A 105,117-nucleotide genomic window follows, 5' to 3' on the forward strand; every position below is an offset into this window, starting at 1 on the left:
TTTGAATTGTATTACTTATATTTCTTTACATATATTGTGTTTATATTATGTTCATAATTTACACGTTACCTTTATTTCTATTTTTCTTACATTTCTTTATGTCTATATAAGAGCAACTGTACCGCCCCCCCGGGGATCAATAAAGTATTTCTGATTCTGATTAATTAATTGTTGCAGCTCTACTTTATACACTGCTGCGGATCTTAATCTATAATAATAATACATCAAAATTGATTTATAATTGGTTTTAATAATCGGAATTTGCAAGGCAACTAAAGCTGTCAGATAAATGTAGTGGAGTAAAAAGTACAATATTAGCCTCTCAAGAAGTAGAAGAAGTATAAAGTAGCACAAAATGGAAATACCACAAGTACAAGTACCTCGAAACTGTACGTCTACAACAAAATATTGTTTCATCAGTCTGTTTATCTCTTCGCCACCCGATGTCCTGTACATGTTGAACAGTAGATGTATACATTAAATTGATCTGACCTGCAAATCAAATCTCTTTGATGAACCACTTCCTGTCTGTATCACAATAATCAACATGTAAACAAACAGGACAGCAGAGTGAGAGATGAACACAACAGACGATCTCTTCCCCCTCTCCTCCCCGACGGAGCGATCCACACCTCGATGAGGAAACCCCCCCGTAATGGCAGATGACCTCACTGCAAAGACATCTCAGACCTCGACCCCGCCGCTCTCACAGAGCACCCCTGCTGGCCACACGGAGCCACTAAAGTCCTTTTACATTATGCATATGCATTAAATCTTTGCTTTTCCCATTAAAATACATCACAACAATGATAAACTATGACTAACTGAGGGCGCTGTAGATGTAAAAACGTACATATGTGCATATTTATCACTATATTCTCATTAAAACTAGTCTCTTTTAAGCTGCTCATCAAATCACCATATCAATTTATAGCTGTAGTTTTGCACGATAGGTAAAAATAAACTGGTACTCTGCCACTATTATAACACATGCATTATTATTTATGGACTATAGCGATGGCCTCTCCGCTGACTCTTCCCAAAAAGACCATTAAACCGCAGCACATCCAGGCTGCTGCCAGATTTCTAACAAGAACCAGGAGAACTGAGCGCGTTGTTCCTACTCTTAAATCTTTACGACGGCTTCAGGATCACTTTTAGACGATATTTAAAGTGCTGCTGCGAGTTTATAAATCACTCAGCAGCCACAGAGAGAAGAGCCTCGAGTCAGAGACACAATGGTAAAAAAATAAAAATGAATTTAGCAACTTCCTGATGATCTTTAATATGCAACAACTTCAGCTGCTTTTAACTAAAACACATTTTCTTTGGTGCAATTCTTTCCTTTAGCACATTTGGAGCAACTTATTACTGGACTGTGACGGCACTGAAATTATTTACACTCATTGCCAGTTTATTAGGTACACCTTGCTAAAACTAATGCAACAGTCCTGCTATAAACACTTCCTTCATGAAGGTTAAAATATTCAGTTTTGTACAGGTGTTATTAATATTTTGTCCACACAATTTTAAATTAAATAACAGAAATAAATATGAAATATCTTAATCAGTAAGGACAGCTACTTGTTGAGCTTGCTACCTCGGCAATTTATACCTGCTTATTTAACCTTGATTCAGTCCTCACCATAAATTCTACAAGTATTACGATAAGATATTAAGATTTATGTGATTTTTGTTAACTTTGTTAACACTAGACCATGGGAAAAAGTTGAATCATACACTTCTAGGGACTTTTACGTTGGAAAATATCTAAATTAATCCGGTAAAAATGTTTGATTTTCAGCATGTATGTAGTCAGAGATGTCCTGAAGTCAAATATATCAGTCATTGTCAGGAATTATTTATTATCCAGCAACCAAAAAATCAAAGAATAAAGACATTTCCCTCACAGATTAGTGGTATTTTCTTTTTAATTTATAAGGGACATGTAATGTTTCATACTTCTGGTGAATATAATCCAATCAATCTTATTCTCATAGATGTATTTTGTATACACAGTTCCCTTTGTTAACACCTTATTTTGAAAAACAGACGTAGTTACTACTTCCTCTAACTTCTCCAAGGTGGTCTCTAGCTCTCCCGTCAGCTCCGTTCTCTTTATCCATCCATGGTCAGCTCCATCGGGGCCGTTTCAATGCATTTAACATAAATGTCAGTATCTGGGTGCTCTACAGTCGTAGCGTCGGCCCGTTTGACCACGGAGATGAGAGTGACGGCCGGCTCCACCGCCACGTTACCGCGATACGATAACATTTCCTGTCCGTGACGGAGTTAGCATGCAGCTTTAGCCGTGATGTGTAGCTCGGCTTTTCCTGCAAAACCCAAAGTGTTTCCATCCTTTACTGGATGTGTAGTGTTTACCACGCTGGATTTAACATGGGAGGGTGCAGGTCGTATCCACGCTGACCCTCCAACGTTTTAGACTCTCTGAGGTTTGTTTTGGTTGACGGATACGGAACGGATATGACGTCACGTTACTCAGACTACCACAATAAAAGCAATAACTTCCTTTCACCTCCGCATAGACTCAGATGAAGCAAATATATCGATCCTGGCATTAAAAAATCGATTTCAATATCTTAAAGGAAATTGCGATACATATGGGAATCGATTTTTCCCCCAACTTGTGTTTTTATGTAAATGTGTTTTAATGTACTCTTTTTAATAGCAGACTTTGCAAACCAAAGACAAATGTCTGCCTTTTACATGCAAAAAGTAGACAATAATAAAGTCTTTTCTATTCTATTTTAGTGGCAGAAATGCCAGAAGAGCTGAGAGGAGAAGAAGCCATTTTGTTTCTCTTCTGGCTGCGGTTTCTCCGACACACTGGCCAGCTTTATTTGTTGGGAGGAAACTAAATCAGAACGTAAACGGTTTAAAAGTAGGAGCACGCAGGCAGCAACCGTGGGCAGTCAGCTCTCAAAGCCAGGAAATGCCAAGGCCGCGCACTTTCTATGCCTTCTCTCACGTGTGTGTGTGTGTGTGTGTGTGTGTGCATCACAGTGCGTCCATATAGGTGTAAATGCTTCAGCGTGCACACGCCTGCTTTCAACCCCTCCCATTGCATCCGTGTTCATACACACACACACACACACATATATATAACCATGTCCCTGAAACTGACCATCCACACACACACACACACACACACACACACACCACTGTTTATACTCAGTTTCCTGTGTGAACGTGTGTGTGTGTGTGTGTGTGTGTGTGTGTGGGTGTGTGTGTGTTGCATTCCTGTGTAGCCAGTAGAGAGAGAGCTGGCTGCCAGAGCCGCCCAGTAATGTCACAGCATGTCCTTCTCTCGCTCAGTCTCAGTCTTTCTACCTCGTCTTTACTCAGCTGATTCTCACGCTTTTTAAATAAATTCTAATTTGCTTTAATGTCACGACGATAATTAAATACAGTATTACCCAAGTAATACTATAGTAAGCACTTTTCGGCATTTCTGCCTTTACTAGATAGAACAGCATCGAGCTAAAAGGAAATGATGATTCAAACGTTCTAAGTCAGAGTCTAATGAGGCACGTTACGATTACATACTTACACCCCTATTCACACCAAAATACACACGTATATGCAGGTTTTTTAAACACGGGAATACCCGCTAAAAATAGGCGATAGAGTCCTTTCCCACTGCCAGTAGCAGAAGCAGCATTAGTAATTAGTAGTGAAAATGTTATGGTGGTTACTTCTCTTTTTATATATCTGTTACTGTATTCAGTCTCTCTTTCTAACTGTCAAACCAGAGTTGGTGATTGTTGGAACTGTGAAAAGACGGGCCACCGCATCCTAGTACCACGGCTCCGGCACTGGTCCCTCCAGCCCAGACAGCTGAGTTAGCAAAGCTGGAGTTCTTCATCTGTTCTGTTCTGCTCCTACTAGTCCTCTAGTTAATCAATCGCAGAAGCTGACGTTCTCTCAGACGGATAAAAAAAATAAAAATGCTAAAATGGGTTGCCAAATACACTGAAGCTTTGTTTATACTCGTGCGAGACACCGTGACCTCCGAAGAGGGCGCGGGCACTACAAGCATGCACAGATGCGTTGATGCTCAGCGCATTGTTCGTTGCAATATGCTCCGAAACAACGGGAGGCGTACAAACCAAATATTCTGTGGGTAAGCAAGATGTCAAAGAGTGTTACCGGAAAGGAAAGTAGGTTGCCTGGCAACAGTAGTAAACACCAAAATAACACCAATGTACGTACCGCCAAATATATTATATAACATAATAATATTTTATCGATTGACAGCCCTAATTTTGATTGTTAATTGTGAGTCCCTGCTCTGCTGACATGATCTCTTTTCCCCCCTCATTTTATTTTTTGTATTACAGAATAGGAAAACAGTATTTGTGATAAAGTATAAAATATTTGGTTTAAACATTAAACAGTTTTAGTTCTATTAAACCGAGAGAAATTGTTGTTTATTGTTCGTCGCTTCCTTTCTTGGATTGTGTGTGTGTGTGTGTGCGTGCGTGCGTGCGTGTGTGCGTGTGTGCGTGCGTGCTGTGCGTGCGTGCGTGCGTGCGTGCGTGCGTGCGTGCGTGCGTGCGTGCGTGTGTGCGTGTGTGTTGGGCGGAGGCGGGCCTGGTGACCCCGGCTGTCATGGCGACAGATGTTCCTCGCTCACATTCCTCGGCCCAGGAAGCAGGAATTCAAGCTATTTGCATTCTGGATTCTCCCATCTCTCTCTCTCTCTCTCTCTCTCTCTCTCTCTCCCTCTCTCTCTCTCAGTCTCTCTCTCCCTTTCTCTCTCTCTCTCTCTCTCTCCCTCTCTCTCTCTCTCTCTCTCTCCCATTCCCTCTCTCCCTCTCTCCCTCCCTTTCTCTATCTCTCTCTGTTGAAAATATCCAGGCCACATTTGTACCCTTGTCATAATGGTTGTGGGCCGCAAGCCGCCGAGTTATCCCAAACGCATAATCACCAGCCTACAAACTCTACACACAAACACACTCCGCTTTCTGATATTTCGTTGTCTCTCTGACCCAATTCTGAAACTCCAGCACGAGAAAATCAAATCCATATGGAGGACGTTCGGGAGCAGATGGATGGACATGCCGAGAGGGGACGGCGTCCATGCATCATTTCCACACAGAGCGCCATAAAACCTGTCTTCCTCCCCTCCTCTTCCTCATCCATGGCAGCAAAAGAAATCTCCAAGTGTGCAGCCATGCTTAAACGAGGTTACGCCTAAAAACTTATTACAGTGTGAGCCGAGGAAAGCCACGTACCCCGACATACAAACTAATGCATACACTGCTTCCAAGTCACGTCCTGTTGGCCTGCTCGTTACATAAACGCAGCAGTGTTTGCTTGCTCACACGGCGAAGGCTTTAATATGCTTAGCGTGCACCGGATTCCTGCTCGTACAGTAGAAGGCCTGTGAGGACAGCCGGGAAGTTCAGGGAAGGAAAGCGGCTGAACGCACCCCTCCTTCCCTTCCCTTCATTTCCTTTCTTTTTCCGTCATCTCGATGCGTGGCATGCCGCCCCCCCCCCCACACCCTCGCTCCCCCTCCAAAACATTTCCTCCCTTTAAAAAAAAGAAAAAAAGAAAAGTGATTATGTAACGAGCCACATTGCTCTGTAATTTGCAGCTGGAGAAGACGGGAAAGACAAAGAGGAGGAGGAGGAGGAGGAGGAAGACGAGGTTAGCTGATAAGAGTTGAGCAGAACAAATAGGGTTGCTTATAGAAGAGGCGAAGGAGAAATTATGTGAGGGGTGTTCAAGGACACAGCAGCTGATCTTAGGTGGCCATGATGGCTCTGGAATATGACTGAATAAGAAAAATACAGCTTAAAGACGTCCAGGTCAACACACAAATATTTACGAGAGAAAAACTCAGATACTCTTGGAGATTAAAGTGGCAAATTTAAGAGAAAAAAACTTGGATATTTTCTGAGATTAAATTTGTAAATTTACGAGAAAAAACTTGGATATTCTCGGAGATTTAAGTGGCAAATTTACGAGAAAACAATTTAAAATTTACAAGAAAAAGAACTTGGATATTCTCTGGGATTAATGTCATAAATTTGCAAGAAAAAAAATCACAAATTTACAAAAAGAAAACTTGGGATATTCTCTCAGAATGAAGTTGTATATTTACGAGAAAAAAACTTGGATATTTTCAGAGATTAAAGTCGTAAATATACCAGAAAAAAAAAAAAAATTACAAGAAAAAAACGTGGATAAACAGTGGGTTTATTTTTGTTAAGTAAGACTGAACTGCGACGCTCTGGAATATGCTTGAAAAAGAAACAAAATACAGCGCGGTGGTCTAAAAATGGAGGCTGTATGTCAGAGGAGCTGAAAGCCGTCCCAGAGCAACGGTACTAACGTGTTATTAATGACACACAAATATTAGAACAATCAAAGTTTGCCGTCTTGGTTCGGACCACGGAGCCTCTGTGTTGTTTTATAAATGTAGACGCAACTTAACCCGTTCAGCACAACGTGATTGGTTGATGCCGTTATTTATGGTGCGAAAGATCAGAAAAATCCACCTTGTTCTGAAAAAAAAGTATGTCGCTTCATCTCAAGGGGTTTATCTGGATATAATCAATTTCATATATTGGTACAATTAATCAAAATGTGCAAGAAAGAAAGAAACGTATATGGACGGAGACAAAGAGTCTGACGGAGCAGAGACAGAGGAGGAGGAGGAGAGGCGACATGTTGGGTGGCGACTGGACTGTAGCAGGAGGAGGAACTGTTCCACCCTGCTGCCATTGAATGTTCACTTCCTGTTTGTATTGACTCTGCCAGCGCCGCTCTGGTCCATTCACAAATGGTGGAAGCAATGGAGGTCAACCGGCCGGCATCGAAGCCGAGGAAATGGCTGCCGTCGGAGCCTACGAGGTATTCACAGTTTCTTCTGTTATCTCCGACAGATGTTTGAAATGCACCGTCTAAAATAACGTTTAAATGCTCTCCAGACAAACCAAGCCAGTTTATTCACTATATTTCTGCATTTTCAGATCAAAAACAGATAGTGATATTCAATACTGATGGTTGTGAGACACCAAACATACAAGCCATGCCAACAACAGACCTTTGAAAGCTTGTTTCCTAATAAAACATGCAACTCTGTAAACTTTAATGTCTTCAGGGTCAATAAAGGATAAGTTCATTTGAAAGACAGGAAAAAATATTACGATTTTAAAACGAAAATACCATCAAATATCAACTTCCTACATCAACGTATTAAGGCCATTGTAGGTTTAAAAAATAACAATTTGTAGCCAGGGGATGGGGGTAATATTGAGACAAAAAAACGCAGAATTTTCCAGATTTAAGTCATAAATTTACGAGAAAAAACTCACAAATGTACGAGAAAAAAACTGATATTCTCTAGGATTAAAGTGACACATTTACGAGAAAAAGTTCACAACTTTAAGAGAAAAAAATGGATATTTGATGAGAATAAAGTGGCAAATTTACAAGAAAAAATGTGGATATTCTTTGAGATTAAAGTCGTAAATTTACGAGAAAAAAACTCAGTGATGTTTTTCCCCTTTTCTGCTTTACAAATAAAATAATGCTGAAATTTCAGCATGTTTCTTTTCTCTCGTCTTTATTTGAATATTTGGTATTCAGGTAATCCAAAAGTAACAGAAAGTAATCCAGTTACATTACTTTATTATTGTGACACTTGGATTAGGTTACTGACTACATATTTAACCGGTAATTAGTGTTTGTATTGGAATACAATCTTTAAAGTACCCCTCCCAACCCCGGTAGCAACAGACCCACATTAACGCGACCCTCGTTGTGTTGTTGTTGCTATTGTTGGATTGAAAGTGCGTTTAGTTTCAGCTCCAACGACACGGACCAACATGATGAATTCTCTAATCCTGAACAGGTGCAATGAATTGTAATAGTCCACTTGCATACTCTGTGTTTAACAGCATCAAATCTGATTTTTTTGGACATGCATCAAAGACATTTCACAAATAAAAGAAATTTCAAAACCTAAGTGAAACTATAAATATTCTATATTTTTGACGATATAATGTTGTGGTGTGATGTTTTGACATCAACTCTGCTTCACCTCCAGAGAAGTGACCCCTGATTAACAGCATCCACATGACGCCTCCACTCAGTGATGTCTGAGTGTTAACGGAGGCCCTCGCTACTTCCCGTGGAAACTCTCTCCCTCCTCGCTCCTCGCCTTTCTCCAGAGACGTTTGATGGCGCTCTCGCATTCCTTCAGCGGGACAGAGGGAGTGAACGCCAAACAGTTTCCCAGTTGGGAAATCCACCTGATATTTCAACATTTCAACGCTCAGGCCGGCGTTACGTAACCGCAGCGCTGCACAATTGGCAAGGGAGACTTGTATTGTATTGCATATAAGAGCGAACGGCGCTCTGGACTAATTTCATTAAAAGATTAAGATCATTAATGGCTACATTTATTTTTAATATTATTTTTGCTGCATTTAACGACATATTTATTTATTTTTTATTTTGGCAGGTTCCGTCCTCCATAGAAAGATCCTAATACAACTACAGATATTAAAGGGATGGTTAGTTTGGTATAAACAGTTTAAGAAAAGTGCAGCATTCGAAGCACATCCTCGTGCCCAGAACAGAACCATATCATCCCTACAAGAGACTGTAAAGACACAAACCCATGGAGGATGGAACCTCGCCAAAATAAATAAATAAATAAATAAATAAATGTTATTAATTGTTGCAAAAATAATATTAAAAATGAATTGATAAAATGTAACATAAATTGATATTTGTTTTTATTTATCTTTATATAAATTCCCTTATTTATTTACTTTTCTGTTCTATTATTATTTATTTTAATTTTTTTTATTTTTGCATTTATTTTTTATTTATTTATAAATGCATGTATCTATTTTTTCTATTTATGCTTTTATTTATTTATGCATCATTTCCCTTTGCATTTCACCCCTTATTTATTTCCCCAAACTTATTTATTTATGTATTCTTTTCTTTACAAGTTTCTTTTTATATTTGCATTTTCTGCCTCATTATGCAAATGAGGGGGCTCTCAATAAAATAAAATAAATTAATACAAAATAAATACAGAAATAAATAAAAGGGAAAATTAAACAGAAGAGTAAATAAATTAATACAAAGATAAATAAATAAAGAAGCAAATTAAAAAATAAATATTAATTCATGTAACATTTTATCAATTAATTAATGGCTACATTTATTTTTAATAATATTTTTGCTGCATTTGATGACATATTTTTTTTTTTTTATCGAGTCATTTATTTATTTATTTTTTTATTTTGGCAGGTTCCGTCCTCCATACACACACACACACATGCTCACACACACTCTCTTCCCCTCTCTCTGGCTCACCTGGTCACAGCCGGCGTTGACCAGCTCCTGCAGCATCTGCCGGTTGACCTCTCCGGCGCCCGCTGGGTGTCCCGACCCGGAGGACGGGCCCGACTCGTTGGCGAAGGGCATGAGGGACTTGCGGATTTCCCGCAAGGCATTCTGGTAGTTGTTGAACTTCTGCGGGGGTCGGAGCTGCTGCTGCCGGCTGGCTGTGTCTTTCCCGCTCTTGCAGTCGGCCCCTCTGCCGCCGTCGGTCCGGGAGCCGCCCCCGTGCAGCGCCTGGCTCACCAGCTTGGCCGGCTGCTTCAGACCCTCCTTGATCTCCTGGAGCCTCTGGCGAGTGTTGCCCACGTACGGGGCTGCTGGGAAAGTCTTGGGCCTCATGGCCTCAGTGCCCAGGGCAGGCACCTACTCTACGAGGGAAACACACACAAACTGGCACTCCCGCCGCTACGGCTGACCTAAATACTAAATAGTCTCCTGGAGGGCAGATCTGGGAGTCCTCCTCGGTGTCCCCTGTTTGTTTGTGTCTCTCGTTGTGTTTCTGCTTCCTGCTGATGCTGGCGGGCTGGATGGAGGTGAGGTGTGTGGAACTACAGGCGGTCCATGCTGTGGCTTTCAAGGCTCAGGTTCCAGCTTGTTCCAGGAGATGCAGCCGGTCACGAGGGCACCGCGGAGCCAAACCATGATGCCGCCAATCTTCGCCTGCGGAGGAAGGGATGGAGTTAGAGCATGGAGGACTATGGTCATGCATGGCGTTCTTCGGAAAGTTGTGCTTTTAATTAGAAAGACCAAATGTGTAGAAGTGAACCAGAAAGGACACTAAAAGTTTAAAAAACAACACACATTCTGCTGTAATAGAAGGTAAAGGCGCCGTTAGCAAAAAACAGTGATGTAGGTTACCACAGTAGGCTAATCAATACAGTTATGAATAATGTGAACGCTAACTCTAGCTGAGTCAAACTGAAAGGGTTAGTTTGGATTTTTTTAAGTGGGGTTGTATGTTTACTCGTGTGCTGCGAGGTAAAATGCCTGTTTTTGTGAATGGAGTCTGGTGGCTTTGAAGAGAGCGATATAACGGCTTAAGTTCCCCGTCAGAAAGAGCTGTCTGACGGCAAGGTAAAGCGGCTTATTTTAAATGTTTTTTAGACAACAACAAAAAAAAGAGTACACTATATTGAGAATATTTTCAACGCTTTACCTCGCCATGAAACAGCCCTTTCTCACAGGGAACTGAATCCGTTATATCACTCTCGTCAAAGCCACCAGACTCCATTCACAAAAACATAAATTCTACCTTCAAAATACAGGAGTTTCTGGTCTACCGCTGCCTCTGTCGGTTAGTTTGTTTATGTTATTGTGTGACTTTCTGATCCAAACTAACGTAGTGTCCACAGCAGTACATTGCTTAACTTCCGTGCCGGTGTTATGTCAAAGTCTGTTCCCCCGTCAAATAGTGTTTCCTTCCTGTTTAAATGATAGCGCCCCCTTCCGTGGTTAGTTATGGATAAGGGTTGGTTCAGGTTTAGGTACAGTACTCCTGTCTGTTTCTCCAAACTTGAAGCGTATGGAAGATTTTATTGGACTTTAATAGATAGTAATCCACAGATGTGTACCATGATCCACAAATATTTCACTATCCACAAACATGTATTTTTGTATTTGCGTTGTGTAAAGTCACATCCACAAAAATACAGGGCGATTTGCAAATACGCACAACTTACTCTCTAATCACGTATTATAATGTATTATAATGTATTATAATGTATTATAATTCCATATAAAAATGTTATAGGTTTATAAGTAATGTTATATATACGCATTTGTGCATCTATTTGTACACATGGAATGATATTTGCACATTTATGGATCAATTTTGGTGCTAAAACATAAACACTTTGACCAAAATTTGAATGTTTGGATTTGAATACATCAGGAACACCACTGGGAAGCTACAGCACGATATAAAAACCTAAAAAAACACAAAAACAATGGACCCGCCCTTTAAATATGTTGGCAACTCAAAGCCTAAATTACTACTTTCAACGCATCGTACATGTTGATTAATTAACAACACCCATATAACATGTGCAACAGGGTTTACATTTTACGTAAACATCACATATCGTTAAGATTTTGAGCAGAAGTTCACTGTCTTTAAACGTCCTGCCAACAAGTATTAAAGGTTTGATTAATTAAAAGAATGAATGTACAAAAAAAACATCCCTCCCTACAAGGTTTCATACATTTCTTCTGTGGAAGCGCATCACATGTTATCTGGTATTTAAAACAAGCTCTATTCAGGTCAAAAACTCAAAACATAATGACTTGATTTTCAGTCCTGGTTCCAGAATGTGACAAACATCACATGGTGGGACCAGTTTGAGACTGGTGAAACCTGGAGTTGTGAAGCAGCAGGCCTACTGGTGCATACCTAATGTATAAATCAGGAATGCTAGGGGTCATAAAACACCACCTGCCCCCCCCCATCTGCACCCCATCGATGCATAGCAGCGGTTGCACAAGTCGGCCCCTGTCACTGCATACTTGTGCTCCGTGGTCATCGGTAAACACCCTTGTGAGAGCGCAGAGCTCCGACGTGGGGGTCAAAACAAGCCAGCGGCCCTCCCTCCCTGCCTGCGTCAGCCTCGCTGCCTCTGATGCTCCCCAGTGAGCAGACATTTAACAGTCTTATCTGGAGGAACGCACGCCGCATTCTGCCACAGCGGCGTTACTCCTCCGGGGGCCGACGGGATGACGTGGGGAGAGTTAAATGCACATGTTCCTGTCAGGAGCCTCACGTGAGGACCGTTATGTTAAAACATCCTGGCTGACACAATGAGATGTGAGGTGTTCAGAAGGTTTCTGCTGCATTAAATAGAGAGAAGTCAGACTGGGACGGTTCACCTATCTCCTGATTCCATACCATCACGGTACTTGGGTGTCGATTCGATATGTATTGAGATTTTTGTTAACTTTTTTAACACTATCCCAGGGGTCAGATCTTTAGCTCCTCTCCAGTGGCTCCCTGTGGAGTTTTAAAAATGGAATTGAATAACTGTTCTTTGTTTACATTTTTATTTTTATTCATCATTGTTGTAGGTCTATGGTACGACGGTACGACGGAGTAATAGGGCCACATCGAGGAAAAAAAATAAATCAGAGATTTCGACAATAAAGTTATAACATTATGAGAATAATATCCTAGGTTTCCGAGAAAAAAAGTCGTAGTATTATGAGAATAAAGTTATAAAAGTGGCAGTACGTCAAACCTGCAAAAAAGTGGAGGATGTGACGATGTTAGTCCATATCTGATCTTCTAAAAAGGACAAAATCATACTAAATATATCTATCTGACCCTTGTCACTATATGTGACTTGCCCTGAAGTAACAGTTTATACAGTATGACAAAATAGAGATTACGTAATGTTTGCATTTCTAAGTTCATTATCTTGAACGCGAGTGACCAAACCTGGGGGAACATCCCAGGTGATTATGTGGGAGGAAAGATTTTCACTTTTCACCATTTATTTATTTCTTTAGTTTTGGGATCCACTAAAATAAAGTGTCACGTTCCTAGCCAAGCAACACCTCTTAACAGAAGACCTGAAACTGAGTGAGCGGCTCCCAAGCTTTAAATCTGTTCCTCAGCCAGAGGAAGGTTTCCGGATGTCTGGTCTCCAGATACTGATCTGGTTTGTTACCTACATGGAGGAACTACCAAACACAATCACATCTTGTCAGGTTTCAGCACTGCTGTGGTTTTATAAACCTTGTCTGCTATTCAAACTATTATTGTTAAGCAATCAACCTTTAATTGATCTGGCTGTGTTTCTAAAGGTCTGATTGTCAGGTAGATTAGTAAAAGAATGTATTTGGGCCACAATTATGCTGACACATGAAAATAATTGATGGGCGAAAGGCTGAAGGCATTTCCTCCATCACATCTGTTATTTCATACATCAGGACACCTTTTTATGCTCACACCGTGCCCATTTACCAGCACGGAATTCTGATAACCAATCAGAAACAAGTATTTCATGTTGCCATGGTGTAGAGTTCCAAAGTGGGAGGAGTTCTTAGAGGGTTCCGGAACTAAAAGTAGTTCAATGTTGCTAACGGCAACCTAAATCTACGGGAACATTCCGTGGTTTAAATCAGTTCACTTTTGTTTGTTTTTGAGTCTATTTTGGTTGACAACAATAGAACTGCAACAATAAAGTGTTTTAAATTTACTACAACTCTGATTCACACCTCTGACTTTGCTCTTCTTCAGAGCAAAATGGCGACAGCAGTAGTAGTTGTAGTATTTAGAGCTATCCACCACACGCCACACTGACATAAAAACAACATTTCTCTGACAACTTAAGTTAAACAACTTTAAATTGATGGGTCACAACCATAGATATGGTTTCATCCGAAATTTGCATACTATGCACTACATACCCAATATGTGTACCATTGTTCAACATACACTTCCCGAAGAGCCTCCTTGCCGGTTGGAGACGCGTAACCATGGTAACCCGTGCTAACCTCATGTGACCAAAACGATGATTTGTGAGAATCAAATTCTGAATTAATTTAAAATAAAGTATATGTTACGCCTAACAAAGTGAAATCTTATACTTATAGTTAAGCGGAAGAAGCGTTATGGATGTTACAGAGCCGTCAATTTGCTGGTTTCATACATACTAAAATATCTCACCTACTGTTTTAGCGTACTAAATAGCATGTTAGTGTGGAATTTTGGACACAACCTTGGAGTAGAACTTGACTAGTACAAAAGAAAATGGCAGCTGTTGTTAGTTGTGACAGAGACAACCACACACATCACAGAGCCGAGTCGACATCTATTAAGGCCAAATCATACTTTCTTTCTTACTAAAGGACAGCCGGCATGGCGGGACTACACGCACACACCAGACGCCAACGCTGTTGTTTTACGGAGGTCAGCCCGCTACAACGGTTACAATGGCAACGGTACACATAAGAATGGCCGCCGCTCTGACCATTCTGCTATGAGGATTTGAACACTGAGGACGCCATTCAAAGAAAGACTTTCAAATGTGAGTTTACAGCGAGGGAAAATACCACATGTGAAGGTTTTGGTCGTGTATGTAATGGCAAACAGTGGAATATTCTGGTGTAGATAGATTCTTATTAATCTCAACCATATCGCCCAGCGTTAGATAACAGCGTTCACACCAAAGTAGCCAAACATAAGAAGCCCTTGAACTACTAACACCCCCCCGCCGCCTCCTCCCTGCCAGACTCTGTCCCTTTGGGCCATTTCTAAGAAGGACACAGCCCTCACTGTTTGTACAGATAAAACTTTGTATAGACAAAAACATGTTGTTTTTTTATATTGGTGGGTGGTGTTGGGTTGGTGGGGGGGAGGGCGGGGACCACGGTGCCAAGCTGCATAAATGTTGCCCCATCTCTGGGATCTCTCGCCTCCATTCCTGTGATGCTTTAGGCGCCATGTCCAACCAATGAGCATTCCATTCCACAAGTAACTACAAGTCAACTCATACCACTGTTGAATCATGGGACAGTCTGGGACAGTCTGGGACAGTCTGTGCTGACCAAAATAAACCAAAAAAAAACACAAGATATAAGGATGATCTATGTCTGCAGATAGGAGGTCCAACCTTTAACATTTACCAGAGAAAAATATGTGCTGAAAACCACGACTCATATACGTACATCAACAAACACACAACATACTTCCATACGTAACCCCTAACCTTCAACAATACATACCTTAGACTTATCTCTACTCTGACTCAACGCTAAACTTAACCTCTGACTCTACATTGGACCACACGCAACCTGAAAACAGGCAGAAACATTCAGTTTCGCAAAATTATGCACACTTCACGCTACAAAAACAGAATAAAAATGAATAAAACTGAATACAAATCCATCGTAAAGTGTCGTTTAGTCTGATGCCGAGTCTTTAAATCTAGGCTAGATTTTTGTAAAATAATTTTGCGTTCCTTCACCAGATTTCACAATGGCGGCCGCGTCACAAACTTTCTCATTTTACAGCTAAAACGTACACTACAAGATGATTCTGAAAACATGTGAGGAGAGAAATAGGCATTAATGTAACAGAATATTGATTAATATTTGATCAGCGCTGCCTAGTTTGACTCTTTGGTCGGAGTTCAGAGTGATTGACAGCCGGCTCTCATAGACGGCAGCTGGACAGCAGACCTCAGATCAGCTCTTACTGCTTGTTTTCCTCCGGTCTGTGAAATCTTGCAGATGCCGCTAGGAGCAGTGGAGGACACCGGAGGACACATGATTTTTTTCTGGTTACCTGTTTCATGTACTACTGTCACGATATAGCGATCGTTTTATAAAAAAAATCTCGCCTACTGCTGCTTTAAAAGTTAACAATAACATAAGTTTATAGGTTTATAATAACAATTTATAAATGGTGAATTGATAGTTAATTAAACTTAGTTAAAGGTCCCATATCGTGCTCATTTTCAGGTTCATACTTGTATTTTGTGTTTCTACTAGAACATGTTTTCATGCTGTAATGTTAAAAAAACAAAACTTTATTTTCTTCATACCGTCTGTCTGAATATACCTGTATTCACCCTCTGTCTGAAACGCTCCGTTTTAGTGCATTTCAACAGAATTGAGTTGCTAGGCAACAGTTTGGGTCCATGTTTACTTCCTGTCAGCTGATGTTATTCACATCAACTGCAACAGGAAATAAACTGGGACACATTTAGAATGTTTATGTTTAAAACCGGGTAATGGTCTAAATATTGTATATTTGTGACATCACAAATGGACAGAAATCTTAACGGCTTGTTTCAAACCCACAATTTCTGAATACGGGCTGTGTGTGTTTCTTTGTATACTGAGCGTTTTGACAGTATTTATAAAGCACTTAAACCTGCTTTATAATATAAAAAGACATGAAAATCTCACTTTTTACAATACGGGATCTTTAACAAATATTGCGATTTCCTCCTCACCTCAGCCATATTGCGACATCGATATAATTTTGAATAATTGTGCAGCCCTAGAAGACATATGTTCTGGTATCTTAGTAATGTTTGGTAATGTTCCCAACGGCTGTCAGACTTTATCAGATAATATCTAACCTGTTTAAGAGATTTGATGAAATTAAGGAGCGATAAAGACACAACTTCCTAAACTCCCTATATCCTTTGATGCAATATATATATATATATATATATATATATATACCTCAAGTGCAACTACCTTTGTTTACATTTTATTTATTACATCTACCCTACCTATTTTACAAGTGCAATTACCTCTGTTTACATTACATCTACTTTACCTATTTTATTCCTCAAGTGTAATACCTCTGTTTATATTTATTTATTACATCTACTTTACCTGTTTTATTCCTGTTTTATTTGCTTTATAACTATGTGTGTGTGTTTTATCTGTTATATGTTTCACCTGCCTCGTTTAGTCTTGTTTTAAAGCACTGACCAGGAGTGGCAACTGTGAATCTCGCTGTATTTAATACGATGACAATAAAGCTTTCTATTCTATTCTATTCTAAACAGTAGAGGGAAACTTACTACAGTTAAAAGGTCTGTATGAGAAACAGAAAGATTAGCCTGTCAGTGAACAACAGAACGCTAAAGTGGTGTGTTTCCCTTCCTGGACAGATGATTTTAATATATTTTATGTGTGAATATGCAACTTCAGCATTCAAAACATCCCCTATGAGATGTACAGGTGACGCCACAGACACTCTACCTGTCTTCTTCTTCTTCTACAGTCTACTACGGTGTGAGTTTATATCTAGTGGACACACAGCGGCCGTCTCATCCCAGATTTCACAAAGCATCTTTGCTATTTTGCCACCCTGTTTGTTGTTTTCACCACACCAGTTTAAATGGCCACAGCCAAGATCTGCCAACATCTGTGTGTGTGTGTGTGTGTGTGTGTGTGTGTGTGTAGTCCAGTGGTGATTTCCCACTACAGTCCTCCCTGCTGTGGTTCTTCCCTGACAGATGCCTCCGCACCGCCTGACACAATGAAACCCAGCTGTGGCCTCATACCTGACAACAGCCTCAGTATAATAATAATAATAATAATAATAATAATAACAACAATAATAGTAATAGGCCTAATTGTTTGTTGAAATCTGTCTTTTCCTGCTGTCAGGTGAGAACAAACCAAACACCTGAACTGATAAAAAAATGCAGTACTGCCAATCCGATGTAGTAGAAGTGTGTGAAACAGAAAGTGTGAGTGTAGTAGTAGTAGTAGTTGTAGTAGTAGCACACCTGAATGAAACACATGGTTGCATCAGTGCCAAACTATGCAGGTCTTTAGGCTTGGAATAAGAGTAAAATAGAGCATACATTTTTAACACTTTTTCCCCTTTTATCTAACAAACTCAGGTACTATTTCACCCATTGTGGCATCTGTGAAATATACAAAATAATCCACTAATTCAGAGATATTTATGTGTCTTTACAGCCTGTTTTTTTAGTGTTGTGCATGTAGAAACTCCACTAAAACACTGAAATGAATGCAGAGTGTTCAATATAGATAGCTGGATGTTTTTGACTATAACTCGGAGGTCCCTAACATGGAGTTTGGGCCCCTGAAATGGGGGTATGCAGCACAAACATGGCAACTTCCAGCATAAACTGCAATAACTTTAAGGAGATAATGTATAAAAACAGACTATTCTGTGTTTAAGTGTGTGAAACAGAAAGTGTGAGTGTAGTAGTAGTAGTTGTAGTAGTAGCACACCTGAATGAAACACATGGTTGCATCAGTGCCAAACTATGCAGGTCTTTAAGCTTGGAATAAGAGTAAAATAGAGCATATATCCTGAGCATTTTTAACACTGTTTCCCCTTTTTACCCAACAACCTAAGATACATTTCACCTATTGTGTCATCTGTGAAATCTACAAAACAATCCACTAATGTAGGGTTCATTTAATAACTCTTTACAGCCTGTTTTTTTTAAATGTTGTGCATGTAAAAAAAACTCCACTAAAACACTGAAATGTGTTCTGATATCAAAATCTACAGAGATATCTGGATGTTTTTTTTTTACTATAACTCAGAGATCCCCTAACATGGGCCCCTGAAATGGGGGGTATGCAGCACAAACATGGCAACTTCCAGCATAAACTGTAGATAATGTATAAAACAGATTGTTCTGTGTATAAGAGTTGTGCTAAAGCTTTAAAACCGTTACAAAATGGTGTCTAACAGTGTTTTCCTGCAGCCTCTGGACATGAAAACGGTCGGAAACTGCTGCTTTTATGATCCTGTGGCCTTCAACAACTATAACCAACAGACTGGAGCTGCAACACCACAACATTCCTACTGTATGCACAAACAACTCAGCTATTCCTCTTATAATAAACCTATACAGAAAAAACATGTTCTATTATCACTTTATAACATGAAGGAACTTTTCCCCTCAGCAACAAGTCGAGTAAATCAGATCCAACCAGCAGCAGCACTCCTCCCAGAAGCAGCTCCTCTTACCATGTGATGTGATAGAAGCAGCAGGAATAACCATGTATTAAATCCTTTATATAAAGTTCCTATAAAGATCCTCAGAGCTCAGAGGAAGCTGGTAGATGTGATGAAATGAGCCTCCATTTTCTCCCCAGACTGCAGCAGCAGGAGGAGCAGCAGGAGGAGCAGCAGGAGGAGCAACAGAGAGAGGAGAAGAAGTGAAGAAGTGAAGCACAAAGTTGGACTCTGGCTACATTGTTCACATTCCTGCAGGACACGTGACGCACCGACGCACGTCAGCAGAGCGACAAAGATCGTCTAGTAAAGAGAAAAACAGGATCTCTCACTCTTTGTTTTTGTTTTAGTTTGGAGCAGCTAATGATTTGTAGTAGTTTATCCAACTTTTTTGTACCTAATATTTTATAGAATTTTTTAAAATAAAAACAACAAATCAAATGACTCCTATATGGATATGGAACTGTCTGCCAGGCTTTTGATTGAAAATTACATTTATAGACATTATTATTACATTTATAGGTATTAATCACTTATTGTATTGTATTTACGCTGAAAAATATTATAGACATATTTATACTATTTTATTCACTTATTTTATTGTATTTAAGTTGTACATTTTAATTCAAATTTATTGTTATTTTAATAATTACTTATTTTATTATATTTACGCTGTAAAATATTATATACATTATTTATATTACTTTATTTACTTACTTTATTGTATTTAAGTTGTACATTTTTATTTTATTTTATTGTTATTTTATTAATCACTTATTTTATTGTATTTAGGCTGTACATTTTTTATCCTATTTTAATTTGATTTTAGGACTCACTTATTTTTTTGTATTTAAGTTGTAAAATGTTATTCTATTTTATTGTTATTTTATTAATCACTTATTTTATTGTATTTAAGATGTACAATTTTATTTCATTCTAATAATCACTTATTTTAATATATTTAAGCTGTACATTTTTATTCTATTTTATTTTATTTTATTAATCACTTACTTTATTGTATTTAAACTGTACATTTTTTATTCTATTTTATCATTATTTTATTAATCACTTATTTTATTGTGTTTAAGTTGTTAAATTGTATTCTATTTTATTATTTTATTAATTTAGTTTTAAGTAATTTATAAGTCATATACAAGTCATACAATAATACATTTGAAGTGGGATATATTGCCAAAATATGCGTAAAAATTCAGGTGTGTCACAATTTTCTTAAGGGAAAATGTCAACAGTCACAGTGAGATACTTGCTTGTTAAATAATATTAGCATTAACATTTTACTGGGCTCTGTTATAGTCCATATTAACTAGGAATTTGTCCTAATGGCATACATTTCTGTTTGTAGGAAAATAAGACAATCTGGTGAAAACAGCTTGCATTGCTGTCAACCACCAGGGGGCGCCAAAGGCTGACATTTTAAAATTCTACACACAGTGACTTTTAAAAAAGCATCAGAGTGAGAGGTCTCACTCTTTTCCTCCTCTCTGACCGCACATATTCTAGGAGGGGCTTCCTGCAATACATTTCTCCCTCTGATATATATATATATATATAATATATATATATATATATATATATATATTATATATTATATATATTTTTTTATATACATTACTCAGTCTCTGGCCTTGGGAGGAATCTTTACCAATGAGCCGATAAGAGGCTATGAATCATGTGAATGCAAAACAAAAGATTTTGACTCTATTTTAAATTATATAAACACAAAAAGAGGGGACAGAACAAGGTACCTGGAAACTTAAAATACCTGTATATATACATACAAAGACACAATGCATTTCCCAAACTTTAATTTTTCAGTCACAGAGGCAATAATGAAGAACAAGAAATTAAACTTTTAGGGAAGTTACACATGCACCCATAACAATAATGGGAAAACAGCATGGCAATAGAGGTGTAGTGTATAGAAGAAGAAAAAGAAGAAGAAGAAGAAAAAGAAGAAGAAAAAGAAGAAAAAGAGGAAGAAGAAGATGGTACTTTTATTGATCCCCTGAGGGGAAATTAAATGTTTTCACTCTGTTATGTTAAGGTAATATAAGGTGTGAGATAAACAGAAAATATTGGGTTTACAAAAAGATGGACATCATTCGCATTTTCACGTTTGCCACCGTAGTTGTCCAACATGCTTGGCGCACGGGAGAAGTTTCAGTTGGTTGCAATCTGCAACCACACCTCTAGATGTCGCCAAATCCTACACACTGCACCTTTAAGATTACCAAATATCTAATTACTTGACATCATTTTGAATTTATACTCATTAAATGGTAGACAGGTGAAGAGCATAAAACATAAAAATGAATGGGAACATTTCTTACTGTACACACACACACACACACACATTTTTGTGAATAATGGACCATTTTGCTCTTGCGTCACACTCTGGGTGGGAAGGACCAATTCACCGTATCTATACAGCTGTCTGACTCGTTTCCAGAGATCCTTCCCACCCTGAGCATGACCTAAGAGCACAACGGCCGCTGTGTGAATCTGGTCCATGAGGGATGTTGACCGTTTATGCACATTTAGTAACCAGAAAAGGGTCTAAAGCATATTGCACGATGCAAAAATAAATATTTGTAGAAATCGCTGATTTGTAACAGCAGTACCAGCTTTACAAACTAAGGCACCAGCAACGCAAGACGAACAAAAGATGCATCTCAATACGCAGGGTCTTGTTTCACACAAGTAATGAAGGATATAAAAACATATTTTTTTCAGTTTATGTGACTACATGTAAGCCCGTATCTTAGCGTAATTTGACAAACAATTAAAAACATGAAAAATGCATTTCTATGGCCGGGTAACTTGTAAAATAGCCTGCAGCCTTGTAGTTAACAGAAACGTCTCTGTGGCGGGTGATCACGGTTAAAATCAATTAGAATAGAACACACTGAACAAAGCCGATGACAATTAAAGAGTCACTAATTAAATGTACATTCTCAGCTAATGCGTCACTGCTCATTAACAACACTTCAGTGTCTGTGAAAAAGACAACAACAGTCCGTTTACACACATCTTTCAATCACTTGTAATGATACTTTGATTCCGTATGACTGATGCAGAAGCATTTAAAATATATAATCCTGCTCCCCGTTATGTATGGAGTACAGAACCTGCCAAAATAAAAATAAATAAATAAATGAATAAAGTCATTAAATTCAGTAAAAATAATATTAAAAATAAATGTAGCTATTAATTAATTGATAAAATGTGACATAAATTTACATTTATTTCAATTTGCGTCTTTATCCATCTTTTATTCCCTTATTTATTCCCTTTTCTGTTTAATTTTCCCTTTTATTTATTTATCTACTTATTTTTATTTTTGCATTTGTTTTAATTATTTATTTTTGCATTTTTTAAATTTATTTTGCATTGATTTTTTTTATTTATTTCACATTTATTTTGAATACACCTTATTTATTTCCCAAAACATATTTATTGCTGTATTCATTTCTTTTTACATTTCTGCCTCATTATGCAAATGAGGGGGTTGTCAATAAAATTAAATAAATAAAAAATGATTACATTTAAAAATTAATAAAAATAAACATTAAATAATTCAAATTAAACAGAACAGTTAATAAATGAGGAAATTAATATAAAGTGAATAAATAAGCAAATTAAAACAGAAATAACAATTTATGTCACAGTTATTGTTAGTCATAAAGACTAGCAAAAATAATATTAAAAATAAATGTAGCCATTAATTACTTGATAAAATGTGACATAAATTGATATTTGTTTTAATTTGTTTATTTATTTATTTATCTTTGTATTTATTCCCTTATTTATTCTTGTTGTATTGTATTCTTATTGTTTAATTTTAATTTGTTATGTATTTATTTGTTGCAATTCTTTTTTTATTTATTTTTAAATGTATGTATCTATTTTGGTATTTATGCATTTATTAATTTATTTCTGCACAATTTTCATTTTGTATTTCACCCCTTATTTATTACCCCAAACTTATTTATTTATGTATTCTTTTTTTATACATTTTTACATTGCTGCCTCAATATGCAAATCAGGGGGCTGTCAATAAAAAAATTAAAAAGGAGAAAATAAAATTTTATAAAAAATATATACAGACAAATCAGGGGGCCACCAATGTAATAAAACAAATAAAAAATAAATGCAAAAAATAAACAAATACATTTAAAATTTTTATAAAAATATATACAAAAATAAATAAAGAGGAAAAATTACACAGAAGAGTAAATAAATAAGGGAATTAATACAAAGATAAATAAATTAAAAAGTAAATTAAAACAGAAATATAAATTTATGTCACATTTGATCAATTAATTAATGGCTACATTTATTTTTGCTGCATTTAATGACATATTTATTCATTTATTTTTGATTTTTTGCAGGTTTCGTGCTCCATAATTAACATGTTTGTATCCCTGCATGAGAAAGTGCATTACTATGCATGCTGCTCTTGTTATTTTGACCTGTTTTGTATCTCTTTGTATGGTGTATACTGTTGTTGATTTATAAGTAACAGCTGGTTGAATCAACCAGTGAAGTCAGCTGCTGTAGTACTTGTTGGGGATGAAAAGGACTTGCATTGCACAGGATTGGATTAGTTGGAACACCGCCTGCACCACCCAAACTGCTGTTTATATACCTCATATTTAGAAAATGGTTAATGAAGATGAATTTTAAAAAGGTATTTTTTTACTCACACAGCAATCATTCAAAGCCTAAATAAATAAAATAACATCCTTTGCAATCCTGCCATTCGTTGTCAGTTGAGTTGCATAAGTTAATGACATCACATTTTAGCAATGTGGTTTCTGGATTTGCTCTGACCTAGATAACAGGGAGTCATACACTCTATAGTAACCATGTAGTAGTGTTGACACTGGGATGCAGTGGGCAACTCGTCAAATGCCGACACTTGGTCAGAGGTCCGACGCACCGAGGCACCCTGAAGCGTCTTTTTGAGACGCACCGGGCTTTCAACTAACTCCAATGTGAACCCATCCACGGCATTATTAGACGCTCAGAGCAACTGACGTTTTGCAGTGGAGGAACATGGAATAAGGTCCAAAGCAGTAAAGGGAACTTAAATGACCAGCATTAAGGAGCACTAGGCGTCTCTGTACGAGTCACTCTAGCGGAGCAGCAGAGATGCACAGGTTGTTTAAGGCACAAGCAACTTGCACAATCTTATCAAAGGTCGAGAGGTTCGAGGTGCGCTCAGAGACCGTGGTGAAGGGGCTCTCGACGGGGCCCGTGAGCATGGCGTACCTGTGCTTCACCATGGAGATCACCCTCTCCACATGCCTCTGCACGCTCACCGTCTCAGAGGACGTGTCAGCCAGCGGCGAGCTAACTGCAATTTTAAACAGTGCTCCTCGGGCGGCCACGGAATCGTCAATGTCGAGGTTGCGACTCGCCAACACGACATCGCCCGGGAGAAGCTTGCACAGAAACCCGCAGCCCTCAGCCAGGCTTTTGTCACTGACGTTTCCCAGCACGCCCTTAGAGACGAAGGTGACGACGCCCTGCGGCGCCACGCCAATCAGATACTTTAACACGTTATGAGTTGTCCCCACCCCCTGAGAGCTCGCCACCACCCTCTGCTGCTGCTGCTGGTTGCCCCGGGAAACCGGCTCCTCAAAGGGCACCATGAAGCAGTCTACGATGACAGCGCAGTCGGGGTGGGAGGCGCGCAAAGCTGCCGGCAGGTTCTTCCGGAGCTCGGCTCTGGAGGGCCAGAAGACGGCCGTCGGCACCAGAGTGGAGGACATGATGTTGACCATCTGGTGCACTGTTCTGGTCACCGTGCCGACTTTTACGCCAAAGCGGTACGCCAGGTCCTGGTTGCGGAGGTCCAGGCGGAGTCGCATCAGCGTCAGCAGCAGCTGCTGGAACTTGGAGAGCTTCACGGTTTTCATGCCGTCCATGTGAGGCGCCAGCAGCCACATGACCGTCTCCAGGACAAAGTAGTTTGGCAGACCAGTGTAAAACTTGACTTTCTCTGCATCGTTCCTCAAGGAGTTCTCAGAGAGGGACATTTTGTCCACAGACTCCCGGAGGGTCTGGTTCTCCTTCTTCAGGGCTCTCAGGATGTCGTCAAAGTTAACCGCTGCATCAGACGTATGAGCGAACTTTCCCTTCTTGCTGTCACTCATATATTCATCATCGTCGTCGTCGTCGTCTTCATCGGTGCTGAGGGAAGAGGACGCACTCTCCTCCACGGCGGCCTCCTGCTCCCTCTCCTCAGGATGCTCCTCCTGGCCCCGATCCCCCACCACAGACCTGCCCTGGCCCTGCAGGAACAACAAAGCGTTGGCTGCCTCCACGCGGGCCTCCTGCTTGTCCAGGATCTCCAAGGCACCTGGCTCCTTCATCTCTGGGGATAAGGGAGCTGATGTGAACACAGAAGGAACATAATCTGGAGAACGAGGATTCTTCACCTGTTTACCTGCATGGGGACAAAAAGAGGATGTAGTAAATGGGATTAGGATCTGTCTAATGAGGTCTCTTGTGTGTGGGACAATGTAGGGCATCAGCTTAATAATGAAAATGTTATGGAGGACGGAACCTGCCAAAATCAAAAATAAATGAGTAAATAAATAAATGACTCCATAAATAAATGAATGTCATTAAATGCAGCAAGAAAATATAAAAAATAAATGAAGCCATTAATTAATTGATGAAATATGACATGAATTAATATTTCTGTTTTAATTTGCATTCGTTTTAATTGATCTTTGTATTAATTCCCTTATTTATTTACTGCTCTGTTTAATTTCCCCTTTCATTTATTTTTATTATTTTTTTATTTTATTTTATTAACAGACCCCTTATTTGCATAATGAGGCAGAAATGCATGTAGAAATGTGAAAAAATATATATAAAGAAAAGAATACAGAAATAAATATGTTTGGGGAAATAAATAAGGGGTGAAATGCAAAGGGAAAAATTATACAATCAAGCATAAATAAATGAATAAATACAAAAATAAATACATACATTTAGAAGTAAATAAAAAAACAAATGAAAAATAAATTCCCTTACTTATTTACTCTTCTGATTAATTTCCCTTTATTTATTTGTATTATTTTATTTTATTAATAGACCCCTCATTTGCATAAAGAGGCAAAGATGCATAAAGAAATGGTTAATCAAAAGAATACAAAAAATAAATATGTTTGGGGAAATAAATAAGGGGTGAACTGCAAAGGGAAAATTATGCAATCATGCATAAATAAAAAACAAATGCAAAACAAATGCAAAAAATAAAAAATAATGTAATTGGGAAATAAATAAGGGGTGAACTGCAATGGGAAAATTGTCCATAAATAAATGCATAAATACTTTTAAAATAAATAAAAGAATCAATGCAAAATAAATAAATAAAACATAAATGCAAAAATAAAAAATAAATATAAATAAGTTGATAAATAAATAAAAGGGGGAATTAAACAGAAAAGTGAATAAATAAGGGTATTAATACAAAGACAAATAAATCCAAAAGCAAATTAAAACAAATATCAATTTATGTCACATTTAATCAATTAATTAATGGCTAAGGAAAATGGAAAAATGAATTTTCTATCAGGAGATATTTTCCAGCATAAATCTAACAAACCCTGCTTTATACTAGTATATATATACTGTGTTGTGTCTGTGTAGTGCAGCATCCCTACCTGAGATGAAGTGAGCATCCTACCTGAGATGAAGTGAGTACTAACCTGAGATGAAGTAAGCATCCTACCTGAAATGAAGTGAGCATCCTACCTGAGATGAAGTGAGCATCCTACCTGAGATGAAGTGAGCATCCTACCTGAGATGAAGTGAGCATCCTACCTGAGATTAAATGAGCATCCTACCTGAGATGAAGTGAGTGCTACAGAGCCAGCATCCTACTTGAGATGAAATGAGCATCCTACCTGAGATGAAGTGAGCATCATACCTGAGATGAAGTGAGCATCCTACCTGAGATGAAGTGAGCATCCTACCTGAGATGAAGTGAGCATCCTACCTGAGATGAAGTGAGCATCCTACCTGAGATGAAGTGAGCATCCTACCTGAGATGAAGTGAGCATCCTACCTGAGATGAAGTGAGCATCCTACCTGAGATGAAATGAGCATCCTACCTGAGATGAAGTGAGTGCTATAGAGCCAGCATCCTACCTGAGATGAAGTGAGTGCTACAGAGCCAGCATCCTACCTGAGATGAAGTGAGCATCCTACCTGAGATGAAGTGAGCATCCTACCTGAGATGAAGTGAGCATCCTACCTGAGATGAAGTGAGCATCCTACCTGAGATGAAGTGAGTGCTACAGAGCCTGCATCCTACCTGAGATGAAGTGAGCATCCTACCTGAGATGAAGTGAGTGCTACAGAGCCTGCTGCCGTCGTTAGGAGCCCATCCCTCTCTGTTCACAGCAGCTATCCAGCGCTGCTTCCTCTCGGGGTCCCGGGGGAACCGGTAGAAAGATAAGGTGGTGCCCGGTGTCCTTCTGTTCCTGCAGCCGGCCACCACGCAGGTGTGAACCATAGTAGAGCCCCGGTGGAGGTGTGGAGGAGTGGAGGTGTGCGCTGCTGTCTGCTGGCTGGTTTTGACTCCCAAAATGGCTGCCGAGGAGAGAGGCTGGAGGAAGAACTGTGTGACGTCATATGATGCTCTGTATGGAGGACGAAACCTGCCAAAATAAATGAATAAATAATTAAATATGTCATTAAATAAATAGCAAAAATACTATAAAAAAATAAATGTAGCCATTAATTAATTGATAAAATATGACATTTCTGTTTTAATTTGCTTTGTATTAAATCCCTTATTTATTTACTCGTTTAATTTTCCATTTTATTTATTTATTTATTAATTCTTATTCAATTTTAAATGTATCTTATTCATTTTTGCATTTATCTTTATTTATTTATTTTTATTAATTTTTAAATTAATTTATTCATTTTTGCATTAGTTTTATTTATTTACTGTATTAACAGCTCCCTATTTTTTTTTTACATGAGGCAAATATATGTATATATAAAATAAATAAGGAGTGGGATACTAAGGGAAAATTGTGCAGTAATAAATAAATAAATGCATAAACACAAAAATAAATACATCTCAAAATAAATATAAAAAATGGAAAAAAAAACAAAGAAAATGTGCAAAAATAAATACATAAATGAATAAAAGGGAAAACTAAACAGAAAAGTGAATAGATAAGGGAATTAATACAAAGATAAATAAATAAAAAAACACACACACACATTTTATCAATTAATTAATGGCTACATTTATTTTTAATATTATTTTTGCTACATTTAATGACATTTATTTATTCATTGAGTCATTAATTTATTTATTTTTGATTTTTTGCAGGTTCCGTCCTCCATACTTCCCAACCTTTTTCCTTAAGGGACCCCTTTTCTATCGAGTGAACTGACGACCCCTGAATAAGTGACACATTTTATGGATATTTCATATTATATTTAATGCATAATAATAATAACAGTACAGAACAACTGATAAACTGTACAATTAACCCAAATAGTGAAAGCAATAACGAGCAATTTGGAGGAATTTTAAGCAGATTATTTCCTGTGAATATTGCATCAGATATGAGTTTATTTTTAGAAACTTTTAATGCAGTTCGTTGTCTGTATTATGTATTTTTTTTAGCAATCAAACATACTTACTAGGCTTCTTTTCTGGCAAATTCAGTGTTATCTTCTCTCTGACGCTTGGCCATTCTTCTATCAGCTTTATTATGGTTGTCTTAACTGCGTACTTTTCTAATGCAGAATGAGGCTGTTTAGCAGAGAGGGAAGGCTCTGTTATATTATGTGCAGTAATGTGTTTATTAACTTTATTATATACAGAGTTTATAACCAAAACAATTAACTAGCCATGCATCACAACTATTTACAATCTAGATACAAAAGTTATCAAGCCAGCTTTAAAATTAAAAAAAAATAGTCAGGATTCCTCTTTTTTTGCATATCTGTGACTTAAAGATGGATGTACAAGCAGGTTCTTGTGAGTCCGGATGACACTACATTTGGGCTCCCAAATCGTACAAGGCGTCATGCAACCTTTAGTTGTGTGTGCACAGTTTGTACACGGAGGTGTTCCTCGCTCCGCTCAGCTGCTGCAGCCTCTTGACCTCCGTCAGACAGAGGATGTAAACGGGGGTCTCAGCTCCAACAAAGCAAATATTCCTCAGCTCCTCCATCAGAAACTCTGTCTGTTCTCCTGCAGAGGGCGACACAGAACAGCAACCGATTAGAAGCATCAGACAGCTGCCAAGTCCAAAAAGTGCTCTTAACACTCAGAGACTCCACAATAGACTCGTTTTGTCTTTTTTACGGGGGGGCACAGGGGGTTTTTAGGGGGAGATAGCAGGTCAACAGTAGATGCAACATAGAAGTGGTGTACATCATCTGAAAGCTGGGAACCTGAAGATTAATTTTTAGATCCAACCAGAGCTTTCTTACAAATAAAAGTCTGAATTATAGAAAAATATATTGTTCTTCGTCTTGAACGAAGATTCAACGTAGAACAATGTCATGAAAACTTGGAAGCAGGTGAGTGGAGAACTGTGGCCCAACCCCCTGTTTCTGATGTATCCTATACTATATATACTATAACCTATACTGTAGGTAGCACTGACCTCGACTCTCTTCTGTGAACTTGTTGATGTTGTGGACCACCTGGTTGAGGTTGAGCAGAGTCATCTGCTTCATGTACTTTGGTAAACTCTGGAACTCGCTCTCTGACACCACAGACAGACTCACAGCTCTGGGAAGAAAGAAAGAGAGAGAGAGAGACATGTTACAAAGAAAAAAAAAAGTAAAAATTCTCTGATTCCAGCTTCATAAATGTGAATATTATTCTGTTTTCTTTCCTCCTCTACGACAGTAAACCGAATATCTTTGAGTTGTGGACAAAACAAGACATTTGAGGACGTCATCTTGAGCTTTGGGAAACACTGATCCACATTTTTCACCATTTTATAGACCAAACAACTAATGAAAACAACAAGAAAATGAGTTGCAACTGTATATACACAAATGATACTACATGTAATATTCTTTTCTTTTACTCAGCAGCAGTCTGATCTTGTCTGGTCTGCAACTGTAGTAGGGAAATCTTAGTAATTAGTATTATCACCCTGATTTAAAGCATTTCTTCAAAGTGGATCAATCCCCAGTTAGAGGTAAGTGTTTTTTTTACCTGTTTTTATTAGTTTCTGGCCTGACATTTGGATGCACAACCGCCGTAGCCGTCTTCTTCACCCGAGCCTGGGACACAAGCTTCAAAATAAAAGAGATAATATGTCAAACAAAGTTTTTTTTTTTTTTTTACATATAGGCATGAGATAAAACCAAAAGGTTGTTTGGAAGACTGGGAAGTGAATCTCAATCTAAAAAAAACTTAAAGTACAGAATATTGTCTTACTTACTTTACAGATGTCCTGTGTGACCGAGCTGAGGTCGGGCACCTCTGGGGTGCTGGGCTCTTGGTAGTCCATCCTGATGCGAGGTGTCCCCAAGCTGAACTCCTGGGTGGGTCCGTCCAGCTCCAGATTGTTGACAGCGGGCTCCTTGGTCGCCACTTTATGCTCCATAGTCTTCTTCTTCATTTTTGCACTTCTCTGGAGAAAAATATTAAACGAAGAGGCTCATTGAAGCGAGCCGGTCATTGTTGTGAAAGAATCCCCGACAGGGCGATGCTTTTCACAACAATGACCCGCTAGCTGTACATTATCCCGCTTATTACACGGCTACTTACTTAAGAAATCAATATTTTGACAATATTATTTCTGTTATAAAGAAATAACAGTCTCCATTATGCCGTGATTGACCAATCAGAATCGAGTATTCAACACAGTCGTGTAATAATATCAAGTAATTATTCCACTGCACAGAAGTCAAAAAGAGAATTTTCAGTTAGTTTCAGCTGATTATACATTAAAGAAAACATACTTATTAATATTATACTACATTTCTGCTAATAAATCCCACTAAATGTTAGACACTCTTCCATTAAAAATGACTAATCTAGTGAAGATACTGGTATCATATGAAACTAGAATACCTGATGAATCCATCGGTACCAACCATGTCATACTAGCTTGTCAGAAAATTGGTTCAATAACGCTCCAAACTTACACTAAATTTTGGCGAGGGAGAAACTGTCATGTCCATTTTCAAAGGGGTCCCTTGACCTCTGACCTCCAGATTAGTGAATGTAAATGGGTTCTATGGGTACCCACGAGTCTCCCCTTTACAGACATGCCCACTTTATGATAATCACATGCAGTTTGGGGCAAGTCATAGTCAAGTCAGCACACTGACACACTGACAGCTGTTGTTGTCTGTTGGGCTGCAGTTTGACATGTTATGATTTGAGCATATTGTTTTATTCTAAATGCAGTACCTGTGAGGGTTTCTGGACTATAGTTGACATTGTTTTGTGTTGTTAATTGATTTACAATAATAAATATATACATACATTTCCATAAAGCAGCATATTTGTCCACTCCCATGTTGATAAGTGTATTAAATACTTGACAAATCTCTCTTTAAGGTACATTTTGAACAGATAATGTACCTGCAATTAATCAAGATTAACTATGGACAATCGTGCGATTAATTAAATATTTTAATCGATTTACAGCCTTAATCTTACAGTTTGTAAAGAATTCCCCAAAACAGACTCCAGGTTTGGCATCTCTGGCATCTGCTCGTCCTCCACACCCGCGAAGGTTATTTGTGGCACATCGTACTCCCAGGGGCGTTTGGAGCCAGTTGCTCTGTTACGAGTTGACGGAAGGTCTAAGGTCGGCGCGTCATCATCATCAACTTGCATGTTGATCTTCTGTGCACTCTGTGAACACACACAACAAAACTCTGGAGCTGAAAGTTTATGTGTAATCATCATCATCAATTAAATGTCCCCACACTCCTCAATCCTTTATACCTTTCTGGTGCTGACCAGTTGGTTCATGTGTGGGCTGTGAAACACCGGGACCTCGGGGGTGGTGGGCAGGTTTCCAGGGCGCCCAGGCGATTCTGGGTCACCGTTGCTTTGCACAGGTGGGGAGCACTGACCGTTTGTCTTTTTGATCTTGAACCCCGGGGTGTAAAACACAGGAGGCTCTGGAGACTTCAAGCTCTGTGCTGAAGGCAAAAAGAACAATGTGACATAAGAGGACGGCTAAACAACGACAAAAAGTATCTTAAAGTGGCCGTGTCATCGTCAGTGATATTCTCAGGTGATATTTTTGAAATGTGATATGATTTTAGTATCTTTATCTAATATTCACTCATAAATTACAACTACAATTGCTTGTGAAAATTAAACAGAAAAGTAAATAAATGTATTAAATATATATATATATTTATTTTTTGCATTTATTTTATATTTATTTATTTTTGCATTAATTTTGTATTTATTGTATATTTATGGAAGGAATAAATTGTTCTTGTTTTTCTTATTTTCCATGAACAAGAAGTTCTTAACTTAAAACCAAGAATTAAGATTTTATTTAAGCAAAGTTCTTGTGTTTTTTTTCTTTTAATGAAAAATAATTTTGGAGAAAAACATGTTAATATTTCTCGATTTAATGTATCGAGAGAAAAAAAAATACCTTCTTGGTACTAAAACTCGGGTACTGTATCGGCATTAGTGTTGAAAAATTACAAACGATAAAGAGTTGTGAAAGCGTTTAGAAAAGTCATAAGAGTGAAAGAGAATGTTAAAGATGCTTGATCAGAAACCAGGTCCTCTTTGATAAAACTGAACAGCAGAAGCACAGGAAAAATAGAAGTAAAGTTCAATTAAAGATGGAAGATGAGGATTAAATATAAGACACCAGTGCAGGAGAGGAGGAAGCTCCAAGAGTGTCATACCTTTAGTGTGCAAACTCTCCATCACTGGTGGTACAGGGATTTCTTGTGGTGGTCTGTCAAAGAAGAGGACACTCATAAAGCTTTTTATAAGCAGTGACTATAGACTTGAAAGATCTCTAGCAGTACTGCTGCAAATCCTGCCTGCATTGCCGCCGGTAGAGGTCATATACTATATATATACACATTATGTAACGCTAATTATGCTCTACCTTTGGGGCTTCTCAACGTTTTTTCCGGAACAGTTCCATCGTGAAGTCGTTATTCAGACACATGGTGTGCTCTGAAATGCCAAAGTCAGACATCTGAGGCGTCTGTAGCTCGTCGTCATCCATCCGCAGGGCGCGTTTGGGGGTCAAGGGCATTGGCGGCGGTGCAGGCGTGGTGAGGGTGGGATGAGGAATGCTCAACTTGGGCATAGGAGGCACCTCGGGGCACCACCCCACCCCAGCCAGAGCTCTCTTCATCGCCATCTCACACAGGCCGAAGTCAGAGAGCTGCGGGGTATGCATCACGTCAGTGAAGGGCGGCGGTTTCGCCGTCGGAGACGATAAGGAGTGACTGACTCCAGCCTCCTCCTGGCTTCCTCCTTCTTCTTCTCCTCCTGCTGACTTGGTTTCATTCTCATCTGCTGCTTCTTCATCTTCATCCTCTGACTCCTGATCTTTGGCCTCTGTGTAAGAAAAAGTCCCAAAATGAAAACACATTTTGAGTGCATGTGGTTTCCTTTAGTGAGCAGTTAAGAACAGCAGATAGAACTTCAAAACTTTGCACTGCAGTACACCGTCAGTATATGTTTGACTCCCACCGATACAGCTGCAGTCATTACTTACTGGTTGGTCTCTGGGTGTCTTGGGGAGCTTTGTAACCGTATTTTTCCCAGTGTCCCTTCAGTGTCTGGATGTCCTTCGTGACCCTCTGCTCCGTCACTCTACAGGCCTTAATAAAGCTGCTCACTTCATTAACCTGTGCTTTCTGCTGAGCAACCTCACCCTGGATCTGCCCCTGTATGAGGACAGACCAGAATCCATCACTACTGTTCTTTTAAAATGTCATACCACCACAGATTTATAGTGTATGTGATAAAATAATGTGTTATAAAGTGTTTTTTCTATGCAGGGTTATTGTGTAGGGGGTGCGTGCTATACCGCTGTCACTATGCACGCCACAGTCCATTTAAAATCAAATCAGTTTTCTGTCTCATAAGAGTAAACACACTTATCTTGACTAAAGACCTTCTGATATGGAGGGCAGAACCTGCCAAATTCAAAAATAAATTAATAAGTTACTCAATAAAAAAAATAAGTGTGTCATTAAATGTAGCCAAAATATAAAAAATAAATGTGGCCATTATTTAATTGATAAAATGTGACATAAATTGATATTTGTTTCAATTTGCTTTTTTATTTATCTTTGTATTAATTCCGTTATTTATTCACTTTTCTGTTTCATTTTTCCTTTTATTTATTAAGTATTTTTTTATTATTATTTTTGCATTTATTTTCTATCTATTAATTTTCGCATTTATTTTTTATTTATTTCTGCACAATTTTCCTTTTGCACTTCAGCCCTTATTTATTTCTGTTTTTTTTTTTTTTTATAAATAAAAAATAAATGCAAAAATAAATAAATAAATTCAAATATGAATTCAAATAAATACATAAATAAATAAAAGGGGATTAGGGAATTAATACAAAGATATATAATAAATAAACAAATTAAAACAGAAATATCAATTAATAAATGGCTACATTTATTTTTCACATTATTTTTTGCTGCATTTAATGACATATTTATCAAGTCATTTAATTATTTATTCATTATTTTTTTATTTAGCAGATCCCGTCCTCCATATTCTGGTAGTCAATAGGGTCTTAAATAGGAAATAACCAGTTCATTTTAATAACATGTCAGTTTGATTCCACCAACATGAGGTCAACGGAGGGTCATTATAAAGAACAGAGTCTGGTGACGTCAACATACCTTCAGGTTCCTGACGTCACAGTTCACTTCATGATATGCTCGTATGGCTTTCACTGTGCTGTCTGAAAGAAATAAAGAAGTAGCTCATATTAAAACAAGCTAAATGATATATAGATGAGTACCGGTCCGGGCCCGGTGGTCGGTGTTAGTCGGTGTAGTGTCTCACCGCTGTCCTCCTCGTCCTCGTCCTGGTTGTTCCTGGTCTGATAGTTGTCCTGTAGTTTATTCGTTTCTGTCTCTAAAGTCACCGCCAGCTTCCTCAGAGAACTAAAGAACCGAGACGTCGGGTTCATCTTATCATCAGAGTGTTATAAAGTATGTTAACAGATAAATAAACTCCTACAGTTACAGTAACACCACCGGACAGAGCGGGACAGAACAGAGCTGAACAGACCGGCTGTTTGTTTGTTTACTTTTCCTCCTCCGGTTTGATTTTGGCGCCTTCGTTTCCGCCGGACTCAACCGGAAGTGTCTTCTTCTTCTTTGGTTTTAAGGCGCTCAGTGTCCAAATAGGGTCATTATCGCCCCCTGTCGGTATATTCAATTACGACATCCATAAAGGTCAGTTCAGTGTGCTTTACAGATGGATATTCACACACACACACACACACACGAAGGCAAATAAAGAAAAAAAAAAAAAAAAAAAAAATGAAAGTGAAAATGAAAATGAAAAATGAAAAAAAAAAATATATGAAAAAAAATAAATAATAATAATAATAATATTAATAATAATAATAAAAAAAATGAAAATAAAAATGAAAAATGAAAACAAAAAAACATTAAAAAAAAGTAATTTTGGACTTTTTTATCGGACATTTTTCACACTTTTTTTAATCGTCATTTTTTAGACTTTTTTTTATTGGACATTTTTCAGACTTTGTTATCACACATTTTTCAGACTTTTTTTACCGGACACTTTTCAGACTTTTTTCAATCGGACATTTTTCAGACTTTTTTTATAGGACATTTTTCAGACTTTTATTTTTTTTTTACACATCAGACTTTTTTTTTTTATTTATTTTTCAGATTATTTTTTTCATTTTTTAAACTTTTTTTAATCGGCCATTTTTCAGACTTTTTTTAATCTGACATTTTTCACACTTTTTTTAATCAGACATTTTTCAGACTTTGTTATCACACATTTTTCAGACTTTGTTATCACACATTTTTCAGACTTTAAAAAAAAAAAACTAAAAAAAAAAGAAAATGAAAATGAAAATGAAAAAAAAAAAAAATGTTGGACTTTTTTATTAGACATTTTTCAGATTTTTTTTTTTTTTTTTACATTTTTCAGACTTTTTTTAAACATTTTTCAAACTTTTTTTTTATATATTTTGAAAAAATCAGTCATTTTTCAGATTTTTTTTAATCTGACATTTTTCAGACTTTTTTTAATCAGACATTTTTCAGACTTTTTTATCACACATTTTTCAGACTTTTAAAAAAAAAAAGAAAATGAAAATGAAAAAAAAAAAAAAAACGAAAAAAAAAAAAAATGTTGGACTTTTTTATCGGACATTTTTGAGACTTTTTTTTTTATATATTTTTCAAACTTTTTTTTTTTTTTACATTTTTGAGACTTTTTTTGGGGGGACTTTCTTTAATCGGACATTTTTCCGGTAAAAAAAAAAAAAAAAAAAAAAAATGAAAGTGAAAATGAACATGAAAAATTAAAAAAAAAAAAAATACATAAAAAAAAAAAATAAAAAATAATAATAATAATAATAAAAAAAAGGAAAATGAAAATGAAAAATGAAAACAAAAAAACATAAAAAAAAACAAAAAAACAAAAAAAAACTTTTTTTAATCTGACATTTTTCAGACTTTTTTTAATCAGACATTTTTCAGACTTTTAAAAAAAAAAAAAAAAAAAAATGAAAATGAAAATGAAAAATGAAAACAAAAAAAAACAAATTTTTGAGACTTTGTTTTTGGGGACTTTCTTTAATCGGACATTTTTCAGACTTTTTTTAATCTGACATTTTTCAGACTTTTTTTAATCAGACATTTTTCAGACTTTTTTATCACACATTTTTCAGACTTTAAAAAAAAAAAAAAAAAAAAAAATGAAAACAAAAAAAAACCTAAAAAATGTTGGACTTTTTTATCGGACATTTTTCAGATTTTTTTTTTTTTTACATTTTTCAGACCTTTTTTAATACATTTTTGAGACTTTTTTTTTTTTTTACATTTTTGAGACTTTTTATTTGGGGACTTTATTTAATCGGACATTTTTCAGACTTTTTTTAATCGGACATTTTTCAGACTTTTATTTTTTTTTACACATCAGACTTTTTTTTAAATATATTTTTCAGATTTTTTTTTTCATTTTTCAGACTTTTTTTTTAATATATTTTTCAGACTTTTTTTTTAATATATTTTTCAAACTTTTTTTTTTTTTTACATTTTTGAGACTTTTTTTGGGGGGACTTTCTTTAATCGGACATTTTTCCGAAAAAAAAAAAAAAAAAAGAAATGAAAATGAAAATGAAAATTACAAATTAAAAAAAACAAATACATAAAAAAGTAATTTTTGACTTTGTTGTCACACATTTTTCAGACTTTTTTTACCGGACATTTTTCCGGTAAAATAAAATAAAAAAAATAAATAAAAAATGAAAGTGAAAATGAAAATGAAAAATATAAAAAAAAAATATATATAAAAAAAATAAAATAAATTTAAATAGCAAAAATAAAAAAATGAAAATGAAAATGAAAATGAAAAAAAAAAAAAATACAAATGAATTATTATAATTTAATCACCATACAAATATGAATGTAGTTGAAGTACTGGTTTAATTACATGTAGTTCACTCCTCCCCAACACCTCCTCTCAAGTTCACAGAGAGCATGTCGGTGGAGAACTCTTATCAGATTAACTGGTTGTTCAGGAGTGTATAAATATTGGACAAACTGTGAAGGTCAATGCAAACGTGCACACGGAACAACCGAGGTGAGTTGGTCTGGTAAATTATCAGAGCAGTGAATAGATTTAGAATAAATTCAATCAGTTTAATCAGAAATGTGTGGTTAACTGTTCATTTCCTCCATTCATCAGAATACAGCCATGGCGATGTTTGGAAAGGTTCTGGAGCCAGTGGGCTACATGCAAACTGTGAGGTGAGTTTTCTGACATTTAAACCTTTTAAATATATTTCCTTTCCACATGCAGAACCCCTTCTGTCACATTTCTATGATGTCCTCAGGGTCCTGGTCCAGGGGATCTGCTCCTATCTGGGCGGCAAGGCCACAGCAGAGGAGAGTGAGGGAGCCAAGAAGAACCTGGACCACATCGACCAGGAGCTGGGAGCGTCGGGTCATGGCCTGCTGGACGACCAGGAGGTCCACCGGCTGGAGGACGACCTGGCGGTGGTGTACTACCAGCTGGGCACAGCGGTGAGGAAACCGTACCATGCAGTTATACCTAGTAGTACTTTTATTTTGGAGGGTAGTCTAAATATCAGCTTAGTAAGGGGAGATTGGAGTGTTTTATTGTGAAGGTTAGTGGAGCAGCTGTTCAACAGCCACACATAAAGATCAACTTCACACAATGCTGCCATTTATTTTCATACATTTAATGACATATTTATTCATTTATTGAGACATTTATTTTTGGTTTTGGGAGGTTCTGTCCTCCATAGTATCGACTTCTCCTCATGCAGCAATTTTATTATCATTAAAAATAATTTTAGTTATAGTTTGTTTTGCTGTATGAGTGAAAAAAACACTCACAACACTTTTTGAAGGTGAAACCACCTCTCTCACCATGTGAATGAAAGCATACCTGGGCCTCTGTATTTAAAAGGAAATACATGATAGTGATATGTAATTAATGATATGATTGTGACCGGTCCTGCTCAAGGACACCTCAGTAGGACAGAAGCTCACCAATTTAAGGACTTTAACTTTGTTTCTCCTGATGAATGATGTGAATTTATGAATTTAAAAAAAGCTAGTACTGTAGTTAATAGCTAAGAGGAAAGAGAACAATAACGTATATACAGCTCATTTAAATTTAACTGTCACTTTTCTAAACACAGTCGAGGGCTGTTAAGGCAGAGCTGACCCTTTTTTAGTCATTTAGAGTCTCTTTTTAGACTCTTTGTGGTCCTTTTACAACCCTTTGTGGTCATTTTGGGCGGCTGTACTGAGCCCATTTAAGATATTTATACATTTTGAAATAATTAAACAGAAAGGCATAAGCCTGCTAATACTGTCTACTAGAACTAAACAGATGTTTCAGTCATACATCTGGTCACATATCCACATTTACATAATGCGCTTAGCATGATGAGTTCAGTCACATATGGAGGACGAAGCCATACAAAAGGACCAAAAAAAGAGACGTAAAACGACCACAAATTGACTACAAACAGACACAAAACGTCTATAAAGAGACTCAAAATGACCACGAAGACATATAAAGGACCACAAAGAGACACAAAACTGTTGTCTCATATTCTGTCCATGGCTGTTTGGAGTTACAAACATGAGCTACAGCTATTTATTAATATCTAAATATTGTTGATTTGGCATTAGTTTATTATACTGAACAAATAATTTTGATTTGAATTGAATCTGGTCCCGGCCCCCCGTTGACCTTCTCTGACCACGGCTCGTTTCAGGTGAGGGCCCAGCCAGACTTCACCAAGAAGGAGACGGAGGTGTTCCTGCAGTACGTGCAAGACTACCGGCTGGAGAGGCAGCTGACAGCGCTCTACAACCGTCTGATGGGAGTGTCGGCGCTGACCGACCAGCCCACGCTGCTGGAGGAGCTCATACTGAGTCGCAAGCCCAAACGCTGGGAGATGAGGGAGTTCTGCGTCAAGGTCGGTGGAGGTGGAGGAGGAGGTGGAGGGGTGGACTCTGTGTTCAACTCACCTCCCTAGAGGCGGTCATTAAAGCTTCATTTTCTCTTATTTTACAAGTCATTATACAAGGGCACGCACTCCTGCTTAAGGGAGGAAAATGACAGAAAGAAAATGACATTCAGACTACTGATCTGTCATCAGTATATATTTAATTACGTCCAATCCAAGTATTAAAAAGCTATATCACCAAATATAATGCAAATATACTCAATCTCCCAGAGGACAAGTATAAACGTAAAAGAAAAGCATCGAGGAACACAGCAGTACCGGGTTAAATATTCAGCTTTCAGACCATAATGATAGATTATAGACAGAGAAACATGGGAGGTCCTGTGGGGACTGGAAGCATGCTGCATCTCTCTCCTTGGTATGAAAATAAACTGAATATCTAATTCAGCAGCGCTGTGACCTTCCGTTGTCTTTCATGTGAGCTGAGTTGGCAAATTTCCCGCTCGCCTGCTGGTCCGGGAACAAACTAAAAGGGGCTGCGATGGCTTTAAACGTTTTTGAATTTCTGAGCCTGAATACTGAATTCTGTGTGAAACAACGTTACATAACTGTCACTAAAATGTCACGTTTAAAAGCCATAAAAGCAAGTGTGAGTGCACATATTTCCCCTTTTTGCATGGGGTCAAATAGAGCGTTCTCTCCTATTTCTTATGTAAAAAAACAAACAAAAAACCCCAAATGACTGGATGGTCACTGTCCATTAGTCCATCTGTCCTAGTGCCCTTTAGCAAGACGCACAGAATGACTCCAACTGTGCAAATCAATGGACCTTAATAGACACGGCAGCAGTCACAGTTTCACATTATGTAAAACTAATTATGTAATTAAAGATATTTGCAGGCATGACCTGAGTTTGACCAGCGTTTATTACACTCTACATCACCGTTTTTCCTCTGAGAGCTAATTTGACGATAGCAGCCGAGAGCTGCTCATACATCAGACCGGCACATATGGGTACTTCGCAAAAAAGTCAAGGCCGCACCTCCTTTTTGGGGATAGAAAACCGAAGATCTCATAGTGTGTGAATGTTTGGATTGTAATTTCAACAAGTTTGTATGCATTCATCTCTTGTTATACAAACGTTAAACGTTATATCTAATAATTATTTTGTGCCTGAACCTTTCGCGATATCTTAATAAATGAAAGTTGATCGCCGCCATGTCCTTTCAGTCTCCTCCCGTCCAACCCAGTGGAGGATATTGCTGATATTGAATCCCGTTAGGCTAAGTGTTGTCCTTAAATAACCAACGTGTTAACATCCAACGTGTTTGATCTATAGGCTGAGATTTAGTTGGAGACGACAGTCTGATGCTGCTATAACTTTAATGTATGACTGTATTACTCAAAGCTAACGTTAACTAGCCATGCTAGTCACTGTCATCATGGATGTCTGAAGAGAACTGGATACAGCGTTGGAGGCGGGACCCCGTTCATTCCTATGAGAGTTGCTCAGCGGCGCGTGAAGACAAAATGGCTCGACTTCCGAGTGGAAAAGTACCCGGATCTTCCGGCGATCTTCCACATCCATTGAGCCCATGGAGCAGGCGCAGTAGCGTCCGATCGGTCACATGGCTCGGTCACGGGGTCACATTGCTAACTCCGCCTCCCAGCCCTCGCTCCAGCCTCGGTCTGGGTCTCGTTCACATGAATGGAGGAAGGAAAATTCCTCTGGATTCAGCTACTAGTGCATTTTACAACTTTAAAAACTAAATGATTTAAATAAGGACTATTAGAGTGTTCGTACTGGGAAGTTGATTCACCTAAAAATAAATTATCTGCTGAGTTACAGACGTCTCTTTCCCAATGTAAGTGTATGGGAAAAGTCTTTTTGGGTCCAATGGCATCACGTGACGGACACTGAAGTTGTAGTACCGCCGCTTGGCCACTACGAAAATTGGGATCAACAACCGGCGCACTTCCTGGGGTTTTGACTAGTCACTGTCACCAGCATCAATCAGCCATTAACCACACTGGCAGTGAATATTTACGTATCGTATGAGCCTCAGATCTCCGTGTGAAAGCCTCGGTTAACCCGCTACACAACAGCTTATCGTCATTTTCTCTCCTGTGACTGCGAGTTTCTTTCCCCCAAAAGGGGGTGCAGCCTCGGAGATGATGACGCCATGCTGGTCTGGCTATTGCTTGGAAGCCATAAAGCCATGCTGGTCTGGTCTATAGCTTGAAGACATAAAGCCCCTCTATTTTATCTTTTTTAGGACATAAATTTATGTTGTTGCAACCAACTACACAGCAACTCTTCAGCATAGCGTTATTACTATTACTGGTTTGTTTAAAGTAGAAGTTTGGAGACATGTTTCAACTTCTTCTGTTTACTCTGTTACCGTCTACGAAGGACACGGGGTTGGTTTCCCCCATAAAGGGGCGTGGTCTCGAGAGCCTACTCTGGATGACGTATTGCCAGTCTGATGTACAGTATAGCACCAAGTTGTACATCACCAATAGCAGACATAATTTCTGTCCTACTTTTAAAGGTCCCTTAATAACGTTTCAGCCACCGCAGTCATCACCTCTTTTCCACCATAGACGAAGGACTTTCTGTGGTTTCGTCAAGCTATATTCACACTGCTGTAAAGACAGACAGCGTTTTGCATCCTAGAAACTCAAGTCCAGAGTCCATTTATTATTAAGAGGCTTTAGCCTCCGTGGATTAGTCTTAATGCTGAAGCAAATTGGTGCTGAACGAGTGATTTGTTTGTGTCGTGCTCCTTTCAGTGACTCGTGAGTGAGTATAGAAGAAATCTAAAATGGGTTTTACTTTGAGAGAAGGGCAGCAATATGTCAGACTGAGTAGTAATCAAAGTCACCGCTGGAGGACGTGACATTGTTAAGCAAAGGAACCGCAGCTACGTTTCTTTAACCTTCAAGAACTTATCATGTGTAAACACGTCGTGGGTGATAAGTTTATGTGTCATGCTGGCACAAGAACACAGGAAAGGAAATGTGTTTTCAGACAAAATCCACATACGATATGATAAAAAATACAAAACTAAAATAATTTTTTTATATTGGAAATCTTCTGTAAGGTCATCAAAAGATCTGCAGACAGTGACTCTGTGTCCGCTAACTTCTCCAAGGTGGTCTCTAGCTCTCCCGTCAGCTCCGTTCTCTTTATCCATCCATGGTCAGCTCGATACATAGGTGAATCGATTTTTTTCCCGTTTGATAAGTTGCGACGCCCAGCTTTCATTTTACTCAGCACTGTTTGAATAGCATTTGACCTATATCTGACCACTATTTAACGGCTCACGCTTTCTCCTCTTCCTTCTTTTCCTCTCAACAGATTAACTTTGTCCTGGGCACCGGTCTGCTGTGCCTCTTTACGCAGGCATCTCTGACAGGCAGAGACCAGGCCCTGCTGATGAAGACCTGGTCTGACCGCATGGGGGCCCTCTACAGGAAAATGAAGAACACAGGAGGCCGCTGCTTAGGCTACTTCCTGGAGCAGGCGCAGGGGGATGTACGGCAGCAGCTCCAAGAGGCCGTGCAGAACCGCTCACCCCCCGATGAGGCAGCGGGGAGCATCCTGAAGACCCTGGAGAAGAACTACGATTGGCTGCGCTGGGCGGTGATGCTCCACCCCGCCGTGGGACCCATGGAGGACGAGAAGGAGGAGAAGGAGGAGAAGGTGGAGAAGGAGGAGAAGGTGGAGAAGGTGGAGGAGACGCAGGGAGAAAAGGAAGAAAAGGAAGCTGTGCCGCCACAAGAGGAGCCCAACAACTTCATTTCTGTGGCGTCCGAACCGCCGATCCCCCACGTGGTGGTGTGCTACCGTGACACGCCCACTTCGCTGGATAAGAGCCGCATCCACCAGCTCATCGTGGACCTGGAGTGGAAGATCCCCAACCCGCCGCCAGAGGTGTACGCTTCCATCGAGGAAGACCCGGGCAGAGCGCGGCGCTACCTGGCCTCGCGCATGCTGAGGAAGCTGCAGGAGGGGCTGGGATCTGGCGTGTCCGTCCACGTGGTGCCGGGCAGGATGGAGATGAAGTGCAACTTCCCCCCAGCCTCCTACTACCTCTACGAGTACAAACACCGGCTGGCCTCGGGCACCGTGTGCGTGTTTGGATGAGAGAGTAAAGGGGGGAGGAAATAACCTGCTGTCCTCACACAGATGTTTCATAATCATATTACAGTATCTGCTTTATTTTGTTGCTCTCACAGTGGCATTAACATGTCCCGTGTAATATTACTTCCAAATAAATGTCATTTTAGAGAAAAAGAAATAAGACATACATGAGTTTTGTTTGTTAACCTTTATCCTTTATTACAACGTGGGTTCTTATCTAAGCCATCCTGAGGACAGTCGGACCACCACGTCGGTCCAGACTGAAATATATCTCAACATATATTGGATGGATTGCAATTTTGTACAGACATTCATGGTCCCCAGACGATGAATCCTTATGATGTTTGTCAGTAAAACGTTGAGAAATGAAGCAGTAAAACAATGACTTACAAGATTTCTTAAAAACACTCACTGCGGTCTGGATGAACGAACCTCGTGTGTGCGTAATGTGTCACTAGAAGCCTGTCAGTCCAAACGAGGGGTGGGGATACCGGCATCCAGTCCAGGGTGAGCAGAGTGCAGCAGCACGTCGGGGCCGCCGCATCGTAGTCCGCCGTAGGACAGCTGAGGCATTAAGGCCCGAGGCTGCTCCAGCAGAGCAGAGCTCTCCATCCGCTCCCAGGCGGCGTTCTGCCAACTAGTCCGTAGTTAAAAGATCACGGAAGGCGTCGTTCTCTCGGATGGATAAAAAATTAAAATTAAAAATGCCAATGCATTCAAAGACAGTGTAATGAAATGCTGAATGATTTTTTATAATGAAGAGGTCTTTGTTTCCCTGGCAACAAAATGGGAATAAATAACAGCAAAAACAAAATTAACAAAAACATTGGTATCGGCTCTCGGCCAAATTATTATTAAACATCGGTATCGGCCCAGAATTTTTGGGCCGATACCGATAATTTTACTGATATAAACAATCGGCAAAGCTACGAAAAATAATGCCGAAGTTGTATGAAACCAGACTTTAAGGCTTACCGAACCTTTCTTGTTTTGTCACTAAGGTATGCATTGACTTTCCAAACATCAACGCTAAATCGCAGCATCAACAAGGAAGCAGAGATCAAATGTTTGATCGTCTCTACTGTTGAGGTCTTTGTTTATTGCTGATGGATCACAAGACTGAATAAATACCAGTCAGAATAAAATGCTCATCAGTGTCCAGCTCGTATCCTCACGAGGAATCAGTAACAGTCCTACTGTCCATCACATAATCACATAACATGTCATGGAAATCTCCTGTCCTTTGCGTACAGTAAGAAAAGGTCCCACATACTGTTTTTGGTCTTACACAAGTCCACCATCTGAGTTGAGCTGAACCATCTTTTCTAAGTCCTTCTTGACATCTGGGAAGCCCTCCAGCACATCGTGAAAGTCGTCGCAGGATAGAGAGAAGCACTGGCAGTCGGTCAGCGCCTTCACTGTGGCCAGATGTTTGCCTTTGGTCAGCACGCATGTCTCTGTTGTACACACAGAGGGGAACCACAAGAGCGTGGTTAATGAGCGAGTAAACCCTAATGACGGGGGATGAGGTCTGACAATTAATCCTAAATTAAATAACCAGACTTAGCTGAGTTGTTTCGGGAAGCCTGCTTAGCTCTAAACGCTGCGGAGATTTGCTGCCAAAAAGATTAGGACCTGTTCCCACTTAAAGCCGGAGAATTAAATAAATCCCCCAAATTGGAAAAGATAGATTTATTCACTTTGGTTTGTTTTTTAAAGCAGGCATCTTGCTTACCTATGCAAATAAACTTGTGTCCAGTATTTGTGTGTACGTGTGAGCGAATGCTGAGCGATGAAAAATCACAATAAATCTAAATCCATGAATCATTTACTGCCATTTCACAGCAGTAATGTTAACTAATTAAGATACTAAATGCCCTTATGGCAGTTGATTAAGGTTTATTTTTGTCCAGTCTTTACCTGTGGAAGATGAAACCTGCCAAATTAAAAAATGAATGAATAAATAAATAAATGACTCAATAAATAAATAAATAAATATGTCATTAAATGCAGCAAAAATAATATTAAAAATACGTGTAGCCATTAATTAATTGATCAAAAGTGACATAACTTGATATTTCAGTTTCAGTTTGCTTCTTTATTTATTTATCTTTGTATTAAAATCCCTTATTGATTTTACTCTTCTGTTCAATTTTCCCTTTTATTTATTTATGTATTTATTTTTATTAATTTTTCAATTTATTTATTTATTTTTGCATTCATTTTGTATTTATTTATTTTACTTTATTGACTGCCCCCTTATTTGCAAAATGAAATACAAATTGAAAATTTTGCATAAATAAATAGATAAATACAAAAATAAATACATACATTAAAAATAAATATAAAATAAATAAAAAATAAATAAAAAAATATATTTTTTTAATAAAAGTAAATATATAAATAAATAAAAGGACAAATTAAACAGAAAAGTGAATAAATAAGGAAATTAATAGAAAGATAAATAAATAAAGAAGCAAATTAAAACACATTTTATCAATTAATTAATGTGTACATTTATTTTTTATATTATTTTTGCTACATTTAATGATATTTAATTATTTATTTTTGATTTTGGCAGGTTCCGTCCTCCATATTTACCAGCCTCTCTCTTCTATACACAAACTGAGTAAATTAAATCAGCTACCTCTAGAGGTTTTATTTGTCCAGGTTTTGAAACATCTGTCTCAGCACCTCAAAAAATGACAACAGCAACATCTTTTCCTAGAAACATTATCCGTGTTCCTGTAGGTAATCCACAGGACAGGCTGTCAGCTGTTCTCACAGGGACGCTTTCTGTGGTCGAGAGCAGTTCCGGTAAAAACTGCTCACAGTGAGTTCTGAGGATTATCCAGAACAAAAAGTGACATCAGACGTAAATCCAACTCACCCCCAAAAAAGTCTCCGTCGCACAGCTCCCTCTCGTAGGAGTCGGTCTCCTGGAGGACCTGGCCGTGGTCGATGAAGAACATGCGGTCGCCTGGGACGTTCTGTCGGACGATGGCGTCTCCTTCCAGGAAAACCTCGTAGTCCAGTTTGAGGAGGACGGCGTTGATGAAGTTTTCGTCTCTGGCCTGAAACATTGGCACTTTCCTCAGCAGCCGGCTGCACATCACCATCAGGATTTGCTGCAAAATAAATTAAAATATTAAGATTATTATAAATAAAGATGAACAAAGACCCAGATGAACCACAGCTGTACCTCTTTGAGCGCTGAGGACACCGTGTCCATGACGTCCTTCTCTTGGAACCACTTCCCTCCGTAGCGAGCCTGGTAGTAGTTGCTGATACGAAGCTGCAGCTCTGGTGGGAGCTTCATGAAGGTCATGTAGTGCTCCAGACGGCTCATCTGTGAGAAGACACAGTGTTTTCACGCTCCACCTCCCATCACGTACAGTACATACAGTACATGACACACAGCGTTACAGAGCTAAGATCTACTCAAGCTGCATATTTAATCATAATCGCATAGTTTCATTTCGCACGTTGGGATTTGAAGTTACAATAAATGATTGATGTTTACATCTTTGCAGCTCAAAGCCAGATGGATCATGGTCTGTCAGAAACACCTTTTAGAATGAAATGTCAGTTTTATACAAAAGTCTGTATATTAAACTATTTAGCAAGTTAAAAGAAAATAAAAAAGTTAAAAGAAAATACTTTTCTTCTTTCTGTTTTAACCTATAAAAAAAGCCGCCTGTGGATCTGTGTTGTAAATTTGCATTCGGGGTTGGGCGTAGTTATATAACATATTTTAATTAGCTAATTTAATGATCTGCCTCCGAAGAACGAGAGACGCTCAGCTGCTCAGTGGGCAGAGAGAAAGACAGCGGGGGGAAAACAGAGTGTAGAGTCAGCATATTTTCACATCAAACTTGGTGAAATAAGTGTTTATTTCGACCAGTTGGTGATTGTTGGAAAGACTAACGACGACGGTTTTGGTGAGTTTTAGTTGCCAAGTTTCTCTCAAGCTTCTATCAATGAAGTGTTTCATGATGCTCCGCCACTAGAACAGCTGATCTCAACAAAAACAAATACAAGTGGATGATGACGCAAGTGTACGGAACAACTTTACTAATGTGAAAGCTGAGCAGCGAGGGATTTGAGAGGGGGTGACCTACTATGAAAACGACTCACTGGGACTTGATTATTTCAATAAATACGCAGTGAAATAAATAAATAACTGATTGAATATATTAATAAGAAATTAAGTAAATATCACATGAAAAATGCTGCATGAATCTCTCTCCCTAGATTAGATTAAAGCAACTCAAATATGCTAAAACAATACTATTATTACTGAGCACATTGACTCGTTTACTACTGAGATGTACTCTCTCACCTTGCTCTTGTACTCCTTGGCGGCCGGGTCGATGTTAGCAATCATGGTCGTAGCGTTGGCCACGAGGACGGTGTACATCAGACAGCCCGACACCATGCTGACCATGACGATCCACATTTCGACATAATCTGGAGAACAAGACACCGATCGAAACTCTTACTGTGACGTGGTGGGTATTTATATCTGAGGGAGAATGTGATCCATCTGTGCTGTTTTTAGCGATAAAATCTATAACTCTTACTTGTTGGTGCGTCCATGGAGCCATATGAGAGGGCGACCATCTGGGAGAGAGCACGGAAAACTCCCCAGGAGTACTTCACGATCACTGTGGCATTCTGGGAGAAACATTTTCATAATTATTAGTGAGGCTTTTTGTTGATCTGGAGCTTCAAAACAACAAAACAACAACAAATATTCACATGAATTTAAACTACAGCGTGTGGTATAGATGTTTAAAGCACCACTACAAATTTTTTTTGGTGAAATATGATCTATAACAATTTCAGAAATTGCTCAATTACTAAAATAGTTCATTCATTTTCAACACCTCATTAATAACCAGTGGTGAAACAAGTATTCACGTCCTCTACTTAAGTAAAAGTACTAATACCACACTGTGAAAATACACCACTACAGTAAAACTATGGTAAGTATTATCAAAGTACTTAAAGTAAAAGTATTGAATGTGCAATAATATGTTCCCTGTTTGTGTTTTACTATTATATCTGATGTTTCTGGATTAATTTTACTGCTGCATTAATGTGTATGTTGCATTTTAACTCCTTTAAATCCTGTGGACTAGTTTAATCTGCAGCAATGCATCATGGTCTATAAGATCAACATATGTTTGTAGCGTCGCTGTCCTGTGAGAACCACGTATCTCTAAAAAGTCAGAAAAACAGCCTGTTTTCAGCTTTGTGTCGATGCATTTTCCAGCTGATCATAGAGGCTTTTTAAAGAGTTTATTTAGCTGAAGAAGGAGGAGGATTTTCTCAACACATAAAAGAACACTTCATCCTTCAGTTTATCACAAACATTCAACAACAACACATCTGGAGATACATCGTTTTCACTGGACAGGAAGTAACTAAAGCTGTCAGATGAATGGAGTAGGTTAAATTCCACCACTGTTAACAACCATCATCATTCACAGTCTATCTATTAAAGAGGTGAAGCTGTCCAGAGTTTTTTTATGAAGTTATTCTCACCATCAGGTTTTCTTTCCGAACCCAGCAGTCGGTGGGAAACTCCTCCAGCATGGGGACGAAGTACTGGATGCAGCCGTTCCAGTGACACAGCAGGAAAATCATCATGAACAGAGACAAGATCCGGAAGAAGAGACGGACCACCTCCAAGTTTGCATTAGACACCTGTCAGGAAGAGATGACACACAAACATGGTGACTTTAAGGCATTTGGTAAGAAAACAATACACACTGCAGGATGAGATGTGTGCAATATTACTAGGGCCGTCTTGGATACCATTTTTTGGGCTCTCGAGCTTCAATAGCAAAAAACAGCGAATACTCCAAGTTTCCTGCACATATGCTTTTTCGAACAAAATTGACGAGTCCACGAGTGTTGTTTTTACGCCTTGTGTGGATGGCGCTCACGGATGCTTTGGTGGGTGATGATGAAGATGTCTTTAAATGTCTTGTTTTGTCCAAAACCCAAAGATATTCAGTTTGATATAATATAAAACAAAGAACAGTGGGAAATCAACATATTTTAGAGGCTGAAAACAGCATGTTTGCATGAAAAATTACTTTAAAGTTCAATCTATTATTAAAATAGTTGGCAATTATTTTTCTGTTGATCAATTAATTGATTAGCCGACTAATCATTGCAGCTCTACTGTGAGGGACATTTACAATGGACAGCTTGAGTAATAATTTTACTATTTGCTTCAGTTTATCCCTTCCAAATAAAGAAAACCTGTCTGATCGTGTTTCTTGCTGTCACGACTTCTCTTTAGCTGTTTCTCCACAAAGAATCACACAAAAGCACCACTTTAAATCTGTTTACCAGAGATGTGCTCATAAGTGTCTTAGAAATAAATCATTCAGCATGAAAAAAGCATTAAAAAAATGGCTAATCCGGCGGAAAAAAAGAAACAGAAGCAACTTTTCAACGTCACGCTGCAGTGGCCAATCACGTAACCGGCGATCCAGAACTGCACAACCCAGCCTTGAAGGAACAGAAGACATTAATCATCCAGTTAATGTGCCATTACAGTGACTCCCCTACACCGCCGCACAACGCCTGATCTGGTGTGAATGCAGAAGAGGCAGCCCTATTCATCACATCAACAAGAAAACACCTTTAACACCAGTTCTAATAAATGGTGAGGCTTTGCTTGACTTTGTGGGACACAAAAGGACAAAGATGCAAGATTAGGGGAAAGCCCAAGGTGTGTTTCCCAGCTCTGCAACATCTGGAAGTCAAAGCATATACAGCCTAAAAACAACAAACAGTCATATCTATATGACAGCAAGTCAATCCTTATGAACCTGGTTGCAGGTTGTAATTAATCACAATGCATGCCTGTGAAGGTTATGTGGCATCTTCTGGCCTCATAACATCACACCGTTGGATTTATCAATATCTCATCATAACTGAAACGAGGATGAAGCGACTGCGGCGGCTGGATGATTCTAATGGAGGCAGACTGCTCAAGGCAAAATAAAACCTGGAAGACCAAAAACGACCTGGCACAAAACGGTGATGGACGAGTTCACCAAGATTAACTTCTGCGGGGAGCTCGCTGTGGCCTTATGGCCCACAGAGGGGAAAGAGGATTATTTAAGTAAACAGATTTATCTGTGTGAAATTAGAAAAAATCAGTGAGGGTAGAAAACATTTATTTCCAGAGCGAGAGGGGTCCAGTTACCACCACTACACTACACCGAAAACCTACACCAGAAACCATTTGTTTCTGCAGCGAGCAGCTGATTAAAGGCGTGAAGTTACACACAAATTCCAGACAACATACATTATGCAACATCAAGATTTTGTTCCACGATATATTGTGTTTCATTATGAGATTCAGCAAAGTGACTTTGAGATGTCCTATACAGTAAATTTAGTCCAATGTTTGGGTGCAATTAGAAAAATGCAAACTGAGAAAATTAGACTAATATGTCGTTGATTGGGGAGCAACTTGTCAGCTCTTGTTTTACAAATGACATTGTTAAGTGTTCAAAGTCAGATTAGTCATCGGACGCCAGGTCTGGTAACTGGCGTCTGCAGGTATAGGAGAAAGGTTGATTGAATTTCAGAGGTGAGCTTTGAGGTCTTTGTCTGGCGTTTGATCTTACTTTCTCCACTTCGTTGAAGAACCTGACCAACCGGGACACTCGAGCCAGCCGGATCAAACTGAGGATCCGCACGAACATCAGGATCCTCATCATCTTGTTGGTCTTGGACGGGTTGTCGTCGTTGTGGTATTGTAAGTCCTGGGGTAATGAAAATACAGACGACAGATTTATTATTACAATTTCTATTATTACTTTATACATCTTAGCATATTCATTTCACACTGTTCGTACCGTATGTATCTTAAAGGGCAGGTCCATTATTTTGAGTTTTTTGAGATGATTGGGTTTTTATATCATTCTGTAGCTTCCCAGTGGTGTTCCTCATGTATTCAAATCCAAATATTCAAATTTTGGTCGAAGTTTTAGCGTCAAAATGCTATTTTCTCAAGCCCTTCTAAAAACGTTATCCTACGTGACCTGACGTAGGTTTCTGTTTGATAACGCCAGGGTTGGAAATTAGCACTAGTCACCAGCCAAATGCTGGTAAAATATGCAAGTGGCTGCTATTTGCTTCACTCACCAGCCAAAAAAACAATTTTCATTATTGATTAATCTGCAGATTATTTTCTAGATTAATTGATTGTTTGGTCTGTAAAATGTCAGAAAATACTGACAAATGTCCACATCTGTTTCTCATAGTCTTTAGATGTCCTGTGTTGTCCAAAACCCGAAACTATTCAGTTTAATATGATATAAAACAGAGAAAAGCAGGAAATCTCCACATCTGAGAAGCTGTAAAACATCATTTTCTGCCATTTTTGCATGAAAAATTACTTAAATGATTAATCGGTTATCAAAATAGTTGACAGTAACGATGGACAGCTTGAGTAAGGATCTTACTATTTACTTTAGTTTTTCCCTTCTAAATAAAAAAAAAACCTGGCTGCTCGTGAACAATGTCAGAAGCTAAACTTTGAAAAGGAGACCCAGTTTGTAATAAACCAGAATCATCCTTTAAGGACCAGTATTAATTTAGGCAGCTATCTTAGATTTAGTCTTAGTCTTAATATGAAAAATGATCGAAAAATCACATTTTAATTTCACAGTGATTTTTTATCCTTCATAGTCGACGACAATCTATTCATCCCACGTGACCTTGACGTAGGTTTCTGTATGATGACGCCAGGGTTAGAAATTAACACCAGCCACCAGCCAAATGCTGGTTTAGTGAATGGAGTCTGGTGGTTTTGAAGACAGCGATATAACAGCTTTAGTTCTCCATCAGAACGGGCTGTCTGACGGCAAGAAGCAACGAAAACAACTTAAAAATCATAAAAGAAAGTTTTCAAATCATCTCATGTGTTTATCTTATTGTCTTTTCCTCAGTGGTTATTGTCTGTAAAACACCTTCTTACTGCTCTGAGTGTTACATACGTTTCTAATAATAAACCACCATGAACAAATAGTAAAGTAAAAGGAAGTGCATAATTGTTCTGTGAACTGAGAAATAATGCAACACACTGTTGGCTGTTTTCTGCTTCAACAGCCTGTTCGTTCTGATTATAAGGGAAAACGTTCTGTACTTTAAGTGTAGCTGGTAGGTTATTTAAATTATTATTATTTAAATACAAAACCACAAAATCACAGTTACATAAGATACATAAATTTAGGCAAACAATACAAACCTGTTGCTGAGAGCAAAGGAATAACATTTCTTTTTGTTTTCTCTCAAAACAATTCCCATTATGTTATATTATATTCCCATAATGTACCTGGGTTACAATTCATTACGCAAGATGTAAATATCTAATAGAAAGAAAGAGAGTAGTGGAAACATGTCCAACCATGAACAAATCATGTAAAACTAAGTGCGTAATTGTTCTGTGAACTGACTAATACTGCAGCACATTTCCTGCTTCAACAGTGTGTTCATAATTACCGCAAACAGCAGTATGTAGCCGATCGGGAACGCGGCGATAACGTCCGGTATGAACCATGACCTCAGGTAACTGACTCGGATCCGCTTGATATCCAGAATAGCTTCCTGTAAAAAGAGAACAGAGCAGCCAGATTGAGCAGATGGATGAAGACGCTGCGCAGTGCGGTGCGATCAGATGTATAATTAAACACTTGAACTTGAACCAATATTTGAGAGAGAGTTTGTCCAAAATTACTGTAAGGTAGACACACAGACAGAGGTTGTCGGATGAGATTAGCAGTGTTCTCAAAGAAAATTAACATTAAAGGTGTTTCTCAGTGTGGTTGTATGAGGTACCATTGTCGATGTATTACCTACAGTTGATGGAGTTTAGAGAAACAGACAGGAGTGCCAGCACGGGAGCAAAGCGATGTACTGCAGTGGACGGGGGCAGCAGCAACAAGGATGACACGTTTCCACCAAGCAGTTCGTTACACATTAGAACAGATATTTTTGCATTTAGCAAAAATTGTGGATGGTACCAATACAACCACTCCATTCTTGGTACCACCTCGGTCGAGGTTCCAAGTGAGCCGATACTAGAAGGTGGAGTTAAACCACTGCAGACCACTGATTGGTCAGAGAGAATCCTGCACGAACCACCCGCGATTTTTAGATAGCCAAGCTACCATCAAAAGCGACAGCAATAATTAATTCACTCGTCCCAGATTTTTAAAAAAATGGCAGCTAATGTACTACTCCAGCTATTCTCAACCACTGGGCCCATTGGTGTGAGCCGTGGAGGTACTGCCAAATGGATAGATGTTAGACCTCTTAAAAATCCGGCAGCCGCTACTCTGTCTTTCAGAGGTTGTAACAGGCTCAGTTTTAAAGCGTGAGTGAAGATACTGGTATCATATGAAACTAGAACAACTAAGGAATTCATGCTAGCTTGTCGGGAAATAAATAACGCTCCAAAGTTAGGCTAAATTCTGGCGAGGAAAAACTGGCATGGCCATTTTCAAAGACCGCTGACCTCAAGATATCTGAATGAAAATGGGTTCTATGGGTACCCACGAGTCTCCCCTTTACAGGCATACTATGTCACAAAATGGAGCGGTTCTTGAAAGTGATGTTGAAGACAACCCTGCACCAGTAAAAAGCTCCAAAGCGTGTGGTGAATACTTTGGATTCATTATGGCAGGCAGTGGGTCATTACCCCTGACAGTGGCATAACAGATATTTATAGCCCAGATTGTAATTTATTTGGGAAGGTGGTCCTCGTAATTCTTTTTAACCATCAGAAGTGGGCCTCAAGTTACAAAAGGTTGAGAACCCCTGCACTATGCCATAGAATTGACGAAGTGCAGACGTTTCTGTTTGGTTGCCATTGAAATGATTCAGCGAGTGTCCTGTTGAATATGATGTCACAGCAGTTTCATGCACCGTCGCTACGGTGATCAGATGAGAATCCCGCCTACACTGAGGGGGTACTATCTGCAGTGGCATAGAGGAAAGGACCTGGTACAAAAAATTAGTCGAGTCGAGCAGAGCCGTATCATGCTGTGGAAACACAGCTAATACCTAAAACAAAGGCCCACCTAAAAAAAGATTTATGCAAATGTAACTCTATGTAAGAATCAGAAATGTCTTGTTAACAGCGACACCTGTGGCCGTTAAGTCAACGAAAGTCAGCGTCCTGTTGCTCGCGCTCGTGCTCGCTCTACATAGACATGAACGAGCATCAACATAGTGAGGCGACACACGTCAGCTAAAACCACAATATCACTGTATTTCAGCTGCTTGGCAGTAATGTTAGCTGACCACACGAAGGTCTCTCCATGAATCGATGCTGATACTGTGTTGTCCTGCTTCAGCCTCCCATCTACTGCAGTGTGTAGTGTGCGCGCATGCATGTGAGAGGTGGAGCGAGTGAGAACAAGCGCAGTGTGTGAGTGAAGGCAAGCAGACAGAGGAGCAGAGCAGCATTGACTCCGGCCCTGGAGACCAAACTACGGTCTCCTCTGTGTCTTCTGGCCGCGGTCGGGAGGCTGAAGCAGGAAGAGTTGACACTGTTTTGCAAGACGGGCTTCACTAGTTATAACTTTGCGGCTTTGGTGCTTCCGTGTAGTTTGTGTTGGAGCAGCGTAGCCACACGCGAGCGTGCATGGGACACCGACCCGATTTATACGTGTAAGAAGTTACAAACAGTATCTTTAAGTGTATGCTGTATTTAAAATATTTTTGCCGGTTTACCTTGCCGTGAGACAGCTATACTATCCATGTTTCCATGCTGTTATACTGTATATGCTCTAGCCGCAGCCACCAGACTCCATTAAATAAAAGAGTAATTTGATCTTGCAGGCAAACCAGCAACTTCTCTGTTTTGCAAGGTAAAATTGCTGTTTTTTTCAATGGAGTCTGGTGGCTTTGGCAAGAGCATAGATGTATACAACGGCTTCAGTTCCCCATCAGAAAGGGCTGTCTCATGGCAAAGTAAAGCGGTGAAAATATTCTAAATATCACTTACACTTAAACTCATATAGATTTTTTTAGGTGTCTAAATCTGTTTAGCTGCTGCCCCGGTCCAGAGCAGTACGTTGCTTTGCTCCTGTGCTGGTACTCCAAACTCCATCTACTGACTAGTATGGATAAGTACCTCATACAGCCACACTTCAAAACACCCGAACTACCCCTTTAACTTCACAGTGTCGTTGAATTGTCGCCGTAGCACGTACATGAATGTTTCAAACAGGCAGAAACCGACTTGAGAATAAGTCACGCAAAATCCAGATGTTTGTGCGGTCCAGAGTAAACGCCACAGATGTGCCATTTGTGATTGGCAAGATAGAGGTCACAGAGTATGAGCAGATGAAAACAAACAGGATATACTCTGCATAATACTTAATTGGAAATGTTATACTCCTCATTCATCCAATACATCATAATCCCTGTTATAAAATCAAACAGCAGGTGCCAATTTCTCCCATGTCCAGGAGCTGAAGAGGGGTTGGGGGGGGTTGTTAATCTAGCCTTTCGTGTATTGAGTAGATTACAGATGGGGCAGAGATGGATTGTATGTGCTTGTCTGTGCAGGGATTATAGTCTTCCAGATTGTGTCTGAAAATAGAGTACAGCCACTCTCACCTCGCCGTCCTCTGCTATGATGCCCATACGGAAATTCAGAGCCACATCTATCAGGAACAGCGTGTCTGAAAACACGTTAAATCCTTCCCACGCCAGCCCGTTGTTTCCATCCAGAAACGCTATCTCCATGGGAATCCCGATCAGGTTCAAGAATGTGATGGCCATCATGCACATGATGTAGTAACTCCTACAGGGAAAAGATCACACAAAACATATGCCTTAGATGTTGTTTTCCATGTAGGATTGTAGTGGAAAGTCTCAGTTCATCTGCCAGAAGGACTCATTAGACAGTCGGTGCTGCAGCCTGTAAGGCAAGCTGACATGTGCACACTAAATACTCCGATACTGTAACTGCACATCTCCTCAGCCGGGGTTCGATTGCCAGGATCAAATAACTCTGCTCTCTGATCCCCGATTGTTTCATTCCCTCTCTGATTTCACTCCATCTGATCATCTTACAAACTAATAATAATACTGCAAAAAACAGATCCTTAAAGAAGTCATTTGATCCACCCGTTTTTGTCCTTTTAATCCTCCGGTATCACCTTCACAGTCACTTCACAAAACGAGACTTTCAAGAGGTATAATCCTGTTTAACTCTCCTTTACTGATTATCAATTATGAACTGTTATTTTAGATTACTAGTTTTGACTGAATGTTTACTTGCTCTTTACATTTTATACTATGCATACTGCATCTCTTTTCCTGTGTTTTTGTTTTCACATTTGCAAAAGCGCAACAGAAATCATTATAATAATCAGTTATTGCATTGTTGACTTAATGATAATTAGTAATGCAACATGCAAGTAATATGGAAAGAAGCTGCAACTAACGATTATTTTCATTATTGAGTAGTAATTTTCTTGATTAATCGATCACTTGTGTAGTCTATAAAAAGGCAGAAAATATTGAAAAATGCCCAACACATTTTCATATCACTCAACGTGGCGTCATGCACATGCTGTTTTTCAAAATAACCCTTTACTGCAACAAACAATCACTTCAGAAAACTAGAATTTCAAGAGGTATAATCCTTTGTAATTCTACCTTTACTGATTATGGATTATGAATTATTTTAGGATTACTTGTTTTGATTTAATGACATTTTATACTAATTATACTGCATCTTTTTCTGTTTTTTTTGTTTTCACATTTGCAAAAGTGCAACACAAATCATTATCATAATCAATTATTGCATTGTTGACTAATGTTTAATGCTAATTATTGATGCAACATGCAAGTAATATGGAGAGGGGCTGCAACTGACAATTGTTTCAACATTAGTTAGTGAATTAGTCATGAAATTGAATCTATTTGATTCGTGTACATACACAAGAATTTCCCCTTTTTTCGTGACATTCAGCACAACCTTCAACAACGTATTTTTCCTGCGTTTTCCCACAAATGTCCAGCAACACGTGACGCACATGTCAATTTCTGCTCCAGTCTTTTCAAAATAAAACTACTTGGTTAGGTTTAGGAAGAGATCGTGGTTTGGGTTAAAATAACTCCGGAAGTGCTGTAACATAAGTACGGAAGTTACGTGACAAATAAATCAACTTTGACTTCTGGTTTCACCCGGGACATGAACCGTGTCTTTTGACCCACCCGTCCACCGCTCTTTTCACTTCCAGTTTGTGGATTACATACAAATGGATTTCGTGCTGACCATATCTGAAAAAATGTGAAATTCGTGTCTATGCACACAAATCAATACATTAAATTTCGTGACTATTTCACTAACTGCTGTGCGACTGGGCTGATTATTTTCTTGATTAATCGTTTAGTCTATAATAAAGGCAGAAAATACTGAAAAATGGCCAACAAACACTCAACATGACATCAACATGCTTGTTTCTCCTAAATAATACTCCAAAACCTAAAAAAATTCAATTCACTGAAAAAACCCCCCAGCAAATCTGTCAATTTGAGAACCTATAACTAGAAAATGTTTGCCTTTCTTTGATCAATTATCCAAATAGTTGCAGATTATTTTTCTATTTCCCTACTAATCAATTAATCCACTGACCTTTTCAACTCTAATATAGAGAAAAAATCCCTGGAAGCAAAGAATCACCTAGAGAAACTTGCAGAAACTTTTAAAGAAACAGTACGACTGAAAGTGGTGTCTCAGCACGGGACTGGCCTGAATCTATCAGATATATTAAATACCTCATGAGGCTGAACGGGTGGATGACAAAGACTCCGCTCTGCAGCTGGCGGATGCACTCCTTCTCCACGGCCATCTCGCTGCCGTACACGTACAGGGACTGCCTGTTCAGCTGCGGGAGAAGCATGGCTCTCCATCCACAGGTGCCCGTGGTGCATCCCGCGGCGGGACCTTTTAGTTTCTCCATGACCTCTACCTCGATCAGCCGAATGCACAATCCATCCTCCCTCTGCTGCTGCTGCTGCTGCTGCTACGGATGCTGCTGCTGATGCTGATGATGCTGCTGCTTCTGCTGATGCTGCCGCTGCTTCTCAGGACGAGCGGAGTCTGACTCGACCTCCCCTCTTGGTCACAAGGTAATTTTCCATCAAGGCTCCCAACCTCAAGGGCTTATTGAAGCTGTGTGGAGCGAGAGGGAGTGGACACCCGCCTTTCTGCTCACTCCCTCCCTCCCTCCATCCCTCCCTCCGTCTCCGACTGCCTCTCTCTATTTCTAACCTCCACCCCACCCCTCCACTTCTTTTCTTTTTCTCCCAGCTCATCAACTATTCAGTATCTGTGTCTCATCCCCACATGAATCAAGCCATGTCAAGAGGGTAAGGTCCAGCTCACATTAATACTGAAGACAATGGCATGTGTGTGTGTGTGTGTGTGTGTGTGTGTGTGAGGAGGGGATCGCAGTTACTGTCACGTGAACTCGACATCTGGCAGCGTGTGCAAGGGGACAAGTTCAGTTCGGGCCGTCTCCACCAGCCAGGGATGTAATTAAACACTGTACTGTGTTACCTGATGCTCTACATATGCTCGCAGCTCTGAGCCAGCTCCTGTAATGTTTATGTGCACATTTTACATAAACAAAACAGATGCTGAAATATTTAATTTCAAGGATTAAAAAGTGGAAGATTGGGATTTCATTCAACTGGATCTTTTTTTTATATTTTCTTGGAAGGTTTGGTAGGATTGCATGAATGTTTGAAAAAAAAAAAAGATATAAAAATGATATTACAGGATGCAGCAGCACGGTGGGATTAACTGAGGGGTCATGGCAGTGGGTAAGGTGAATTAGTGGCAGCTTAGTGCATGAGACGTGTCTATTAATGTGAGGGACATTTTATGAGATTATTGCTTTTTTTCCCATGTTAGATTGCTTGCAGTGGAGAGGTAATGGAAACACTAGAAGAAGACAACTTGTTCTCACTTATATATCATATAAATACAGATCAATTCCAACAGCAGGGTCTTTTAGTTCAGAGTTTAACTAATTGATAATGTGTGTTCTGAAATAGGTTTCAGCCCCACAGGATAAAGCTGTTTGTTGGATGTCATCATACCTATTGTAGTTTTCTTAAAAGGGGCGTTCTTTTCCGGGGTTTTCAAATAGAAACATCCACTCAGCCGTTAGCAAAAAGCAGTAATAATCAATAAGGTTATGAATAATGTGAACGCTAGCACAGCTGAGTTTGTTGTGCTTGGAAGTTTGGAAATAACTGAAACGGTTGTATTTATACTCTTGTGTTCTGCGAGGTAAAATTACTGCTTTTGTGAATGTAGTCTGGTGGCTTTGAAGAGGACAGGAGCAGCAGAAAAAACATATTTTATCCTCCTAAAAAGAAAATCAATATCAGTTTAAATGTACGCTATATTTAGAATATTTTCACTGCTTTACTTCGCCGTCAGAACACAGGAGTCGCGGGTCTACTGCTGTCTCGGTCAGTTAGTTTATCCACTCCCATGTTGATAAGAGTATTAAATACTTGACAAATCTCCCTTTTAAGGTACATTTTGAACAGATAAAAAACGTGAGAGTCATTTGAAATTAATCACGATTAACTATGGACAATCATGTGATTAATCGCAATAGTCTTTAGCCTTGTTTGTTTAAAAAAACATTGGTAATCACAATCTGTTGTGGGACGAAGCTACAATGTGATCCAGTAAAAGTTTGGTTATGTTTTTCTGGAGCACTGCCTTCCTATGTTTTGTGTGTTGGTATGTGACAAGTTCTCTGTTCCAACAGAGGTTAATGGAATAAGTGGTACATGGCAGAACATACTGTACATTCGTTGTATAGGAACTACCGATCAAAGAAAGACAAAGAGTGCTTACACTTAAATTCCTTCCCCGACGCTGATTTGTGCACACAGGAAAAGGAGATGAAAGAAAATCAGGATTTTACACCTCTCCTCCCTCAGGGTGCAGATTTCTAGACCAAAACAAAGACAGACTTCAGACAAAATTGAGAGTGAATGAAAGGGTATTTCAATGCCACTTGTATAATCTACATTGTTTGCATCCGTGCCACGCTGTATGGATTCTAATCCTGTGAATAGCACAGCAAAGACTGCAGGGAAGTGTGTTTCAAATGGGGGTGCATATCTATCACACAGTACGGAGCAAATGAATAATATGCTTACGTGTTCATTTATCTAGCACACAGCTGGCCCTCAAACTAGAATAAGTGACTTAGTGCTGCTGCTTACGCACTGCTTTGCCACGCTGACGCACTGTAGACCCAGTGGACATGTGAAAACACATATCATCTGTGTTGTAGGGCAGAAAATGAACATTTTTTATATTACAAAACTCCCCAGCCACTGAAGTGTATGTTCTTCCCACCAGCAGCTATATTTCAAAGCTCAGAATATAATATCTGCCGAAGTAGCTGATAGCGTAGAAAAACATCAATCATTCCGGTGGCTGGTGTTAATTTATACTCATACTGTTCTTTAGTTTTTAATTATTAATACAAAGTATAGCTTGTACATGTGCATATTTTGATATTTTACAGGAACACAACACTGTATATAAGAAGTGGATGTAGTCTCCGTAAGGTCACCCATCAAGTTCGGCATTTTTGGCCGTCGCAATCTTGTTTTTTTGCAACCAGAAGTGACGCCAGAGGGTGGAGCTAAGTACAACGGTACGCTGAATTAGACATTTTTAGGCGACTAAAATGTTATAATTAACTTTGATGAACTGAAAAGACACTGTGAAAAGAATTAAAATTGTAAGGTCAAAAACACGGACAACTCCCAGACCGGACAACGCCGTGGTAGCGACCTGCCAATCACAAAGTAGCCCCGCCCTAAAGCATCCCCTGCTTTATGGTCTATTTGACTCTAAATGGGACCATAATTTACTAAATGGACATCATGTTGTATTGAAGAAGACTTGAAACTAGTGTTAAGACCATAAACTCATGTTTACAATGTTTACTGAGGTAATAAATCAAGTGAGAAATAGGCTCATTTTCTCATAGACTTCCATACAATCAGACTTCTTTTTGCAACCAGAGGAGTCGCCCCCTGCTGGCTGTTAGAAAGAATGCAGGTTTCAGACACTTCAGCATTGGCTTCACTTTTCAGACCTGGAAGTAGCACACAGTGATCTTATTCTCCTTGCTTCTTGACTTGTGTAATACCCAGTGGAAAAGTTATACAAGTGAACAATAATACTGTGCTTGAAAAACATTTCAAAGCATAATAAAGTGAAGCTAGAAATGTCAACATTTTTGTGCTTTTCTTGTTACACTAGTGGATTATGAAACACTGACATATTTATAGAACTTCTCCACTGACTGAGATGGAAGTTAAACTGAAAACAACGACACTGAGCAGCTAAATAATAAAACAGTGTACGACCCACCTCCAGAGTCGTAGCAGTGCTTTCCTCTTTCAGGAGGGACCTCATGAAGACAATGATGAGGACATCACTGTGCAATAAAAGTTCATACTTTATTTGCGGTGAGGATGAAGATGATGATGATGAAGCTGTTGTCTTCAATCTTCAACCACATATGCTGCAATAGAATGTGGCAATTTTGGTATTGTGTATAATAATAATAATAATAATAATAATAATAATAATAATAATAATAATACAATAGCTTGTTACTGTTATGTACATTCTAAATTATATTAAGTAACACTTACAGTCACTTCTTCTTACATAAGGTTTTTGCTGGCCTAATTTAGTTTGATGAATCCCATGTTCACCAATTTAAGTAATGTTAAACCAATTTGGAAATGTAGATTATCTGACGTTTGCTTATAAGAAAATTGTCTTTTTAAAAATAGTTTTTAATGTTTAATAAGAACAGGGATATGCATCATTTGTACATTGTTAAAGACAAAGATAAATAAATAAAGAAGCAAATTAAAAAGCCAGATTTTATCAACTAATCAATAGCTAGATTTATTTTTAATATTATTTTTGCTACATTTAATAAATAAAAAAATAAATATGGAAAAGAAAAAGAGAGTTTGACAGAATAAATAAAGAATACTATGTTAGGTGGCTTATTAGCTTTTAGCGTTTAGCTAACCTAGTTTAAATCTTTTAGTTAATCTAGTTTAAAACGTTTAGTTAATCTAGTTTAAAGTGTTTAGTTAATCTAGTTTAAAACGTTTAGTTAATCTAGTTTAAAGCCTTTAACTAACCTAGTTTAAATCTTTTAGTTAACCTAGTTTAAAGCGTTTAGTTAATCTAGTTTAAAGCGTTTAGTTAATCTAGTTTAAAGCGTTTAGTTAACCTAGTTTAAAGTGTTTAGTTAATCTAGTTTAAAGTGTTTAGTTAATCTAGTTTAAAACGTTTAGTTAATCTAGTTTAAAGCGTTTAGTTAATCTAGTTTAAAGTGTTTAGTTAATCTAGTTTAAAGTGTTTAGTTAATCTAGTTTAAAGTGTTTAGTTAATCTAGTTTAAAACGTTTAGTTAATCTAGTTTAAAGTGTTTAGTTAACCTAGTTTAAAGCGTTTAGTTAATCTAGTTTAAAACGTTTAGTTAATCTAGTTTAAAGTGTTTAGTTAATCTAGTTTAAAGCGTTTAGTTAATCTAGTTTAAAGTGTTTAGTTAATCTAGTTTAAAGCGTTTAGTTAATCTAGTTTAAAGTGTTTAGTTAATCTAGTTTAAAGCGTTTAGTTAATCTAGTTTAAAGTGTTTAGTTAATCTAGTTTAAAGCGTTTAGTTAATCTAGTTTAAAGCGTTTAGTTAATCTAGTTTAAAGCGTTTAGTTAATCTAGTTTAAAGCGTTTAGTTAATCTAGTTTAAAGCGTTTAGTTAATCTAGTTTAAAGCGTTTAGTTAATCTAGTTTAAAGCGTTTAGTTAATCTAGTTTAAAGCGTTTAGTTAATCTAGTTTAAAGTGTTTAGTTAATCTAGTTTAAAGTGTTTAGTTAATCTAGTTTAAAGCGTTTAGTTAATCTAGTTTAAAGCTTTTAGTTAATCTAGTTTAAAGTGTTTAGTTAATCTAGTTTAAAGTGTTTAGTTAATCTAGTTTAAAGTGTTTAGTTAATCTAGTTTAAAACGTTTAGTTAATCTAGTTTAAAGCGTTTAGTTAATCTAGTTTAAAGTGTTTAGTTAATCTAGTTTAAAGCGTTTAGTTAATCTAGTTTAAAGCGTTTAGTTAATCTAGTTTAAAGCGTTTAGTTAATCTAGTTTAAAGCGTTTAGTTAATCTAGTTTAAAGCGTTTAGTTAATCTAGTTTAAAGCGTTTAGTTAATCTAGTTTAAAGCGTTTAGTTAATCTAGTTTAAAGCCTTTAACTAACCTAGTTTAAATCTTTTAGTTAACCTAGTTTAAAGCGTTTAGTTAATCTAGTTTAAAGCGTTTAGTTAATCTAGTTTAAAGTGTTTAGTTAATCTAGTTTAAAGCGTTTAGTTAATCTAGTTTAAAGCGTTTAGTTAATCTAGTTTAAAGCGTTTAGTTAATCTAGTTTAAAGCGTTTAGTTAATCTAGTTTAAAGCGTTTAGTTAATCTAGTTTAAAGCGTTTAGTTAATCTAGTTTAAAGCGTTTAGTTAACCTAGTTTAAAGCGTTTAGTTAATCTAGTTTAAAGTGTTTAGTTAATCTAGTTTAAAACGTTTAGTTAATCTAGTTTAAAGCGTTTAGTTAATCTAGTTTAAAGTGTTTAGTTAATCTAGTTTAAAGTGTTTAGTTAATCTAGTTTAAAACGTTTAGTTAATCTAGTTTAAAGCGTTTAGTTAACCTAGTTTAAAGCGTTTAGTTAATCTAGTTTAAAGTGTTTAGTTAATCTAGTTTAAAACGTTTAGTTAATCTAGTTTAAAGCGTTTAGTTAATCTAGTTTAAAGCGTTTAGTTAATCTAGTTTAAAGCGTTTAGTTAATCTAGTTTAAAGCGTTTAGTTAATCTAGTTTAAAGCGTTTAGTTAATCTAGTTTAAAGCGTTTAGTTAATCTAGTTTAAAGCGTTTAGTTAATCTAGTTTAAAGCGTTTAGTTAATCTAGTTTAAAGCGTTTAGTTAATCTAGTTTAAAGCGTTTAGTTAATCTAGTTTAAAGCGTTTAGTTAATCTAGTTTAAAGCGTTTAGTTAATCTAGTTTAAAGCGTTTAGTTAATCTAGTTTAAAGCGTTTAGTTAATCTAGTTTAAAGCGTTTAGTTAATCTAGTTTAAAGCGTTTAGTTAATCTAGTTTAAAGCGTTTAGTTAATCTAGTTTAAAGCGTTTAGTTAATCTAGTTTAAAGCGTTTAGTTAATCTAGTTTAAAGCGTTTAGTTAATCTAGTTTAAAGCGTTTAGTTAACCTAGTTTAAAGCGTTTAGTTAATCTAGTTTAAAGCGTTTAGTTAATCTAGTTTAAAGCGTTTAGTTAATCTAGTTTAAAGCGTTTAGTTAATCTAGTTTAAAGCGTTTAGTTAATCTAGTTTAAAGCGTTTAGTTAATCTAGTTTAAAGCGTTTAGTTAATCTAGTTTAAAGCGTTTAGTTAATCTAGTTTAAAGTGTTTAGTTAATCTAGTTTAAAGTGTTTAGTTAATCTAGTTTAAAGTGTTTAGTTAATCTAGTTTAAAGCGTTTAGTTAATCTAGTTTAAAGCGTTTAGTTAATCTAGTTTAAAGCGTTTAGTTAATCTAGTTTAAAGCGTTTAGTTAATCTAGTTTAAAGTGTTTAGTTAATCTAGTTTAAAGTGTTTAGTTAATCTAGTTTAAAGCGTTTAGTTAATCTAGTTTAAAGTGTTTAGTTAATCTAGTTTGGTTTGATCAAGTTGACCTTGAGGTTTTTTGTTACTTTTCAAGGTCAAAAATAAAGATTTATGATCAACAGAAAAACACTATTGTCCTGAGAAATATCACAATATACTTTCAATAAATAAATAAATAAATAAATAAATAACCACCTACAGTCGTTGTTAGGTCTCTTATTGCTTCTTTCTGTCTCTTCCCGCCATTGTAACAACAACACTACATTTCCCAGAATCCTCCGCGGCCTCTCCTGATCACGTGAGTTTGCATAAAAGCCGGACATGTGCTCCTCCTCTCTCCGTGTCTCTTCTTCCTCTCTGAAGGTGAATCCTCCTCTACATCGAGCCTCCAGCCTCCATACAGGTGAGTTACACACCGTAGATCAGTCAGCAGGTAGTTTATCTTGTTCACTTCGTCTTCTGTTACTTTAATCTCATCTTTGATCCTTCATAACACCAGAAACTAACCTTTATTTAGCCACTGTTAGCTAACTGTGAGCTAGCTGCAGGCTGTGTGTGTTATGCAATGTGTCATAACTGTTAGCTAACGCTGGTAAAAGACAACACAGACAAGCACATGGTGTTCCTCTACTTTTAATACATAGACATATCTTCACATTATAATTTATATATATATAATATACTCAGTATGTGCAGCACAGTGATGCCATGCTGTCAACTGAGCTAACATTACATCAGCCCAGCCCCCTTCAGTGGATCTGTGATGCAAGCTGCAACCTGTTTATATCATTATCCACCACTAATATACTACTTTTACAAGTAATCAACTTGTTGCTTGTTCCAATCACATTTAAACCCAAGGTGAAATCTGCAAATTTCTTTGTTTTTATCTCTTTAAACTTCCAATTTCCAATGATTTAGGTTTGAAATGATTAAACTATTTTAATAAATGACATATTACGTTTAATTAAAGTAAAAATATTAAACATTCCTTTGTCCCAGCTCCTCAATTGTGAGGATTTCCTTGTAATTTAAAGCATTTTTCACTATCATAAAGTGAAAAATAAGTCAAGTAAATAATATTTGCAGCCCTAAAATGATTTAAAACAAATAAAGTAACAACTTCTCACATGTTTGAGAAGCAGGAACCAGTGGCATTTTTGCTAAATGAATAATTTAATTGACTAGTTAGGAGACAGAAAATGAGGCTTCTAATTAAATACAAACATGACCATAAGAAATGTACTCTAAACATTCATACAGGTGATCATAATTGTAGCTAATTCCTCCTCCTCTGCAGGTACAACTAGTAGGTTTGACTGGTATTGTTTTAATTTTCCTACATTAGGCTTGTTTCACCAGATTTTTTTGCTCTAAATTTGTCAGGATAAAATTCTCCATAAAGGTTTTTCAGACATTTTGACTTTTCATTGTAGGTAAAGAACAGGTGTTAGCGGTTTGTACCTCCTACCTTACCTGAGAAGTGGTCTGATTAGCTGAGATAACCGCAAACATCTGTAAAAGGCATGTCTTATTCTGGAAAATGAGATGCAAAACAAGAATTGTGCATGAAAATGCCATTATCTAATATGACAGCTGCTACTCTACATCCTAAATCTGTTAGTCAATTAAAGCATCTTTTTATTTCAGTCAGAAGATGTCTACCGTTTCTGCCGCCGGCGTCGAATCTGCTGCGACTCAGGTCACCGAGCAGAAGCCACTGAAGCCGTGCTGCGCTTGTCCAGAGACTAAGAAAGTCAGGGATGCTTGGTAAGAACCTCTCCAGCAGAGCGACTTGTCTGAAACTCTTTCCTTGTTGTAGAAGTGAAACATATTCATTGATTCCTCCATGTTTGTTTGTTTTCCTCCAGCATCATTGAGAAGGGCGAGGAGAGCTGCACAGGCCTGATCGAGGCACACAAAGACTGCATGAGGGCGCTTGGATTCAAGATATAACTACTCCATTTTGTGTCTGTGTGGTAAGTAATTACATTTTATCTTTAGTGTCCATATCGGCTTGTTTAGCAAGTATAATTTCCGAGTGCTCGGTCGTTTGTGTCCCTCAGCTGTTACTGAGACCAGAACACCAGCACACCGGCATTTTAATTAGGTAAAATCTGAGTAATGCTGTAAATGTTGTGTTGGAGCTGGATTACATGTCTTTTTAAAATGACCTTAGTCTGATTCTGTGCTCAGGCCACAAAGGTCAGAGTGAAGGTGAAGCAGCAGCATGGCTAGTAGTGGTGTGGAAGTATGTGCAGCAGTGAGGAACAGTTCACCTTCAGTTGCCTCCCATTTTTTATATTGTGATACTAATGAGATTCCTGGAGGCAACACTCAGCCTACGAAACATTAATCTGACCTCCAGTTTATGTTAAACTGGCCAGTAGAAGTCTAATCAGGCCTAATGCCTATTTCACACCACACGATTTTAGCCCTGATATTCGCTCCCTGACAAATTAATGTCTGCCTGCACATCATGTGGGAGGTGCTCAAAGATGCTTGCTGGTCCCTTGCAAACTCATTCCAGATATCTAGCATGCTAAATATCTAGCAGGGACTCTGGCCACGCGTTATAGCCAATGAGAGAACAAGACACGGGTTGACCTGGAGGAATAAATGGTCAAATAAACAGGTTATTTTGTGAACACGTGCCAACATTGTTAATGTTGCTTCACACATGGTATCACTTCAAGCTATTTCTTGCGTGTTTTTGTGACAAAACGTAGTTTGTTGACCTCCTGGTGAAATATCTTGTAGTGTGTGTGACCTCCTGTCACACATGTAGTGTGGAAACCACAATGACTTTAGGACTCACAATTACAAGTTGTGTAGTGTGAACTTGGCTTAAGAAATTTGCCCCATGACAATGCAAAATAGACATCAGTTGGTAAATTAAAAGATTGCCTTACGTGTGACCTCTATTTCATTGCTTACCTACAAAAATGAAAACTGTGAACAGAACTTGAACACTCAGTTTGCATGCCCGTACTGGTGACGCACTGCTGCCAAATGTTTTCTGACAACCTGACGCCAACTTGAATGAAGTCAGTCTGGTGTGTTAAATGAGCATCCGCCCCCTTTGTGATCCACGTTAATGCCCAACTTCATCTATTTAACGCTAGGTATTTGCAGTAATGAAGCCCATTTGTATTCACCAGGTTGTTATTTTACAGCGTCTGGGTCAGTTGTGTCTCTTGGCTATTGCTGATTTCATGCATTGTTGTGCACGGACTGTAGTATCGGACTAGGACATCATGTAACGAGGGAGGTGGTGGGGGAGGAGCTTCTCTGCTGACTTGAATGCACATGAAACATGCCTGCAGCCGTGTAGCTCGGTTCACGTTTCAGCAGCTCAATTAGCCGCCTGGCATCGCCTCAATGTTCACTCGCTCTTGTAAAAGGAGAAATCTTCAGGCAGTAGGAAATGTAAATGTCTACTGAATATACAACCTCTTCTCTTGGCTCTTTATTTTTATAACTGGTGTTGCAATTTTGCAAACTAACTCTGACTCTTCTGTGCTTTAATACTAACATTTTTTTTGTTTCCTCCTGCAGTGTGTTGCTGTGAGACGACCCTGGTGACCCCTCCTTCTTTCCCCCCCGCTCTTATTTATACCTTGACTGGAAGGGAAATGTGACGATGCACTTGGGCTCTGATGGGTTGACTGTCTTTCTGTGAAACTGTTTTTTTAACGTCTGCAGAATTTGAGAAATGTGTGAATATATAAAATGCTGTTTGTTGAATAAAAGTCCTATGCAATAAGACTCTCTTGTCATATTATTTCAGTGTAGATTAAATCTTGGGGGTTCTGTACTGAAGGTTGACTCTGCTGCCTGCTACAGTTGCCGTCCCTGGTATGCACTTAAACCTAAAAATAACTCCTGCCCCTGTGAAGTCAATACTTGGCATATCTGCATTCTTCCTCTTTGGTGTGTCACCGTTAACTGAAGTGTTCCTGACAGTGGACATTGACACGTTCATAAAACCTGCTGGAAATGTTCAGATGCAGCAAATCTACAGTAGTTTAACAGCAACTGGTTTATCCTGTTTGTGTTGACTGTGTAATCCAACTCTTTAATCACACCAGTTTATTGTGACCTTGAAGCCTCAAGCACTCAAACCACTCCCTCATATGTCTTTAACGGGGAGACATGTCACATTAAAGCAGTATAAAACTTGAAACAACTTAATGACAGTACAAACACTGCTTTAAATCTAACATTTTGGGAGACCAGTAGCTGCTCCAGAAGCTAAATATGTGCCTTAAGTGTAGGAGCATTGGTTCAACAATATTTAAATGTCTGTTGAATCTTGAAAAATGAGCCATAATTTTAATAAAAAGTTAATTTGTATAGCACCTTCATACAAGAAATGCAGCACAAAGTGCTTCACAATAAAAGAAAATGGACATTGAATGATGAGACTGGCTAGAATATGTATGAATAAAACATCTGTACCCATATTTTCAGGATGCACATACATCAAACACTGCAGCAGCTTCATTCTCTTCTACATAATTTGAAAATTATTAAACGTAAACTCAAAGTTTGACGTCTTGTGCACAATTTATTTTCGGTACTACAGGTATTGATTACACTGAAATATATATATATTCACTATATGGGGTTTATTAATTATACAAACTGGTATGCAGCCAGATGAGTCAACTTTGTAAGGCTTACATTGTGAACTTGCTAAGTTAAATCCATTTCTAGTAAAGTGTTGACATTATTTAGTCTATTACATGTTGAACAGTTTTTGAAAAGGTTTCATGAAACTTTGTACTTCAAAAACTTTGAGGTTTCAGTCAGAAATGTGCACGACTAACTTTATACAGTTAATGTAACTTCTAAAGAAAGAAATGGTTGATTGTTCTGTGTGCACTCAGGCATCACCTAGACATGTCTAATGTTGAACACCTGATGGCAGCAATGATGCAAATTTACTGATAAAACTTATGAAATATGAATCTCTTTCCATTGTGAGACAGAATTTAAACACAATTTCAGTTTGTCTCTCGTCGACAGCAGCTAAGTTATAATTTTATCTTGTGTCATGTATATAAATATGCCCAGTCGGCATGGGTTTGCAAGACACCTCAGATTATCTCATCCATAATGAGGTGCATACGTCTTCAGAGGATTCTACAAAAATCCCCAAATAAAGGTACAAATTCACATAACGTACATATTCAGATTTTCTGACGTTCACTGTAAAGCACGTGTGATTTTAACCTAAAGGAAAACCCAAAGTAAAGACTAAATGAAAAAGTCAATCTGAGTTAGTTTAAGCTTTTTCAGTATTCCACTTTATGCTTTAAGCTTTCGGTCTGTCAGACCTTCATCGGAGCATTCATGAGCCAGATCATTAAATTAATAAAGTTAATTAGTGCTTACAATACCAAGACGTTACAGAAGAAAATCTGTCTCACTTTTCATTTGTTCCACATCACACAGCTCATTAAATCCATTTTCCTCCTGAATATTATTATTCCTGTTTTAATGTTTTAGTATTTTATAAATTTTTATTTTTGTAAATTGCTCTTACAAGTTTTATTGTGTTTCAGATTTGTGAACGTATTATAATATCGCCTTGTATTTTTCCATTGCAACCTGTTTTGTTGCTTTTGTTGATGATATTTTACTCGCTGTTCACTTTATTTGTAAAGTCAACTTTACAAATAAACTTGACTTAAATGGTTACAGGAAGAATACCGGTTCTTATTTGTGTAAATACAGGCTCTTTGGCTGCTGGATAAGGCCATAACTTAATAGCTTAATATACATTTAGCCTAATATTACTACTTATTATGTTAGTTTATTGTCTTGCGCTAATAAAAAAACAGGATTAAATAAAGCAGAGCAGAGGAATTTGGTGAGCTGTGAGTCCTCGTGGTTGAGAGGAGAGCCGGATATGTGAGGCGGTGGCGGTGGAGGTGACGGTGGGTGCATGGCGGTGGAGGGTGTTTATACCTGAAATCTGACCTGCGCCGTCATCCTACTTATTTCAGTGTCTCTAAATATTCACCAGCTGAGCTGCTCTCCTGAGAGTGAAACTGGACTCAAAGTTTGAGTGAAGGAAGAACTGTGTTGGGACTTTTCTTTAAATGTGTGTGACACTCTCATAGATATTAGTTATAGTCCCTGTCCTCCCTCCCGTTTCCTGCCTCTCTCTCTCTCTCTCTCGTTCTGTTATGTTAAGTAGCAGGCCTGCTTTCTGTCCACCACTCTTTCCTCCTTGGGTTTCAATTCCAAACATGGTTATCCTTCTAGTGCTCAATCAACGCCCACCCTCCCTTATGCCCGTCTCTTCCAGCTGTTGGCTCTACAGAGCAGGCCGGTGGGGTGAGAGAAACAGACAGAAAGGCTACAGGAAGAGGAGAGGAAGGGACGCATAATGAGAGAAGAAGAAGATTCCAGCTGTGTTTCTATAACAAATAGAGCCGTGAGAACTTCTTCACATTGAAGGATTTTCCACCACACGCCAAGGGAACAAAACTTCTAACATTCTTCTGTTTATTTTTAAATCAAACAAAACATCCCGTCGTCCATGTTGATGGGACAGAAATAGCCCCGTTGGATAAGAAGTCTTTGTGTTGCCTCTTCTTGTCATTTGAAGACAAACATGAGCAGTGATAACTCGACTCTGCTGGACAGCTTGTTCTTCCCTCCGCTCTGCGATGGCTGGACCAACAACACGGAGGGAGCCATCTACCATCTGGGCAACACCATGCTGTTCCTGGGCTACATGGGGGGCAGCGGGGCCTACGGGTGCCTCTTCATCTTCGGCTTCCTGGCTCCGGCCTTCGGGTGCCTCGCCCTGTGGGGCTGGATGACCATGTGCGGCCTGGACGTCTTCACCTGGAACCTGCTCCTGGTGCTGGCCTGCGTGGTTCAGATCTGCCACCTGCTGTACCGGCTGCACCAGGAGGGCATACGCAGCGAGGAGCTGACCTCGCTCTACCAGGCAGTGTACCTGCCGCTGGGCGTACCCGTCCACGTGTTCAAGGAGATCGCGGGCGCCTTCGAGAACAAGGTGGTGGAGGTGAAGGCGGGAGAGACGTACGCCGTGGAGGGCAAGACGCCTATCGACCGGCTCTCCTTTCTGCTGTCTGGGAGGTGGGGAGTGTGTGCGAGTACATCTACACACCTGTATTACATCATGCAAACCGCCACACAACTGTTTCTACAACACACTTAATAGTAAAAGTAGCAATACCACAATGTAGAAATACTTTTAGGTTTTTCGTTTGGAGGCAGCGGAAACAACCTGTAAACACAACATCTCACATACAATATCATCATCTTTGAAGTAACAAACTTCAACGTTTTCTCATGCAACGGTTCGAATATCTTACGAAAAAGTTATTCCTCCTTTTTTGTTTGTTTTTCTACGAATGTCCAGCAAGACGTGTGAATTTCTGCTCGTTACATGCATACATACAGTCTTTTCAAAATAAACTTCCGTCTTCACAGGAAACAACTTCCTTTGCTTTAGGAAATAAAACAACTTAGATAGGTTTAGGAAAAGATCGACTTGGTTAAGTTTGGCAACAAAACTACTTGGTTAGGTTTTGGAAAAGATCGACTTGGTTAGGTTTAGGAAAATATTGACTTGGTTAGGATTAGGCAACAAAACTGCTTAGTAAAGATCGACTTAGTTAGGATTAGGCAACTAACTACTTAGTTAGGTTTAGGAAAAGATTGACTTGGTTAGGTTTAGGCAACTAACTACTTGGTTAGGCTTAAGACAAGATTGACTTGGTTAGGTTTAGGCAACAAAACTACTTAGTAAAGATCGACTTGGTTAGGTTTAGGCAACCAACTACTTAGTTAAGTTTAAGAAAAAATCAATTCGGTTAGGTTTAGGCAACAAAACTACTTAGTTATGTTTTAGAAAAAATCAACTTGGTTAGGTTTAGGCAACAAAACTACTTAGTAAAGATCGACTTGGTTAGGATTAGGCAACTAACTCCTTAATTAGGTTTAGGTAAAGATCGATTTGGTTAGGCTTCGGCAACATAACTACTGAGTTAGGTTTGGGAGGCACGGGAGAACTAGAACCAAGACTGAGCGGGGAAGACTGTCAGACCCTGCTGCAGTAAAATGAGAGGTTTTCTAAAGGGACTCTGGTGCTCGGAAACATTCCCGCTTTTGTCCACTGGGGCCACCACAATCAACACACAATTAAAGTTCCTCGTAGTAACTTTAAGTTGCAGAAACGCCACTTTGAGAATGTTTTTATATTATAAATTATTATTACATTAGTATGAATATGTCAGATGGTGATGGTAAAGCAAATTTTACCAAAATACTCAGTTTTCTTCATGCATCCTATTAACAAGATGATATTATATTTTGTATGTAAAGTCCTAATCCGACTGTCAGATAAATGTAGAGAAACAAAAAGTACATTAGTTCCCTCTGAAGTGTAGTGAAGTTGAAGTAGCAGTTAATGGAAATACTCAGCCAAAGTACAAGTTCCTCAAAATTGCACTGTGAACCACTGACCAACACTTTTTTAAGACTCTCAACAAAAACTGAACACTAAAAGCCCATTTAGTATGTATTTCAAGACAGTTGTGTACATTATTGTACAGATGTAAGCAGGTTCTAGTGTCACTGAAGTTAAGTCTAAAACAAAAGGTGTTCACTCATTCGTACCACAGATATGTACTTTAGTATCTATTAGTTTAAATTCCTCCTTTCTCCTCGTTGTTTTAAAGTACTCTCCTGTTCTAACCGACTACTACAGAACTGGATTCCTATTTCGGACTCTTTCATGCTGTTGGCAGCGTGTAATCGTCACAGGAAACGTATCCTCTTCGTCCAAACATCCTCAAAGTGGAGCTGCGTTAGATTTCACCGTCCTGGAGTCTAACAAGAGAAATGTTGTAAACAGAGTATTTCTGTCCGTGACTCAGCGGTGTGCCGTCCCGTCTGCACTCTGCCAGCTGGTTAAATGAAAGCTTTGTACTTTTGGGACTCTTAAATTCATCATCGTAGATTAAATGTTGGCCACTCAAGAGTTCCCTTAGGTGGAACTAAGGGCCCCAAACCAGAGAAGCATCCCCAGACCCAAAGACACAGCTGTCCACAAGCTTTTGTTCATATAGAGTACGTGCCATGAAGTACAGTACGAGGAGTACAGGGACATTTTTAGCACGGGGCTCCCCAGTGGAAACCCCAACCCGACAGAGTGAAGTACCATACAGGGTAATTAATACTACAACACAAAAACAGCTGTTAATTAACACCCATTGTTGTGAAGAGTCTAAATAAAGATTCAGCCATAAATATAGGCTCTATATAGTGTACAAACACTATCAGTGTCTCCCTATTTATGATGTACATCTGTATTTTACATTCCCTCTATCAGCTTATAGCAGTGGAGGAAAGTCAGTCCATTTACCTAAGCACTGTACTTAAGAACAATTTCGAGGTCATTGTACTTTACTTGAGTATTTACATGAAATTCACAACACATTCACACCCAGAAATATAATAATTTAAATTATCTCCACCTTTACCAGCTGCAACATTAAAGTGATGAACACATTAAAGCATTAATAATTATAATATAATATATCTATTATTCTGAAATGGGACCATTCTGCATGATGAGTACTTTTATTTTTTGTATGTTAAGTATAATTTGATGCAAATACTTTTGTACTTTTCCTTAAAGTTTTTGTGTAAAGAAAGATTCTTGTTTATATCAGTGGCTTCTACTCTGTAAAGAGGCTGATGTTTGGCTATACACAGTGAGCAGTAACAATATGGGAAAATATGGTCAAAGCAAATGAATGCACCAATAGATAGGGGTGTAAATATATGTCAATATCGTTATACTTTTACTTTAAATGTAGAACTTTTACTGGTAACAGAGTATTTTTACACTTTTACTAAAAGTACTTCTTCCACCACTGATTTATAGTGACTTGTAATTAGACTTTTAATTAAATGTCATTGTTTTATCCTTTGTAAGTATTTTACACTGAGCTGCTGTCCTGGATGACAAAGGAAAGGAACAGTTTTGTTTTAAAGAATAATTTCCTGGAGGAGACTTCCATTTCTCTCAGTAGATGTCAGCTGATTGACATGAAGCAGATCGTTTGCAGCGCTGACGTGACAACATTCAACTCACATTGGAGTAAAGATAAAACAGAAACTTTTGATGTAATCCAATGAAGGTTTTGATGTTTAGTGTGCTGGATTATCTCACTCTGCGGAAGTTATTCTCTTTTAAAAGAAATAAAGCTTCCTTCTGAGGAAGGAATGTCCCGATGTTTTAAACTATGATTTCTGAAAGAGTCCTGGCAGAAGAAGAAACGTGGTATTATCAGTTTATCTGAAAGATGTGGTGGCGCGTGGTGGAAGAAGTACTCAGATCCTTTACTTGAGTAGAAATACAACAGTACTATGACAGCCGCCTAACTCAAATTACAGACTGGGAAAGCTCCTAGCTCGTCTCATAAATTAGTTTTCTTTCATTTCTTTATTTATTTTTTTTTCCTTTTTATTATAATTTTTTTAATTATTTATTATTATTTTTACTATTATTATTATTATTATTTTTTTTTATTATATAGTTTCCAATGCATTATTTAATTGTGTTCGTCTGATATGTTTATTATTACAAAAACTATTACTATTTTATTAAAACTAGTATTTGATTACGTTATATTTTTTGCTGCTGTTGGTTTAGTGGATTGTTACTACTGTCATTATCACCTGTGTTATTATTTTTATTAATAGAAGTAGTATTTATATATTTTTTTACATTATTTTGGGGTGTGTGGTTTATTTCAAATATTGCAAGCTTAACAGATATTGTAATATAATCAGTTTGTAAAAAAAAAAGAAATACCACTGTCTAAAAATACTCCATTACAAGTAAAAGTACCAAAGTATTATCAGCAAAATGTACTTAAAGTATCAAAAGTAAAAGTACTCATTATTTAGAACTGCTCCTTTTAAAGTGTTATTATTATTATTATTATTATTATAAAATATTATATTATTCTGTTTTCATCACTTACAAAACCATGTAAGAGCATTTTAATGTTGTCAATGTTAAATACTTTGTGTATTACTGGGTAGATTAGTACTATAGTACTGCAACATATCATATAAGTATATCAGTATGTGTGTCAAATAAATGTAGTGAAGTAAAAAGTACACTATTCCCTCTGAGACGTAGTGGAGTAGAAGTAGAAAGTAAAGCACAATTATGTCAAAATTGTACTTAAGTACTTGAGTAAATGTACTTAGTTACTTTCCACCACTGGTATTGTTTAACTAAGTCTTCAGTCTGTCTATAGCTGCCCCGGCAGAGATATTCATGCTAACATTTCCTTGACAAAGTGACCTCCATGTCTCATTATCACGTCCTAATCCGCGTCTCTCCTTTTAAACCTTGTGTCGTTTCTCTTTTAGGATCAACGTGTCTCTGGAGGGCCAGTTCCTTCATTACATCCACCGCCACCAGTTCCTCGACTCCCCAGAGTGGGAGTCGCTCAGACCAAACGAGGACGGAAAGTTCCAGGTATATACACGCGGTTCATTTGTGTCTGTCTGGCAGTAAAATGTTAAATTAAGTGACACCATTGAAGGAGTTGGGACAAGAAAGCCAAGACGTGGATATCAAGTTGTCTTTTGTTTACTGCTTCTATCGGACTCAGCATCTGAGTGATAAGCTGAACAAAGCAGTTGTCTTCTTGTCTTTCACATATCCTGTTGCTTTAGTTAATTTAAAGGGATAGTTCTGGTGTTTCACAGAGGTTCTTCTCCATAGTCAGTGTATTACCTACAGTAGATGGAGTTTGGAGAAACAGACAGGAGTACCAGCATGGGAGCAAAGCGACATACTGCTGTGGACGAGGGCAGCAGAAAAACAGATTTTAGACACCGAAAAGAATCAATATCAGTTTAAGTGTACGACATATTTAGAATATGTTCACCGCTTTACATCACTGTCAGACAACCCTTACTGACAGGGATCTGAAGCCGTTATCTATGCTCTCTTCAAAGCCACCAGACTCCTTTGACAAAAACAGTAATTTTACCTCACAGATCACAGGAGTCGCTGCCACGATCGGTTAGTTAGTTTGTGTTATTGTGTGACTTTGGTGAATCTGAACTAACCCTTTAAAACACCAAAGTCACACAATAACACAAACAAACGAACCGATCGAGGTAAAATTACTGTTTTTTTCATTGGAGTCTGGTGGCTTTGGCGAGAGCATGGATGAATATAACGGCTTCAGTTTCCCGTCAGAAAGGGCTGTCTGACGGCAAGGTAAAGTGCTGAAAATATTCTAAATATAACGTACACTTAAACTTACAACTATCCCTTTAAATTAGAGGTGAGGCTTCGAGGTCATGTTGGACATTCAAGGGTTTGTCTCCAGGGCTGAACAGGGTTTTAAACAGGAGGGGTGTGCTGGGTATTTTGACCGACGAGGTGCACAAATAGAAGTAGAGCTGCAACTAATGATTATTATCATTATCAATCAATCTGCTGTTTATTTTCTGGATTCACTGATTCATCGTTTTGTCGATGAAATGTCAGAAAATAGTGAAAAATGGCCTATTGATGTATGATGATGTATTCAAATAATGTATTTTTGATCAGAACTACAGCCTAAAGATATTATTATTATATTATTATTATTATAAATTGCGAAGAAATGTATCAAATCATCACATTTGCTACTAGTGGTCAAAAAAGTCCACAACCTTTAACACTTTAATATTCAGGCGTTTCATTCCTCCTCCCCAGGTGACCATGACTGCAGAGGAAGACTCCCGCTACGTCTCGTGGCGTCGCCGGCGCCTCTATTTGCTGATCTCGAAGAACCGCTACATCGCCCGCGTCTTCTCCGTCATGCTTGGCTACGACATCGCCGAGAAGCTCTACAACCTCAACGACAAGCTCTACATCAAGAGCGGCGTGCTGCTGGACATCCGCCTGCCCAGCCTCTACCACGTGCTGGCCCCCTCCTCGCAGGGCAGCGAGGGCGGTAGCGGCAGCGGCAGCGGCAGCGGTAGTGACGGGGGGATCGGCAAGGAGCAGCAACAGCAGGGCGAAGACCCGGCGCCGGCCTACCAGATGTCCGATCCGGCCCAGTTTCAACCCCACCTGCAGGGACCAAGGAACGCCGCCCTGGATGAACCCCCGGCCCCTCAGCGTGAGCGTTATCAGCCCCCCTGGGCGTCAGACCCCGAGCTGCCCACTGGTGAGGACTCCACCAGCCTGGTCCTGGAGGACTTTGCCGATGTGGCGGGCTCCTTAACGGATTATGGCAGTGAGGGGAATTATTTGAGGTAGAGGGTGCAGGGTGCTGGAGCTAACACACACTGGGTCACACCTTAAGCTACATGTAAGTACCTCACCTGGGCATCGGGGGGCGCTGTGTGTGTGCATGGGCGGCTTGCAGTGCACAATTCTTACTAACCCGGCTTTATAGTGAGACGCAGTATAGTGCTGGGCGTTAAGTATTAATATGAATATTTATATATTATATTTATATATTTGTATATATTATATATACACTCTGAAAGTATCACAAACATTCAAAATCAACACATCTGGAGATGACAAACTGTGATCTGATAAGTAACTAAAGCTTTCAGATAAATGTAGTGAAGTAAAAAGTACGATATTAACCTCTGAGATTTAGTGGCGTAGAAGTATACGGTAGTATAAAATGTGAATACTCAAGTAGCTTGAATTTGTACTTAGGTAAAGTTGAGTAAATGTACTTGTGTGTGTGGGGGTTCGATACTGTAGCGTGCAGAGCAGCGTGGAGGTTGGTCAGGCAGCTGCTGTGTTCTTATCTGATTTGGATTAGAGATGGAAATCTATGGGATGTTCAAAAAATAATGCAGTACCACGGTATTAATCCAGTGTGCCCACCCTTTGGCTGTCTGTCTGCTTATTTGTCCCCCACCCCCCGCCTGCCTTCCTACCATCCCAGTACCAGCCCTCGCCCAATCACAGGCGGAGGATCACATTTCATAGCTTGGACGGTGGTCAGAGTCGGGTTTGGGTTGCAGCAGTAGGTCAAATCTATCACAGACTGTAGTAACGCAGCTTCGGCTCAGACGTACTGTAGGAGGCCGATACAGTAATATGGCAATCACAGGTCTGCAGCAGACGGCTACACATGTCTAGAATCTGCAAAACATGAATCCAGAACTTCCCTTAAACAGGATCTATATTATGCTCATTTTCAGGTTCATACTTGTATTTTGGATTTCTACAAGAACATGCTTACATGCAAATTTCATCTAGGACACGGACCTTAAAGGGGACATATCATGAAAAACTCACCTTTTCAGTGCTTGTGGTCATACATTTGGGTATCTGGAGTGTCTACCGACCCACAAACTGTAACATAAGACGACCCAGTCAGTTTTTTGTGGGCTGCTGATCAGAAAACGTGATTCAGCAAGCCGTTCAGATCTGGCTTCCCTTCCTATGTTTCTAGGTTCATTAGAATATACTGAACTAGTTTTGCCACAGTGCATCATATTTTTGTGTTTCAGACAAAAGGTAAATACAGGTATATTCAGACAGACAGGATGCGAAAAATAACGTGTTTTTTTTTTAACATTAAAGCATGTAAACATGTTCTAGTAGAAACCCAAAATACAAGTATGAACCTGGAAATGAGCATGATACGTCTCCTTTAAGGCAGCTCCCAACAATGTAGTTGTAATACTTTAGTTTTTTTTTTATATTCTTAAAGGTAGAATGAGTAGGATTTTCCTAAAAAAGAAATGTTTAGACTGATGCAATAATAATCCCTCTCAATCGTCACTTCCAACCAACTAGAAGTGTGGTGACGTTTCTGGGCGTCCACCTTTATAAAAACGTAGCGACCAGGTGCCTGATTGTAATGGTACGTGTCCTCAGCCTCCGTCCTTTCCACGCTTCCCATTCATTGTCTATGTAAGCAGCCGTGCAATGCATTCTGGTAGAGTGGCGGTGCGATTCGAGAGACGGAGCGTCACGACGGCCGTTCCTCATTTGCATAAAGTTGAGGGCTAGTCTACTTTATGCAAATCACGGGCGTCCGACGCGACTCGCCGCCTCTCGAAACTCCAGAGAATCTTTTAAAATAAACGTTGTCGTTAATAAAATAAAGACAGATAAAGCAACTGCACGGATCCCCTCGCGATAAAAAACGCCCGGTGGACACGTACCATTAGCAAGCATCCAAGAGGAAGTTATAAAAATTGCAAACACAGTGGCGCAAAAAATAAAATACATATAGTGAGATGAAACGCCACAATGCTTGTTCCAAAACGAGAGTGAATCTGGGGTTGGCTTTCATCCGCTGGCGAGCGTTGAGCTGCGGAGGAGAGCCCAACTTTGAATGTTGTGTTTGCAAACCGCAACCGACAAATCCTGCTCATTGTGTCTTTAAATAAATCACTAAAATGATTGGGGCCCCGAGCTCATTTTGTCATCCCGGCTTTGACCTGGGTGGAAACATACTGCAGCGATCAGAGCCTGCAGGTGAACGCCGGTGACGTTGAGGCTGATAAAATCTTATATAACTTTGCATTTTGAACTTTGCAAGTTAATTTTTTTGAAAACATGTTGTGCTGTATGGTTTCAGATATTCAACTGACAAATGTTTCTAACCTTTACATAACACATTTAATAACAAACAACACATGTAAATATATACTGAAGTTGTTTGGATGAATTACAACCGGTTTGTTTAATCATTTCTCTCTGTGGAGGAGAAACAGAAGTGAAGCTGCTCTGTAGTTTTGATGTGTCACAGCAGCACAACATGTTTTCATTGTCATGTTCTCAGTAGAGTTTTCTAACCGAAGCTTCGATGTTGACCTTGCAGGAGGTGATAGTGACGGAGATCTACCGCCTCGATTCAAGAGGGGCAGAGCGCCGCTGGCTCCCACCGACACTCCCAAACTGTGAGAACAGTCTCTCCTGGAAACACTATATATCATCTACAGTATAGCAGAATGAACGTGTCACGTACGTCACTTGTTAGGACACCGTCCGTCCTCGCTCTCTGTCCCTGTTCTCACCTCAGTTCACATCTTCACCCCTGATTCCTTCTCTCTATTTAAATTACAGTTTGAGTGATAAGGCAGCTAATATTTATGTCTTTTAACCATCAATATTTTCACCATAATAACTGCCTTAAAATCATAAAAACAGGGGGACCCACCACATGTATAAGTGAAACTTCTAGATATTTTAGCATTTCAATGAACTTGGCATTTAAAAAATCTACAATTTAACAGCTGAGTGAACCAATAAAATGCTAAAAGAACATTTATATTATGTGTTTCTGTAGCTTCTATCTGAGAGAAACATCTGTCCAATTAAAGGATGACATGTTAACTTGCAGATATCCAACATTTAATAAACTGAATAAACAAAATAATATCTGAATTAAATCCTAATTACACACAAGTGGCACTGCAACACCGAGGACAGAGGGACGGCCTTCACTTTACCAGCACATTAAATGTCTGAAATGTTATTTTATGTAATAAAAATGGATTCTGTGGTACTGAAACAGATGCATTTGGTTTCCATCTCACTTATATTTCATGTTTAAACTATGATTGTTGTGATTTGGACTTCACATGTTTACCCCCCCCCCCATAAATCACTCATACTACTATATTGATTTAACTTAGTAAGGTTACTTACTGCACATTCAGGCCTGCATTATACTCAATTCTTTAATCCTAATTCAAGATCTGGAAAATATTTAGTTTTGCATACTTCTTGAGAACTTTCCAGACGTGTATATGAAAACTTGGCAGTTAAGTTTTTCTCCATTTCACTTTCATGTTTAGTTTATTTATCTGAATGCACCATGACTTGATGCTAAATTCATCTGGAGGACGACCTCTTATGTCTTCTTTGGTGATATATTGGATGCCTGTAGATCATGTTTTTCTTTTCTTTTTAAGTTTTGTAACTAATTGAGTATTTAATACACACGTGTAAACTCTGAATTGCATTATTTGTCCTGTTATTGACTTGCAAAATACATTTAGATAGGGCTAAAACGAAGAAAAGTATTTTCATGGGGCCAAGATTTCTCCATAAAGCTTCTTTGTGTGCAGTGAAAATGTAGTTTGTTTTCTGTGTCTACTTCCTGTCAGACGACTCAACACTGAGCTAATGGCACCCTGATTATACTCCAAATTATTAATGCATCAGTAGGCGAGAAAATCTCCTCTTGAGCTAATCTTTAATTACAGAGTAATCTTCAAAAGATTCTTCTAATGCCAGTTTTTCCAATTTGTTTTAGATGAGCTGCAGTTTCTAATTCAGTATCTAACACACAAACATCATTATTTAACCTCCAAACATCCTCAGAGAAAAGCACAGTTACCGTTTATTGCTTGACTTTAAAAAGACAAACTGAATTCAGCATCATTAAACCGACTGGAACATCCTAAAACCAGAATATAGAGAAAGGTTTCATTCTTTCAACACTTCTCAGAGCTGCAGGACGGAGCTAAACCTGAATAATAATAATAATAAAAACATGCTATAGATCCAGTGGTGATGTTGGAAGATCAGTAGATTAGCCACATAACTAAATAATAAAGTTAGTAGTAGAGTGATCGTCTCCTCTCCAGATTAAAATGTGGTTCTTTGGCTCTCTGATCATTAAACGAGGTGGAGAAAATGTGAGACTGACTTCATGTTGGGTGTTTTTTTTAGTCCAGTGTCTTTTGGAGTAGATCTTTAGTAGATGCCACACACCTGCACAAAGTCATGTGACCACGGAGCTCCTCGTCTGACGTGGATGTTGTTCACGCACAGCGGCTCCTCCTGCCTGAAACAGAAACACCATTAAATGTAATTTAAACGTTTTATTTAAAGCTGATAAGACAGCTGCAAAGAAGATGGAACTGGACCAAAGTGGTTCACATGGAGCTTCTATGTCCATTGTAATATAAATATTAGTATTTTCTATTGTTTTGTTCTATTTTTCCTTGATTTTAAAGATAATTCTTTGGGGAATTTTAAGTCTGTTATTGATAAACGACAGTAGAAACAAACAGGAAACACAAGGGGAAAGAGAGGATGACAAGAATCAACCGGTCACTGGTTGGAATAGACATCTGATATCAGTAGATTGGTGCAACACCTTAAACTATAAAACAAATATAGTCTCTCTATATTCAGTTATCACATAAAGGCATAAAATAGTGACACTGTTTCTAAATGGTCTCAAACATTTTATTACTTACAGTATAGCGAACATAAACAACAATACAATACATTTGTGATAAACTAATATCGCATTAATCAAGCTGTTCTGATTGAATGTTCGTACTAGTAAAAGTAATAGACTGTAATTCCTATATAACCCACATAATCGTGAACTAGGACGTGCAGGGCTGCCTCTAAGGAAGTCAGGTGACGTAGTATAAGTAAGGGATAATGTACAGCGAGCCACTTCGCATCGGGTTGCCGCATCGCCCTGTCAGGGTTTAATTCACAACAATGACCCGCTAGCTGTACATTATCCCGCTTATTACACGACTACTTACTGAAGAAATCAATCATTTGACACAAAAATGGTCCGCCAGAGTCCGACATCAGAACTGCGCCCATAGCAACGGTCTGCTATACATAGCAACGGTCTGCTATAAAGAAACAACAGACTGTAGAACGCCGTGATTGACCAACTTAGTTTATAATGCAAACCCATCCGCGGCAACAGTAAACGCTCTGAGAAAGTGCGCTGGGAGTGATGGTGACGTAGTTGAAAGAGTGAAAAGACACACAAAGGGCGGGTGGGAAGGGAGGTGGATGGGTCCAACAAACACAGGGCTTTCATCCAGGAGACCGCTGTTTCCTGGATGTTTCGCTTTCACGTTACAATCAGCTGGTCGTTTGTGTCCCGTGTTTCACAACGTTCAGTTTCATTTTCACTTTAACAAACGTCGTAGTTTTAAACCCAAACCATGTATTTCTTTCCTAAACCTAACTATAGTGATTTTGATGTCATAAATAAAGTGATGCCGAGGGGCGATATGTGACGGGTTGGGTTGAGAACGTGTGGTATTTCAGCCAAGAACCAAAACGACAAACCGTCTCTGATCTACTGCTTTAATATTTCATCTCTTTATGTGGCGGCTCAACAGAAACAGGCCCGGACGCTGTTGATGATTTATCGAATAGAGGAGGATAAATAAATTGTACCAGGAGGAGGAGAGTGAACAGAACACAGTATGCGTGTGCACGTCATGCTTTAGGTAAACTGTACCTGATTGAGGGGATGTCGGAGAGGCAGACCGACTTGACGTGGATGTCTCCCTGTCTGTAGAAACGAAATCCGGTGTTCTTCAGCTCGATGGACTCGACCTCACAGAGAGCGACGGGGTGAGACAACACCATCCTGTACACCGTCGTATCCGTCCGACTGCAACACACACACACATACAAACACACAGCGTGCACGTAAATAATGTTGTCATAACCACACAGGACCAGACACACACGCTTTATAATAATCAACATTCATCACAGTGGACAGTTATTTCCTTCTGTGTTTATCAATACAGCTACAACAGACTGAGCTCTCACTCTATTACACTTTTGTTTTTGTAATCCAAAATATAAACCAGTGCTGGAAGAAGTACTCAGATCCTTTACTAAATTAAAAGTAGAAACACCACAGTCTAATAATACTCCATTGTAAGTACAAGTCCTGAATTCAAAATGTTACATAAGTAAAAGTATAGAAGTAGCATATTATCAGCAAAATGTACTTAAATAAAGTAAAAGTACTAATTATGCAAAATGACTCCTTTCACGGTAGACCTATTATATTAAACATTTTTAATTTTTTTATCACCAACAAATGCATTTAAGAGCTTTTTAGTGTTGTAGGAAATTAATTAAGTACGTTTACTGAAGTACTGTACTTAATTGTACTTGAGTAATTCCATTTTATGCTACTTTAGGCTAATATGTAATTGAGAATGCAGTTTAGTTGTATGAGAACGTAATTTTGATGAATTAATTTTGATGAATTAATTAATTAAATTAATTTTATATAAATATAATATGGAATATTGTGTAAAAAAATAACATAATACATTACAGTATGTTAAATAATAATAATAAATAAATATAAATAAAAATATGTTGATAAGAGTATTAAATACTTGACAAATCTCCCTTTAAGGTACATTTTGAACAGATAAAAAATGTGTGAATAATTTGCGATTAATCACGATTTAAATATTTTAATCGATTGACAGCCCTAAATATAATATAAATATTACTAATATTGCAAAAATATAAGTATCCATGTGATGTAAGCAACTAAATTCCTGTAGTGAACCTGCACATATTTGTGCCACAGTATGCTGCACCTGGCTAGGACTCTTTATAGTGAAACATACAATACATCTCCTCTATGAATAGAAGCTGCCTGCTCAGCTTTTCTGGGAAAAAAAAGAAAAAAAAGAAACTGTTAACCAGACCAGCTGTCACGCTGAATCCTGCTCTACTTTTAAACTGCTGGTTTACATTTCTGTAACAAGGAATGTGCACAAAGTGAATCCTTAATTGGACCTTTTGTTGTGTTTATGTTGATTCCCATGACCTCATCCTTTATCCTTGTTCTGTTTCTAGTATTTTAAAAGCTAGAAACAGGAATTAAAATCATCCTTTCTCTGTATATTGCATTTACTTTTACTCTCGTCAGCATCCTAAGCTGTGGTGCACTTCTGAGAATGTGATTATAAAGATGATGAGGTTAGAGATGTGTGGTACCTACAGCCTGAGCCTCCGCTCTGTTCCCTGGTCGTAAGTCGTCAGCGTCACCTGAACCTCGGCGCTCTTATCCAGAGGAAAAACCTCCAGCTGCAGCAGGATGTGATGAGCTGCAGCAGAGAGGGGAAAACATCTATTTAGTACTGAACATGTATAAAAGCTCCTGGTAACACTTTTTTTGTGAGGATTATTTTTTATTTGAATTAATTATTATTTTTTTATTAATTAATTAAATTATTTTAATTTATATTTAACCTTTTTTTATCCAGGATTATCTCCCATTGAGATTTAAAATCTATTTTCCAAGGGAGTCCTGGCCAAGATGGATTATAGTGTATTATAATTCCAATAGTTTTAATATATTATAATCTTTTTATAATGCATTATGAACATAAACTATGTGAAGTTTAATCATATAATGCATTATAAGTATGTTTATAGTGCGTTAGAGACATAGGGTTGCAAAAAATTGCCAGTAATTATGACGTATTATAATACTTGACCTTATAATTCATTATAAAATGCTTTATAATGTGTTATAATTAGTGTTATAAAGCATTATGGATACTTATGAGTGCTCATAACTATAATTATACAGTGCTATAAGCAGATTATAAGTATGTTTGTAATGAATTATAGACATGGGCGTCATAGAAAGTGTTACCAAACTCTTCTTTTGGACACATTATGAAACATTAACAAGTAATTAGCAGCCTTGATTAAACCTCAACGGGCAAAATAACAAACTTTTAGAGAATGCAAAAATCAGTGGGTTTGAATTGTTTAATTATCAGCATGAAGGAAACATTTCCCACTAAAGGAAAAATGCCACAACATTCTTCTGATTGGTCTAAAGTCTTGAAATCTGGTATGGACATACTTTGGGCATACAAGTATCTAACAGCACAACTTGATGAAAAGTCACACTTTTATCAATAGTCAAAATATGTATGTACTTGGCAAATAATCTGATTCTGATTTAAAGTCTGAATGTTTGAAAACATCTTGTTAATTAAATGTCTTCTGTATGAAATTTTTTTTTTACACTGCATATGTGTGTATATATGCGGTATTCAACTTGTTATGAGTTGATAGAAACCAAACACTTGATTGTGCTCCTTGTACTTTCTGAGATACAGACACTTTCTTATCATACTATAAATCTTTGGGCACTATTTTTTTCCCCCCTTAAATATAATGAAATATATACAAAAAAAAGGAGTCCCATCATGTGCCCAAAGACTAAATGTAGTATGCACAAAAAGAGGTTTAAGTTCAAGGACTCACAGCAAAAAGGTGGTGAAGACGTAGTGAGGAGGAACACCTTCTGCTCTTTGGGAACTGGAGATATGGATATGCCACTGTTCTCTGATAAACCTGAAACACACACACAGGTGATTGAGGGTCAAACAGTACAGTAGGTCCATATACTGTATACGTCACACAGATCAAACAGGCTCCGTGTACGTTAACTGTGTCACTGTATCAGTCGTTGGTGTGTTGTTGGTGTATCAGGAGGTTGAAGTGATAAGAAGCTGCCAGAAGCCGCCGTGTGACGAGACCAGAGCTGCTGCCTGAGTGCAGCCTGATGTCGTGATTATCTACCGGTGATACTGAGACGTTACAGAGAGCCAAACAAAGACACCCAGTTTATATCTTTATTCTTTTACTTACTAACTTACTTTTACTATACACTACAGGTGAATAGGATAAAAAAAATGAACTAATAGATATCGCCATGAAACTTCTCCAGTTGATTACTTTGATGAATTATTTTTTGTCTGAAAATGTTTTGTTTAAATATGCAAATGAGGCATTAACTTAAGATAAGATAAGATATTCCTTTATTAGTCCTGCAGTGGGGAAATGTGCAATGTACAGCAGCAAAGGGGATAGTGCAGAACACAAGATGCATCAGCTAACAAAGTAAAAAAAAACAGCTAAACAAAGTGTAACAAAATATGAACCATTTAAATAGAAGGAGGTATAAAAATAGGAGCAGTATATACAGTATTGACAATAAACAGACTATTAACAAAATTGCACAAGTGGAAAAATGATATTGCACAGTGAGAATGAATTAAACTCCACCTGAAAATATTGCACAGGATGAATTACACCTGAGTAGTAATGATATTGCACAGTCAGTATACAGTATAGTGTGCTAATTTGCATACATTTCCAAAACAGAATAAATAAATCTAAAATAAATAAATAAATAAATAAATAAATAAATAAATGAATGAATGAATGAATAAATAAATAAATAAATAAATAAATAAATAAATAAATAAATACATATAAATACATAAATAAATAAATAAATAAATAAATAAATAGTACTAAAATAAATACTGATAATAATACAGAAAATAAAATAAAATCTTACCTATGGTCGGACATGTCCCCTTGAAGACATCACAGTCCAAACAGTGTCCCTTCAGGAACTCCTCATAGCTGAAGCAGGGGATCCCCATCAACGGGCAGGAGCCGTTCAGGGCGCTCATGTAGACGTGCAGTGCTCTCATGTGGTCACATATCACATAGCCGTACACTGGGAAGTAGACGAGAACTGACAACACACAGGAACACTAAGGGATGCCAGAGGTCTGGAGACAATTATAGTCATTTAAACATGTAAAACTGGGTTCAAACTATTCAGCTATAATTTTAATTTTATCCATAACTTCTTGAGGAAAAAGAAAGTAGTCTGAGTTATACTTTAGAGGAAACAGCAGCCAGACTTTAAAACAATAAACACAGCTGCTCTCTTGCTGTTAATCCCCATCTTTCAGGTTTTAGTCAGTAGTAGAAGTACTCAGATCTTGTACTTAAGTAGCAGTACTACAGTGTAGAAATACTAAAGTCCTGCATTAAAAATGTTACTTCAATAAAATCACAAATGTATTAGCATCAAAATATACTTAAAGTACCAAAAGTATAAGTACTCATCATGCAGAATGGTGCAGAATTTCATATATTTATTATTATTGGATTATAGTTATTTTTATGAATTAATTAAATTATTTTAATTTATAATTAACCTTTATTTATCCAGGATTATCTCCCATTGAGATTTAAAATCTCTTTTCAAAAGGGCGTCCTGGCCAAGAAGGATTATAGTGTATTATAATTCCAATAGTTGTAATATAATAATGTATATAATAAAAAAAGTAGCAGTACTACAGTGTAGAAATACTCTGTGACAAGTAAAAGTCCTGCATTAAAAATGTTACTTCAATAAAAGCACAAATTTATTAGCATCGACATATACTTAAAGTACCAAAAGTATAAGTACTTATCATGCAGAATGGTGCAGAATGCATGTATTATAATTATTGATGCGTTAATGTGTAAAGGTGGAGCTAATTCTAACTACTTTATATACTGCTGGGTAGCTTGTCAATTCCCGCCTTCAGGGATCAATAAAGTCTCAGCTTAATCTATAATATCACATCATTTATTTGTTGATTATAATTTGTATTATTAATCTGAATCTGCAAAGTAACTAAAGTTATTACATAAGTAGAAGTAGAAGTATAAAGAAAATGGAAATACTCAAGTTAAACTATCTCAAAATTGTATTTAAGTACAGTACTTGAGTAAAAGTACTTAGTTACTTTCTACCACTGGTTGTAGTGAGTTCTGGACTTACTTGAAGCGAACCTGGAGCGAGCACATCCTGTCTGGTCTTTTCCTCCGTTCAGGAAGAAGTCCACATGACCGACAGGGATGGAAATCCCAAAATCTGATGCAGAAGAAAACCTCATTAAAGCAGTCAACATTTTGTGTGTTTTTTTTATCTGTAAACTGAAAACAAACCCTGAACTGAGAGGAAAAAACATAATTTCAACAGTAAAGTAAAATAAACTTCTGTTCTTAGTGCTGTTGATCATCCACCATTACATTACAGGCCTCCTCTCCAACCACAATACCGCAAAATACACAACACTGGTTTGTGAAAACATGATAATTGCACACTGGATTTTCCTCAATTTCCCCAGATTGTCTTGAGTCAGCTGCTTTAAAGACTTCATCATCATCATCATCATCATCATCATCATCATTACTGTAGGTGACCTGACTGAGTGAGCGGAGCAGGAAACAACAAACATGTCGGTTATATTGAGACAAGCTGTGTTTTACTTCTGGTTTTACTTTTTGTGATCAAACCACAGAGACGTTGAGCTGTGACATGCTGAAACATAATACCATTAAAGAAGAGTCATAGTCCGTTACTCAGCAATTTCTATCTGATGTTAGAGTAGAGAGTAGAGTAAATCCACTGACTGTAACAGAGTATGGGTGTAGGAGCCAAAATGTGCATTTAGTCTGTGTTGTTTATTATTGTTTTGTAGTTTAGGCTGCACATATTATTTTGGTTAGTATCACTTCCGGTAATTGACACACTGGTGTGGTTTCACTTTATTTGACCTGTTCACTTGGAGCGCGGGATTTTAGACAAAGAATGTGAGTTAGGCTTGGACATTATTTGTTTACCGTCAAATCACTGTCAGAACTGAAAACACATCTTTTTAGTTTAGCCTTTCACGGTACTTCGTAATGTATTTATTATGAATGTGCCCATTTACCTGTATTTATTTAAAATTTCATTTGTTGTTCTTTGCACTATAATCTTGTATAAACTGTCTTATCTTGTTTGTAAGGTGTCCTTGGGTGTCTTGAAAGGCGCCTATAAATAAAATGTATTATTATTATTGTTATTATTATTGTTATTATTATTATTATTATTATTGTTATTATCACTTCATCTACTTTAGTTAATCCAGAATAGTTATTGTTTTTAATTATTTTCATTTAATAAACACCATAAAAGCCACACAGTAAAGAGCCCCTTTTTAATTGATAGTAGTTGCTACAATGGGTGCTTTTAATATTTTGTTATATATTATACTATATTTTTTTATGATTTATCATATATACTATACATTACTCATACTATATCATATTATATTTTATGTTATATTGCTGTACTATATTATATATCATGTACTGTATAAATACATTTCACCTTATACTATATCGTATATGTCATACTATATTATGTTAATATGTTATCCTATTTTAGTACATTATTAATTAATACAAACACAAAGTGTCATTGCTTAATCATATTATATACTAATCTCATGTATGCTGGTCATATACTATGCCTTTCTAACTGTGTTGCTACTAATCACACCACTGTCAATTTTACCTTCTAATTTTGACTTTAATTGCTCTTGTATAGTTTCTATTTTTACTTCTATTCTTATTGTAGTTTTATATACCTCTTTTTTACTTTCTCTATTTATCTGTTTTTATTCTCTCTATCTATCTTCTTGTGCTGCTGCAACACCTGAATTTCACCTCTGGGAATCAATAAAGGCTTATCTCATCTTAGAATATCTTATCTGATCGTATCTTAACTTATCGTATCAATTATGAATTAAACCTTCATTTTAAAAAGGGGAAGTTTGTGTGAATTCCTCTTTCAAAAGTCACAGTCTCTGACTTTAGGCAACACATCTGTATTTATCTCAAACATGACTACCTGTTATGACAAAATGCACACTTTCTGTGCCTCAGTAAAGTGTAATATTATTGTTCTGTTTGCATATTTCTCATGTTGTAACCAGTGCTGGAAATTGGCACCAGCCACTAGCCAAATATGCAAGTGGCTGCTAGATTTGCCTCACTCACCAGCCAAAAAAAACAATGGTAATCTATTGAGTGGCTGGTAGATTTTAGGATCCACAAAACCACAGTGGCAGGTATAAAAAAGTGAATTTCCAACCCTGGTTGCAACACACATTCAGTTTCTCCTACTAACTGTTGACCTTTCGTACACAGAGGAGAATACACTTCCAAAGCTTCTATTGGAAACACAACAGCATGTTACCAGCAGCCTCTAGTGGAAAGAAATCAGCATCATTTTAAGGCCTTTCTTTATGGTATTGAAGTGAAAGTTGTCTCACAGTCGGAGTCTGTGTGGATGGCGTCAACAAACTGAGCGTCAGACGGGTCCAGCCGGTCGAAGGTGTCGGCGCCTTTAAACATGGGACCAGCGGGGTCGAGACCTGGAGGACAAAGAAAACGCAGTTTGAAACATCTTTGGCAATTATTTTCCTTCGGCGCTCTGATAATGAAAGTGCTGAATGGCAGCTGAGAATCTTTGTGAAGCTTATTTTGTATTTCCATTTTGAAATACCCCACTGAAACTTGAATTGTCGCCTTTTACGTAGGAAGACAGTGGTTCATTATGCTGGAGTTCAAGTTTTTTTTAATGTTTTAATAGAAAGTCAAAGCAATTTCTTTTCCCACTACATGAGAACTTTGGCAGCATTGTTTTTCAAGAAGCCTCGTTTTCAATTTTGGTTTCTCGGTTGTAGGTTGGACTAAATAAAGTCTCTGTGGCTGACGCAGTTGTTGACATGCAAAAACCACCGTGGTGAGATTTACAGGAATAAACATTGGCTTTGTGAGAATAAAAGCTGCAAGATGCATGACAGCAGAAAGTACTGTAAATATGCAACACAGTCTCACGGCAGTTTGTGAAATAGTCACACAATTTAATCTTTGTGATCCGTGTACATAGACACGGATTTCCCTTTTTTTTCATGACGCTCAGCATGACTTTCAACAACGTATTTTTAGTGCGTTTTCCTACTAGGGTCTCATCTTCCTGGGAAAAAAAGGCCACTTCAAAAGTGAAAATTTCCTTGGGAAGATTTCTTGAAAGACATCATATTTAGGCCTTTCAAGATAAAAAAGTGATCTTGAAATTAGCTGAGAAACTAATTTTGAGTTGTATTTAACTAGTATTAAGTGTTGTGTGTCATAATGAGCCTTTAATGCTCAAAATTCAAGATGCATTGTATAAAAACAAGTCCGTATATCTCACTGAAATGTTACTTGTTAGGTGATTGTGTTTTTCACATGAAAGTCTTGCTGCATGCTGAACTGACATCTCAAGTAAACCCAACTGTTTCTCTCTTCCTGTCACTTCCTCTGAACTTAAATCATCTACATGATGTTTTGAAGCAAACACAAATGCACTCAGGGATGTTACGTAGAAGCTCTTGAACTTTCTGATATTGAAAAAGAGCTTTACTGACCTCTAGCAGCTCAAATGAATCACTAGTGAAAGCTGCTGATGATTTGATCATATTGATTTTGCACCAGTAAATATTTCTTATTACCATTTATTTTAATGACCAGATTCCAGTCAGCAGCTGTGTTTCCTCTGAACTCGCACCAGCCTCCCCACTCAGACAAAAAGAGCTGATATAAACAAGTGAACAGTGGCGTATTGTGTTTTCTGGGGACAAGCGTCTCCACACAAGCAGCTTCAGAGAGGCTCTTATCAAAGTGTCGTTGTCCTTTTGAAGAGCCCGGCTCATCTTCACAAGGTCACACCGAGACACATCCGCAGCCGAGAGGCTCTGTGAGAGACTTCATTGTCTGGCTGGTTGTTCTGCAGCAGAATAGCAGCAGCTGGCACCTTTTATTTTTCCATTCAACAATATTGTAGAAGTTTACCATCATGGTTTTGTTATTAATTTAGGGGAGGATGATCTAAAGCATCTAAATTATTTTTTTCTTCTAACATTTTACAAGAAAAATAGAGCAGCGTTTCCAATTCAAGTTGACATTGTGAGGAATTGTCAGTTCTTGTCAGAGGTGGTCTGGACTCACCTGTGATTCGTCCTATCTTCCCTTCAAACAGAGTCCCCACGAAACCAGCGACGTGCGCCCCAAGACTGATGCCAATGAAGTGGAAGGACTGTAGTTTGCATCCATGATTCTGTTGGACAAGACAGTTGTAGTCATTATTATTTCCACCTGAAACTGTTTCTATGTTTCTGTGGGAGGAACTATGAGATTACTGTGTGCTAATCTGCTTCTTTGTTTTATTAAATGACCAAAATTAAGATGGTATATCATTCCTGAACAGTGACATACTTAAAACCCATTTGTATTAGCTGTAGAACTAGTATCTAAATTATACTTTACCTGGAATGCCTTTGGCCCAATTTTTGTTTCCATTATTCAAATAATTTGTCAGAGAATCACACATTTATTTTGGAATATGTAACTTTTAAATACAACTTTAATTTAGGTTCTTAAAACTAGATTTTTAAACTACTCTATTTGCCCTCAGTGGTGCATATTCCCAAAATGATTAGCACTTAATCAAATGATCTATCCATAACTAAATGATACAAAGTGGACTTAAGGCTTTGGGGTCCCCTGCAGCCCTGGAGCAGTTGGTGACCAAGCCTTTGGTAGAAGTAATAGCTGTAGTGCATATAGCTTACAATAACACTCATAGTTATATAGAAACGGCAGTAATAGGCTGGTATATTGCTATAAAACAAGAATCCCTTAATTAATCCTTAATTTACGGTTCCAAACATGATTCAAGGTGTTAGGTTTGGTAACCAGATGTCCCTTAAAATGATTTAAAACAGCAAAAACAATCAATTCCTATCCCCCATAAATACCCATTAATTTCAATTATTTAACAAATTACACTAAATTATCAGTTTAATTTGTTATTAAGTTACAAGCTTGATCTTCTCTTATTCATTTAAGATATTATATTATACTCTACTCATTATAAATGCTAGTGGTAATTATGTTCTGTGGTGTTAGTTGTGCATTGGTATGTGACTTTATATTGCATGTATATATTCCCTGTAAATATGTGTGAAGTCTTTTACTACAACGCCCCAATTGAGGCTGACGCAACTGCAATTTTGTTGTGTTTGCATAATGACAATAAAGTTTGTGATGAGCCTTGATGATGTTTTTGTTCACAGGTCTCTTAAAAAAGGAAATCCTGATCCTAATGAGATTACTTGTTCAAATAATAGATTCATTATTTAATTGGGCCTTAATTAGCTGTATTCAGATGTTGTTATATGCCACTAGAATCAGCAATAGAAACAGGAGCAGTGTTTCAAAATAAAGTAAAATAACCCTAAAGTGTTTGTCTCACCTGCAGCTGGTTGATGAGGACGGAGATCTGCACCGCCACCTCCTTGTAATTCTCCACCACCAGGTTGTAGGCGAAGGAGGCGCCGTAGACCCAGTCCACAATCAGCACGTTCACATCCTGCGCCCTGAGCAGGGCTCGGGCCAGCTCCTTCACCCAGGACGGCTTACTGCCCACCGCCCTGCAGGGGTAGAAGGTAGGTTTGGTCGGGTCAGGAAAGGTCAAATGGAGGCAGAGAGAGGGATGGGGAAAAGAAGTTGTTGGTGCATTTCTCTGTGTGTTGAGCTGTTAATTTCCCTTTAAACCAACTACCAATTATATCTAAAAACAACAACAAACAATAAACAAAGTTGATGCCCCCTAAATTTAAACTGTCTTCTAGGGGAGGCCTCAAAATGCTTGAAAATGCAAACACAGATATAAGCAGAACTTTATCAGAAAGCTGAGTGGATGTAGGACCCCATCGCTTACAGCTCACTCTCCTCACCTGTACCCGTGGACGATGACCTTGGTCGGGCGGGAGACGTTGAAGTAGGACGGCTGCTGCTGCTGTGTTTCAGTGAGAGACTCCTGGTTGAACATCTGAGCACAGTGCATGTTTCTCCTGGTCAGCAGCAGGTACTGAACCTGCAGCTTGACTCTCTGCTGCCGGTACTCCAGCCAGGTGGTGTTGTTGAGGTCAGCGCAGTCATCATCCCTCTGCCGCTCCTCTACACCTGCACCACGAGGAGGCCGTATAAATGTGTTATTTTCTCCTATTCTAAAAATGATGTATTTGAATATTTCTGCATCCTGGGGTCCCTAAACAATCTTTGAATTACATAAATTGGGTATCACTGTAAAGCTGAGACTCTGGTGGATCCAATGAGCCCAACTGTATTCATGTGTGATGATGTTAGTCCCCATAGGAGACATTTCACTGTAGTGACCTCACTGTATAAAATTACCTGTGGTGACCTCTAGGATAATCACAGCCTCATGAAACTTTACAGCCACAAACTAGAGACCTAGAGCATTCAGAGGATGGATGGATCAAACTAGAGACCTAGAGCATTCAGAGGATGGATGGATCAAACTAGAGACCTAGAGCATTCAGAGGATGGATGGATCAGACTAGAGACCTAGAGCATTCAGAGGATGGATCAAACTAGAGATCTAGAGCATTCAGAGGATGGATGGATCAAACTAAAGACCTAGAGCATTCAGAGGATGGATGGATCAAACTAGAGACCTAAAGCATTCAGAGGATGGATGGATCAAACTAGAGACCTAGAGCATTCAGAGGATGGATGCCTTTCCTAGGTAGATTGACAATAAGGGGGTTTCTGAGCAGTTTACACAACAGAAGTGCTCGCCATCCAGTCGCTGAAAAAATGCAATTCTTGCAAAAATCTCCAAATGTTAAAAGTTTTTGATCCCAAATCACAGCATGGCTTTTTCTGTGGTGTTCCTCAAGGTCTCTGTGTCTTAATGTGGTATTTTGGAGCGATTATTGATAATTTTGATCAATTCTCCTGTGGTAAAAAATTGTTAAATTTAGCACAAAATCTGTGTAACAAATGGCATCAACCCCAAAATTGCTGCTGCAACTTATCTATATAATAGAGCTTGGGAATGACCATCATACACTTCTATCATAATGTTCTAAACCCTTATACACATTCAGGATTTATTTTAATGTATTCATTCATGTTTATTACTTGAATTAATCTTCATGTTCCCAGCTTTCAGATGATGTTCACCACTTCTATGTGACATCTACTGTCGACCTGCTATCTCCCCCTAAAGACCCCCTGGACCCCCAGAAAGAAAGACAAAAATGTGTCTATGTGGGTCTCAGAGGGTTAATGTCCAGCTGTATTACAGTAAGTACTCATGCAGAACACAGGTTCAGAATAGGGGTGTCGCGATATACCGGTATTGATGATAACTGCGATATTTAAAAATAAGATCATGTTAATAATACACACATAAGATTGTGTAAATAATGCAGCGCCTCTTAAATCATTTTATATATACAGTTATGGTTACAGACTCTCTCTCCACCTCCCTACACTCGTATTTTGAGTGTAATAAATTTGCCATAAAAGCAACAAAACGCACAATAAACAAAGTTATAAGCTAGATATCACGATAATATCGTTATCGTGAATTGTTTTGTCGATCATCATGTAGTGAAAATCGGATATTGTGACAGCCCTAGTTCATAACAAAGCTCAACCCCTTTCTTTGCATATGAATTTGGAGCTATTGCATGAAAAATACCCCCAAAAAAAGATGCAGGAGAAAGAAAGTCTCCATCATGAGCTTCTTCACTTACCAACAACCAGAGATGTGATGCAGACCGTCAGGACACAGAGGAGGATCGGTTTACGTTCCCGAGGCATATTTCTGTTCAAACTCAGAGGTGAATGTGGAGCTTTAGTTGGTGCTTATCGGTGCTCAGCTGCTCCGTTTAGCTCCAGACTGGTGGATGCAGATCAGCTTTAGGCTAGAAAATCCTGGCTCAGTGCGGTGTTGTAACTCTGGAACGACTACTGAGACTTTAACTGGCATGAAGCAACAAAGCAGGAATCCACATAAACCTTTCTGTTTCTGTTCTTGCTTCTTGAAACAAGGACGTTCTGTCCAGTCATCCCACTAGTCAGTGTCTCAGACTGGGTTTGAACCTATACCGACAAGTGGTTGGAGCTCTTTGCCTGGTGGTGAAGCCATGACCTCATTGGTGTTCAATGGCTGTTTGTTTGAAATGCTGGACTTTGGCCTGCTGCCTGCTGGGTTGTGTGTGTGTGTGTGTGTGGGTGGTGTGTGGGTTGTGTCTGAGTAATTGTGTGTTGTGTCTGAGGGAAATCAATCATTGATTGTTCCACTTTTAATACTCTTTTTATGTAATCAATGCTCTTTGTAAATATGCTGGAAACTACTCCGGGGAATTCCAGTGCTTTGACCAGTTAAACCAGATCACTGCTGTTTTCTTACTGAATTATGATTGTGGACCGGGCTGGCTTAAGACATAAGACATATAGGCGGTCGCCTATAGGGCGCAACCTTCTGGAGGGGTAAAAAAGAATGAATGAATAAATGAGAATTTAAAAAAAAATGCCGGTGGGCGCCCTTGTTGCATTGAGGTAACAAATGAACAAAAATAATAATAATAATAAATAAATAAATAAATTTAAAAAAAAAATGCCAGTGGGCACCTTTCCTCATTTTCTGCATTGAGGTAACAAATGAACAAATAAATAAATAAATAAATAATAATTAAAAACAAAAATGCTGGTGGGTGCCCATCCTTATTTTCTGCATTGAGGTAATAAATGAACAAATAAATGACTAAATAACTAACTAACTAACTAAATAAATAATTTCACCCCAGTAACTCTCTTTCTCACACTTGTAAATTGTAGTGAAACTGACTAAACACTTTTAAGCCAATAACATCAGGGACCAATTGTTTATTTATATTAAAATAAATAAAGTTATTTATGAAAATAACTAAGGCACCAACAGGGCTATAGAGCCAGCACTGACTGTGGACCTTCAAATCATTGTTGTAAATACATACTGTAGTAGGTTTGACCGGCTCTTGTTGACTCTCTAGTTTTAAGGTAGTAATTACACAACACAAATATGTACAGTATGTATTCCTTTCCAAGGAAAATGGGTCAACTGTACAATGAGAGAGAGATTTTTTTATCTCAATGCTTTAATAGCAAACACGACATATTGCTTTACAGCACAGGAACAGCAGCTGATACTGACATGAGTCAAAGCAAGATTTAAACCTTTGTTAATATGCTTTTATCCAAGCATCCTCTCCCTCACAGGGTTAAGTTAACGCTGTACCGTCTACCTTAAATCATCTCCTTGAGGTTGAGTAAAGTAAAAGTAGTGAAGAAACAATGAGTGAATGCAGTTTATCCTAGGAATATATGACTTTGGTGACTTCTAGTTGTGAACAAAACAAACAAAAACATGTGTTAAACTTGTTAGAATAATTAGAAAACATAAAAATATTAAATGGTGACGATCTTTATGTTTTTGAATGCGCGCTTCACTAAACTTTTGTCAGGAAAATGGTGTTATTGATGCAAAAAAACACAAACGTATTGTATAGTACTAACAGCTTTACATGCATTATTTGGCTCTTATTCTCTCCCTCTCCTTCAGCAGCTCTGACGCCAGCCATTCGACGGTGCGTCTGCGTGCTTCGTCCCAGGTGTATCTGGGCGCGTATCCGAGCTCCCTCTTGGCCTTCTGATAGGAGAAGCTGAACGGCGTGTTCAACATGGTGACGAGCTGCCGGTTCAGCGGCGGGGCAATGCGTACGAAGGGCCGCGCCATCATGCACAGTATCTGCATTATATAGCAGACCACGTAGAGCAGCAGGAGCGGGTACATGAGCTTCTCCTGGATGCTGAAGCCCAGAGGCGACAACATGACGTGGTTGAAGTCCGAATAGCTCACGTGTGGCGTGTCGTCGGAAACGAAGTAAAACTTACCTCCGACGACGTTTCTTTTTTGTGGATCCGCGAGGCTGCGGGCCGCTTGGAGGTGGGCCGCCGCCACGTTGCCCACGTACACGGGATTCACCAGGGCGTCTGGTTGAGACATGCGATACAGAACGTCTTTGTTTCGTATGCCGTCGCCCATGTGGCCCACCAGGAAGCGGCACCCCTCCCCGTAGATGTACATAGGCCTGAGGGCGCAGGTGGCCAGGCGGCCTCCGTTATGCACCACCTCGCCGTGGGCCTGCAGCGTTCTCTGCTCGGCCTCCATTTTGGTCTTGCTGTAGGCGAACTTGAGAGCACATTGGTACACGGTGTCCTCGCTGCCGTTGATTATGGGTTCACCTCTAGTGTTTGGTCCCATGACCTCGACGGTGCTGGTGTAGATGAAGGACACCACGTTCTCTTGGATACAAGCCTCCAGAAGCAGCTGCGTTCCTGCAAAGCATAATGCAGTTAAAAGAGTCCTTAATCACTGATCTAGAGGAAGGAAAACCTTGCCTCCTTGTCTCACCTTTGACATTGACCCCGTATATCTCGCTGTACTCCACTGAGTCAGTAACGTCAATGATGGATGCGATGTGGAACACGATCGATGCTCCTTGACAGCTTTTTCTCACATAATCACCGTCTCTGATGTCCCCCTCGAAAACACTCAGCTTTGTGTCGCCTCTACAGTCTGACACACAGGAAATCAACGAGAAACTCTCATTAATTAACACAATATAATGTTTGGTTATTTGGTACGTAAAATAACAGCGTCTACAGTAATGCATATGGCATGGATTTTAGCAAATCTCTATCTAGAGTCCTGTCTTCAAAATTTTATTTTTTTCTATTTTCCACCAGATTGACCCAATTTCTCATGCTCTTCTCCTGGTTTCCATTAGGGGCATCGCTGCTGTATTTTGGAGCACTGCAGAGTTAGATTAAAATTCCCCCTAGCGTTGAGTATACAGATAATAAATAAACAAACTGGCATTTAAAGGGTAAAAATTCTGAAAATGAATGAATATTCAGTAGTTATGATCAGGACTGAAGTTGGTTAAAAGATTTAACTCAGTGAAAGTAAGATGATAATATTAATATATATACACATAACATAACATATTGTCATAAAAATGCAACAATGTTGTTGCTAATCAGACATAACACAGACTGTGACAAAAAAAACAATAATTTCCCCCTAGCATTTCGTGTACAGAAATATGAAAATATGTGTTTTTTTTCTTCAAAACAACATCGACATTGACTTAAATTAGGGCTATTTCTTTAACGCATTAGCGCAATCGATCTTTAGGAGGTTGTAGCAGACTCGTTTCTGGACAATATCTGTCATTGTTTTGTATTGTTAATTGATTTCCAGTAATAATTATATACATACATTTACATAAAGCAGCATATTTACCTACTCCCATGTTGATAAGAGTATTAAATACTTGACAAATCTCCCTTTAAGGTACATTTTGAACAGATAAAAAATGTACAACTAATTTGCGATTAATCACAAATTAATATTTGAATTGATTGACAGCCCTATTTAAATTATATTTGGTAGTAAAAAATGTAACTCAATGAAAGTAGAAAATAATAGTGTATCATTTTATGGCTGTTTTTTTTACCCATTTTATACTTTGACATTTTTGTCCTCGAAGAACATCAGAGCAACTTTTTAGAAGTGAGGCACAAAGGTTAAATATATTTATTGCTGCCTTCACATCAATAGTTGTAGTCAGCAATAATATGAAACAGCCTTAAAGTGGACTTTAAGTGTATCTATCTTATATATATATTTATGTATTTTAGTTGAGGGTAAGATGGGCCAATAATCAATTGTTTTTACATTATTAATTTACAATTGCCGCCTGATTTAGCTCTTGAAAAAGAGGTTTTAAATCTCAGTTAGCCTTCTCTGATTAAAATAAGTTTAAATAAAAATAAAACAATACTGGTATTACAAAGTGTTCTCACATTATCAGCATTGTTGGTTTCCACTACAGCCTAATAATATTAAGAGTAAATACATATTTATACCTGACTATAAATGTTTTTATGTGTGAAATGGATGTGTACAGTATTTTGTGAGTGCTGCAGAGAGAATTAAAAGATGAATAGTTTGCAGACGGACAGATTTTTACCCTCCAGACTCTGTAGAAGTTGTGGCTGTACTTGTTTGTCCAGCAGTCGTATCTCAGCCACCTCCTCCTCCTCCAGCAGCAGCCTCACCAGCCTCTTCCCCAGGAATCCACTGGCTCCCGTCACCACACACACTTCACCTCTCAGAGACATCGCAGGTCAATTCTCTCTTTTAGGATGAGGACAAAAACAGCTTCTCTTCCAGTGGACCTCTTCAAGATGTTTCTCAAAAGAAGAAAAGCTCTGAAAAAAAAAGAGTAACACTTTTGTGTTGGTGGATGATTTTGGGTTGTTGTTAGTGGGAGAACGACAGCACCTTCTGCCCTCCCAGACTCAGCCCTTTCACTATTTGTAAACTCAGAAACTCAACCAGAAAAAAAGTGAATTATTTGCTTCAAGGCAGTGTGAAAAAAGGGGAAGGGCTCCGCTACTTCAGGGAGGAATGTGATGCCTGTTGGAGCTAGACTAAATTGGGGGCTGGAGCTTTTTTATACGCCAAGGACAGCTGTTGTTGATGGAAGTTGTAATCTTTTATTTAAGTGGGAATATCTCTGCATGTAACTAAGAAAAAACATGAATCTTGTGGGTACCCATTGAACCCATTTTCATCCACATATCTTGAAGTCAGAGGTTAAGGGACCCCTTTGAAAAATGGCCATGGTAATTTTTCCTCGCCAAAATTTCACCCAACTTTGGAGCGTTATTTATCCTCCTTTCTAATAAGCTAGCATGACCATTGTTGCAGCTTTGTTTAGAAACACAGTTTAACGAGGTTCCTGTAAAAGGAAAGATGAGATCTGTACTCCAGTTTAATTAAATACTTTCCACTCCCCCAGCGAAAGGTACAAGGCCGGATCAGCCAAATAAAACAAGATTGGACATTTCAAGGTGACATGTGTCGGCCAGATGGCCAAATATGTTTTCAGTCGCACCGTGATGGATTATAGTTGGCCACGGTTTGCTCAGTAAATGGTACACCGGGTCATGTGGCTGTGTGGTGGAAACTCTGAGTGCTGCAGGGCTTGTTCACCATCTCTAACCAGGATTATCATGGTCGGAAACATCCACAATAACAGTGTTTTAAGCAGGAGCCTTCAAGTCTCATGATTGTCGTGTGTGGAGTAAATTTACAGGGGGAACCCAAACGCAGAGATACAAGCAGAAAAGTATTTTGAAATAAAAGCGAGCTTTAATTACTACAGGCTGAAATATCCAAAAACAATCAAAATGCAGAGAGGGGAACAAAGTACAAAAGAACAAATAGAAACAAACAACAAAAACCAAACACAGGACCAAAACCAAAAATCACTAACCAGGGAAACACGAGGATCAGAGCAGGAGGTAACGGGAAACATGGAGGACAAGGTAGACGGGGCTGGAGAGACAAACGAACCGACAAGGACAGAGGGGAACACACAGGCTTAAATACAAGACATGATTACACACAGGTGAAACAAATCAGGGCGGGGCAGACAATCAACAAAAGGCGGGAAAACAAACAAAGGAGGGAAGTAAAACCAGACAAGACACAGGAGGAGTGAACTACAAAATAAAACAGGAAACTAGAATGAGAATATAAAAGAAACCAAAACACAAACCAAAATCACATAAACATAACTAATAACCAAGACTGGCACAGCCAGAACATGACAATGATGTTGTTCTTATCAAGTTATTTTTCATGTAGATGATTTGCTTTATTGGAATTTAGTGTGGAACATATCTTAGTGTATAAGTACTGCTTTAGGCATCTTCTCTATGTGTAGCTGTCTGAGTTTCAGTATTAAACCTTGGCGTAGCAGTCGACATCACGGCTGACTGTTGTCTTATCTGGAAGGTGAAGGATGAAGTCTCAAGGGTAGTTTCATCGTCATCAGATGCACCAAAGAGTCTGTGTGCGTGTTCATGTCTGTGTTAAAGGGCACATATCATGAAAAACTCACTTTTTCAGTATCTGGAGTGCCAACCAACCCACAAACTGTGACTTCAGACGACCCAGTCAGTCTTTTTATGGGCTGCTTAGATCAGAAAACATGTGATTCAACAAGATATTCAGATTTGACTCCCCTTCTTATGTCACACGCAGGCTCATTAGAATGAAATTGCTAAGAAGCTAAAGTCAATTGTTCGTTCCACTGCAACATTGGCGCCCAGCAGCAGAGTTAAGCTTCTGCCATTTTGGACTGAAAGCGACTACCTGACGCCAGTAAGACGTCCGCCTGCAATGTGCCGTACGAAAACTAAATGATTGGAAGTTATAAAATCCAGCACACAGATTTTGAAAGCAATCTCAAACTTTTTCATGTCAAGGATCCAGAATAGATGTCCAACAGACCACAGACCGTGGGTGTAGAAGAGGTTGTGTCCTGTGCTTTAGCCCTGCGTTTCAGTAAATAGCCTACAACTCCATTAAATCCTGTTGATGTCATGCTACTAGCACTACTAGCTACTGGCCGATAGCCGGTTGTCTGGGAACAGAGACGTTAATACATCCACTATAGTACAGGCTTACAGCATACATCCCATGGGTGTATTATAAGATAATAAAAGTGATGAATTACAGCCAATATATCCATTATTACAGCCGCATACAGCTAGCAGGAAGCTGGCAGAACCGGATATGTCATATGAGCGTGCAGGGCGGTGCAGTCCCGTGGGTCTGATGCACGTTTATTATGCCGGGGAAAATAACTCTGGATTCAGCTATTAGTTCATTTTACAACTTTTAAGACATAATTAATTAAATGAGGGATATTTAAGTGTCTCTTTTTACATTCATGGCTACGGACTCATTGGTGTTTTCAGTCCAAAATGGCGGCAGCGTTACTGCAGCGCCATCTAGCGGCTATTGTCAGAAAAGCACCGGGGTTTTGTCTATTTGCTTCTATACTCTTTCAGTGTGTTCCAATCCACGTACTTCTGGAAGTACACTTCAATGTGGTCTGTACTCACTTGAGTAGTGAGTGAATTTCAACGGGGTAGGGTCGTCTCAAATCGAATACTCTGCGGCGCCCTTACCGGAAATGACGATCGCAACATTTCACCGCAGCTTTGCTACCCGCCAAAATATCTTCTTCTTCTTCTTCAAGGTTTTACGGCAGCTGGCATCCTTTGTGTTGCACAGCTGCCTCCTTCAGGTTTTACTCGTCAACTACCCGCCAAAATATCTGCCT

At 38.3% G+C, this 105,117-nt stretch overlaps 9 protein-coding genes and 1 long non-coding RNA gene across 17 annotated transcripts in view; 3 read left to right on the forward strand and 7 right to left on the reverse strand.

Annotated features, from left to right (window-relative positions):
- Positions 1-19,103, reverse strand: part of lats2 (large tumor suppressor kinase 2) — a 28,121-nt gene extending 9,018 nt beyond the window's left edge. Inside the window, exons 1-2 of the mRNA XM_037790054.1 lie at positions 18,872-19,103; positions 9,370-10,056 (exon numbers count right to left, since the gene is read on the reverse strand). Of these exons, the coding sequence (XP_037645982.1) occupies positions 9,370-9,735 (366 nt within the window). The 5' untranslated portion in view covers positions 9,736-10,056; positions 18,872-19,103. The remainder of the gene's footprint in view (positions 1-9,369; positions 10,057-18,871) is intronic.
- A 4,042-nt stretch (positions 19,104-23,145) lies between these two features.
- On the reverse strand, positions 23,146-27,558 carry LOC119500361. Its single transcript, XM_037790059.1, has 2 exons — positions 27,239-27,558; positions 23,146-25,334 (listed from the first exon to the last, which is right to left on the reverse strand). The coding sequence occupies exons 1-2, from the start codon at positions 27,414-27,416 to the stop codon at positions 24,013-24,015; spliced, it is 1,500 nt and encodes a 499-aa protein (XP_037645987.1). The 5' UTR covers positions 27,417-27,558; the 3' UTR covers positions 23,146-24,012.
- A 1,152-nt stretch (positions 27,559-28,710) lies between these two features.
- Positions 28,711-35,291, reverse strand: ska3 (spindle and kinetochore associated complex subunit 3). Its single transcript, XM_037790055.1, is given in 13 exon segments — positions 28,711-29,123; positions 29,542-29,669; positions 30,105-30,184; positions 30,334-30,525; positions 31,563-31,760; positions 31,854-32,053; positions 32,786-32,838; positions 32,995-33,017; positions 33,019-33,455; positions 33,616-33,787; positions 34,766-34,827; positions 34,932-35,112; positions 35,147-35,291. Coding segments are annotated over 12 exon segments (1,830 nt in total). The 5' UTR covers positions 35,059-35,112; positions 35,147-35,291; the 3' UTR covers positions 28,711-28,965.
- A 2,367-nt stretch (positions 35,292-37,658) lies between these two features.
- Positions 37,659-43,889, forward strand: LOC119500363. Its single transcript, XM_037790062.1, has 5 exons — positions 37,659-37,718; positions 37,824-37,885; positions 37,972-38,161; positions 39,391-39,594; positions 42,947-43,889. The coding sequence occupies exons 2-5, from the start codon at positions 37,833-37,835 to the stop codon at positions 43,733-43,735; spliced, it is 1,236 nt and encodes a 411-aa protein (XP_037645990.1). The 5' UTR covers positions 37,659-37,718; positions 37,824-37,832; the 3' UTR covers positions 43,736-43,889.
- Positions 43,890-44,027: 138 nt separating this feature from the next.
- Positions 44,028-59,009, reverse strand: hcn5 (hyperpolarization activated cyclic nucleotide-gated potassium channel 5). 2 transcript variants are annotated; one of them, XM_037790057.1, is made up of 11 exons: positions 58,568-59,009; positions 56,396-56,582; positions 53,270-53,374; positions 51,391-51,528; positions 49,283-49,444; positions 48,316-48,409; positions 48,075-48,202; positions 46,935-47,081; positions 46,623-46,860; positions 45,006-45,189; positions 44,028-44,407 (listed from the first exon to the last, which is right to left on the reverse strand). In XM_037790057.1, the coding sequence occupies exons 1-10, from the start codon at positions 58,750-58,752 to the stop codon at positions 45,017-45,019; spliced, it is 1,557 nt and encodes a 518-aa protein (XP_037645985.1). In that variant the 5' UTR covers positions 58,753-59,009; the 3' UTR covers positions 44,028-44,407; positions 45,006-45,016. The 2 variants fall into 2 exon arrangements, with proteins under 2 accessions (XP_037645985.1, XP_037645984.1); XM_037790056.1 differs by having other exon boundaries at positions 44,028-45,189.
- A 33-nt stretch (positions 59,010-59,042) lies between these two features.
- On the reverse strand, positions 59,043-65,817 carry LOC119500367. Of its 3 annotated transcripts, XR_005209614.1 has the most exons (4): positions 65,690-65,817; positions 62,211-62,364; positions 60,672-60,768; positions 59,043-59,738 (listed from the first exon to the last, which is right to left on the reverse strand). It is a non-coding gene; the product is annotated as an uncharacterized LOC119500367 (long non-coding RNA). The 3 variants fall into 3 exon arrangements; XR_005209612.1 differs by lacking the exons at positions 59,043-59,738; positions 60,672-60,768 and adding an exon at positions 61,823-61,877; XR_005209613.1 differs by lacking the exons at positions 59,043-59,738; positions 60,672-60,768 and adding an exon at positions 61,881-61,932.
- LOC119500365 (cytochrome c oxidase copper chaperone) lies at positions 65,764-69,258 on the forward strand. 3 transcript variants are annotated; one of them, XM_037790064.1, is made up of 4 exons: positions 65,764-65,893; positions 67,141-67,260; positions 67,362-67,469; positions 69,049-69,258. In XM_037790064.1, the coding sequence occupies exons 2-3, from the start codon at positions 67,148-67,150 to the stop codon at positions 67,444-67,446; spliced, it is 198 nt and encodes a 65-aa protein (XP_037645992.1). In that variant the 5' UTR covers positions 65,764-65,893; positions 67,141-67,147; the 3' UTR covers positions 67,447-67,469; positions 69,049-69,258. The 3 variants fall into 3 exon arrangements, with proteins under 3 accessions (XP_037645992.1, XP_037645994.1, XP_037645993.1); XM_037790066.1 differs by lacking the exon at positions 65,764-65,893 and adding an exon at positions 66,885-66,895; XM_037790065.1 differs by lacking the exon at positions 65,764-65,893 and adding an exon at positions 66,937-67,014.
- Positions 69,259-71,436: 2,178 nt separating this feature from the next.
- popdc2 (popeye domain containing 2) lies at positions 71,437-83,187 on the forward strand. Of its 2 annotated transcripts, none has more exons than XR_005209611.1 (4): positions 71,437-72,612; positions 76,933-77,041; positions 78,278-78,878; positions 81,369-83,187. XR_005209611.1 is itself a non-coding variant. In XM_037790063.1 (4 exons), the coding sequence occupies exons 1-4, from the start codon at positions 72,119-72,121 to the stop codon at positions 81,449-81,451; spliced, it is 1,143 nt and encodes a 380-aa protein (XP_037645991.1). In that variant the 5' UTR covers positions 71,437-72,118; the 3' UTR covers positions 81,452-83,187. The 2 variants fall into 2 exon arrangements, 1 of the variants encoding a protein (XP_037645991.1); XM_037790063.1 differs by having other exon boundaries at positions 78,278-78,734.
- Positions 82,883-98,043, reverse strand: pla1a (phospholipase A1 member A). Of its 2 annotated transcripts, none has more exons than XM_037790060.1 (11): positions 97,621-98,043; positions 95,788-96,016; positions 95,304-95,481; positions 93,998-94,106; positions 92,278-92,379; positions 89,955-90,047; positions 88,689-88,871; positions 87,587-87,676; positions 86,304-86,409; positions 84,783-84,938; positions 82,883-83,342 (listed from the first exon to the last, which is right to left on the reverse strand). In XM_037790060.1, exons 1-11 carry the CDS (start codon positions 97,685-97,687, stop codon positions 83,252-83,254), a joined length of 1,404 nt encoding a protein of 467 aa, XP_037645988.1. In that variant the 5' UTR covers positions 97,688-98,043; the 3' UTR covers positions 82,883-83,251. The 2 variants fall into 2 exon arrangements, with proteins under 2 accessions (XP_037645988.1, XP_037645989.1); XM_037790061.1 differs by having other exon boundaries at positions 88,689-88,853; positions 97,621-98,040.
- Positions 98,044-98,988: 945 nt separating this feature from the next.
- On the reverse strand, positions 98,989-102,406 carry hsd3b1 (hydroxy-delta-5-steroid dehydrogenase, 3 beta- and steroid delta-isomerase 1). Its single transcript, XM_037790805.1, has 3 exons — positions 101,947-102,406; positions 100,323-100,487; positions 98,989-100,246 (listed from the first exon to the last, which is right to left on the reverse strand). The coding sequence occupies exons 1-3, from the start codon at positions 102,095-102,097 to the stop codon at positions 99,438-99,440; spliced, it is 1,125 nt and encodes a 374-aa protein (XP_037646733.1). The 5' UTR covers positions 102,098-102,406; the 3' UTR covers positions 98,989-99,437.
- Positions 102,407-105,117: the final 2,711 nt, after the last annotated feature.

The sequence above is a fragment of the Sebastes umbrosus genome, chromosome 13 (genome assembly GCF_015220745.1).
Source record: "Sebastes umbrosus isolate fSebUmb1 chromosome 13, fSebUmb1.pri, whole genome shotgun sequence".
NCBI lineage: Eukaryota > Metazoa > Chordata > Actinopteri > Perciformes > Sebastidae > Sebastes > Sebastes umbrosus.

Coding starts and splice junctions, on each gene's coding strand:
- LOC119500361 (XM_037790059.1), bottom strand. CDS start 27,416: ATGGTTCACACCTGCGTGGTGGCCGGCTGCAGGAACAGAAGGACACCG. Junction 25,335..27,238: donor TAGCACTCACTTCATCTCAG/GTAGGATGCTCA, acceptor GTCCCCATGCAG/GTAAACAGGTGAAGAATCCT.
- LOC119500363 (XM_037790062.1), top strand. CDS start 37,833: ATGGCGATGTTTGGAAAGGTTCTGGAGCCAGTGGGCTACATGCAAACT. Junction 37,886..37,971: donor GGCTACATGCAAACTGTGAG/GTGAGTTTTCTG, acceptor TGATGTCCTCAG/GGTCCTGGTCCAGGGGATCT. Junction 39,595..42,946: donor TGAGGGAGTTCTGCGTCAAG/GTCGGTGGAGGT, acceptor TCCTCTCAACAG/ATTAACTTTGTCCTGGGCAC.
- hcn5 (XM_037790057.1), bottom strand. CDS start 58,752: ATGGAGAAACTAAAAGGTCCCGCCGCGGGATGCACCACGGGCACCTGT. Junction 53,375..56,395: donor TCATAGCAGAGGACGGCGAG/GTGAGAGTGGCT, acceptor CTCTTTTTACAG/GAAGCTATTCTGGATATCAA. Junction 47,082..48,074: donor CCAAGGAGTACAAGAGCAAG/GTGAGAGAGTAC, acceptor GTCTTCTCACAG/ATGAGCCGTCTGGAGCACTA.
- LOC119500365 (XM_037790064.1), top strand. CDS start 67,148: ATGTCTACCGTTTCTGCCGCCGGCGTCGAATCTGCTGCGACTCAGGTC. Junction 67,261..67,361: donor AAGAAAGTCAGGGATGCTTG/GTAAGAACCTCT, acceptor GTTTTCCTCCAG/CATCATTGAGAAGGGCGAGG.
- popdc2 (XM_037790063.1), top strand. CDS start 72,119: ATGAGCAGTGATAACTCGACTCTGCTGGACAGCTTGTTCTTCCCTCCG. Junction 72,613..76,932: donor TCCTTTCTGCTGTCTGGGAG/GTGGGGAGTGTG, acceptor TTTCTCTTTTAG/GATCAACGTGTCTCTGGAGG. Junction 78,735..81,368: donor AGACCCCGAGCTGCCCACTG/GTGAGGACTCCA, acceptor TTGACCTTGCAG/GAGGTGATAGTGACGGAGAT.
- pla1a (XM_037790060.1), bottom strand. CDS start 97,687: ATGCCTCGGGAACGTAAACCGATCCTCCTCTGTGTCCTGACGGTCTGC. Junction 94,107..95,303: donor TCCTCATCAACCAGCTGCAG/GTGAGACAAACA, acceptor CTTGTCCAACAG/AATCATGGATGCAAACTACA. Junction 87,677..88,688: donor GGGGACATGTCCGACCATAG/GTAAGATTTTAT, acceptor TGTGTGTTTCAG/GTTTATCAGAGAACAGTGGC.
- hsd3b1 (XM_037790805.1), bottom strand. CDS start 102,097: ATGTCTCTGAGAGGTGAAGTGTGTGTGGTGACGGGAGCCAGTGGATTC. Junction 100,488..101,946: donor ACTTCTACAGAGTCTGGAGG/GTAAAAATCTGT, acceptor CCTGTGTGTCAG/ACTGTAGAGGCGACACAAAG. Junction 100,247..100,322: donor ATACGGGGTCAATGTCAAAG/GTGAGACAAGGA, acceptor TATGCTTTGCAG/GAACGCAGCTGCTTCTGGAG.